Source organism: Falco peregrinus, chromosome 5 (assembly GCF_023634155.1).
Source record: "Falco peregrinus isolate bFalPer1 chromosome 5, bFalPer1.pri, whole genome shotgun sequence".
In the NCBI taxonomy this organism is placed as follows: domain Eukaryota; kingdom Metazoa; phylum Chordata; class Aves; order Falconiformes; family Falconidae; genus Falco; species Falco peregrinus.
Window position 1 is genome coordinate 97,638,605 of NC_073725.1, and position 123,884 is coordinate 97,762,488.

The following is a 123,884-nucleotide window of genomic DNA, read 5'->3' on the forward strand; positions in this document are numbered from 1 at the left end:
ACATATCCTCTTTAACTGTTTGATTGATGGGCTAAAGGCTTGGGTATCTCAAACCACATAGGATTATGTCTGTCTAAGCCTCTCTTAGACATGTGGAGATTCGCCCTCTGCAGACACACCGAAGTGGAAGGCACAGATGTCACAGGTGTTTGGATCCACAGGACAATGGGTTGTACGTTTTTTAAAAGAAAATTATATGATGCTGTTAACTTGTTACAGCAGGGTCTTGACCATGGTGACATAGAAGATCCCATTTACCTATACAGGTTCAGGTTTTTGGTATCAGGGTGTAAACGAGGCTCTCTCCAAACACAAAGACAAGCACAGCGATACCTTCGTGAGCGCCAAAGCAGACGGCAGATCATGTCTCTGTTTCTGAGCTGCACTGCCATTGTGGGAAGCTTTCCTGACAGTTGTGAATGTCACTCATCAAAGCACCCTCACGGGGTTCTGATAAGTCTAAATAGTACTATTTTATAGTCAATGTCACCGTCACCGCAGAGGGCAGAAAAGTCGCCTTATAAATTCATTCCTTAATATAATCTGAATACACCTGTATTGTCTACCAGGTGTTTTCTGAACGCAGCCAAATAAATTTGATGTCAGCTGCCACAGGAACTGTCCTTCTGAATAATCTCTTGCGCTGTCTAAAATGATTGCATATTTCAAACATATAGGTTGGCACTTCATTTTTTTGTTTGATTGCTTGCTTGTTTTTAACACAGGTACTGCCAAGTCACCTCTACTCATCCGTGGTTCCAGACTTCTCTGGTCTCCTCGTGTGTTTTGCACTTTCTGAACATGGTTCATTCCTTTAGGAAAAGGACATGTTTTGCTCTATTGCTGCACATACCGCCAGTGACTATCCTTTCCTTTTGCAGCCCCTCCGTGTGCCAGATGTGGAGGACAGCCCCGAGCAGCAGAAATACCCACCAGGAATGGTTACAAGACTGAAGACGGCAGCCTCCTGTGCTCACGTAAGGCAGCCTGGTTTTATACTCTCTTCCCTAAGTGCTGGGTATGGGTGCTGTCGTGGCTACATGAAAGTTTTCATACAGTTTTTCATTAGCAGTAGAAAATAAAAAGCACTGAAACTGTTCTTTGAGCTTAAATCTACAGCTGACCTCGCAGAGCTGTGTCCCCCAGCCTTGCCCATCAGCCCTGCTCTCGGGCAGTCTGTGTTGCTCCTTTCCCAGGCCAAGACAATGCCGTGTGTGGCAAAGCAGCACCTGGCACAATGTGTGACGCCAAAAGATGTCTCCTCTTAGTAGTGTAGCACTCCATCATGTGGCACACTCACAGCTTTATCATTCTGCTACAAAGGGAGGGAGGCAGGTGTACAAATTTTGCCACTTCAGAGTAAGCGTTGAAATATTTGGATTCCTCTTCCAGTCCTTTCAATCAGAAAAGCTAAACATAGGGAGGGAAAAAGTGGGGGGAACTATAAGAAATGAGCACGTGGAATACATCTAAATCCAATCCATGGTACTTGTCACACCTGCCCATCGAACAGCACTCGTGCCTCACCCACAGACCATGGTTGCAGGCAGGGCTGTGCTGCTGCATGGTCTGGTGGCTTCTTCTGTGGTTGTTAGAAATGATGCTTCAGCACCAAAATCAGGCTCTTGCAGAAGTCCAAGCAACCCTGGAAACAATGGGCAATTGCTTCTAATAAGGTCACAAGCTAATGAAATATAAAAGACTGCTAATACTTCCATTGGAGTGCAATTATTAAATATCATCCTTGCATGTCTGATATCCCAAATATGCCCCATGTGCCTAGTGCATGTGTTTATGGTACAACACTCACATCTCTTGACTTTCCCACACAGGTGCTTTCCAGACTTAACCATGCATGTAAATATGAATATTGTGTTCAGTTTGCCACACAAATCACTAAATTAGATGCAGAGGCAGCTTCTGCTCCTTCACAAGAGCTTTTTCTAATGGATATTTCATATTGCACCAGTCATTTTTAATAACTGAAAATGTTCTTAGGAAAGTTTGAGATTTTTCCAAGCCTGGATTACAGCTTGAGCCTGCAAGATGTTGAATCCACAGGATTTGATTCAGCAAAGCATTTCTAGGGCTACTCACATGCTTAAAACTACACAGTTATCTGGCATTGCTTTGCTGCAATGATGAGTAAGATCTATGCTCAGAGGTTTGAACCTTTGGTGGGGGCAGCAGGCAGGGTAACAGGGAAGAGGCAGGCCACCCACCACTGAAAACCAGCTATAATCACCAAAATTGTATTTGTAAAATGCATTGTATTTGTAAAATAATCTGGCTTCCTATGTGCTAGAAATAGTGCCATAATCTTAAAGACAGTATATGTTTCTATGACAGGAGGTTGAGTAGGTTAAATGATGTAGCTGCTTAATGTTAGAAAACTTCTTGAAGCTGTAAAGAATTTCGTATCCAATGTAGCACTTTTTGTCCTCAGGGACAGTTTAACAAAGGTGTCCCTTTTCCAGAGGATTTTCATAGATAGCTGAACAGAAAGCCTTTTTATTGAAAATGTATTAACAAAGTTTTATGATTTAAAAAGCCTCCTTTGGGTTTCTGCTAGACAAAGAGCCTTAGCATCAGCTCCTGCCATAAGGACAGCTGGGGATCTGGGTCGCTGTTCCTAGAATTAATTGATACGACCTGGTGGGAAGGTATGAAAATCATCTTATTAGATCCTTGCCAGGTCATTCTCCGCTGCTTTCGGACTCGTGGGTCCACACAGCTAGAGATGTGAGTCAGGCTGGCCCAGACAACTAAAAATGTCAATGAAACTGTGTGGCAAGATGCTCCTGGTGGTGTCCTGGAATAAGAGGGCAAGACCAAGAGTTGTATTACCATGTACATGAAGCCAGGGCTAGAAATCCTATGAGGATAAATTCCTTACTGAACAAAAAGGCAGCATTACCCTACAGATCACAATAGAAAAATGTAAACTAATTTCATTTTTTAAAAAGATTATTATTATGTATGTGAGAGTTTCCAGAATGCATATTGGAAAATGTTCAGGACTTTCTATCAATGCCTTTTTTACTGAAATACTATAGATGTATTTAACAGAGTAACAAAAACACAGCAACAAAAGCCTAAGTATATTGTCTAGATATTTTTTTTTCCAGAGAAAAAACCAAGATACTTTGTAAGGATAAAATGTAAGTCCTACTGAAGTCAATGGCCAAAGATCATTACTCTTTAGTGGAACAAAAGATTTCACAGAAAAGGTTTTGTACAAGAAGATACAAATGATCTAAGTTTAAGAGGATAGTGTATTTACGAAAGTATTTTTACAAGCCATTCTTCATAAGTGATAATCTGGTATGGTTCCTCAGTGACAAAGTCATGAAAAAATACCGTCCGATCACATAATGGTACCATTGAAGCAAAGAAAAAGGAGACCTAGCCTTTGGACTGGTGTTAGCTTTGGATTTGGGTATCTGCCTGAAAAGTCCTTGTTTTTATCTAGTCACTTGGAGCCAAATCCACAAAAGGCTCATAATTCAACTGCATGATGCCATGCTCAGCATCCAGGGCTCTTGGGCAACAGCTGCTTATTATAAAATACATCAGGGCTTGCTGTCAGAGTCCAGATCTTCCCAGCAAAAAAATTATCACCAGTGGATGAGAGCCTCTCACATAGCCTCAGCTCCAGCTCTGCATCACTGACTTGCAGAAACTTTATTTCATACAAGATGACATGAGACCACCAGGTACTGTGGTGCCAACAACAGGGAGGTCCCTAACCCAGCCCAAACCAGAGGGAGGCAGCTGGGTATGGATTCCCTCCAGGCTGTATGCAACTTAACCAGATTATAAAAATATGGCACAAGGTCACAGCTCTGAGACAGTGTTTAAAATCATTAATTCTGAGTAATATAAAGCACAAAGTAAGCAGGCAGTGCTGCAGAGAGGGCTGTGGTTAATGCAGGACTATTCATGTCATTTTCTGTCTTCTAGCACAGGGATACCTGTGCTCAGTAGGGCTTTCAGGCACCTAATGTGGGGCAGAGGATCCCATTTCAGCTCTGGCACGGCTAAGCTCTATTCTCTGATGCAATGATGCCTATAGCTCCTCCACGCCTCAGTTCTTCATTTGTACAATTAATTAATTAACAGTAACAACGGTTACTGCCTCACCAGGATGTTGTAAAGAAAAAACACACTAAAAATGGTAAGGTGCTCAGATGTTGGATAATAAGGACTTTGCAGCCCCCTAAGAAAAATTTTAAAGAATTTGCAGTGTTTGAACATAGACCAAATTTTAAGCCCTTTAAGGCCAAATTTCTGCCTCACACAGACAAAAGACATGGAAGAAGGGCTCCTATAGCATGTCAGCCTTGTGCTGGCCCCCCACATAATGCCACCTTTCTCAAGAGATTTTGCTAAATGCAGAATTCTCTGAGAAAGTCCCTGGTCAAGCCATGATGAGCCACCCCAAGTTAGTTCCTTCCTAACATGCTCCAGCCACAAGGACAGGCTGCCTTGCTGCCAAGCAGCACGCTCATCTTGTATTTAAGGTGAGTATAAGGTCTATTTTACATTTCCATGAGACAGAGGTGCAAGTCACAGTGCAGCTGCAAGTGGAAGGCAGCACCAAATCCCTGGGATAATTCCGAGACTGCAGTCAAAGAGTTTTGATAGCACAGTGAGAAAATCTAGCCACCACAGTACTCAATACAAAGCCCATTCAGGCTGCTGGAAGTGCTCTGCATTGACTCTGATGGCCATTGGCCTTTTCACTGAGTAGAGCTGCAGTAGAGGGAATAGAAGTAGGGTATCAGCTACACCCTTACTCAGCCCCTTCTGGGAAATGGGAAATATGGAAAGAAAAATCTTGCAGGACCTTTGGTATACAAATGGATACTGCACTGTGTCCCAGCACTTTATAAGAAGCTAGACTTGTTTCTGTTCTAGTTTTCTCCTGCAACAAAGAAGAGGATGCACATGGCAGAGCACAGAGCAAAATTTAAAAACCTAGTGTGATTTTGCAGCTGGTGTTCACTTAAGCAATCCAGAAGCAATTTCCCGTTCAGTCCACAAGAACAGGTTTAAACTTCATTTATGCCATTCACTTCCTCCTTTAGTCCTTCTTGTTCCTTGCTCAAAGGTTCCAGCTCAGGCCCATCCCGTGTGGTTTCTTTGTTCCAGCTATTTCTGCCTTCATTTTCTGTCCTTACAGGTTTAGTATTCTCTTCCTTTGCCTTTCTTTCCTTCTCCTCCTTGGCAAGCATACGATAATTATAATAATTCATGATGAACAGGAAGGTTCCTGCCAGGACCATCACAGCTCCACATTTAATGAACATATATTTATAGTCCCCAAAGGTATCAATAAGAGTTCCTGTAAAACATATATTAGAGAAAAAAAAAAAAAAAAAAAAAAAAAGAAACTTAGAGATGAAGGCAAGAATATTGTGTTTTCAGATCCTAAATACATAAGGACACCCCTGTGGCTTCAGGATAAAATAAGACATTCTCTTGATCTCTTCCACAAATACTCTGATCCTGCAAATACTTCACATGTGCTCCACCATATAGCCTGTGGGTAGTTAACATTGATACTGGTGATACTACCAATAATTTGTACAGTGAAGTAGAAGGGAACAGAGAACCTACATTGCAAAGTCTGGACTTTTCAGGCACACCTATTTTTTCCCATGCAGAAACTGAGCCCTCTGATTAGAGACTCTGCAGACAGCCTTTGCATTGACTCAGTGATCACCTACAAGGATGTCCATTCTACCTGGTAGTCCTCAGGCTGCCGACAGAAGCGACAACTTTCAGGAAGACCTTCCTGCGATGGCACCTACCCACTGGGTCTCATCTCAAGACTCTTGACAAAGACCCTCCAATCGATTCCACCCCGGTTCACTCACCAGCATTAGAGGGGGCTCACCGCTGCCCCTTCTGCATTTATACTCGTGATCTGAAGATGAAAGGGCACTGCGCGGAACTGGAAAACATTCGTTCCAGGGAAAGCAAAGATGATGCTGTCAATGTCAGACAATTTCAATGCCAAGACAAATGTGACAGGTTCCTCTCAAAGGTTAATGCCTCTGCTACGGAGTTACAGAGTAACTGAACGGAGACGGCTTAATTGAAATGTCAGTGTTCTCCATTATGTCAAAATGTAATGCAAATCTTATTGGGATTATGATCCTGAGCATTAATTCCCATTTACTGGTGCAAAACACACCATTCTTAACATCCCAGATCCTAATTAAAGTAAGACCCAGTCCTAACCTGGCCTTCGCAGTACAGTTAGTCCTCCTTGAAAGTGGCCCATCTTCCATTAGCTCCCTGACTTCTTGGAATATGTTCTCCTCCTTAAAGAGAGGGACCTTTAATTACTTCCTGACTGACCCCTAATGCTGAAAAGCTGATGATTAATTATTCCACTGCATTACACTGACATGGGGGTTTATGGTCACCAAATATATAAATTTCTTGATGACAAAAAAAATGCTTTTTAACAGGTTTTGCTCAGCAGTTCTTCCTGAATCATTCCTGGATGTCTTGGTACACCATTTTCAATGCACTGTGTTTTTCACGTTACTGGTGAAACATCAGCCAAATGCTAATTGCAATATTTTTTCCTCCTCTGCTAATCAGGATGACCTAGAGGTCTCCTAAATAGGTTTCAATGAGAATTTTAATGAGTATTGGAAAATTCAACAGTAGGACAGTCTTTCTTCTTTTCCTTTGAGAGTAAGATAAAGTCATAAAACACACTGGGAACAATTTACTTAGTTCATTAAAGCAGAACCCTGCAGTAGGTTATTAAAATGCCAAAGAACCAATAAATTTGCTGCATATTAAAATGGTGGGGGAAACCCTACAAAACTAATATTACTGATTATTACATAGAACTGTTTTAGCCTCATTAGCAGTCTCTGGTCATTAACTTAATCTTCCACACAGAAAATTATATAATTCAGAAAACGGTCATTTTAAAATTGTATTTTATTTTGTTTGTCATTAATTAAATAATGAATCTCCAAGACAGCAAGAGGATACAGCTGCTTCTGTCACACTGTATGAGCCACACGGTAATACAAAGAATTAAATGGCTCAGCAAGATGTGCCGTGCAGAGTATTCGCCAGATCTCCGGTTTGAATCCAGGAAATGGGTTTAAACTGCTGCCTTTCTGTGCATTCCTTAAATGTTATGATACTGTCATGTCCAAAAGAATTAGCAGAGTTTAACTTTTATACATCTGAATACAGAGAGCACAAACAACCTAATTAAATATTTCAGCATACTTAAAGGTGGCCAGTTTCCAAAGCAGTTATTCAAGCTTGCATACAGGTGAAATGCAAATTGCAGAGCAGGGCACATAGGCAGGATGGTATCTATACACTGAGGGGATGTCATCTATAAAGTCATTTAATCCATTGCCAACTCAGATTTGATAAGGACTATATTTAGGCCAAATTCCAGATTCAAATATGGTGTCTTCCAGACGTGGGGTGTTCCTTGTAGAAAAAGAAGTGAACACATGCTATAGAGGGAAAGCAGCGGAGGCTGTTAAAATCACAGATCACCGCTCCCACTTATCTTCAGATGACTGTAAGCCCTGCCAGAGGTTCAATATTGTCAGCAGGGACCCTGTCAATATTGTCAGGCTCTCTACCTTTTGCTATTTCAAACCATACCATCCAAAATAAACCTTCTTTTGTATTTTTGGAACAGCCTTAAATCTATCAATCATCAGTTGCACTAAGATGACTGAACCCCATAAGTGGAAGTACTCGGAGCCTTAGAGACAGATAGCAAGGCTTAGGTTTGAATCAACAAGAACTGCTGTGGTGTACTGTGCTTAAATTGTGGTGGGCTCCAGCCTTTTGCAACAGGAGGAGTCTCCAGGAGGAGTCGTGTGAAGTGCAAGGTTCTTGGTGCTGCAGGTGGTCCCAGACTGCAAGTTCAGTTCAAGTGCTTGAAGGCATCAGGGACTACAAGACCACTCCCTAAACTGCTGACTTCAACTGGAGGACTACACAGAAGGGAGTAAAGAGGAAACGCAGGACTTGCCCTCCCTGTCCAATTTCTAGTGGAAAAATGGTGCATGGGAAGCAGAGAAAACACATTTAGAACCACTTCTTGCAAACCATGCTTGCAAGAGTCTAAATATAAGTGATAACCCAGTGGAAGCAGAGGAAGAAAAGACTCACCTCCAATAGGTGGTCCCAGCAATATTGTGCAGCACTCCGCAATGGTGACCAGGCCAACAGCGCTGGTGAACCGGGCAGCTCCCACAAGGTCCATAAGTGTTTCAAAGAGCATGGCACAAACCATCCCAAAGGCCAAGCCAAAAAAGATGGCGTAGATGACGAGTCCCATGTAGCCAGAAGCCAGCGGGCAGAGAAGGTGGCAGGTGCCGTTGAAAGCAATGGAGAAGCTGAAAAAGTATTGAATCTGTGGCCTCACCCACTTGCTGTTTGCAATGATGCCAGTGGTAGGTCGGGCAATCATATCCACGATTGCAAGGATCGAAAGGAGGAAAGCAGCTGAATATTCATCAATGCCGATGTGCTTTGCATAGGGTGCCAGGAAAACAATGGGGGCAAAAAACCCCAGGAACATAAGCACATTTCCAATCAGGTAAATCAAGAACCCTCTGTGCTTAAAGAGGGAAAAATCAAGGTACTGATTGATCTTTTCACAACATGCCTTTCCTCCTTCCTCTTCCACTTTGTCCTCCATAGGGACTTTGGTGGGACTACCCATTTCCATGGCATCTTCAGTGACCTCTTCTTTCAGAGCATCCTTCCCTTTCCCAGTCACCTGGGGTTTGACTGGCGTTGTGGCTGCCCCGATGGGTCTGAAGAGAGCTCCTGCCACACAGCAGTGTAATAAAATCGCCCCAAGAATTAAAAAGCTTCCCCTCCAGCCAAAATTGTCAAACAGGAACTGGTTGAGAGGAGCCAGGGTGCAAAGCATCACGGGGCTCCCTGCCATAGCAAGGCCATTTGCGATGGGCCTTCTCTTCAAAAAGTATTTCCCTATGATTATCACTGACGGCTGGAGGTTGAGAGCAAGGCCGAATCCTGGAACAGAGAAAAACAGTTGAGATATACACAAAGATTTTGGACCCATTTATCCTCAGCTCATTGTTTAAGGCAAATTCATAGACAACTGGTCTACTGGTGGCTCTTCAACATGATAGTCTGGATGCAAACTTTGCTCAAGATATCCCTCTAAGCTTCTGGCTGCCACCTTTGGGTAACCAGACCCCAGAAAGACACTTCCAGTCAGAATTTGCACTGCAAATCTCTCAGGTGCCAACCCTAGCACAAAGAGGTTGCTTTAGAATAAATCAAAACTGTACCCGCAGTGAACGCTGGCTGGTTTTATCCAGAAACAGCAGCCATATTGGGGGCGAGGATGGAACTATATAAAAAGAAAAGACAACTCCCAGTTCGAGCAGGGTTGTGCTGGCTTGGACAGTGCTAACCACCAAAGCACATCCTTCTCAGATGCAGCTGGGGCTGGCATCCCCCTCCATGGGTGGCGGGCGCCCACCACCGCCGCGGGGCAAACAGACCTGCGTGGAGCACACAGACCTGCGTGGAGCACAGCATCACCCTTCTCAGCTGCTGCTAATTTGGTGGTGTGAGCAATTCAGGTCTGATGCAAAAGATGAAGAGGTCTGCAAGTACACAGCAAAACAGCTACTGAGGATGCTCATTAAACAGGACCCTAGAGTGTTTCTTTTAATTAAAATTTATTTTTATTGCATTTAGATATATAAATTGGCATTATAAATCTGCATTGCTAATTCAGTTAGCCAGCTTCTCTTGCGCAGGTGAAAACTGAAGGCAGAGATAGCAAACACTGAGATGGTCTCAACTTTCTGTGGTCCTGTTTGAGAGCACTAGAACACAATGATGGCTTCTTTTCAAACATTTCTACGATATGCAGTACTTCCCTTAGAAGCTAAATTTTCAGAACTCCATCAAAATGACTAAAAATCATGCCACATATTTTCCACCCTATCATCAGGAAAGAATGAACCACATTAGACCAAAGCAGAAATGTAATCCTTGAAGTGATTATATCAGAGAACATGAATCCTGAAAATAGGGTCATGCAGATTTTTTCTTGTTCATTAGTCTATATAATTAGTTTGTTTAACTGTGCAGTACATAATTAGGTACAGAAGAGAATTTAGAAAGGTCAAGGTCCTCAAAATTAATTAAGGAACACTATCATTAGTTGCTGATAAAGTAGAATCCAACTGAGGCAGCAGAATTCAACTGACGTTGGATAGCTTCATTTTGATCGGTTTTACAAAATTATGATTTTTGCTAAGTTCACGATTCATTTTTTTAAAAATTACTTGCAAGTTTACCACATTAAAAATAAATAGAAATGGAAACACATTCTCAGCATAAACTTTTCTGGATAGTCCCTATATTTGGTGGGGCACGTCTTTGGGAAGCACAGCCTTCTCATAACGCATAAGAGATCAAATTCATCCCCTTGAGGGGGCTGACCTGAGAACTACAGAGGCAAAACACAGCCTTGGCTAAAGAACTCCTTTGATGGTGCTCAGATATAGGAATTCATCTTTTTTCACCTGAGGAAATGCAACACAGTGGATTAGAGTTTGCTTTAACTCCGTATTTCCCAGGCTGGTAGGTAAGGGCAGAAGCTGAACCATCATTTCCATAGCATCATTTTCATTAGGGACCTACCACATGGCGTGCAGAGAAGGAAAATCAGACTGGATGCCAGCTACCCACTTAAACAATAATCAACTTAATTTTTTTATTATGTGAACATTAATTTGCCAGTCAGACAAATCTAATTTAATATTACCTCATGCTCTTCCCATTAATTAAATTTGGAGAGTTTCAAATTGACAGGCTGGAATTTCAATTTACTTTAAGCTTTTGGCTGACTTTAGTTGGAAATGTTTATATCTATTTTATTCCAGTTTTCAGAAACTGCAGCAGCTTTTCCATGGCTGAAATTGTTACTCAAATAACCACATTTTCTCCCCAGGGATATGACAGAGAGGCATGATGTTCATGGTGTTGCATGAACAGAGGCAAGCCTGTGCCAGAAGGAACATCCTTCCCTAGATTAGATACATCTCCCTCATATTAAAAGGAAAGAAATGGTGCTGCAGGAGTGAGCTGTGGAGCTATTGATCTTGTTCTTACTTTATTAGCAAGGGAGGATCCTACCAGGTATTTCAATACTCAACATTTACAGCTGAGGCAAAGACTCTCATTAGTCAACATGCTTCACCCTAGATCCCATTTTATTTCATGGTGGTCTAATTGGTACAGATGGAACTGAACTCTGACCAGTTGTTATTGCTGTGTATTTAGCTTTGAAATTCGCTGCTTTCACCTCAGGCTTGAAGAAGAGGTTGCATGCTTAAATACCTATTCAATGCATCCAGGCTGGCATCTATCCAGGTCGACAGCTTGCAAACCCTATTTCTTTTTCTAAGCGCTATAGGGAGACAAGTGAGGAAGAGAACACGGGTTTTACAGCATAGGCAAAGTGCCTGGTGCAGCCCACAGCTCCGTGCCATCAAGGGCAGAGCAGCTTCAGAGCTGCGTCGGACGCAGAGCCCGGTCCCTGCTCTGCATGCAAATGGAAAAAGACATAATCAAGAAAGCAATTGAGATTGCCGTGTCTAATCCCTCCACCGTAAACAGATCCTTCCTGCTCTGCTGCTCTGAAGAGATTTCTATTAATATGCCGAAGGCACAGGACTGTAGCAGAGACCTCCTAGTACCAGCTACCTTGTTTTTACCTCCATCCCCTGCAAATTACATGAACATGGTCTTTTACATCGGTCTGTTCCCCTTTCAGGCTGGGAGGAAGGAGGCTAGAAAGAGTGTGATGTTTACAGGTTGCTTTACAGTCATTGTAAATCTCCTTTACAGAAGTCTCTCTCCTCGTACAGTAATGCTGTCTCAGTCGCGTGACGAGCGGGCAGCTTCATAATTGCACTTGAATGCCTCCATGTTAGGCCTGACTAGCGAAAGCACTTCAAGCATAATTAGAGGCATCAAGCATGTTAGCAGGATTACAAGCATCTTCCCTTCTCTGTCAAATTAATATTCCTTCCCCAGCACACACACCGTGCCTGGAAATGATGGGTTATTAGCTAAGACCTCATCCATACAGCTGCCCTCATTCAGTAAGCAGGAGGAAAAAAAGTACACAACACAAAAAATGTGCTTAGCTCTGAGGAAACATCATGGCACTAACAACGAGGAGCTATGGGGGCAGTTTGTCCCTGTACCCTGTTGCTGGCATGAGGTTACACGGGTGCACTGAGCACAGCTTGTACCATCAGCTCGCTGGGGTGGGCAATGGACCAGATTTGCAAAGATATTCCAGGACCAAAAAAGAGTGGGGTCTTCATAAATCCTAGGCCCATCGGGGTCAGGCACAACATTCCCTCCTGCCACCTTTTTAGAGAAGTACCTTTGAAAATAGGAGTTGGTGCCTTCCTACAGCACTGTTCCTTGCCTAAGCCCTTCTGCTCACCAAAATGCATATATTTTTAGCAAAGGATTTATGGTTTCCATGTGCTAATCCAGCATTAGTCAACTAGCTAGAGGATATTTGTTGAGCAGGGAATTATGCAATCTCATGCATCGATAAATATTTAATTTATCCATGGGAGACAGCAGTTACTTCTATTTCTCATCCCTTTGTTTCTAGAATTTCTTTCAAGGAATCTGCAAGATCTATTCAATCAGTAATAACACAGTTTCACCTAACTACAGTGACTCTCCTTAGAAAGAGCAAGGTTTGAGAGAGAGGATCCCTACATGGGGAATTATTCGCTGCTGCGCAGATTTAATAAAGCAATATTGGTGTAGAAGAACAGGATGACAAACTTGCTGTCCCAATTTACTTTGCTAGTGGCTGGTTTTATTGATTTTAAATGTTGAGCTCACACTTTTCATGTTCAGAAAGCAGCAGCACTTAATGCAGCGGCAGAGAGATAGGGAACATTCATTAAAACATACACCTCGCAACCTCAAAAGCCAATTCTGAACTTACTGTGTCATGTTTTCAGGCAGATGTCCTAGCTGTGCTGAAAGAAACATTTGCTGTACCTTAGCCAAAACAATAAACAAAAAATGCTTACAAATAAGCTTCTATGCTCACACAGGTGGAGAACTCAAATCCATTTACCTTTAAAAGCAATAGCACAGCACCTGCAGGCTTTAAAGATGCTGGACCGAGCCTATGCCTTCTCCTGTTTGAGTTTCCAGTATGGAAATTCGTATTTCAATACAGACAATTCAAATTGTAACTTCAATAAGGAAATATAAGGTGGGTTTTTTTTCTCAACAGGGAGAACAGTGCATTGTTTCAATCAACTCCGGTAGTTACTATTTTCAGATAAAGGACCTCCTAACCTCACAAGCAGGTGAAGGGCAAGTAAACCAAAGCAAAGCCCTGAAATCTCATTTCCTATATCTCATAGAGGGAAGATAACACACAGTAATAGAGGAACACAGGTGCTTTCTTCATAGTCACACCAGTATCTGGAAGGGCTTGCCTTGCCCAGGGCAGAGCGCAGTTAATCTGTGTTCACATCAGTGGGATCTGAGGGCACCGATGGCCATCCTCACCATCGCCGCCGGCCGAGGGCACTCATCTGCACAGAGCAGCCCCCCGCTAAGGTCCCACACGCACGCAATGTTCAGCCAGGAGCACAGCGCTTAGCGGGGGATGTGCTATTTGCTAAAGTTCACACGGTGCAGTTGTCCCACCAGCTTTTTAACTCACCAGCTTCCCATTGCACTTGGCTGAGGTGCCCAAGCGTGGATGCCACAAGCCATCAGAAATTAACCTCAAGCGCGGCTGGAAAGGAGATGCTTTCTTCTTACCTGTAATGAAGCCCACGCAGATGTAGAGCTGCAGGATGCTGGTGCAGAAGGCGGCTGAGACCATCCCAATGCCACACAGCAGGCCTCCGAATATAACCACGGGTCGGCTGCCATAGCGGTTTACTAAAATACTGCTAATGGGACCTGGGGAAAGAGTGCAAAATGGTCCTTGAGGCAGGTACCTTCTGACCGAAGGGCACGTTTGACACAAAGCAGGTAAAACTGCAATATCGGTGCCCTTGAGGTGCTGCTGACACCTTCTAGGGTGACTTCAGGAAGAAAATAGAAAAAGAGAGAAAGATGCTCCGCACTGTGCAGAGATGGCAGCGTGTCCCATGCCATGCAGTGGCTGCGCAGTGACAGCTCCTGCCCTCAGGACTTCAAAGTGTCATCAGAGAAGGTAAATGGCAATAACAAATCAGGTGAACACACGATCCCAGCATAGGAGCTTCCTGATTTATTATAATGCTAAACCATACACACAAAGCAGTGGTTCATATTACGAGGCTGATAGCATGAATACTGTTGCATTTTTAATGCTTCTATTTAATGCAATTCCAATACTGCTGACCAGGACTGAAGCTCCAGCAGAACAGCTGTTAATTAAATCTTAATAGCAGTCTATGTAGGTAGAAACAGGTTGGGATGATGGATTAGCCAGAGCTCAAAAGAACCAGTTCAGTCTTGCATTTATGTAAAGATGTGGTTCAGTAAAGTGCAAAATTATGAGAGAGGGAAATGGTTTAAGAAAGACCGTGGATGTTGAAAGGAAGCACTGAAATCTGAGGAAGCAAAACATGCCATTAGCTCTGGGTGGAGGAGGAAAGATGGGAGATCTTGTGTATAGAAGTCTCAACTAGCTGGAGGACCAGTAAGAATCTGAATCAAAAATAACATATGTTGGAGGGACTTTGAAGATCTCAGGACCAACTTCGTGCTCAAAGCAAAGCCAACTCTGAAGTTAGATCAGGCTGAGAAGACAAAACTAGAGAAAGCAAACAGCAGGAAAGTGGTCCAGAAGTCAAGCTATGACATTTAAGGAAAAGAGTCTGTATTACTCAAAAACCTTGAACCAAAATGCTGCAAAAATGACGCTGGGAATGAGACAGGGGGATACAGGCAGCATTTAGTATCTTATCTTACCTGTTCCTGGGGCTACTCAGCACACAGCAGTGGTGTTTCGGAGCCCAGAGTGCCTGCCTGCCTTCATTCCAGCTGTTACAGACAGCCCACACCACCCACACACAGATTACTGGAAACAGGTATTTAAAGCTTACAGGCATCTCTGAAGAGTTTGACTGTGGGATCTACCTCACCGCAGAGCCATTTGGTAGGATATTTACCTTTGCTTAAAATTTTCTTAGCCAGGAATAGTGCCAGAGCTCTTTTCAGACCCTGCAAACCACAGCACACTTGAACACAGGAGTGAGACCCCCCAAAACCCCGTATCCCCTCAGCATGGCTGACAGCTTCCCAACAAGTTCTCAGCTGTTAAAATGTGCAAATATAAAATACAGTAGGTATGACTGGTTTAATCTAAGGAATGAAGCCCATGGTTACATCTGTGACATGTAAAATATTTTCCACTAGATGTCTAAGGTCAAAACACTCATAAATAAAATACACACAAGCAGAGTCTTAACAGCACCCCTGTAACTGTGTGATCTGTGACCTGGTCCCATCGAATGCACCATTCAATTCAAATTTCTGTGAGTCTATAATTATGCGGAGAGTTTTTTCTCCTAATCCTGCAACTGGATTCACATGCATACGTGTTTTTGCTGCACAGAGCACTACAGAATTGAATGAGAAGCTCTGGGGAAAGAGATACCTATGTCAGATCAGCACAGCAGGGAAGGGACCCCTTTCTCACTGTTTCCCCTGGTCAGGGCTTGGACTTGCATCATGCTTGAGCTGGTCTCAGCATGTCCTGTAATTCAATAGATCAAGCCAGCATTCCTCAGAAAGGCACAATATATTCATCTGCAGCCTAAGGGCACGCAACTCTTCCATTTTTCAATTTTCCACATGTCCGCGTTTCTCCAGAATCAATCTAATTACTCAACTAAGAAAATGTGGTTTCAATTACCTTCTCCTGCTGGAAGAAGGCTTTCACATTAGCCCTAAAACTACAGGATGTCGTACCACAGAGCAGAGCATTTAAACCCCACAGGATTGCTGCTAAGGGCCCTCTTCTGCTCTGGCTCAGGGCAGCTCCCAGGAAGAGAAGCCCCTGGTATGAGAAGTGAAACAAAATGCTCACATACGTCCCACTCTTGCAGCATCCACTTTGGGAGAAGGGAACTACGGATCCATGTCCCTCTCACTCCAGTCCATCAGCTGCCGTATTGACTTCACCCATCTGTAAGGATGGGTTTGGACCACAACAGCAGATGATGAACTGGAAGGGGGTGAGGATGGGACAAATTCTGCTCTGCCTCCTGGCTGTGGGAGCAACCCGGGGTAGAGGCTGAAGCAGATGAAAGCAGAAGTTCGTATCCCAGCCACTGGCTTTACAAACGAGAGGACCGTTCCTTTGCCCTGGGGCACCCTCCACGAATGCGCAGTGTCCTCAGCCGCATCCCAGTTTCCCAGCCATCACTTATTAAGCCACAGGCCTGCAATTGTTCCCTGTTCTTGCCTTGTGTAATCTCTCAGCAATGTTTTACATCTGCTCTGCATGACCTTCAGCAAACTGCCTTTATCTGCTGTAACCAGCGTTACCAGTTTCACAGGGGGAAAATCAGCCCCACTTCTTTGCCAGTCCGGGTGGGAGAGCAGTGGTCTCAAAGGAGTTACTTGCCTGGGCAGTGCCAAGCTCACAGGGAACTGTGATGATCTTCAGAAGCAGCACAAGCCTTTCTCCCTCGCAGCCTGAAACCTTAAGTCCAGGCCCTGCGAACGTGCTTTGCTAAAGCAGCATGGCATACAGGATCACAGCATGCACTTGTGAGCAACAGCATTTGATCTCCCTGACCAGCCTCATCCACATAGGACAGAGGGTCAGAGACCTCTGAGATACTAAGTGCAGCCATTTAAAGGAGAAATCAGAAGCAGGGCATCTGGACTAAACCCTTTCAGCCACTAGAGAATCCACAGCAAAGGCCATGATGAGCACTCAACCTGCAGCAAAAGTATCAGCCAGATCTACACTTTACGAGACATCAGAGAATCCAGTCCAAGGCTTCAAACAGTTGGAAAACCAAACTTCTCTGAGCTGCTGCTCGCAGGCAGAAGGTTTTGTAACGGTCCTGAGCAGACCCTTCAAACGCACTGAAGCACATGCAAAATCACATCCCCAAAATTACTTCCACTTAAGTCATTTGGACCTGCAGAAACGTCCATAGGCTTTAATGGAGCAGCCTTTCAAAAGCTGTCCCGTCTCTCCGCAGAAACCAGCGCTCACAACGTGTCACATAGCTGTGCACACTTCAGTACGCAAAGCCGGCTGTTTTGGGCAGGTGCACGAAGCATGGACACATACCCCTTCACCCTGCCCAGATGTCTCCTGTGATCAGCATCACACCCAACAGACCCAACTGCACCTCTCCCACCCTGCCCTGCCACATGCCACCCGCAGCGTGCTTCTCACAGGGGGCTGATCAGCCATCAAACGTTAGATAACGTTAACAGCAGTGTTGTGGGGAGCTTCAGAAAACATCAAATAGCTCAAGTCAGGGCAGAGGAATTAAGCTGAGGGAATAACAAAGCCAGCACCGCAGTTGTGGGAAATAGAAAACACGATTACTGCTTTGCTTGCAGCTATTGCAAAAATTAAAAGCGTGACAGCCCCTGGAAACACGGTGGAATTGAAAAGCAGGACCTGTCATTTCCCAGTTATTCAGCCAGCATTAAAAGAATAAAGATGCTGTATATTACTGCACAGAAGCCATTTACGGTAACAACGTGTGCAGCTTAGATCCCAAGGCACCTTCACTTGCTAATGCCTGCCTGGTCGAACGTGCAGGAATCAGTGGCTCCCTGTCCTGGCATCCAAACTAAATCATTCTTCCCTCCTGTGAGCCAACGGCAGGAGAAGCTAACAGGCATCAGGGTGATTTTTGCCTCTTCATGTACAGAGTCAGGTGAGGACAGGGCAAGAGAAACAGCTGGCAAAGCTGCCATTTACCTGGCTTGACCTTGCAGAAGGAGCCACATGAATTCTAAGTCCCTGAAAAGTCACAGCAAGGAGCAAAAGCCATCTCAGCCGCTGAGCATGTCCCTGATGTATGGCTTCTCAGGGACTGGAGCAGCCAGGGCTAGTGCCACTAGCCAGCTGTCCTCACACCGCCGCCACCATTGCAACTTCTAACAAGGAAATTTGAAGTAAAAGTTAATCACCCCCTTGCCCCCCGATACATTACAAGGACAAGGCTGCCGACACAGGGGCGGTAGCTTCGCTGCGGGAAGGGATGGCGTTTCCACGCAGCCAGCCTTCGGGAACAAGGCTGCCCCTTCCACGACCCAGCAAGTGGCTCCCTCCCTCCTGACGAACTTCCAGCCACAGCCATCATTTATTGTCCATCGCAAGGGGGACACGAGACAGCGGAGGACACAGCGGGGATGCTCAGCCTCATCCTGCTGCTGGCTTCACCCAGAGAGTGCATGTGGCTCTGCACCTCCCCTGGCTCACAGGGCACTGCTGGGGACTCGCTCGCCAGTGGAGCTGCCAGCATCCCCTGAGTAAGAGCAAGGAAAACCCGTGCAGAAACGCCACGCTTTACACCCCAAGCCCTTGCAGAGCATGGTGCACCCAAAGGGGGGTCTGCCTGCAGTTAAAACTCCACAGTCTGGCAAGCAACAGTTTACACCAAATATCCCCCAAAGATGCAGCCAGGATCACAGCACTCCTGGAAGACTGATGTAATGCAAAGCACTATCCTCAGCCTATATAAATCATGCTGGTTTAGTGCCTGTCCTGGATAAAGCCTCTCTTTTCTCACACCTGTGGCAGATTTCCATTCATTGTAACCTGGTACATGAAAGGCCATGTCAGAGAAGCTGATCTTGGTGGCAAGCAAAACACAGCCACTCGCCGGTGGGAAATACAGCAAGCCCCGGCTCATTTTTTAGCTTGTCCAATTACTTTTCACCTTGAGTTTTGTGTTCGCAGAAGTGAAAAGGACCCTGAAGAGGAGATTGTAAAACCATAAAGAAAATGCAAAATACCCTGGACTCTCCTCTCTCCTTCTCCACAAAGCCAGGCCATCTTGTCATTTATTCTTTTTGAGCCGCTGAACTATGATCCAGAGAGGATCATAACGCAGAGATGGCATTTAACAAGAAATATCAATCCAGACTAGCTTAAACTCTTGCAAGCATGGCAGTGCTCAAAAAATAGACACCTGAATTGCCTTTCTGTTTTCCTCAACAAGCCTTATGAATTTTTTATGAGCTGCAAAACTTCCAGTGTTGGTGCAAAACACCAATGTATCTTTAACAAGGACTAAAACATTCTTCTCTCTGATACCTCTGACCATATATATATTTATAGATATAGATATATCCCTTATTTGTAAAGTTTGGTTTGTCATTTTTTTTAACCTAACCTAATACTAACAGAAATAGTTTTCCCCCTTTTTGGTTGAACATGGCTTGGATTAATTTCTGCTGAAACATGTCTGTGCAGGGCTCTCAGAGAAGCAGCCTGGACCCTGAAAGACTGATCCTGTAACCCAGAGGCCTCCGTGAAACGTGGGTTTTTTCCAGGTTTCACAAGACTGACCTTCTGACAGTGTAAAGTGGCACAGAGCCACTGCAAATGGTGCATGTGTGCTGGTAAGACCATTTGATGGCCATGCAGATGATAAAATAGCAACACTTTAAAATAGCCCACTGCAGGGACCCCAGTGCTGACAGATTTGGGACCATCAGTTGCATCACTGCAACATGCAGCTCAGTTTTTCCCACTTTTCTGCAGTGACAAGGGGCTCTAAAGAGCTATTTCTGCACAGGGACATTGGTCAGCACCGAAAGAACTGCCCAGATAGTTCATATTTTCCAAACTGCTGTGAAAACACAGATAATACTAAGAAACTCAGCACATGACTGGCATTGACTATGTGGAGTCACCAGGGACATAAGGAGCGGAGCATACTCAGTTGGGAGGAAAGCGGGGGAAATCATTTATACTAATAAAACAAAGTCTATTATCACACTAGTAGTAAAACAACGGCAGGAGCAGGCCTGCAATTTCCTCGGTAATAATCTCATTCCCTCGGTGGAATAACAACACTGCCTTTGGCCTCGTAATTTATCCACCAGGGTACCAGCCCATTGTAACAGAGCAACCTCCTCATTACCCCGCAAATGAAAGCAAGTGCCTCCGCATTATTAACACGCTGCCAGAACCCACCAGCCTCCCGAGGCGGAGGGGATCAGCGCCAGCCATCAGCACCCCGTAACGATGCTCAGCCCGAAAGGGAGGTAGCCTCAGAAAACATGGGACACAGTTGCAAAGGCAGAGGGAAAGGAATGAGAGGGTTAAAATCTTTCAGTCTTTTGCCTTGTTAGAAGAGAAGTTCAAGGTCCAGGACCTGGATGGCTCATGCTCTTAAATGTTTGTCACCAGGGCTTGGAGAACTGTTGTTCACCTGCTGACCCACGGTAACAGCCCTGCACAGGTCTGCTCCAGGTCACCAGAGAACTGGTCGTACCTGGTACTAATATAACGTATTATTAGTCTCAGCTGCTGGGTTTGCATGGTTTATTTTGCACCTGCGATGGCTGAGGGGCCCCCACACCACTGGTGTGTCCTCAAGCAGTGCTGCGGGACACGGGATGGCCGTGCACGCTGGTGCTGCAGGACAAGCAGCAGTGAGCAAACACCCCAGAAGACAGCCAAGGTATCATACACTCCTCTGCCAGCCCCCAAAGGGCAGCTTCCACAGACCCACCCCCCCCTAAACTGCCCTGATGCCTTCTGTTAGTATTACCTTGCACTGCAAATAATCATTTTTAAATAAGGAAGATGACGTCCAGCGTATGCAATAGCAGCCCCAACAGCTAACCCGTCACCAGAAGCTACCTCTCTTTCTCCCTGGCAGGTGAGGCAAACGGTCTGCACATTAAAGCGGGCAGTGGCTGCAGGTCCAGCACAACTCCTGCGAGGTGCATAAGCCAAGCACGGGAGAGACTGTGTGGACACGCATTACTTGGCCATCAGACTGGTCTGGGCTTTGTGGTGCTGGCTCTGCTGGGGCAGGATTGGCACTACATCCCGCTGAGAAGGCAGTGGGTGTAATGATCTGCTGCAGAAACCAAGCTGCGGCAGCCCTCCCACCCCTGCACCCACCAGGCACCTCCTGGGGAAGCCAGGGACCCTGACCTCCCATCAGAAACACAGGCATCTGCCACAGCAGCATCCTGATGTTAAAAAGAAAAGGAAAACAAAGCAGATGAGGTCCAAGCTTCAGAAAGACAAAGTGTTCTGTTCCTTATCCAGCAATCTTATCTGATCAGTGCTTCAGCATTTCAATTTCCAGATTACACAGCTGACACGCGCTGCTCCTGCAGCACGCAGGGAAGCCACAGGCCAATGGCTCCAAAACCGGGGCTGGAGCCAAGGTCCTTTGTGTCACTTCATATTTAGGCAATTAAATAATGGCTCCTGCGAGGAGATGGCGTCGCAGGTGCTGAGCACTCGGCTGCCTGCACCCGGTGGTTTCCCCAGGCTGCTGGTTTGGATCTCACCCACACAGCAGATCACAGCCGCTGACCTTTGGAAGGTCACAACTTCACATTTTTTTAATTTCTTTCCTATGATTTTTTAATTTTTAGCTAACCTTTTGCTTTGGCAGGACTGCAGACTTTTATCCCTTCCGTCATTTCAAGCCCAGCTGTAGAATATGAGCTCTGCATGGGCTGAAACACCTATTCCCTGAGGTCAGCAACCCTTCCTTAGCGGTCTTAACACACTGCTCTGCAACCAAACTGGCCCCTACCTGGCCATGCTGGCCAAAGGGCTTTCGTTGTCCACCTCCTGGAAGCCCTACATAATTTGACCGAGAGACCAGTTATGCTGGAGAGCCATCCAGGGGCAGAAAAGCTGCAATGCTGTGGGACAGGCTGGCATCAAAGCTCTCATATTCCTTCCTACGGCAGCACGCAGATGGCACGCGGTACTGACCAGGGCAAGAAGCTTGCCTATGTCTGAACTTCACTTGGCGGAGTGGATTATAACTTATTCCTGGGTTTAACACCTGCCTGGGAAGCATTAACAGCCCTCCAACCAAAACTTGTTGCTTTCTTCTTCGTAGTTCTTATTAATCTCAGGTTTTATTAAGTCTATCACATCTCTATTACTGCTGCCTGGTGACCTTGCTAGCTCCAACAAAGGGCGAAATGATAAAGCTTTGTGACCAAGTCCACGAACACAGAAATATTTCACCTGAACCTATAGTGCTATTATCGCTTTTAAGTAGAACAGGGCTATTTAAAAAAATAAAAAATATAAGCACATACATGGTGACCTTGCAGGGCTTGAGTGCTTTTTGAGAGTCGGGAGAAGTATATGAATCCGCAGCACCATTCATTACAGAAATCAAATCATCCCTCATCCACTTTTCTTAGCAAAATCCATGACTGTAATGGGGCCGCTACCCCAGGGATCGCCCTAGCATGGGAAGACATCTTGTTTCAATGACACGGGGAGGCTGATTGACTCTTGGTGGGACTCCAAGAGCTGGTAACTACAAGCAAAAGGATGAAATCCAGCACTGGGCAGCTGAGCCGTGGGTACGTAGGGAGCACCTGCCTGGGCTTCGGCCACAATGGCACAGTGCTGGATATCCACTGTGGATAAACAGAGATATCTCTGTTGTTTCAGCCTACACAAAATATCCAGGTGGCAAGCACATGGCTAGGGAAATCCTAGCGAAAGCCCTGCTTGAGAACTTTTGTTGAACCAAAGCATCTAAGTGGAGAGAGCTGACATGATACCTTATCACAAATATTGCCTGTCCTTCCCTCCCCTCCCTCTCTCATAACCCCTGCTCAGCACCAAGGGCTGATAAGGAGGTGCTCATGTCATTTTGGACACCCTTGGGTAACTGAGGCATCCCCCAGGGTGGTCAGACACAACACCGGACCCAGAGGACCCAGGTGCTGGATTTCCTGGAAAGACCAGAGAGCATCTGGCAGATCCATGCTGCCACTGAATGGGCTGAGCATCTCCAAATGCAAACTGTGCCCAGGTACTGACCCTTTTATTTAGCTGCTAAGCCCACATTATAGAAACTGATGGAAAGCCCACAGTGAACCTACCCAAGCATAAGGCACAAGGATAACCCCTTTGCTTTTTAGAAGCGAAGCCACTCGTGCAGGAATTCACAGTCTTGGGGCTCTGGGCTGCTTGAAGAACAAGAACAAGCCCCAGCACATGCCGTGGCAGCTCATTTCTCAGCAGCAAGGGATGAAAACTGCAGCAAGAGCATGCGAGCACAGCATGTGCAAAAAGACTCATGCCTCGCAGAGATTATTTCTGAAACCCGACGACAGCCTGCTGCTGTCCACACCAGCAACCTGCTCTTGTGCAAGCAGCTCTCTTCCCGCAGCGAGGGAGATGCCCAGCCGTTGGGGACTCCACACACACAAATTCCACTGCAAACTGCCGGGCAATGCACAACATGCAATTCCGCCAGGCACTCCTGCCACCGAGCTTGGAGCAGGTAAAGCCTCCACCCCTCAGGGCACGTCCTGCCCTGGTGCTTCTGGTCCATCAGGCAATGCCTGAGCCAAAACTGAGGCTTGGCCACGACCTTGTTAACCCACTTGCTACCTGTCCTTGATAAAACCCACACCTCCCATCCTGTGCCTCAGTTTCCCCTTTTAGTGCTGTGGTACTTTGCAACTATTTGCAAGAACTTGAGATGGGTGGAGAGCCCTGGCTGAGGTCTTCTGGAGGCAGAGAAGGTTTTGATGAAGTTTGGACCAGACCAGAAGAGAACACTGGCAGTTTTGATTAACTTAAAAACTGCAGAATCGAACTCATTATTAATACAGCTTTACACCACTGCATGTTGTAAGGTGCTTTCTAAACCTGTCACTGCAATTTATCACGCTAGCAGTATAATAAAATACAGCTATAAAATTTTGGATTAAATGTTCAAGGTCAATGGTCGACTTTCAACTTCCCAATCTCTTCCTTGCTGCTTTAGCAGATGCTCTATTAAGCAGTTACAAGCTCTGGGAGAAGGTTTCTTTGGAGAAAAGACTCAGTTGTGGAGCATCTCCAGAATTAAATCTTCAGACTTTTCATCCAATTACAAAACAATAAATAATAAATAACCACGGCAATAAACACCGACTGGCTTCAGGATAAGGCTTTTACTTCAGAAATGCTCTCATTTTTCTTGTGTTTGCAAAAGGTAGCTCTCTGCTCCCGTCTTTGCAAAACAGAAGGTGATTCCCTAATTTTAACAGAAATTTGGGTGTGTAAGAACAGCATCCTGGAGATTTTGCAGGGAGTATTACAGCAGCAAATAGCGAGACCAAGACCAAGACTCCACTGCACTACATACTGAATAAAAACAATGTGTGGTCCTGATGCAGCTCAGCTTTTTACGTATTAAGGGACAACAAAAGCAGCACATATTTACATCTACAAACTGTACACATGCACGAGGCTTAGCTGCACAGCAATTACAAAAGAAAGAGTGAGATTCTTCAAAATTGGGGGTAAAAAAGGTCAGATGTCTCCTGCTCTAGCCCCAGCTATTCAAGCCTGTCAGCTGTAATGACTCTGTGTCGGGATCTGGTCTCTGAGTCTCACTCAGATGACTTCTGTTGTTTCATTACAATGATGAAGGGAGCATTTTGGCCACACAGTCACCATTAAAAAAAAAAAAAAAAAAAAAGACAAAGCACCACCAAACTGAAAATGCAGATACTGTCCCTGGTATTAAATTATTCTCTCTATTCTGGCATACGTGCCAGAAAGCCAGCTCATTGTTCAAGCTCTAACAGTTGGCCGTAATAAAAGACATTACTTGTTCCCACGATCCTTACCACTCTTACAGCCTTAGAGGAGACCATAATAGCTACAAGAACATTGCCGCTATTAAATTAGTGGCATCAGTATTTCTTATTTTTTGAATGTTTGGCTGCTTCCCCTGATGCTGAATAGGGCAACTACATTACTAGCAAATTAATATTGCTTATCTTTTCTTTCCCGGGAGCTCAACTGCCTCCTGCTTTGCCTGAGTAATGGTTATCTCTGGGGACTCATCTGTGGCCTCATTTGAAATGTGTCACCCTTAAAAGCAGAAGGGCAGCTCAGTGTGGTGGTGTGAACACGACATGGGCACATGGCCCAAGTCAGGGGGGTGCCAAGGCCAAAGGCTTTAGTTTTTGCAGTTATATTATTTAAGATTGTCTTCCTGAACAAAAATCATCCCTGTACGTGAGGCAAGACCTTGGGAACCTTAGTTTTCTGTTGGCATAGCAAAGTCCAAGGAGGCAGTTTGCAAAAGGAAACCCTGCCAAGGACACGCAGCAGCACAACAGGTGCCCTACGATGCTCCACACCTTGACAATGTTGGCATGTCCCTGTCACCCCCAGAGCCCGATACCTGAGAGCTGAGGTGCAGCTGAAAGCACCTTCAGGGATGGATGACGACATCTCGCCTGGTCCCTTATGGACAGATCCTGGTTCCTTTTCTTTCCATCTGTAAAGACACCGCTCTGTAATACTTTTCTCATTTGGGGTAAGGAATGAGCTCTTCACCCATGAATAAAAAAAGTAGGAACACTGCAAATCAGAAATCCTTCTTTATTGGATTGATAGGGTTTCACCCTGCAGGATTTAGTCAGAGAAAATCTATGTTCTCTCATGCTCCTCACTCACAAACCTCCCAGATTGCCCTCTGCAACTGGAAACATGGAATTGCTGCACATGAACACTGGCGAGAACTACAAGTACCCTATCATAAAGTCCAGGCTATCCACTTTACTGCACACTAATCTGTTTTACTGCTTGTATTATAGTGACAGAATTGTTTTCTGCAACCTAGTTCAGATTAAGAAACTGGGGGATAAGACACATTAAAACTTCTGCAATATATATTGCCAGAGCCTCGGCTGATATAAAACGGCCTCCTAGGTGAATTAAGCAAAAAGTGACGGGCAGAAACAGTCTCGGCTGCCGATTTTCAGTTTTAGTCTGAAAAACTGGAACTGCTCTGGTGCTACAAGCCAAAGCCTCAGGTGGTCGCTGTAAATCTGCATCCATGCTGTCAAAGTCAATAGAGCTACTCCAGTTGAGATTCGGGTTAGTTCATGTGAGTATTTTCAGAAAATACACTTAATTTGCATTATTTACAAAATGCAAACATCAGCTCTGTCACACAGTAAGCAGCACAGCCTAAAAACAAGTCCCCACACCAAGGACCATGCCAAGGAAATGAAAGACTCTTTCCTGAGGATGTTTGCAAACAAAAGCTGCTGTCAGTAAGAGCATCAGACCCTGCGTGCCCTTGCCAAGGCACCGGGTGGCACGGCTGCCCCCAGCTCCGGGGGATGGAGGGAGCCCACCCGGCCAGCCAGGTCCTTCCTCATGGGGGACACCCCTGTGCTTGGACACCAGCCTCGCTGCCCTGAGTCCTGGCTCCAAAAGCCATGGCACAGCCCAGAGACATGGCCGAACACCAGGGAGGGGACAGCAACACTACAGTCCTTCCCTGAAGCCAACTGAGCAAACAGCGGAGCCTGTTTGAGGAAAGCTTTTGATCTGCATGGCCACCCTCCAAATCACTGCCCTTTACTGCTGCTGGAGCAGGGGGAAGGAGTGGAGGCGAGGTAAGTTTGTGGCTTTCCTTTTGTGGCTGTGATGCCTGCACCTGACACCAGCAATTGCACCATTTGGCCCCCCCAGCCCCCCAGGACACGGACCCAATGCCTCACGTAGGAGATGCTCGGCACCCCTGACACGGTTCCCACCCAGCTGTAGGCTGCACCCTGCTGCACCTCCACCAGCCTGCAACAGATCTGCCTCACCGCGGATTTGGGAAAGGAGGGAAGGAATGGACAAGCCATGGCAATAATTACCTGGTTTAGTAACCCTACCAGTTGCTCAGGACTATATTGAAAGCTTACTTTAGCATTTTTAGAAAATTATTTTTTTTTCAGGAAAGATGAGCAAAAATTCAGAATTAAACTATTTTCTCATTTTTCAGCAAAGTAAATCAAGCCTTGCCACACAGGCATCCTAACAGCACTAACAGGCACCACAGCAGAGCAAGTCTTTGGCAGCTTACAGGAAACCGGCGCCCCGTTCCTTTAATGAGAATTTCCGAATCACTGAAGTTGTTCATAAGTCAAACCCGCTCTGGCATTAAATGCCCAGTCAATCAAATTAGACGTATTAAATACGCTCTTGGGCACGTGCGTTTCATTTGCTCCACGTTCTGCTAACTCCCACTGCGGCCCCCGTCTGCAGCCACTGAGCAACTCGATGTCTCAGCCCAGATCGCTGCAGAAAAGGATGATCAAACGGGCATAAATCTTATTCGGTAGCAGAACAGAGGAGGGGAGGACTATTAAATGGACATAACTCCCAGTAACTGCAAAGCAAGTGGGAAGGTACAAAGGTGCAATCACCTACAATTAAGCCTAACAGTGCCCAGCTGTGTCATCCCCCACATTACTGTATAACAGCATAAGGGAGGGTGAAGTTACAGCTCCTTGCAAAAACGCAGGAGATGCTCAGTTAATTGGGATAAAAGTCTACTACAATATCCCAGGTACAGGGCACATGGCACTGGCTTGAACACTTGGACAGAGAAGAAAGTGGGTTGGAAAGTCTGCGAACAGAAGGCAGAGGTGACCAGAGCAGCATTTCATCTGCTCCAGCACCAGCTCGTTGGCCATGACCTGCACTCAAGCCCCCAACTACACCCCAGTGAGCAACTTCAGATGCTGTCAGGTGCAGGGTTAATCTGCAGAGTGCATTCCTCACTCGGTCATGGTCAGGCATGAAGCATGTCTTTCCATAGCAGAGGGTGGGGGACACGATTCTGTAGAAAGACAGAGCAGAGCTGGCAATGACCCACAGAAGCAACCAGGGAAACCCTAACCTACAGGTGTTGGTGCATTTATTGCAGCGTTACAGGACAGGCGATGGGGTATTGCTTCAGCACATGGCATCTGTGGAAGGGACGTGATTTTGGGGGCCACTCCGTCAAGGTCTCCCACCATCCCACGGCAGAACAGGATTTCCCACTGTTTCACTGTGGATGATGGTGGTTGAAATAAGATCATCACCATGGTGCCTTCGGCCCTGGCTAACATCTACACAAGACTGAGTGCAATGGAAGAACAGCATGTCCCCAGGAACAAGGCTCACACTGTGCGATGTCCTGAGCTACTGAGAAGTTGGAGAGACATGTTAGAGACCCAGTCATCGGGGAGAGCTGCAGTGCCTGCTCTCCATGGGACATATTTAGCACAGTCACCTGTATTAAAACTCCAACCACAGCCTTCCCAACAAGTGATGTCCTAATTTTAGCACCAGACCACGAGATTTACAACAGCCTCCACTCATTCACGTAGCCTTGGTACCAAACATTAGCCATCTCTCTTTGACTTCCAGACCATGCAGCTTCCTAGACACTTATTTGCAAGCAACCAAACACACCAAAGGCATAGGCTGCCAACTTTTCCTTTTTTCCCACCTGACTGCTTCAGAGACCTTCCACATAATTTACCCCAGACCTTTAAAACAGCATTTAAGTAGCGTTTAAATGACAAGCAGTCCTTTCGCCTGCCTCCCTGCTGCAATCTACTTGCTCCTGTTCAGCCTGTACAGTGCCTGACTGTTTCCTTTTCACTGTAGACTGCTTATTTCTATTGCTGGGGCTGAGACAAAAGTGCTTTTCTCTGCATTTAATAGAAGCCCTACTGGAAATCAATCCCAAAGCCACAGCAGTCTCCAGGGCTCAGGCTCAGTACCCTGTCAGGGAGGGCAAGGGGGTGCCCTGGGACAACAGCCCTGGCTTAAGAGAAGGATTTCTTTTTCTGAATTACTGCTTGGGTTTTGCCCTCGAAATGCTCACATTTGTGGGTTCTCAAATAGGTACTCAGCCCTTGCAGAGCTACTCTCTGCGGGACCAAGCCTTTGCAGCAGTTACAATAGAGCGCATTACAATAGACTCTGATTCGAGCATCACTTCCACTTTACAAACCTTTACAAAGCATCTTTACTTTCATTACCAACTGTGCTCTCCAAAAAGCACTACAGTGCATTATTAAGGAAAAAAAAAAAATCCCTTTTTAAAAGCAAAGAATATTTTCAGAATTGCTTTAATTGCCAGGATAAATATTGATGAAGTTTCTTCCAATCACAGGGCGTGGTTCTTGTCTACCTCCCCCTGCAGATTTAATCAAAGTCTGCCCAAGTTTTTCATTTTGTCATGAAAGTGATATCAAAATCATAAAAAAGAGCAAAGTTATATGCACTACTTTGCAGATTATAAGAATGATTGACTCTACCAATTTCCTTGCTGTAATTATAAGCTGCCACAATAAACAAGCAGCTACTTCCTTTATTGCTCCACTACATGCTCACCTTTGGCTGAAACACAGACCTAGCTATTTCACACCAGCTTATTCTCGGGGCTTTTTCACTGATGCCCATGGAAAGCTTTTGTAGGTAACCTGATTTCTGGGTAGGGGAACACCACTGCTGCCCTCAGCAACATGCCAGGTCTGGGCCATGCCAGTACTTCACAGCCTCTTGGGTGCAGTTACCAACTTATGTCAAAGCAAGGCAGGAGGATGCCAGAGTCTCTTCAAAACAGCTTGCCCATTCCCCTCGTTACTCAGATACAAGCAGCAGGGCTGGTGCTGCCTGTCCTTGGGGGGAACCGAGGTGCTGTGTGACAGGGCCAAGGCCACACATTGTTGGCAGTGTCAGAGAAAGCCCCTGACACAGCCTGTGCTGAAGCGTGGCCAGGGAAGGGGATGCAGCCATGGGACACACTGTGCAGCTCTGCCTCTGGTGCACAGAGGGTATTGTAGTCCTTCAAAAAGGCTCCTGCATAACACTGTGCCATTATTATTGAAATAAGCCCCGTTTTGAAAAGCTACAAAGGTGCTACAAGCCCACCTGGAAATAAAGGGATTGGCAGCACAGACCTGGTCATAGACCACAATTTCAAAGGTGCGTGGAGTCCCCCACGGGCCAAAAGGCACCCAGAGGGGTCAAAAGATGCCCTGGATCCAGCGACAAACATGGAAAGCGCCTGGCCTATTTGAAAATCCCAGCGCAGCACCAACTTACCTCCAAAACCTTCCCCTTAGACCCTTTAGGCTCCACATACGACTTGTTTCCCCAAACAACACTGGAAACATGATCAGAAAAGAAACCTCTTGATACCACCGATGAAGATGGGCACTGCTACCTTCCCTCTCCACCGGCCCAGAGCGGAGATTTCTGGCTTATTTCTGCTTTTACAGCACACCGCACCGCAGGGGCTGCTGGCGGGCTTACTCACCTGCGCCGTACGTCGTGGCCAACATGATCGAGGAGACCCCACGCGACCTCGCTATAGGAGGTGCCAAAGAAATCCTGGATTTCTTTGAAGAAGATGGCTAAAGCCTTTGGGGGAAGGCGTAATGCGAAGCCGATAGAAACGAAAGCGCCACAGACCACTGCCCAGCCCCCAGCCGCCGTCGGGCGGGCCGGCGGCTCGCCCCGCGTTAGCCAGGGGGTGGCATGGCCGGGCTGGGCGAGCGGGTTGGCCAGCGCTGCCGAGGAGCCCTGGAACACAAAGTGCGAAGGCGCAGGGTCAGTCCCGGCGGTGCGGCCCCCGCAGCTGCAGCCACAGCATCTCCGCAGCGCTGCCGCCCCACCTCCCGTTAGCCCCGACGGCGCGCCCCGCCGCGGCGCTGCCATTCAGCTGTCCCCGGGCTGGGGCTGGGGGCGTCACAGCGGGATGCTGCCAGGAGTGCCCCGTGGGGGTGGGTGTCATTAAAAACGGCGGCTCCCACCCGCAACACTCATGCGTGCCCGGGCCGCCCTGCAGCCCCCGCCCACGCGTGGGACCCCGCACCCACCTGCTGCAGCGCGGAGCCGGCGGCCACTGCCCGCCCCCCCCCCCCCCCCCCCCCCGCAACACACCCCGCGGCTGCCGGGGCGGGGGGAGCCGTCCGCACCGCCCCACGCAGGACCGGCCCCGCTCCCACCCCCGCAGCCGCGGTGCGGACCGCAGCTCGCCGGGGTCCACCTCCCTCACCACTTTTCCCTTTGCCCCCTTATTTTTCCTTCCCCCCCCCCCCCCCCCCCCCCCCCCCCCCCGAGACACTGCGGGAGGCAGCAGCAGCAGCACCCAGCCACCCCACGGGCGTTAATTAAACCATCCTCGGTTATTTAAATCAGAATTATTTCCCCCCCAACTCTGCTTCTACCAGCATCCCAGCGCTTTTCTCCTCCTTACAAAGCTGCCGGTGCTCCTGGCCCCGTACTGCTACGCGGTCACACGCTTGTGCTGCTGCCCCTTGTGCTGCTGCTCCCCGTTCCCTGTATTTTCTAGTTTTTACATTGAAGTCTGTTTGGGGAAGCATTGGCCGTGTTTGCTTTTGCTGGAAAGTTGCAGTTTCACTACCAGACATGCCCCTTGCTCAACCTTGCCTCCCCCTGGCTTAAGGAACAGCCCCGTGGGTCTTGGAGGAATAAAGCCACCTGCCTTCCCGGCCTCAGTTTTGGGGAATTTCATACAGAGATGGCAGGTGAGTGCCGGCACCCTGTCACCTCCTGCTCTGCCACCAGACTCTGGGAAGACTGTGACCTTCCTCCTGTGTGTACCCATGAAGGCACTTAGGGACATGGTTTGGTGGTGGACTTGGCAGTCCTGGGTTCATGGTTGGACTCTATGATCTTAAAGGTCTTTTCCAACCTAAACAATTCTGTTATTTGGGCAGATTTTACAAATCATTTTGGCAATAAAATAAAATAAAATAAAATGCCTGCAAATCAATTATACTACTTGCGTTGCAAGTATGGCCTTTCATTCCCTGTTCTTCTCAGCAGAGCTTCCATTCCCCCTTGGCTTCCCTGTTAAGGCTCAGACCAACTCTTTCCTAATCTCTTCTGAAGCTGGATTCAGCCTGTTTTCAAAAAGAGACAGCCTAATGCTCAAAAAACCAAGTCACACTAATGAGGTGCCTAAAAATCATCTGGTACTGATATCTGCATTTAAACACATTTTTCTTTCCTTCTCTTTCCAAGCCAAACCCCAGGCATGCAGCGATGGCGGGGGGGGGGGGGGGGGGGGGGGCGGGGGGGGGGGGGGGCTGTGCCTGTGGCAGAAGGTCCCTGCCTGCCCCCACCCTCTGCACGGGGGTGCTGGGAGCCCTTCCCAGGTAGTTCGGGAAGGGAAAAGTCCCTGTGCTTGCCCGGGGCTCTGTAGGGGCTTTGCCGCTGCTGCTGGGCCAGTACACAGCTCTTCCCTCCCCACGGAAAGGGGAGACAAAGCTGGCTGCTGGGGGCTGCTGTTCCTTCTCTAATTTCCAATTAACACCACGACTGTAACAGCGGTATCACTTTTGGTTCAGGTACAAATACATCAACCTGATGAAATGAGCAGGAGCTCCTCTCCCTGCTGTTTCCACCCTCCCTCCAACACTCCCAAACAGACCCTGTGTCTGTGTGTAGAAAAACCCCATTTTTTCTACATAACACAATTAAGCAATAATGGAGAGGGGGGAAAAAAAAAAAAAAAAATCAGTCCTGTGCTCAGTAATTTTCCTGGCACAGTTAATTTAGAACTTTAAAGATCTCCTTACAGCATGTCTGTAAGGTGTTTTATGACTACTACTCCCTTCTTCCTATAAAACTGAGTAAACTTAAAACGACCAGAAGACCTTTACTCTCAGGAGCGGGGTGACCTGGCATGTTGTGCTTTGGTACCGCCCAGACCCGCTTTATGTGCCGTAAGGGCACCTGCTCTTACTCCATCGCTTCTACAACATGCAGCACGGCAAGCACGAAGGTGCAGGGTGCAGCGGCGGGTGGTCTGCCGTGGTGGGAGGTTTGGGTTAGTGGAGATTTTCTAGTAAACGGGAACAAAGTTTGTTTCAGTTGGTAGTTTCTGTGTTCTGCCAAAAATAAAAAATTGGACCAAATCTAAATAAACACACCTGAGATAGAACTTGGGCACATCCTTAGCAGTGGCGTGGAACGCAGGGAGAGCAGATGGAAACCTGCAGGAGCAGAGGGATGAAGAAGCTGGTACATCTCCAGCCATGACCTCGGCTGGAAGAAGGGAGTTTCCTTCTGCAGAAATACTAAATTTGGTGTCACGTTAAAGACCATCCTCTGCAGCAAACCCTGGTGTGACACCTTCTGGGTAAACATTCACACAAACTGGTGGCACACTCAAAACTGGAACAGAAAACCAGCGGCAGCACGAGATACTGGGGGCAAACAAATGATTTCTAAAGATGTCTGAAAACAATTAGTCTTTGCCCTCGTGTTGCTGCTCTGAAGAGATGCTCGCAAGCAAAGCACGACAGCCTGAGGGCAGGGGGTGGGCCTGACAGTAAAATCCTGGGCTCACTAGGTCAAAAAGGACTTCCTAGCAATTTGGGGAGGCTTGGGCTCATCTCGCAGGAGCTGCTGACATGATTGCTCCCCCTCCATTTCGGGAGCACAGGCTCCCCCCAGGGCCGGGCTCCACTTACTCATCCACAGCAGCAGACTCTTCCTGCAGGGCAGGTTTTTTAATTTGCTGGCAAGCGGCAACAAAATTGATTAAAATTGCTAAATACCTTTTCAAACAACTCATTTCCCTATCTCAGTCCTCCATGTAAATAAGTGACTGCTGTTGTATTCCCAGCGCTCCACTCCAGAGCTGTTGAAAGGAGGGGGGCAAAGTAGGGAAAAGGGGCCAAGAGCAAGGCAGAATCTGACATTTTTCCTCTTTCCCCAAAATGGGCCCAGTTTCCAATCTTTGCAAAGCTTTCTGTGACAGTTCCCATAGATATTTCAAGTAATGATTTTTAAATTAAATTAACTAGTGACCTTCACTTACTGAAGCCCGAGGTTTAATGAATAATATCTAGAATCATGGAATCCTTGAATGGTTCGGGTTGGAAGGGACTTAAAAACCATCTAGTTCCAACCCCCTGCCATGGGCAGGGACACCTTCCACCAGACCAGGCTGCTCCCAGCCCCATCCAACCTGGCCTTGGGCACTGCCAGGGATGGGGCACCCACAGCTGCTCTGGGCAGCCTGTGCCAGCGCCTCGCCACCCTCACAGTAAAGAATATAACGTCACAAAGAAAAAGTGACTAGTGTTGACAACTTGAGTATTTTATCTTTTCCTGGGAAAAAAAGCAAGGAAAAAAACCTTAGGCTCCTCTGAGAATGGAAAGCATTTCTATCTATTCTTAGTGGACCACTTTGGTATTTGGAAAGAATTTTGTTCAAAGCCTTTTACGCAAGGCATTTGATTGCAGCCAAAGGTAGGAGCTACAACTCTATAACCCCAACAATGTTTTTCCTTCATTGAGTCTTTGAAAGCGAATTAAAGGCTTTAGAAATTGCTTCCACATTAAAAAAAAAAAATCCATACCTAGCTCTGCTGCGTGAAAACAGCATCTGGTAAGTGAGCATCTGAAGAGGCAACTGCACTTCTTTAAAGCATCTGTGATTCTCACTTCCATGTCATACCCATATTTTTCAAAACCATTCTGTTGTCATTTGCCATTTGCTCATAAAATGCACTAGCAGTGAAATCTAATCCATAGCCACAATTAAAATGGAGTTTCTGAATTAATGAATGAGATTATAACTAGCAATTGTCTGCCAAACCGAAGGGCTGACCCCGTGGCCCAGGATGTGATACCGTTACTTTCCTCCATATAATCTTTCTTCAGAGAGAGAGATATCCCAGCCCTCCAAAAACAGGCCCACACATTTATGTTCCTAATAATATTAACTTCTTCCAAGGGATCAATCCATACTAATATAGGTTATTACTTGGGAAAAGGTTTCAATTCAGCAAAATTCTCAGCTCTGGACCCCAACCAGATGCAATCACAAGATACAAGCCTGGGGACGGATCGATAGTTCCCTCCCCAGCGAGTGCAGAATTACCCTTATACCCCCACGTTGTCCTCGCTGCTGAGCGTGAGCGGGCTGATACGACACATTCCTCAACATCTAGCCACAAGACCTCCAGCATTCAGGGATTTACCACCAGTATAGTCATGCTCGAGGTTTTAATTAAAGGGAACCTGACTCTGCCTGGCAGCTGTCAGAGCCCTGAGCAGTGGGAGGGATGCGGGCAGCCCCACCAACACGGCACCCACACATGCTCCAAATGGGGCTTGTGGGTCACGCATGGTCAATCCGCAGCCCTTGACATCCCTGTGGCTATTACAGGGGCATCTTTAATTTCCACGCAGCCTCTTCACCGCTGCGTGAGATGCTCTGCTGCGGGCAGAGCCACCAGCCCCCCATGTCCCTGTGCTTGGCGATGGGGTGACACTGCGCAGAGCCAAGGGACATCAGTGCTGGCACGGCTTGGAACCACCTAGGATGCTGGCAGAGCCTCATGGCTCTGCTTTCCACCAAATAACGTTTTACAAGGGGGTCAAGGGAAGGTCAAAACAGAAAGTTATGAAATGTCAAAGTTGCTTTTTGCTAAACCCCAGTATTAATAGCACAGAGGCCAGGCAGGCAGAGGGATTCATAGGACATGAAATAACCTTCTCCAGAGCCAGCAAAGCTCTTAGATGGCTCCAGCCCTGCGGCCATGCTGTCAAACCAGCCAGGTGCATGAAGCATCGCTGCTGGATGTGCTGGTTTCCTGGAGATGATAAAAGAAACTGAGCAGTGACATCACTTCTGTTTTTCCCTTGTTGCAGGAATTTAATCAGCAGCCCAAACCAAAACATTTGTGTTGGTAAAAAGATGGCTACAATTAATCTAAATCTAATAACTGGAATGTTTTAACTGGGGAATTAAAACAAATTATTCCTTTGCTATTGTATCTTTGTCTCATTTACATTTTAATCCCAGTCGGATCTTTCTCTGTTATATTTGGAAAATAACTCCATAGAAAGGGAAAAACAACACCGTTGAAGTACTCAAAGATGCATCAAGAATTCAGCTATTAACTTTTATAGCAGAAGTCTGGCTATGCCAAGCCCTGAACAATGGAAAATTAGGATAAATGCTGTGTTTTTTTCCAAACGCTGCTGAATGCAGAGCCTGGTGGCATTTCAGATTGTGCACGCACACAGAGGCAAACAAACAGCTGGGTCAGAAGGTTGTGTTGAAGATGTAATTACACATTAACCAGAGCAGAGCAGGTCACTCTTTCATTTGTACCGAAAGCAAAGGGGACGCTTTACTGGTGGACACTGTGTGCAAAGGGAAACCTCTGCCTTCCCACCCTGTGGCTCTCCACTCCCAGGCTCAAGCCTGGCTTTCCTTGCTGTGAGGTTTTACCACAGGATAACAAGTTCATACATTTTTGCTCAAGGTAAACCTGTCATGAACAAAGGCACTTCAGTGTTGTCAAAGTAAAATCAGCACTATAGCCCATCTTATTCCAGTTTGCCTTACGTGCTTGTCTTATTTTGAAGCAAAAGCAGACACACACACAAAAAAAAAAAAATTACCTATGTCTCTGCCCTATCAAGGATGGGAAGTCCCGGTAGACACGAACTGTGCCACGCAGGTACCACTTCGCAGATCCCCAGTGCTCTCACAGAGCAGCTGATCCTACCAGGGGTACTTGGTTGCACCAGTGACCAAGTCAGCAGCTTCCTCCACCCCAGAGTACCTTCTGCCACATTCAGCCAACTTATTTAGTCACTGCGTAATCTCAGTTTTACCTAAAATGATTATTTTCATGTGCTCCTGTGCAACCCTTCGCTTAAGAAGATGTGATATGATGATAACGTACTAGAAATGCAGAATCCACCTAAACCTTCAGAGTTGTTTGCAAGGGCAGTGTTTGCCCCTCCCTTGAGTTACCCCAACATATACTCCACATGTTGCCTGCTAGATATCTTACACCTGTTTGCTTATGAAACTACTGCACCAGATTTCTCACCCTGGATTAATTTAGCTGATCTACAGAAAGTCACAACTCACAAACACAGAGTTTCTGGGTAGTGGATGCACCCACCTTGCACTGTAACCCAAGCATGTGGGCTTGAGCTCACCTCCACTGAGCCCATGGGTCTCCTGTGGCTGCTGATGAAAACATTTTTGTGAGAGTTTCCTTACTCACTTCAGGGAAAAGGAACCAGGTTAGAAAAGATCTACAGCTTAGACTATCAAAACTAACCCAATGATTCGTGACTGCAGGGTCCAAACACATCGAGGCCCTCCACAAGCACCCTCTCCAAGGCATGGCCATAAGCAGTTGTGACACAGCTGGTCCACAAGACCACTGCTGTCTCCAGCCCATCTCCAAGGCTATCCTGCCACAAATAAACTCTCAAGTAGCTGCCGACAGGCCAGGAAAAGGATGACCTGCCTCAGGGCTGCCTGAATAACTCTGCAACAAGGTGGAGAGCTTTAGATCTCATTAAACCCTCCTGATGTTTGAGAGAGGAGAGATGTTACAAGTCTACAATGAAGAGCAATTCCCACTCCAGAACAGCAAAAAGCTGGAACTGCACGATGTTGGCTGAGCCTGAATTGAGGGTCAGTGGCTTGGGAACAGAAGGACGTCACACGGGTGTGCAGGTACTCTCTGGGACACTGTTGTTTGCAGATCATAGTACCCTGAGCCTTTATATAACGCAGGTATTTTCCAAAAATATTAACCCCACCTCACCCAAGTTTTAAAGTATTAGAGGGACAATCAATTCAAGCTACAGAAAACTGTCATAAGGAGGCAGCTGGGGCTTTGTTGTTTGTTGGGGGTTTTTTCCCCCATCAAATGAACTGTTGTGACAAGCGATCATCACTCCATAGAGGCTTCTGCTCTCGACGTGAGCTCCCCCAAGAAATCTTCCTCTAGGACTGTAGCATTCAGTAGCAACATCAGTATCAACAGATACTGCTGTTTGCTGCACGTATGTAGGGCACCTTTGGTCTGCTGCAAGAACAAGGGTGCACCGAGCAGAAGCTTGTCACCAGTGTGGCTGCTGGACACTGCAAAACAGCGGGTGACGAAGCAGGAGTGCAGGATCCAGTCTGCAGCTGCTCTGAGTGCAACCAGCTCCCCTTCGCGGGGTGGAGGAAACCCAGCAAGCTCCTTCATCACCTTTCAAATTCACTTAAATGCCATGACACGGAAACAAGGAACAGACTCAAACATGGGAAGAGATTAGTTCCTGCATCACACGGTGTGGATAGCTGTGTGTAACATCACTCGAGGCTGCTCAGTCTGTGCCCTTAACACAAAGTGATGCAATACACAGTGTTACTGTAGGCAAACTCGGCCGGGCTCCTGTGCCTGCATTTTCCGTGTTGCTTTGCCATTCTGGCTGACCGTTGTCCAGCAGATCAAGCATGATGCTTTAGTATTAACTTTCAAGGTCTTACACAGATTGTTCTTTAGGAGCTTGTTGAACTTTTGACACTGTACATCCATGTTACCCCACAAGATCAAAAGAGGAGACTTTTGGTCCAAGTGTAGTATTTGCTCAAGCTTGCTGTAATCCCGGGTTTACAGACTGACCTTCCCAAAAGCCCCCTAAGTGCCACAGAAACGACTCCTCATAAGACAGGCTTCAAAGATGCAGGTCTTGTTTATAGGGCACTCCATCACTTAACACTCCCGGAGAACTTTGTGAATCCCAGTGTTTACAGGCACAGAATTAATTTCTAAAGTTTCATTCAGTTCTCAGCCCCTTTTCCTAAATGCCACTCTTGGGGCTGAAATCTGCCACTAGCACTATAGATCAGCCGACCAGACTTTGCAGCTGAAAGATGAAATCCTGGCTCCAACAAAGGTGATGGCAAGGTGCCTGCTGACTTCAGCAAAGCCAAGTTTCACCCAGAAACAAGATTCAATGTTGAAACTTTTTTTTATGTTAATTACTCTAGTGCACAGAAACACATGCTGTCCTGAACGACAACTTTGTATACAATTAGCTGTAGCATTTCTGAACGTTGTAAAACTAAAGTTGAGGTTTAAAGGTGTAATTCTCTTGGAAGAGAGCCCCTGCAGGCCCTCAACCATTCTGGGCAGGTTTTGCTGGTGCTTTCCCCCTCCCTCAAACACAGCGTGCAGCTTCACTGGCTGCTACAGAATTGCCTTAGACTTAAGGCTGGTGTAGCTGAAAGGAAGATCAAACTGAGTATTCAATTACTTATGCACTCAAAGATATTTATTCCCCGAGATGAAACTCCTAAATCTGTTATTATTGCCATTCTCCTTTCTATTACTATTAGCATGCTGCTGCTTTCAGATCTATGGAGATGTCAACACCATTTACTGGAAACAACAACTGAAAGATGAGAACATGACAGGGAAATGTTTAGAATTATGAATCATTCACAAGAACAGAGGACATAATTGATCTTCCTTAATTATAGAAGAGTCTATAGTCATTACATAGGGATTCTTCCTAAGACTCTTTTTGCGATTTATTTCTTTCATAGGGTTTTGTTGTTTGGTTGTTGGGGTTTTTTTAACCCAGATGCTACAGTGATCTAAAAACAGAATGAGGTGAAGAGCAACAGCTACCAGCCCACAGGACAGACCCCCAGGAAGGAAAGTTGCTCTTACAGCAATGAACACAGGTGTCTGAAAGCACCAGGAAAGGTGGGACAGGACCCCCCCTGCCAGCACTGAGTTCTGAGCCCAAAGTCTGCGTAAAGGTAAATGCAATGCTGGAAAGGAAAAGTCATCTTGCTTCACAGCATCTCATATTTTCCTGCTTATGCTGACACCCTCCTGTCATTACATGCGACATCTGGGAAAGTCAGGCGTTTGCACATGTGGCTGTAGTTTATAATGACAGCTCTGCAGCAAGAAGATTTCATAGAAGTCTGTATTTAAAGATGGGAAGATCAATAACGAAACCCCCAAGTTTTATACTGTAATGACTTCTTTCTCCGTCAAGATCACTGACAGCTGTTCCCTTGCTGTAGCCACCTCTGTATCTTTGGGTGTCGAGGGCTCTACCTCAGGGAATGAAAAGCCAGAAATCTCAACCAGTCTGAGACGTCTAACATTTGGCGCTCAGTTCCAGACACCCAGTTTTCAGAGGCCCTGGACAGCCACTACCTGGGAAAATGAGTCTAACAGCACCGCAGCCTGAACCCCTCTTCAGTCTCTCGCTCAGACTCCGTCAGCCCTTCTCAGCTCCTGACATCAAACCACCAGACCCAAACAGCAGCCAGAGGATACACATTCATTGTTTCAAGGGGAAATGGGTGCTCAGCAGATTTAATAACCCTGGAGGTGAACCTTTTGGTCCATCTGCAGCAGAAACCAGAGCGCAGCCAGCCCAGCGAAGCCTCCTTGCTGCCCCAGCCAGGCCTGGCAAGGCTCCTTCTGCAAGCAGGGGAGGAAGCCACCCTTCACACCTCTCTGGTCACGGACATCCCAAACCCCGAGCGTGCCCCTCAGCCCCGGTGGGTGAGCAACACCGGTACCTGCCTGCCAGGATTGGGCTGAGACCGGCTGCTGGTTTGGCGGCAGTAGGAGCCTCCAGTCTCCCTTAACGAGGGCTGGATTTGAATTGGTAAGTAAAGAGGCACTTGCTCCTGTGCCAGCTTTGCAAGGCACACAGTCATCTTGGGCATCACATGCTCAATAGCACGAGGCATGAGCTATCAAAAGAGTAAAGACACAGGTTGCCCACCGAGTTACAGGCATTGCTCAGGGCACATGTATCACTGTCCTGAGTGCCAGGTGAGCCTTACAGAAATTTTCTCCTTTCACCTTAATACATCCATCCCATATTGGATGAAAAATCAGCTCTTTTTTTTTTGTTATCACGTAAAACCAGTTGCTAAAGTACATGAGATGAGTGTGCGTGACCCAGGAAGCCCCCAAACTGCACTGTCTTGAAGGCGATGGGGGTACCGAGAGGATCCCTCCATCCCCAACTTCTTTGTAATTGTCTTTCCCAAAGTGTATATTCGTGACCTTCTTTGAGGAAGAATACAGGTTTGGGCAGGTGTGAGTCAGCGTGGCTATTCTTGTGTTCTTAAGTTTCAATCCTTTTACCTCTCACCCTTGCAAAACAAGCTAAGAACTCAGAGCCCCGCAGTAACCTCCAGCAGCCGCACCTCACAGGAAGCAGCAACCTAAAAGCAAAATGGTCCTCTACTAACCATTAACAGCAAGATACACACCAGCTACTCAGATCAAAGTGGCAGACTGACACCTGGCATCAGTATCTGAGGAAAACATCCCTCTGAGAATATCCACTTGATGATTTTGTTATGAGGACAAGCAACACCTTCCCACAACCTTTGCACAACAGTGACTTTTGCAGCCAAGGTGCAAGTACCCAATGATCGTTTTAACTTGAAGTAACTGGTGGACACATTTGTTCTTTCAGAAAGCGTCTGCAGAGAGAAATCTAAAACATCATCCCTTAATAAATTACGTGCAGCAAAATTTTAGCAACAGGATTAGGGAAGAACAGATTTACACACTATCTCAAGATTTACGTGTATGTATGCAATGGCTGTTCATCAGCCAGACTCAGGTTTTGAGTTTCCAGCATCTTCGCTACAATCATGAGTGCAAATAATATATTTTTTGTTTCCAAAAGAATGCCAAGAATAGAAACAGAACAAAAGACATAATACTAAATATGCTGAAACAACTGTCCAAGACTCAGATGATTACACCATGGCCAAGCCTCCACCCACACACAGCAAGACTTGTGATGAAATGACAAGAATTGATGGCATCATAAGTTATCGAGAAATTACTCAGCAGTATTTGTTTTCTGTTTTGCCAATGTACGTCATCAGAAAACAGAAAGCCTAACTTGCAGTTAGAGCTTTCCAAGAACTTTCTCAAAGAAATATATTTTCCCCTCCCCTTTTTTATGTAGAGATCCAACCTGCTCTTTTCCAAAGAAAACCACTGTCTTGCTTCACTTACCTCCTCCGTAGGTGGTAGCACACATGATGGATGTTATCCAGGCAATCTGGCTGTAGGAGATGCTGTAAACAGCCTGGAGCTCTTTAAAGTAGATTGTGAAAGCTTTCGGAAAGGTATATGCAAAGCCAACTGAGATGGAAGCTCCAAACACCACTGCCCACCCCCATCCGCCGTCAGGGGGCACGTAGCCCAGGTCTGAAGGGACTGGAGGAGACATGGTCAACCTGGATTTCACAGAAAATCCACTTTGCGGTGTCCTGCAGAGCAACGGATACGTGGTTTTTTACAGAATATGTGTATCATGTAATTAGGCATTATTTTAAAGCATAGTAAAGTAACATAGAGGTACAGAGGATCACCCACTCTTCAAGCCTTGATCTTTTGCTGGCCGTTAACAGTCCTGTTGTCCCATCTAAACACAACCAAAATGACCCTGCCCTCTCCAAGAATCCAGTCTGGCCCTTCCCCCTATATTTTAAATACATACCCTCAAAATACTGGCACGGCTTTGTGTTCAGGGACAAACTTCATTCACAGCCGAAGTTACTGCTTCCATTTTCTCTCTTCTCCCACACCCAGCCGGTAGCTCCGGGATCTCACCTCAGGATGGCTTTGGGAGGTTGCTCCTGTCTCAGTCCCCCTGAAGAGAACCATCTGCTGCAGCCAAACCATTTTTAGGGTAAATGTTTCATTGTGTATTTTTCAGACGCAGGTGGAAAACCTTACGATTTCAGATTATCCCTGTTTAAAAGAATAACCACCATTGTGGGGCAAGCGGCCCCACAGCGTGTCCAGCTCCTCTGTTCTGCAGGGGGACGAGGATCTCTTGGTCACTCGCGTCCCTCAAGACAAGAAGCAAACTGCAAGCGACGGCTTGCAAAGTGGCTGAAGTCTTTTTCTACTCAGGGGCAGCAATTCCACTTGTGCCTAGTGCCTGCCAGGTTAGGAGATTATACTCAGAAGCAACACGGATCAAAGAGGGCATTCACTCATTTGCATTCTTCCCATTTTCCCCGGCCATTAAAATAAAATGAGGGTAAAAAGAAAAAACAGTACAACTCATACCGTGCCTCTCCAGAGTTAACCCACAAGCCTCCTGTCAAGGTCAAGGCATTAAACCAGAGGGGAAAGGAGTAGGTCCCACAGGGAAGGGTGCCTGGTAGGTGCATCTTTGCAGATAAAAGGTGGTTTATTGCCTTTATAAAGTGCATACTCAGAAGGAAGTTAAGCTGATAGGAAAGGGCATCGTCAGAGCTAATGGGAAGGAACAGGCACAGATATCAGCTGGACACATTCTGCTGAACCTTAGAGGCAGCTGTCAGCTAGCTGGGGAGAGAGGGACCCTTGAGTATCTCGAGGTGGAGGGGGGGGGGGGGCGGAACCAAAAAAAACCACCTTAGGAAAAGTGCAGTGTAATTTGCATCTCTTGAAGAGTCCATTGCCTCTTGAGAGCTGTAGTTTGGATTCATAGTGTAAGGAGGAGGATGCTACTGGAACCATAAGGGGGGGGAAAAAAAAAAAAGCTCGTGATGTACCTATAGACATACTCCTGAATTCATGCCTTCTTTCATCTACTTTTACAGGTGTTAAGTGGTAACACCAGCGTGGGGGCCCTTACACTACAGGCTTCAAGCTGCCCCTATGTCTGGACAACTGTCGCACACAGAGTAAACAGACATGTTATCTCCTCTCCAACCTCAGCAGCATGCTGGGGCACCCCCAGACTGCAAATTGAACGCACAGCCTTAAGACAAGGAGCTGAAAGACAGTTCAAGAACACCATATAAATGTAATGAGATCCGCTTCGTAAACTCTAACTGCTGCAAGCCTTTATTCCCTGCTCCTCTCGTGAAGATGCTGTCCCAGAGCCTCCCACATCTCCTCGCTAGCAGCATGCCATCTAACTCAAGTTTATCCACTTCTATTTTATAATTGTTCTGTGCTGATGGTGCTATACAGCTCAAAGGCTTTCTTCTCTTCCCTGGTGTTATCCCCTGTTGGTTTTACTGAGAGCAACCATATCCCTTTTAGCCTTTACTTCACCTAGGTAAAGCTGTATTTTTTCCTCTCTCCTTAACAAGGACCACGGGAAAAGAGAGCCTACCTTCCTCATGTTACCCGTGTCCACACTGCCCATCATTTTAGTGGCAGCTGAAGGTTGTGGAAGAGAAAACAGCCCAAACCAAAAGGAATACTGCTTTTGGAAGAAATTTCCTGATACATCAGGAAATGCAGGGATGAGTTAGGAATCCCTTTGCAAAATACTTTTCATCAGACCTTCACTGAAAGTTTTCTACCCCTGCCCCAAATGATAATTGTTGCTTTTTTTCCTCTCATAACCTTTCTTCACTGTCTTTTTTGCAAGCAATCAAGACTGTTCAGCTCCACTTACACTATATTTAAGGAAATTTATGTAAACCCATGCTCAGACATCTCTGCTGGTTCTGGAGGCCCTCAAAGGGCAAGAGGTTACGCTGGAGAAAGGCCACCACACGTCAGCCTCATCCTCAGTCCCATCCCTTGGCATCCACTGCCAGCGCTGTGGGCGAGGGCTTGTGGTCAGGACCAGTCTGACGGCATGTGTGGCTGCAGGCTTCGCTCCACCGAGACCCATGTCAGGACTCATTGCCACTGACAGCCCAGGACCTTCACTGGCAAGTGAGAGGAAGGTATGGTGGAAGAAGGCTTTTCGCCTAATTAGCCTTTAAATTAAAGCCCGTCTATTCCCTCGCTTGTCTGGGATTATCACAGGTACATCTGCGCAGACCAGTCCAAGCAGTCATGACTGCTGCTCGTGCCACGTGCACGTCTGGAATAGGAGGTGTGCAGCCGCAAGAGCCATCTATGCTCCGGCCAGCACGCTGTCTGGTGTGCACGGACACGGCAGGTAGAGCAACCCATGTCTGTCTGCCCCATGCTTGACAGAGCTCTCTGCGTGTGCCAGAGCAGCCGTACTCTTCGCTTAGCTGCTCCAAGGCCCGCCTGGTAAATGCACACGTATTTACTGAACTCTTAACATAAGGGAAGCCCCCCACAGCCCTAGACCTTTGTCTAAAGCACATGAGCAAAACCCGATTGTAACTGGAGGAAACATTAGTCCAAAATACTAATATTTAATCAATCCAGTCTTTAAGAACTGTCTTTTCTACCTGAATTCCATCCAGGGTGGCAAGTTGTAGGGTTTTCTGAGATTTCATTGCTATATCAAAAGAAGAACAACTAAGTCTTTTACAACAACAAAGTCATAATTAATGGTGAAAATGTCCTGTTACACTATGAGGGATGCTACTTCATCATTTCAAGTAAAGTTTCTCTCTCCTGCTCTGATATTAAGTAATAAAATCACCTGATAAAAATTCATGGAATGTTATTTTTCTGTTACAGGCATCCAGAATATATGGAACAGGTTATTCTGATGCTGAATCTATTATCCCCCATCATCTGAGTTTTTGCATCAAAAAAAAGAATTGTCTTTCAGAAATACATTAACTATACTTCATTACTGTAGGGTGGGATTTTAAAAGGAAACTCAAGCTAATAAGTAAGAGTGGTGATGTTGGAAGGATTGTCTGTTGACAAGCTGTTGAAGAGCTTTTATTACTTATCAAATACACATTTGATTGCACTGTTTCTTTCATTTATGGTTATTCTACCCAATTTAGGCCATTCAAATAGATACCAATCTCCCAAACATATTGACATATCCTAGTGGTTCCAAAATTAGGCAAAATAAAATTGATTACGGGATGAACATAGTGAGGACATTTCCTTATTTAACATTATGTTTGGCATTCACAATCTACCAAATTTTAGGATATGTAAAAATTCTCAGGCCCCTCAAATCCTAATCTCTTTTGGCAGTCCGTTAAAAAGGTTGAGCCTGAATTTGAAATATATTTTCAGAGAATAAGAAAAAGGTTATTTTTTATGGCCACCAATTCATCCTGCTTATAAAACTGTGTCTAATTGTACACCACCTTTAAAAGTCTCACATGAAGAATATATTTGTTCATTTAATTTCATTTTCTGTTTAATGGGAGATTTATTGAGAAGACATTAGCATAAAATCAGATTATGGTTATCAGCTTCATTGTCCAGCTTTTCTATATCAAGGCAAATTCTTCCATAATACAGAAAACCAAAGAGAGGAACTGAAGTTATATGAAAATGTAGTGCACACTAAAAAATAAAAATCACATCAGTTGACTCTTACTTCCCTGACTGTAAAACAAGGCTTTCAGAGGCTGACTTGAGGAACAGAACTTTAAGGCTTATTTTAACAAAGTTTAACAGCCTGAGCAATGAACAGACGTGGGAACAGAAACTCACACCCTGCCCTCATTTCTCCTGTGGTGCCCCCATGGTTTGTGCGGACATCAGCACCCAGGAGGGCTCAGGACCACTCTCATGGGGCACTGCCCCTTCCATTACCACCCTCTTAGCCAGGTCTTTGTCACCTGGAAAGTTTCTCTGCACCAGCCCCCCCATCCTCTACAGGTTTGTTCTTAATTTCCACATGGCATCACAGCAGCTCCTTCTCCAATAGCCACTCCAAGGAAATCTTTTACATTTTGATTTTCCTTTTTAATAACCGTTCTCTAAACTGTTTGATGTCCTCTGGGAAGCCCTTGTTTTATGTCAATGCCCATTTACCTCCAGGACCACATTTGCTTTTTCCCCTCAATATTGTTCAGGCCCTGTCACATCACCAAAGTAAAATTACAGACCTATAATTTTCCAGGTCATATTTAAATGAACAAAGACATCATATTTCATTTGCTGATCTCCACTTGCATTGTGCATGAAATTTCATTTGTCAGCTCTTTGAGATCATCCCATCTCACACCATCCTTGACAGGTTTTATCTTTGCTTTACTTAGAGAGCATCAAAACCCCCACCTCTTTATTCTCCTTTTATTGCAGCAGAGGAAAATCATGAGAGCTGCCTTTGTATAGCCATGGTGTGACTCAAGTTCACAGGCTCTATCATTTTACCTCTATTTCTTTTTTGTGAAGTTACACATGTCTGCACTTCCCATTTCTCCATCCACCATTCCCTATAGGCTTCCTGCTTTATTTCTTTTTTAGGGTTAGTTATTTGTTGGTGACATCTGAATGTTCTTTATCCACTATTCTTCCCTTGTCTTTAGGGAAGTGCCTAAGGCTATCAACAGCATCAAAATAAAGAAATTCCAAGTCTCTTGCACAATCAAGACCCTTACATATTAATCCAGTTGATATTACCAACATCTTTTCTTAATATATTGAGCTTTTGTCTTTTGGAACCAATGTACACAATTACAGTCCTCCATTCCGTAAGCCAAATCAGCTAGGGTCCATTCTTGGACTATACAATTATACATTCATTTTGTTGGTTTGGGGTTTTTTGTTGTTGCTGTTAAATGAGAGCACCACGACAAACCAAAACCAAGTCTAACGCAGCTTCACCCATTGATCCAGGGACTCCCCGGTGCCAAGTTTCCCCCAACCCAAGCAAGCCGTCACGCACCAGATACACCAGCTCACTAACCGCCATTCGTTGGGACTGCGCTTCCCTCGGCAGAGGGGGGTACCGCTCGCACCCCCCTCTCTGTGGCACTTCAGTTGCTGGCTCCTCTGGCAGCAACCTGCTCAGCTTTTAAAGCCATCTGCTGAATGCTTCCCCCACCCCAACACAGCCGAGCTCAAAGGTTGAGATCAGAGGCTGTATCCTCAGATGCAAGACTTTTCTGTAACTTGCGACACCCTCTACCACCCAGCCCCTCGAGTTACATCCAAAGGCAACTCCATCCCACGTTAGCTAACTTTTCCTGAACAGGGATGGCCCTTTGCCCACCAGGGACAAACTCCCCATTTGCAGCGCTCAGAGTGCTGGCCTCTCTCAGATCTCCGTGGATGTTAATAAATTATTTGTCAGATATCCCTTTTCTTCCCTGTACATATTAACTTATTATTTCTTCATGACACGTTTCTGCAGGCTCTGCTCCCAGTCTCCTCCATGGGAATCTCCACACAGAGAACCCCTGTCTTTACCCATCCTGCTATAGCAATTTCAACCTTCTAGCTGAAATCCTCTTGCATGACTTCTGGGCCACCTAAAATCCCACGTCCATTTTATTTTAATCACTCCAGAACAAAAGAAGGGATTCACAGGCTGCGGCAACACTTATCAAGGGGTAATTGTCACCCTGGAAGTGAGGGGAGGGGGTACAGAAAGTTCCTGAATTTCTTGCCAGTAACCAAATGGTTGACTTGGACTAGTGAACGAGCAATGTCCGCAATGCAAGTCCACGCTTTGCGGAAGTTTATATAACCCAATTTCAGTAGGAATGTTTCCACAAGACTTATGTTGCAAATCCCCATTTGGGGGATTTAAAACATTCCCCTGCCGTGTTTATAATCCAGATGCCACAACGCACTCCTTAAGCACAAGAGAAAACAGGGGAAAAGCTGACTGTAGGCAGGCCAGGGTAATGTTCTTATCCAATCCGAGTAGAAAACTCAGCAGAAAGGTAAACAGCCAGAGAGAAAAATGATTCATCCAAGCTAACTTTGCAAGTCAGCATCTACTGTAGCCCGTATTTCCTGCCTTGTAGCCACATGCAGTCAGCCACGCTATTTCACACTGCCCCAGTCAAATTATCTTCCTTGCAAGTACACAACGAATGCTTAAAACCACACGCTAGCACCCCGCCTACATTAATGAGAAAGGCTGCTACTCAGGCCAGCTCAGATGTTCTTCTCACAAACACAGGACACACAATACACACCTCCCATTTAAAAGAATTTTCTACTAGGCTACAGTAATGGCATGCTAAAAAAGCCTCCAACAGTCAAAAGACAGCAAGATAAATTCTTGGGAGAGTCCTTCAGGAGCTATTAAATACAAAGACGCCACCGCTGGCATTGCAGGTTGCAAATTGCTGGAGACTGGGGAGCACTGACAGCTAGCTCTCTTCTTGTCTCCCCAAGTATCCACCGTTAATTCACTGACAGGGAAGGAATGCCAACTGGACACACCTTGGTCCGATCAGTCTTACGGTCCAGCTCTTTCTTTCTGTCTCACTGGTCTTGACTTTTACCAGTTATTTTCTCAAATTGTTTTACAACCAGAAATATAACAAGCATATCTGGTGGTTTTCTGTCTCCTAAAAGGAGCAAATCCTTAAATGCAGTTATAGGTGCTATGAGAATTCATTACAGGTTGTTCGAGACGCACCTGGTCCTCTGCGCTCTGTCCCATAGGAGGTCATCAGAACCTGCTTGTTGAAGAGGCTGTAATCACACCAGACATAGAGTTCACGGCAGTCATTTCTTTCAACACTACACCTTTAGGAATAACGTTATTGCAAAAACTTAATGACACTGCAAAAGGTGAAATTCCTTTAGACTTTTAGAATTAAGTAGCTTCTACACCGCCGGTCTTTTTCTAGTAAAAATGTCCTTGCTTCTTTGCCTGCAGACACTTGATAGTTCCCTTGGCTCCAAGCCACTTTAGACTGATGCTTTATCAAATCAAAACATGAATTTGCCTTTGTTATATTGTATTGTCCCTCTTTCCACCTCTGCATTAATACCAATTACCTAAATTATAAAGGTGTTCTGCTGATAGCTGCTGGGCTGTGACCATTTGTATGAGCTTCAGATGCAATAGCAATTCAAACTAATGAGGCTGCTTTTCAAACTCACTTTGAAAAACCTTGGTCACCTCCATCGGTGGCTGAGGTGGACAAAAGCAGCAGAAACTCTCCTTTACTATTCCATTGACCTATGAAAAATTGAAATTTCAATGACTAATCAGATGGCTTTTTCTTCTTAACACTTGCTCTCCATATACTAGTTCTGACGTAAAACGTGGTGCATCTTTTATTCCTTTTGTTTAAGAAAAACAAAATGCCAATTTACAGAGTAAATACAATTTAAGCACTTCATTTATTGGCTGTGGGAGGAGGGTAATTTGATATTCACCAAATATTCCTGCCCCTGAACTTTTCAGAATGTGTAAAGAAATCTGTTACTGAACAAATATGAACAAAATTGAACTGGAAGGGTATAAAGCCAAATGTATCTGCAAATATTTTTCTGCACCTGATGGATCACATACCATCTTGAGTTCAAAATAATTAACTCAAGTAAATTTCGTTAGATTAACAGATAATAAAAAATTATATAGGTATCATTAAAGAAAAAAAGAGAATCAAAAGTTGGCACAAACCAAAGTTCATACTTCTTACATGTGGACTGGACACTGCCAGCTTTCTGTGACAGCAAAAGCTGCAGAGCTGAGGTCACATGCAGGTCTAAGGAGACACAGGAACACAGAGAGCATTCCTTTAAATGGATTTATTTTGGTTGATGTTTTACAGGTATGTTATCATTGCTAGCAATCAGTGACACAAAGATCTAAAGCAGCACATACTGTCTTTTAACAGGTCAGACTCCACACTTCAAAGGTGGTAAGCGAGGCTGTCGGGGCACACAGACTCCTGTCCCAATAACCTGGTGTGACTGTGGGGGCAGGCTGCGTCCTGGTCCACAGCTACAGAAAGTGGCAGGACACAGGAGAAACCTGTGACCCTCTTTTATAGAGCTGCATGCAGCAATGGTCCTTCTATGCTGGGAAGTCTCACTACGACTCAGGTACTATGAGGAGTAGGACATCACGCTTTATTATTTCCCTTTTGTTCCTCTTCAGGCAGATCTATGCCTCCTGTACTCAAAACTTATGACATGCAGGAAGCTGCCTAGTCCTTCACAAACAATCAAACCCAGACAAATGTTCTCCAAGTGGGGTTTTTTACCATTTTTTCCCATGAGGAAACACAATATTTAGGGGTTTGTACATGTGCTCAGTCGCTTTCACTACCTACTACTGCACACACCTCAACCTCTGAGATGGCGTCTGGTATAAATTACATTTTGTGAAGAGTCAAAGCTGTCAAAGATGTAAAGAGCCTGTACAGGTTTCATGTGCAATTAGTTGGCTAAAAAGGAAAGAAATGCCACTGCCACCTCCCGTAAGGGAAAGCAGACAAGCACAACCTTTTTTATGCTTCAGAAAATCCACTATGGAGAGATACACTATCAGTTAGTTTTGCTGCTCCTGAAATGACTTGTTAAACCATAGCTTGATCACATAAGCTTAAGTTAATAAATACCTGCCTCTTACAGTGCATATTTGCATTATTATTTGCATACAGAAATACATAAATCAGCAGTGAGGCACATGAGCCCTTAACTAGATATTAAGGGTGGAGGTTCAAGCTCCACTCCAAGGCTGTAACTCTTCCCCCTTTGAGAGGCAGAAGGGAGTACGTGTTGCAAAGAGATAAGGAGAAATCAACAGCTGGGTGGTTATTTCTCCACCTGCTGACTGCACAGGAGTGCCCAACTGTGAGATATTTCCCCACATGCAGCATGTGCAGGCGTACCTCTTCATAGCTTTGCGGTTATGAAGAAGTAGAGCATGGGTTCATGAAAGCGGACTGCCATGGAAGAAACCTGGTGGATTACTTCATTTAAGTAACCTTACTTTGTTTTGGGGAGGTGTGTGTGCTCCATTCCTCCAGCAAATGCTTCCAAAATAACGTGCCTTGCTTTCCAAAGGACATCTGAAAGGAAAACCAGCATGTCCAGAAAAGGATTCCACCCCCTCAGGACAGAAAGTATCTCTTAAGTGTCCATCTACTTCTCTCTTGAAAAAATACATAGAATTTACTTTGGTATCCAAAGAAGGAAAATCCTCTTGAATGCTCAGAGGGTGTCATCATTTGCAAAACTGCAGCAAACCTAGCTGTTAGCCCTCCTGACACCTGAATAGGTTACCTTGACCATGCAAAGTATCTCATCCGTTGCTGTGTGTTATTTCACATTACAGTGCATGCCAAGCGGTAAGAGAATTTCACAAGAGCTACTAGGAAATCTGGGGCACTGGAGGCCAATTCATTTATCTATTCTTTTGCCATGAGAGCAAAAGAGAAATTAAGAGAATCAAACAACATGGTCAAACTACACCTGTCCCAGTTTTGGCTCTGGTCCCTCTCCCTGGCAGTTATAAACCCAGAGTGCCTTCCAGATATGATTTTGATGACTTAGCTGAAAGTTTGCAGACATCTCCATAAACATCTTTTATAAACCAGATAACAGTTACTACTTAACCCATAGATGCACCAACATCTTTTTGAAGAAGTCACGAGCCATGCAGCAAAGCACAAGAACCATTCAGTTGTGTCTGGAGAGCGCAGCACTCACAGGGGCTTCTGCTACAACTGCTCAGTTCAGTTTCTTTTCCCCTCCGGTTAAAAAAAAAAAACAAAAAACAACGAACTCATAAGGAGATAATGCCAGTTCACTTCTGAAGTTTTAGCTTTGTCCAAACTGCAGGCCCTGAGTTAATTTGATCTGTCCTCAGGAAGCCAATGCAATTTGATTATCTTTTTTCTTGCAGTCTCTTAATATTTTACTTTGATATAACTTTTCCCCTTGGAGATCACAGAGGGAGGTCTCCCTGTTTTATTCTTGTCAGCTTCAGCTCTTTCTTGATTTCAAGTCCCAACAGTTCATTACATACTCGCATGTTGCGAAACCATCACATGGCACTAGAGGATCTTCCCTTGAAAGTTCTTAAGAGCTTTGGACAGAGCAAAGGTGCTCCAAAGGAGACAGCAGACAGGGAGACTCGGGTTAGGATGCTTTTACCATTCAGGTATTCAGTAATTACAACTACAGACTCCATATTAGGGACGGACAATTTGGACTCTCACTTTTATTAGCAAACTCCAGAGACAGCATGAACATACAGCCAAATCTAGTTAGACCTATCTGCCTAACAGCAGCCGTTACTATTACATAGCCCCAGCCACGTCCTTGGATGTAGGAGGAAGCAGAGAATGCATATAGTTCAGTGTGTGTTGTTGATTTACTCAGCACACCAAAGCAAGTTAAACAGCAAGCCTACCTCCTCGATGCTGGCTTCACTTTTTCTGGTAGGTCTTCAAAAGGACACATCCCTGGTTTTCAACAGAGCAGCTGCAGATCTGGTCAGGAACACAGGAAGGCAGGCAGAGCCTTCGCTCCGATGGCTAATTTCTCTGGAGAAGTCTTGCCAGTAATGGAAGGCTGCAAACAGAAAAGGTATCAAGATTGCCCAGTACATGTTACTGTAGTTTGGAGGAACAGAACTATACAAGGAACAATGCTACAATCACACAGAATAAACCAGTGAGCACACGAAGAGGCTGGGACCCGTGAGCACCATAACTGGAGAGCTGCAGGCTGCTATTCAGTCTGGCTGGAGGGCAGGTACCATTCTGAACCAGCAACCGGGAGCATGGATCCGTTTGCACAAACTCACCCCAGGTTAGTATCACCATACAGCACCCTCCAGAAAGGTGGGTACCACACCATCTGGCACCTCAGCCTGCTGCGCGGCCAGCCCTGGCAGCCAGCCCCCTCCGACTTCCTGACCACACATTGCAGAGCACATCTGAAGTTGTACAACCACCACTATACCAGACTCCTGAATTGCTTCTGCTGTAACCAAACTGCCAGGTGAACAGCCTTCAAATCACACCCAGACAAGTCTACAGGCTGGGGGAGAAGGGCTGAGGGGGTGGGAGGGTGGAAATAACGCCTGTGAGAACCTGACAACAGGAACGCCTTTCCAAACAAGAGAACTTCATGTTTTCCTAGGCTGCCATGACTTTGTGTCACCACTGAAGTCATTACAGTCTCTGAAAGGGAACAAGCATTCTCAAAAAGAAGTAATTTACAAGCGGATGTGCGAAGCGCTATCACTACATCAAAAGCCGCATACAACACTGGAGTTCTGCTTAAACAGCTAGGGGTGAGAAGGCCTCTCATTCTCGGCTCTGCAGCAGACTCCTTTACATCACTCTGCCCTCTCTGTCCTTTTTACCACCCGGGCAGTAACTTCCCTACTAAGAAAGCAAGCCTGGAAATTCAGTACAAAGTGTTTCAGGGTTTCCCTATATACAGTATTACCAGACTGGAAAGCCCTGCTTGACATTCCTGCTGGGATGTCAGCTCCAGCCAAAGGCAGGGAGGAAAGAGAAGGGGAAAGACAATGTTGCAAGTAAGAAGTTAAGACCTGAATAGCCACAGGGAACAAGACAAAAAAGCGTAACAAAGCACCTTCCACCTCAAGCAACGGCATAGTGCTGCCTTAAAAAAAAAACACCAACAACCGTGACATTACACACGGCCAAGACAGACAAGTGCAGAACTAGAAGAACTGAACAAATATATAACTGGGTTAATTTTCTTGAATTTACTGATTTACTCTCCTGAATGCACGCAAGAGATTTATCACAAAAGCAGTTGAACTCCATTGTATTTCAACAATAGGTTTATTTTAAGAAACATAACATGACATTAAGTAAAAATGCAAAATTGTGCAATTATGGCAAAATGTTTAAAAATCCACACATTTGCCCTCATAGGACTACAGTACTTCTTACTAACATACCTGAGCACTGAATGTTGGATGCCATTTCTAAACAGCCTTACGAATAGGGAGCTCTTCGATTTCTTGTAGAACATACACACGCTGCATGATTGGTGCACCAAAACTGCTTTTAGTTATTAGAAATTTTACTGATGGAACCAAGCGGAAATCACAAAATGTTTCCCTTCAAAGAAGCTAATAATTTTGGAAAAAAGATTTACACTCACATAAGTCCTTACAATGCTAGAAATTCATTTAATAAAGGGAAATAAATGAATGCAGAAAAAATATCAAGTGGGGAAAGTGTACAGATTACTTTGTAAATCTCAGTACCTTTGGTGCAATTATTTTTAATTATTTTTTTTTGTGCTGTGCAAGTTTACTTAAGCCCGACTCTAAAGCAAAACTTTACCGGGAATCTGACTTTCAGCAAAATGTAAAAGCATGTAAGAATTGGCAAAATGTCACAGCTACATTACTGTCTCAACAAACTCCTCATGCAAAAGATTTAGTATATTCTACTCCCACAGCAAGTTCCAGGATTTAGCTTTTAAACACATTACAGACTTGGATCACGCCCTCAGTTTGAATGGTTAAACAGAATGGAGATCTTCCTACTTTAGTGCAGATAAACAAAATTAACAAACCTACTGCAGAATTAACCACAGCATATTGTACTTCTATACATCACATGACCAGTCAATTGCTAACTCAATCCTATTTCATAGTTTCAAGTAATATATTGAAATTTGTTCTACTAAATAAATATAGAAGATTGTCAAAAAGCAGCAAGAAGTCTTGTAAATATTCAACCAAGCTTAAAAAAAACAAAAAACAAGAAAAGTTACATAACACTTCGCAAAAAAAAATGGTTTTACACACAAATGCAACACTGTTAGGGAGGGTGCTTCAGAAAGCTTGCAGCTAGAGGCCTACAACAGCGCAGAGAGCTAGCCAAGGACTAAGGATAACTTTAAAACTAAAATTAGTGTACTTAAAAAAAAAAAAACAAACAAACAACAAACCCCTATTCTTGGCTATGAATTTATATATAAATCAGTAGCCAGAAGAAAACTACACAAAGAAACAACACACCTCAACACTGTTGGAAAATGCAATCTTAGCAAGAATTGTCAACTTCAACTTCAGACAAAAAATTCAGGTGCTCGCATTTCAAAGCAGCGGTTTGGTGAATCTCTGGAAAATGAGGTATGTAATGCAGAGAGGCATATTTTTTTTCCTATTCATTTCACAGTTTTTTTGTTTTTGCCTTTTAAACATTTTGTGCAAGAATTAAGAAATAGAACCAGGCGAGTATTTTTTGTGTATTAGAAAAATTCCATTTGGGAACAGTAAGACCACACAGTAAACAAACATTATCCAAATCCTCAGCCATGCCAGGGGGATAAACAATGAGCTAAATATTTGGCTTACTGAAGTATCAGCTGTTAAACCAGATAATGGTAAGCACTTACAGCCAGTGATGGCCACTGCCGTTTCAAGTTAACTGGTTTACTTAGGTCAATTTGAGAAAATAGGGAAGAGTAAGATAACATACTCACAGCTCTGCAAAAATTAGAGCTGTAACAAATTAAACCTGGGAAATTACAGCTGACAGTTTTAGGATTCATCTTTTCCCTTTTAAATCCAGTTTTCACTACTGTAGTAGAGGCTGAACTTTGACCTTATTTAAATCTTAAAAATAAGCTAAATGGTAAATACATACAGAGAAGTGTTGCAATATATTGGATTCCTATTGTGTATCTGCATTTAAGATTACTGAAGCCATGGACACATTGTCAATTTTTCTGTAATACACTGGATAATGAAGACAGCTCAGTAGTGCAAATTTTCACATTGTAGATTAGAATGACATAAAAGGTATTTGAGGGCTTGATTGTGGGGAGAAAAGAAAAATAATTTGTAAAGTTAAGCCACACTTTTCCCAATTACTACAGCACATGCCAACTCTGCACATAGCACTGTACTTCAGTGGAGACAGAATGAACAGTCCACACAAAAGAAAAAAAAAAAAAATCAGTATTATTAAGGCCATATCCTGTCACCATTCTGTGCAAGAATACCACTGCAGTAAAAATGTTATGTTAAAAAAGACAATATGATGACAGGACAGGGCCTGAAGACAGACACATACTCCATGAAAAATAACAGGCAGTCTTAAACAGTAGCATAAGGCTAGCCTATTTCAGACAAACAAGTAGTATAAATGTACTAGCACCATCAACTTTTGGATTAAAGCCCTTTATGGGATGAAAAAAAGGTTTTAAGCAGTGTTTAAAAAAAAAAAATGTTTTTACAGCACTACATCTGTGTGGCAGAAAATAGTGTTGGGATTTCCCTCCCCATCATTAAGCTCAATTTCAACAAAAATCTACAGACTGGAAGTGGTACAGCAATCTGAACAGACCTCTGTTCAGTACAAAGGTACTCCATGTTCCAATTCTGACTTGAGTTTTTCCTCTCAAATTGTAGTGCACAAACATCATTATAAACATCTTAGCAGATTTCAAAAACAGTACAAAAAAATCATTATGAATCAGGATCTATCATTCCTGTATGTACTTTCAATCTAAAACATATAAAAAAAACACCTTAGTGATATTGCCTCAAATTTTACCCGTATTAAAAAAAAAAAAAAAAAAAAAAAGAGGAAAAAAAAAGAAAAGTCACTTCAAAACATCTTGGACATCCTTAGCTATTAACGCTAGATTTTCTTTTACTGTAGTGCATAGTTATCCTGGCTCTTCCACTTAATTTGCTCTCAAAAACACCCCTCTAGTATGACATGATTAAGTGTTTACCAGAAAAAAAATGCTGATAATTGCACTTTGTAACCTCCTTCTCATTTCCCAGGAAAATATCAGAAAATATGAAACTGAACCAGTAATCCCTCCCCAGACTGCAACCTTTAAAGAGCACCCATCCCCATACAAAAAACTGTCTGTTTCAGCTTACAATAAATACTGACAGAATTTCTTTGTTTTCTTTTAAGACATGTTTTCTCTAGCATCAGATTACCACTGAAATCACTAAGGCCTGTTACTGAAAAAAAAAAAAAAAATTAAATAACTTTCTGAAGACACTGCGGATACAATTTAGCAACAACACATTCAAAATGCCGGCCTAAATCCCAGAGCCTATCTGGAGTCTCATATACTTTTTGCCATTGGTCAGTAATCTCATCATATTGGTAGAGTGAATTCTTCCTGCTGGTTCTGAAAACATGTTCTTCAACAGTGACTTGAGTAGCTCTGACAAAGAGATGGAGTTTATTTTTGAGGAGTACAAGTTTTATATATGGATTAATGGACTGATCACATGGAAAGTCTTTTTTTCGAGTCCACTTATTTTGTTCAATGTCATAGGCCTCTACGGTAAACATACGTTGATGGTTTCCACAGGTTCCAGCTATGTAGTAGATGGAGTCATTGTATACAGTTGCCAAGCCTTGGATTCTAGGCACAGTCATTGGGGTCAAAAATCCCCAGTAATCCTTCTGAGGATCATAGCAGAGAAAAAATTCCCCTGAAAAGAGAGAGGGAAAAACAAAACATAACTTATGCTTCATTTCCAGAACAGTAATTGTGCAGCCACTAAACTTTCAGGTATGTTCTTCCACAGACAGAAGCAGTCTACTAGTTTTTAAAAGCCTTGATTCCATAACAGAAAACCTAGCACCATCGCCTGCCTTCTTCCAAATGCATTACAAAAATATTAACAGTATGAGTAAAAACTAATTTGCGTTTCTACTCCAGCTGAAGAAATGGACATTTGAAGCATATCAGAAATCGTGTTTTACACATTTCCTAGCTATCCTTTACTACCTTCTAAAACATGCTTAGTAATTTGAGTCAAAACCTTTCAAGATTCCAGTCTTGAAGTGTCTGAAGTGTTTGTTTCATTCTTTAATATCTTCAAAACGTATCATCTACAGACTGTGGAGTCTCATAATTCAGTGCTTGAAAGTTGTTAAATCTAAGCAAATAACTGTGTCTTGTACTACACACAGATTTTGAAGCTACTTTTATCAGGTGGCCAGGTTACACGTTTAGGCTGATTTGCTTAAAAGGATGCCAGGTGAAAACTTGGATGAAGCTACTGATTCATCATTCATTTTGTAATTAGATTATAAAACACCTCTTCTGTTGACTGCACAGATTAGCATCTATAGACTGTATATAATGGAAGTTCAGATGACTGAAAGCTCATGCTCCGCAAACTTGATGAAGAGAACATGGATAAAGACCACCTTGTCTTCTGTAAAGCCCGGGGGAAGAAAGGCCTAACATTTGCCAAATATTAGCATAATTCAAATCATATATAATTTCACACAGCTGTATTAGGAATTTTAACCAAGCTGCTGTGTGATTCAGCACCTCAAACATAACAAAGAATACAGAAATAATACAGAAAAATGGGTGGAACATAGCTTAAGAGATTAAGTCCTACAGATAACACATTTTTTGATTATTCATTTTTGCTCCACGGTGTAATATCCTACGACTGATGCTTACATTCCATTGGCATTTTAACACTCTCATCAATCCTTATTGACTACTCCCAACCTTATGAGGTTTCTCTAGAAAAATTATTGAAAGTTAACTTTTTATACTAATTCAGCACAACTCAATCAAGGTTTTATCTACCTCAAATAGAAGAGTTGCTTATTTCCCATAACACAAATATTTATAATTTGCTGGTTAGCACAGCAAAGTAGCTTGCTTGTTTATGTGAGCATAAGGTTGTCGTTTAAACCACTGAAGCACAGAATCAGCACAGCTAGAAGTTGTAATGAAGATGTGCTCCTATTCTACAGGTTGTAGTAATACCCACTTTTTAGCAGTTCTAGGACATGTTTAGAAAAATGAACAAATAGTCTACCAAGTCAAATATTCTTCAGCATTCCTTTTTAACCACCTAAAGCAGATGTCTGACCCAACAGAAGAGACAGACGGAGAGAACTTGCTCAAGTCACAACCAATGAGTCAAACCTCACACAGAAACAATAGAAGAAAGCTCTCTGCAAATCACGTGGAAGCCCACCACCCCTACTGAGTAGCAGGAATGCAAAGTCAAGAAATCAGGTTGACTTCTTCCAGTAAGTAACAGTGACCTTACAGTATTCTCTATCCCTTTTCCTTCCCGTGGTCCAGCTTTGTATGGAGAGTGATCCAGAGGAGGAGTTAGTATGAATCTAAGACCCCAACTTCTGCAGGTGTTTACAGACATGGCCCTTAGCAAAACATAACCAAGATACCACCTCCTCCTTTCTTTCTACTTCTTGGGACTCTTTACTACAGCCTCATAGACCAGTCAGCACTTCTGTAGACTGCTATCTGGCTCAAGCATACATATAAATACATACTTCATAAATAAAAAAGGGAAGAATAAATTATTTGATCCATTCCCATAATCATTGTTTTTATTCATTTAAGAATCAGTATCTAATACAAGAATAAGTCTCATAATTCACCAGAAGGATGTAAAGGTAGCACTGTAATTACTGGCCAAAGAAACAAAGCTAACTAGAAGGAGATACATCATCTTTCTTAGTTACCAGGATGACCTCAAAAAGCAGGGTAGGGCAGGAAACAAAGGCTTACAGTGGTTAATAGACTTTTACAAGTCACCAAGAACACAGACACCAGGAATTTTCACTGGTTTAGCTAAATAAAATGCAAAGTGCTTTTTCATAGGACAATGTATTTTCTTCAATGTTAGTGCATTTCACCCAGATTTAATAAAGAATTTTCACAGTAAAATTTAATACTATACTGTTGACTTAGAACACCACCAAAATTGCTGTTTGTGCAATAACTCAATACTATAACTTAGTGACACATTCCCAAAGCATGAGAACTCAAGCAGCAACCTCACTCTTCCTCGCCCACTGCTTTCCCTAGCTTTCCTCCCACCCTGTTCTCCCAGGGCACTGTTTTAATGTCCAGGAAACTTGGGGTTTTCTGGGCTGCTTAAGAGAGCACGGACAATCACATTGAACAACCCCCACTTGAGACAAAACACCATATCATCAGTCAAATCACCTTACCCTGTAAAACATAGATGTTATCCTTATATTCCACAGCACTATGAAACTCCATTGCTACCGGCATTGGACAGACAGCCGTCCAACAGTTCTCTCGGCTGTCATAACACTCCACAGACTTGAGTGAGTTTCGCCCATCTCCTTCATAAACGCGACCACCTATTGCATACAGTTTACCACAGCAATGAACCAATTTGCAGCCTATTCTGGCTCGCAACAAAGGAGCTTTCGGAATCCACCTATTGCCAGAGTGATCGTACATCCAAAAATCACTCTCTGCTCTGTGGTCAATGGAGACCTCGCTGCTGCTTGGTCTGTAACCACCCGCAATATAAATATCATTATCAGGAGACACAAGAATTCCAACCTCCCTCAAGTCATTTGGTGGCTTGCATAGTTTAAACACTCTCCCTGTGACCGAATCTAAACAAGGCACTGTTTGCTTCTTTCCTGAGTGTTTGTGGGCAGCATCAAAGCATATGATCATTTCAGAAGCGGTCATTCCAAGCCGTTGTGTATAGCCATTGGCACTATGTTGTCCCTTTTGTACACAGCTTTTGGCCATAGCCTGTGCAAACACGGGAGGGATTTTCTCTAAAAATGTCTCTTCCAACAGAGGCATACGGATGCATTTGGCAAATATTTCTGGAAGGTGCACTTCTCTCTTATTTTGTTCATGCTCAAACCACCTTATAATGCTGTCATAAACATGTTCTTCTTTGTCCACATTTAAATCATCACTGTCGAGTATACTTATCAGTTGGTCTTTTCTTAACTGAAGAAATTCTTGCTCTTTGGTGACACTCAGAAACTTTTTACGAATGTAGTCTTGTGATCTGTCTTTGAGTTCCTGATGACCATAGTGATCAGCAAAGATAAACACCCCAATGGAGTTCTGTGGGTCCAAATGACTGATCATATATTTAGCACACTGGTCTTGTATGGAAGGGATCTGGAAGATACTAGCTGCAGTGAACAAAGCTTGAACGTTGGCCTCTGTCAGCATTACTCTGGAGGTATATGCATAGTTCAATACTAAATGCATTGACTCTGCTTCAACACCAACTATACGAACTTCTTTCTGGGTACTCTCTGTAAGGCCGCTAGTGAACATAGATCTACAAAAGAAAAATATTTAGCAGTTTATTTGTAATTACCTTTTAACTACAGGTATAAGAAATGAAATTATATTGCACAGCTAATCCCAGTTTTTACCCTTATATCAGCACAAATACATTTATCACTGATGTTACACTGTCCTGTTTGGGTACCTAAATTCAAAATCAGTTCTATACTTACTGAAAGAAAAGTGGCAAGCTGGAATTTCTTGCTTAATTATCTCACTAACCCCATATTAAAATTCACAGAGTTTACAAGGAAAGCTCTTGACATATCCAACTTTCAATATGTTATTTCATAAATATAAAAGAAAACAAGTAGTTTAAATACCCTGTTACTGTATTTAAAATACCCTCAAAACTGGAAGCATTTATATTTTGTTTGGGTTTTAAAATCATGTGACAGTCTCTAATGAAACACTCCTTTGATAAAACAGACACTGATAATTCATTGACGTTAAGTGAACAATAATCTTTACTTACTGGGTGCACTATATTCTCGTCAGTTACATGGAATATTAGTATGGGCTTGATTTTTTAAAATTTTCATTTAATGAAAATAAGTTATAGCTCTGCTTTTGATAACCACTAGAACAATGGACTGTTGTACCTGAAATAAGGACTGATTGCAGCAAGAACATTCCTATGACAGGAGAATGTTTTCCCATGATCCACTTCCACTACAATATCTGTCAGTTGTCCTTCATCATACATGGTTTTCAGCTGTTGAAGAATACTACAAGCATGGAAGGGGTCCATTCCACTGCTGACTGTGTTTGAAGAAGGAATTCCGTTCAGTGTTTGTGAAAACTTACTTGGTTCTACAAAGTAAAATTGAAATTGTTTAATAACAAAACCCAGCCAGCCAAAAAAAAAAAAAAAAAAAAAAACCCAAAAAAACCCCAAAACACAAAAACCCCAGCCCCCGGAAACCCACACAAACCAAAAAAAAAAACCTATGCGTGAACAAGAATTAGCACAAATTATTATTCTATACCTTCCTCAATGTCACCATCCATCAAGAGCAAGTCTAACATTTTCAAGGCTAAAGATATAAAGATACCTCAAATATTTATTTTTTTTTTCTTTTCCCAATATACCTGTAGGATTATCATTAACCTATAAAATTATATCCATTAATTTAAAGAAAAAAACCCATATAAATAGTTCACATATTTACGACATATCACTGGGGAGGGGGGAATTAAGTCAAGAATCATGATGCTTAGTGACTTGTAAAAAAGGGAAAAGCAAAGAATGCAGAAGAATAAAATATTCCCCTAACCTACATCACCATTACAAAAGTCTGTATGTATGTACTTTCATCGAGAAAGGCTCCCAGCTTACACAAGTGATGGTTTATAGCACAGACTCATGAAGAAACAGCCCTGCAGTATGTCGGGCAGCAAACTTAAATTCACATAAATCTGTATATGTGTTTACGTGGTTTTCTTTACAAATAAAACACAATCACCGTTTGAGATTTTCAGGTATGAAGGAGCTCACATATCATTGTGAAAACACATGAAGTGGAGCATATGCTTCTAAGTCACATGTGATATGCCTAACAAAGTAAATCCCAAAGTGAAAATTGAGCAATATCTCAAAGCACAAAAATCTGTTTTGTAATAGCAACAAAATTTTTACGCAACAGCAACAAAGGAGAGCTAAAAAAAAAAATCATTGGGGGTAAGAGCTGCAAATCAGGTAAAGCTGCTGACTGCAACAGAGAATGAGTCCAACAAATTTTGGGCAACACAAAGGGGCAAAGAGGATAACAAACAATGTTGATGATGAATAGGAGATTTAAACTCTAACTCGTGGTGACATACAGCAGTTGCAATTTCTCTTACTCAGAATTCAGACACAGGTTTGAACACAGTCACAATTGAATCAGTAGGGATCTGCTGCTGGGCATACATTTCCCATGGCAGGCTTAGGGCCAAATAATGTCAGTGTCTCTTCAAAATACTGGTAGGAAAAAGGTCTTCAAAACACCTTTCCCCCCACCCTCCTCAAATACAACGGTAAATACGTAAAAGGTAGTATTTACAACAGGAGAGTTTACTTTAAACATAGTAACTGAGCTCCAGCATTCAAAACTAACCAATCATTAGGGAAGGGGGGAATTTGTACTTGTACTTACTTAGAAACAACATTAATCACTAGTGAGCAAATTCCAAGTAAATAATACTTTGATAGATCAGTTCCAAGGCTTCCTACCTAGCAAAGCTTTGATGTACATGAAAACTTTAACTACCACTGCAGAAGAGTTTAAGTTACTTTCTAACAGTGAAAAGGATGTAAAATAGTTCTTCTCTGACCCTGCCAGTCACTTGGGCAATAAGCACATGCGATGAAGGCAGTTTCCAGTGCTGGAATACTCACCTCTATATTCCAGATTTTTTATTTAATCCTTGGCACGACCTACATTACCGCTTTCACCCCATAAAACCTGCCCAGTCACTTTCATCACTTTCCTTTTCCCTTTCCTGTCCCAAACATCGTTTTCCTCTATTAATATTCCTTTCACTTGCACTTCAAAATTTTAACTCTGTTCCTCCTAGATAGCACCCCAAAATACTCTCCACATTAATTTCTCAGACACCTTTTCTTTCTCCACTACTCCCCACATACACACCTTCATGGGGGTCCTTCATCAGGGACAATCCTACACTTCTCTCTAGGCTCAGCTCCCCTCACGCAGACCAGAATGTAGGGGGTGTCCCTCACCAAAACCCTTTTCGCCCTAACAAAGCCCAGCACCACCGCACACCTCCCCTCAGGCGGTGCTGCTCTCTCCCCACACACAGGCCCTCACTCAGGCGCCTTCTTGCCTCACAGCCCTGACCCCATCCCCCACAGACACCACCCAGGCGCCCTCCTCTATCACCTTCCCCAGCCGGAAGCGACACCCCACACTACAGGCCCCACACCCAAGCACCCCTGCCCCACCGGGCCTCCTAGGGCCCACCCCTCACAGCCACCTCAGCCCACCTCACCCCAAGCGCCCCCTCCCTCCCACAGTGCTCCCCACGGAGCGCCCACCCCGACACCCCTCAAACCCCAACACCACCCCGCCCGACGCGCCCCCCTCACCGCTCAACACACAGGCCCCAACACCCCTCAGCAGCGCCCCCTCCCCGGGCGACCCACCCCACAGACCGCCCCCCGCCTGCAGCCCATTCCCTCGCCCCGGCGGCCCGGCCGCACCAACCTCCTAACGCTGCCATTCTCGGGGCCCCGCTCCGGCAGCGGGAGAGGGGAGGGGGAGCGACCCGAAAGGAAATGTCACCGGCGCTGCTTCCCCTGCGCCGCTCCCTCTCCGCGGCCCGCTTACTACCGCGGAAGCCAACCCCGCTCCTCGCACCGGCCAACCTGGGACGCGCGGATTGGCCGCCGCCCCCGCTGCCTGCCGGGAAATGTAGTGCGGGGCCCGCCGCCGGCGTGCCGTCCCGAGCTCGAGGGGCATGCTGGGAGCTGTAGTTCCGCGGGGGCGGGAAACCGGGGGGGTTGGCCCTCCCAGGAGGCACCTGGGGGGCGCGCTCTCTGGGCGTCGCCTAGCAACCGAGGGGGGCAGGGCGCGCCTCAGGAAGGAGCGGCCATTTTGGGCGCCTGAGGCAAAGGGTGTGTGGGCAGTTCTCGGCACCTTGGCCTGGAGCACTCTCCTCTGCAGGGGCACCCAACAGAAATGGCCTCTCCGCATAAATAAACTCCCCACCCGCCCCAAATTTCTGCTTCATCAGGGCTTGCACTGCCTCCTTCACATCCGTGCTGACCTGCATCTCCTGGGGCAAACTCTCCTGAAGGGGAGCTGTCCCCCAGAGGCTGTGTGCGCAGCAGGCCGGGCAGAACAGCCACCGTGGTCACTGCTGGAAAACAGGCAAAAGGGGAAAAGAAAATTCCTGTCGCGATCCTGATGCTGAGGGGATGCGGTCAGGGGCAGGGCAGCGTCTGGATGCAAGACCCAGAGCTGTGCAAGGCTGAATTCACTTTTAATGAAGAATTTGTAGTCGGCTAATTAGACTGAAAGCTCGTCGTGCTGAGAGACTTTATTTTCCCAGTGTCTGTACCAGCCAGCAGACTGTGGCCACCCAGGTCAGCCGTAGGAGTCCTTCTTCGAGAGGAGCTGAATGACTCCAGCAGACAAGCAGCCATTTTGTTGCCAGTGGCCTCTGATATCACAAAGCACACTTCTCTCCCTGTCCTGGAGATCAAGTGGCTGATAGTCACCAGCTCTTCCAGTTTGCTACAGCAAGCAGCCACTGGCTTCATTCTTGGTGACTGAGTCATCATCAGAAGTTTGCTGTGGAAGAGGTTTGGGGTTTTTTTCTTCTTTGTGAAACACAATTAATGAAAAAAGAATTGGCAAAGAATGGAAGCACTATGAAGTCCAGTATAGTTTTCTGGTTGTCATCAAAATAGATTTAATAGAACTTTGCAGCTTTTAGCTGGGATGTTTTGTTAAGAAAAAAACTGCAACCAAACCCAATTTAAATAATATTTAAAAAATACATTTCCCTCAGAAATAGTAGTGTGAGTACATTACCAATGCTCTAAAGTAGATGAGTTTAAAGGCAGTAGTACCATTCAGTATCATCTGACTACTGCTTGTGTGGTTTTTCTTTCACTTGCAAGGCATAGCTTTTCCCTAGTTTAGCAATTATCAGTGGTGTCCAGGCTGCTGTCGATAATAATGCTACACAACACAGGAACAATAGAGACTCTGATGAAGGAGGTGTAAAAGAAAATAGAACTTCACGTCTGCAAATTGATTCTGCAGTTTTCCAATTTCCCCGTTCAGCAGTGGCACGGCCTGTGAAATTGTCCCTAGAAATATAAAACAAAGGGAAGGAGAATGCATCCACTTTTACCTTTTAGCAAATGACATTGCTTGATACGGTTCATTTCCTTTGGTATGGATGCTTAGGCCAGGCTGGATTAGTGTTCAAAATGCAGAAGTGAAATGGAGAACGTTTTTTAATATAGATACCGCATTGAACCGGTACTTTGGAGTGCAAGCTTTTCATGAAATAGCTTACCTTTGTAAGGTTTTTGGTGAAGCAAGTAAATTGCCATACAATCAGGTGTAAATATTCTTTAAAAGGCATTGTTATCAGCACTTTCTCTTAGTCTGAAGTCTCTCTCAAGTATAATACACCATTACCCACTCCCCTCTCTGGAAACCTTTATCAGCACTCCCTAGCACTCAGAGTATTTAGCTCAGTGTAGCATTCCCATGGAAGTCCAGGGACCTGGCTTTTTCACCCAGCTCTGCTTATTACTTGCTGGATCTCTCAGGTGCAAAATGAGAAGCATGTTGCCTCTGCAAGTTGCCCTGAAATCCATGGCAGTCACCTAGCATGTTAAAGCTAGGTATTATAAATGACATTTGCATTACACACAAATATTAGAACCAGTTATTTCAGAAATTACAAGATGCTTAATGAGTTCCAGCTCCTTTCTTCTGCATCCTTTTCTTTCTCTCTTCTGTCATTGTTTTGCCTGGAAAGCAATACAGGCCCAGTATTTGAGCATAGAACTGGAAGTCAGAAAATCGGCTTCTTGGCTTGGTGCTGATACTAAATTACTGCATGCTGTTGATCAGATCAATTTATTTCATGGATTTGGGCTTCCCAGGAGACCACGGGGAGCTGTGTATAGATATATTGATGTAAATTCCTTTATCTTTATTGTAATAATTTTTAGTAGGGTGGTTTGGGGGGTTGGGGGTGGGGTTTATTTTATTTATGTTTTTAATTTGTTTTCTTTTTTTTAATTCTTCTGGTCAGCAGTGCCCTGAAACTGATGATACCATTTTAAGATTTTGCAAGAATCCAAAACATCCTGGTAATTGAGGGACTGGGATGCTTTCAGTTATGGTTTAATTTCACACCTAATTTATCATTCCTGCAGATACAGCTTGAAAACATACAGCTGAAAACACTCGGTGGAGAAAGTGGGGGTTTTCGCATTTGATATTCCAAAGGTTCAAAAATAAAAATGAAATAATATGGGCTGAGAAGGAACACAGAGTCCATGTCTGTCTTTTATAAGTGATTAGAAACATTGCCCCCCTTATGAACTCAGAACTGGCACTGCTTATTCTGGGATTCTTGCCTTCAGAATAAAGAATGTCTTTGTCATGAGCCCAAGAAAGAAAAGAGGGGAAGGAAGAAGTTTCAGGAGAAAATGAACAAAATACACACTTTTTCAGATATTTGAGAACTTAGAAGGTACCAGAAAAAAAGTTTGAACAAACAATGAAGTTATTGAAAATGTTTCCCTTCATTACACCTACAGGACAAGTTAATTAGAGAACTGTGGTTCATCTACCTTCAGTACAGGGACCAAGAGAGCATCGTATCTTTGGCAGATTGTTGGTTTGGGTCATATGGTAGGGAACAGTCAGAACCATCCTCAGTGCTCCTGCTACACAAGAGATGATGCACAGGGCACTTCTGGAGGATCCAGCTCTTGCTACACAGTGTTAGATAAGACTGTCAATGTTTTCTCCTGCCAGCAAAATGAGGATAATAAATGCAACTGGACAAAAAAAATTAAGAAAAATATGAATAGGGGTTTGTTCAAGCAGCTTTAGAAGGGAAGACTTTTTAATCTGTGTGAATATTTCCATTTTCATTTCGTTTATCGTGTTTAGCTTAAAATTGTAGGAAGAGGTCGCTGCAGCCTCTTTTCCTTTTTTTTCCTGACCCTGCCGGTGTGGTGTTTTTTCACTGAAAAATGGAGGGCAACATGAAAGGAAGGGCCAGCCTACCCACACACATGCCATACACTCCAAAGAAAGTAAGGTTTGCAGAAGCTTGACAAGACTTTAGTCCTTTACAGCAACATTTTGAATGGTCACTTTTTCCATGAATCTCTTGAGCTTAAAAAAAACCCAAATAAACACAAAAAAACATTAATTTCCAACAACATTGTTTAACTATTAAATTTAAATACAATGCTAGTAAAAATATTAATATTACTTGCTATCTCCCAAATACATCTCAATTACTAATATTTACAATACTTCAGTTATTTGTACATGCTAATTTGTACTGTATTTTAATCTGTGAGAAGTGATGCAGCTGATACAATTGCATTTTGAAAACCCTTCATATTTTAATTAGGAAAATCTTGATATTCACTGTGGAACAATCTAACCTTGAAAAACAATCTTTTACTAGTAGGTCTTTAATGCATAAAACACTGCTCATTTTCTGCAATTCTGTCACCAAGGGGCACATTAATTCAGTTGCACAATAATTTAATACATTGATACATTGATTGAAGCAGAGAGGTTTTTGTTTAGCAGTTCTAAGAAATCACATTTCTTGCAGAATCTTTAAAAAGACAGTTCTTGCTGCAGTTTAAGTAGGAGGAATTGCGGATCATTAGGGAAATATGCCCTTCAAAGTCAATCGATCCTGCCACACTGAGCACAGTGGGCATTACATCAGAAGAGAGGGAAGACTGGCAAGGGGCAATTAATGGGGCAGATACTGGAATGCCTTTCTGATTACCCCATACTGTACAGTGGATTTGGCCTTGCTGAGACAGGCTAGTAGAAACAAGAACCCCGATGAGATATGGCTCTGCTAATGTCAAGAAGTGCCACTTCCTAGCAGCAGGAGCAACTTTATTGAAACCATCTGTTGTTTTGGAAGACACATGTGCACGCACGCACATGTACTTCCTCCTCCCAAAGTGTTTAACCTTTCTCTTAAGGCTGACTGAAATCACGCAGCTAATCCCTCCTTAATCTCAGAATGACAAGCTCTACTGTTTTCCCCGAGTCTCAGCAGCTACTGAAAATCTGGGCAACTGGCATTGCTTAGGTGATATGACAGTGATGTATTCTGGAGCAGACACTTTAGAACAAAATACCCATTCATCCACCATCAACATAAAGTTTTGCAAGAGCAGTCTGCGATTACCAGGAGCCTGACAGAGAAATCCTGGGTACCTGCGTAGAGATGAGAAATCTGTACTCTGTCAGATCTGTTCTACACAGGGGACAGAAAGAGGAGATTCAGTGAGTTTGATCCCAGTGAAACCTCATTTTTCAGCAGGTATAACTCAACAGTGATCTCGAAGGAAGCAGCCCTGTTTGGGTTACAGCAGACTGAGTGTATGAGCCCTCTTCCAATGTGTCAAGTCTTTAATCGTATTTTTATGATGATCCCTCCTTAACACGCCAGGACCCTTAAGCTTCTCGTGGCTGTGTTACTGAGGTGTGCATCAGAGCCCTGGTTGCCAGCAGAAAATGTGGCACTATCAGAGCATTCATTGAGTCTGAATTAACTCTAGCCTCTTGCGGGTAAAGTATTTCTGTTGGTATTTCATGCAAATCTGTGCATGTTTAATTTCGTATTCCTAAAAGCTGTGTTTAAAAGCACTGATTTAAAAACAACTAGCTTCCCAGCTATTTGGAACAAACACTGCATGTCAGACCTGGAGTCTCTGAAATCCCGATTCCCAGCAAACATGGCCCATATCCCCCAGGCTTCTTGACCACTCTGTAAAACAACACACACAAAGGGGAAATATATGCCCCATCCAGAGCAGGAAGGGGTGTGTTTCCGACCTTGTCTCCAGAACTAGATTTCAGCAGTAGTTTAATCTGATCTCCAAACCCTTCTGGCTACCTTGCCTCTACTTCCAGACAGCCCAAATCAAACAGACCCTTGCAGTGGTGGAAGAGGTAACAACAGAGAAGTGCAATAACTTATTGCTGCCCCTTATGTCCTCCAACCATTTCTGCTCCTACCTACATGTGTGTGTGCATTATTAAAAATTCGTAGCTTGCATGGAAAAACCCATACAGACCTCCAAAGAAATAACAGACCTCCAAAGGTCACTGATGGCCTAGCCAGAACCAGCAATTAAGAGCTGGAACTTTAAAGCGGTAATGTAGATGTAAACTGATCCAGCCGCTAGTCAGAATGTGATTCAACCGCAGGAAAGGTACAGAAACATCTCAAAGAGCACAGATGTTTAGAGAAAGGGGAGAGCAAAACATAAAGCTCTTCAGCCTAGAACAAGCTGAGAAGGTTAAGAGCAAACTAGTTTTCCTTCTTAACTGGGGGAGCTGGCATAGCTGCAGCCACATTTGTTTCTTTTTAGGGAGAGTACAGTAAACTTGAATCACTCGACACCATCCTGTATCCCTGGGCCATGCCTAAATCATCACTCAGAGCTGCTGTGTTTTTCAGTTCTTTCTCTCTTCAGTAACTTATTTTGTGTTGTAAAGAAATTGAATATGGAAAAGACAATCCCTGGAGCTGCAACAAGAAGGAAAGTATCTCTCCCTTTCACACTTTCAGCCTGAAGAACACTGGAAGCTTAATACACTGGAGTCATTTTGATAACTCAGGCAGCCTACTGCTTAAAAAAAAAAATAGTAAAAAAGTGTCTCAGACATCTAACTTTTAATGGCTATTTTTGAGTCAATACTATCTGACAACAAGATGGGACAGTGTGGTGTTACAAACCTATTCACTGAACGAAGAAAGGTAACAACCATAAACAATCTTAACATCCTTGAAAGGGTAATGGATGACATGAATATTTTTGTAAGAGGAAAGCCCAATGTGTCAGTTTTCATAAGGAAATAAGTTTAATACATAATAATATCATTAGGGGATCTTTTAAGTAACAGGCTGTGATACTGATGTCTCATTACTTGCCCTTATTTACTTGACCCACCCAAATTCAATTACATAATATATATTCTATGGATTCAGTCTGGAATATTTGACTGTTTATGTAAACGGTTCATATACATTTCTGAGTACTGGCAATTTTTATTTTCCGTTCATGGCTTTAAATTCTTTTCTCATTGTGGTCAATAGGTTTATTATTGAATGGAGGGACACTGAGCTGAGGTCCAGGGAGAATGGCCAGTCTGTTATTGACTATAAAAGTGTATTTAACGGTTATGTATTAGAAAGAATTAAAGGTTATTTCCTCTGAACTCTGTGCAACAGAATAAATCAGATAACTGGAACTCAGAAGGTGGATTCCTAGAAATTGCAAATACTGCATTACAACAGAAAAAGGAAGACTACCTGTTCTGGAGTCTAAAGCAGTAAGATGGACAGTAAGGATTTCCTCCCATTTCACCCCTACTGTCCCCCAAATAAGGTCATACAGGCTTTGCTCACTAATTTTTTTGCCAAGTAAGACTACATCTAACTGCAGTTACTCAGCTTTAATCTGGCCCGAGGAGATACTAGCAACAGTAAAGCTGCAGTGATGCCGGCTGCAATACAGACCAGCCACTCCATTTAGGCTCCAAAAGCTTCAAATGATTGAGCTGCGCTTGGGTCCCTAGGCCAGTCAGATTGCAGCTAGCTGGACTGTCCCTGCACATCCTGCCATTGCACCTCTGAAGCAGAGGAACGCTTCCAAACTGAATTCTTTCTGGTGTCTTGATTTCTCCTCTAAAAGTCTGTCTTGATGATATATGGAAAATAATAGCCAGCTTAAAAGGCCATTTTGAGAACTGCCTTTTTGAAAATCCTGACACATGGTACAGCTTTAAAGCCTGGAACCGTGTTCCTCATACAAGAGGCCTTGAACTCTCTCTGGGCAGAGCACTTTCATATCCTCTTGGATGGAACACTTTCATATCCTCTAAGCTCACATATTTCATGGTAATAAGCTGTGGGATTTAACTGTGCTGAGACAACATGCCTGCTCTTTAACCTAATAGAATAAAGAAGAACTTTCCAAGCAAAAATAGTTAAGATAAAATGGTTCATATGATACTTGGAGCTAGCAAGGCATTCAATTTTATTGCTATTGGGTGGGAAGGGGAAGGGTTTCCAACACTTATCTGACCATGTAAAAAAATCACACTGAATATCACTGTCTTGACTACTGAAATTTCCTAGGCTTGTTTGATAATTAGATGGTAAACTGACATATAAACAAAAGCAGAGGCTCGTATATAGACACCTGTATTATCCTGCCATAACATCCAGTCATATTAATCGTAATCCTTTTGGTCTGTTACACAAATTTAAGAACAACTACCAAAGGCCACATTGGGGTCGAAGACCAGGATCCTTATTTGTCAGGCTCAGGATGGGACCGTGCTGTGCTGAAATGCTGAAACTGCCAGCTCTGGTGCCCCCCCAGCCCCTTGTTCTGTATTTAGCACTCATTTGAGCTTCAAACAACCATTTCTATTTGAACCACACGAGTTCTTGCACTCAGCCCTCCTTAGGAGGACAGTAAGAAACAAATGAGAAGTCAACAATCTGGAATTAGTTATATCTTGATGAGATTGTGACCAGTTTCAATTACTGGGACAACACATGGTAAAAGACACTTGCAAAATCCATCAGTTGCATAAAGAAGGGAACTGCAAGGTCTGCCAAGAGACTGCACCGCAGGAGAGCCAAGATGATGATCTGGCATGTGGAGGAATGGGAAGCTCTACTTTAGAGACTACATCTCAAAGGACCACACATACAGATTATTTTTTTTTAAGTAGCCCTTTGGTGCTAGGTCAGATGCTTAGCTGAAGAAGTCTACCCCTCTTAATGGGGACTCTCTTGCCTTTTGTTTTGTTTTGTGGTATCACATTAAGTACTTGCATAGCATATGCCCACCAGTGCACAGAAGCTCCATACAGCAGGCGTTACTTGCCTCATCCCAGGACAGGGCATTCAGCACATGCACAGCTAGAAGACCCAAGGGCCTGATTCACCACTTTTTTCCCCGCCTTTTGCATGCACTCACCATGAACTAAATGGCTTTGCCCTGAGTCACCTGCAAGGCAAGCACAGGACATACATTTCCCATAGGAAATCTGAGACAGCCACTGGAGAGGAGGAAAGCACTCACCGTGGAGGATCCATCACTGCTACATCTGCACTATATTTAGAAGTCTTAATGTGCCTCCAAAACTGAGCTTGCTGATCAGCCAGAAAGCAAGCCTACAGACGTGAATGCAGGTGTGGCTGGGCCAGCTAGGGTCCTGCATGCACATGGGCTCCTTGTGTAATCTTCAGGCCATGTGTAGCAGCTCCTGAGCAGGTTTATCAATCCCTCCCAAGACCTGCCTTGGGGAAGTGCTCCTCCATCTGCTGGGAGATGGCCCATCGCTCCCGCTAACGAACTGGAAGGCAAAGCATTGTCAGCAGCGCAAGGAACATGGGAATTGAAGGGCAGAGAAAATGAGTTAGGACATTCATTCCGTTTTCAGATTTTTCATGCTTGCTTATCCTAGGCATGAAGAACACTCAGCTCAGTTCTTTTACTAATCATAGCAATAGTATAAATGCTAAAAAGGAAAGTAATTTTAACACCACTTTCTTCTTGCAGAGACTGCTCTCATTTCTAGCATGCGCTATGCAGGCAAGATCTCAGGGTAGTCACTCTTATTCACCATTCTTTTTACATTTCAAATGAGGGGAAATTAAAGTTTTCCTCTAGTTGCCAAAGAAAATAGCAAGTGCACTTTGGGGACCTCTAAGACAATCAAGTACCATTCTTAGCAGCTAGCATATCCGCTCATTTCAGCTAAAAGATTCAAATCTTTATAAATAAAGATTTTATAAATTCAGATCTGAGTAAAGATTCATCTTTTTATCATTAAAAAAAATGTAAACTCTGTTCTATCATAGTCAATATAAATGCCCCTTTGAGGCAAAGGGAACGCTGGGGGGAAATTCACTATGAGCCAGTCACTTCTCCACAGAGTGGTGGAGATGAAACTTGGGGGCAGAACTTAATTCTTTCAGTGACAGAAAGTTGGGAAAGCAAAAGCGTGTATTTGTTGAGGTTGGCTCCTGTCTGCTAATGGTAATATTTTTCTGTAGCTTCCTGAATTTATATGCAGACTATTGATTCTGGCATTATAGCTTTCCTATTCAAAAGTAATGAACCAAAACATACACGTTAAACGTAGTACACAGAATTTAGACCTATGTGTAATTCATTATGTATTGTCCATACTTTGCCTCAAATATATAGGCCTGGCATTCAGCTAAATAGAAGTAGACCTGGAATTAGATACAGCACACAACCGTTGGGCACCTTTTTCTTTTAATAAATTAAAAACCTTACCTTTCAGGCAGAGGCCAGGCTTAGCTCCCCGTCTCATTGTTCTCCTCTATCTGAAGCTGAAATGTGGGGTTAGTTCCACTCTCTGAATTCAATGCATAGCTAAGCTTACCTGATGTGACTTGAGGACAGCTACGCAGCAGGGAGGTTTGAAACCTAATAGTGGAACAGGAACAGAGAAACTCCCCAGTGACTACAGTGCACCAGCGTGTGAAAGCTGGAGCTGTCATTTCAACCACATGTCAGTGTGGGAGCTGTGGACTGGCTCTTGGCAACCGTGCATGACAGAATGAGCTGCAGTTCCAGGAGAAGAGGCTTGAACAGTGTCAATAAGGGAAGGAAGAGAAACTCAGTGCCAGCATTTTGGAAAATTAGCTTCATGGAAAACTTTGTATTACAAAGTCTGGGATTTAACACAGCAGTCTCTTTCAAAATCCATTTGGTTTTCCAACAGCATCCTGGTTTTGTTTCTTAAATGTTATGACGTAGAGAAGGAATGAAAAGAAGTAACAGTTGCAAAAAGGAGACAAGCTAATTCTAAGTGCCAGAGGAGCTGTGACTGTCACACCACAGTGCTCCACACTCAAACAGCTGTGGCCATGTACTGACTTGTCACCCCATCCCCTGCCAGACCTCACCTGGTATGTCAGAGGAAATTCAGTGTGAAAGAAAGAGAATGGAAAATAAAGGGAACACACACAACAGTGGAGACAGGGACTTTGTTTCCTACAGTAGTGATCTCACTCCAACCTCTCCTTCACCAAATATGTCCATAGAGCTCTCCACACATGTCAACACTGCTCTGTTAAATCTGTCAGCACGACAACCCAAACACACTCCCCTTCACACTCTTGCCAACAGGACTTGGCTGCTGTTGCATGCCAGTGGGTTTAGTTTACTCAGACACAAAGGGCTGGTGTGGATCCACAGACAGTCAGAGGAGCTGTGTCACTGATTCAGTGACCTCTTAGACAGAAGGAGCTCCCAGCCAAGGTGTCAGGCTAGTGTCAATGGGCTACCTCCTACTGTCATTCCATCAGCTAGTGGTATTGCAAACCCCTCGTCTTACCTCTGTTGTCCTCTTTTCCTGAGGTATACAGGGTGGATGCTTAATGGGATCACTAATTCAAATTTTCACTTTTAGTTTAAAGAAAAAAAAAACCCAACTGCTACTTTGCACAACCCCAGGGTAGAAGCAAAGAAAATATTCCCGCAGCCCTGCCTTTGCCAAGGCTGGCATTTCCTTCTCATTTTGCTTTGAGCCAGACCTTTGGCTTTTACTTTCATCCTGTTGATTTTGAGGCTAAGTATTTCTGAACTGCAGCTGTGCAACTCAGCATCACTTCAGAACCCTAACAGGGCTTTGCTGTTTTACACCAGTGGAGCATCCTTACTGGAAGACAAAGCTCAGGAGAACTCCAGCATGTAATGAATGCAGTCCAATTTCCAACCAACAATATATTCATCTCAAGGCCAGGATCTTTCAAACTCCCTGTGTTGCCACACATTACCTGCCAAACCTTCCCACACTTGCGGACCGGAACAATACCAGAGCTGATTAGAGTTAGTCAGTAAATAACATGGGATGAAAACAAATTGGGTAGTAAAAGGACCCTTGAGAAATTAGGAAGAAAGCTCTATAGCTTTTCAACTTATTCATGATTTACTAGAAAGTTGTATAATGTAGCAGCCCTAAGAGCTAGCTAAAATGCTTCTAAGGCCAAAATATCCCAATTTGAATAGCTAAGTTGCATACTGAAAAGCCTGGGGAAGTGTTTAAAGTAAGCTAAAAAGAAAACCGACACTCTCCCTTCCCCTCACACCAAACCTTTGATTAAAAAAGCAACAAAAATGCTAATCTACTGTGGTTAAGCAGAAAGGCTTAAAAAGTGGCTGACAAACAACATGAATTATTCAGGGACAAGGTTACTGCTATTCTACACACATCGCTCCAGAATGTGAGTGCAAAGCCACACAAGCACAATAATTTCTATGAGTGTTACAGCGATAAAATAGTTTCAAATAACATCCATTAATTGCATCAACATAACATAGCCTTTCTTGATCTTTAAGGGTTCATAGCAGACTCTGTTAAAATGGAGGGCCTGATCCCAATCTAAATTGAACAGGGTTTATGCATTATGTGACTCCAGCGGGGCAAGTATTACATGATGTTGAATAGGTATGGTCAGAAACAGCCCCATTCTTCAATCTGATATTGGGCAAGCATCCAAGAGGGCTGAAGATCAATAGTCAGATGAACCATTTAGAGTTTCCATGCTCATAATCATCACCATTTTCCCTAAATCCACAAGAAACCTTGTCTCCTTGCATGCTGAAGTCATATATGGATGCACATAGACACATTCCTTTAGCAAGAAAAGGGAAAGATAAACAAGCAGGCCTGTTTTAAAGCTGAGCGACCAGAGCAATTGCCCAAGTCTCAGACCATGCGTGTGTTTGGGAAGAGGCGTTAGCAGCCTCCACAGGCCTACCCTTGACCCAGCTTCCAACCTTAGGTAGCTTGGGGTCTTGCTGAGAAGCACTGGTATGCCTTTTGCTCCAGCGCATCTTACTTTGCCACTCACCTGCAGGCCCCCTGGTACTGTCCTGTAAACCCTTTGGCTTGCTGGGCAGTTTGCTGTCCTGCAGAGCTCACTGCGGAAACAAGCTGCAGCCTCATTAGGGGCATCAGGATAAGGGGAGCATCTCTGACCAAACACATACAGAGCCAGGGGCCACACAGAGCCATGTCAGCCTGGCTCTATGCTGCTGGAAGTCAGCACCCTCAGAAAGAGCTACAGATATTTTGGCAGCTATGCAGGGCACTGGCTTTTACCCCAACACACATAAGACAGTCACAGGACTTAGCTTAACTTTGTGATCCCCAGAGTACTGCAAAACTTGCAGTCCTGCTAAGGAGCTAGGGCCAGAAAGTCCCTTTATTGCTACTGATAGCTATACAGCTGTGATTATAATCTCAAGGGAGGCAACCTGGTGCTGGTCTCACAAGGAGAATCATCAGATGCTGCAGCACATCAGGTTGATGAAGAAGAAGCCAATGTGGTAGCAAACAGCAATGCTCTTAACTGCACAGCTGTATGCAATTATTTGTTCTGTGTCAGTGGGTTTTGGTAGAGGATAGAAAGTAGAAAAACAGTCACAGAGAAGCTCAGTTACAAAAAACCAAAGGTAAAGCTTCCAATTAAACACATAGCAGTCAAGTTAAAATTATAGGTGACAATTACTGTAACTTGATTAGGCACAATAGCACATTCACTTCCCTAAATCACTTTCACAACTCTCCTAGGAGGTCTGAAAGATGTAGTATATGAGGTTCATTTAATTTCTAATGTAGTAATTATCACTACTGAATAAAAAAAAAATAGCAGTGACAGACCCAGGAAATAAATTTAGCACTTGAGGTTTTAATAAAATTTTTATGTGCAACCCCGTTGGTTAGAAATTGTTTAATCAATCTTATCTGGTTCACAGACTTTTTGCTGAGCTTTTGCTTCATGTTATTACAAGGCAATATGCTACAGCACCTTCTTAGCATCCCAAGTTGCAAAACTGAAACACTATTGCTATCCAAAGCTAATGCGAGCTCCCCTTTCAGTTAGGAACGCACACAATTTTGTTCACGTGCTTCCAGTTGCTTTCAGGTTATACAGCCAGTTGTAAGTGCTGGTAACTCAAGAGCAGGGTTCAGCCGGCTCAGCCTGGCTGCCATAATGTGGCCTCTGCTCTAAATGGTAGTTTATTTCTATGGCAAAGGTATCTAGTGAGCTTAATCAGGTGTTCGAGGTATTAGTGTGTAGCAGACACTGCCAGTCCTTTCTGAAGGGGCTTCGTGTTCCAGTATAACACTTTGAGAAGTGTGCATCCCAGCCCCTCCGGGCTCATCCTGGCTGCGATGGGCACACCTAGAAGCCAATCCAGTGGTTTGCTCAGGGGTAGTGGAAGTGGGTAAAGAAACTAAGTCTGTGATCCGCAACTACTGGTATTTCTGAGATTTTCCTGACTGCAGAGGTTTTGCTTAAAATCTGAATTTTCCCAAGCTCTTGGCCACAAGTTGAGAGAAAGCTTATCCCAGATCTCCTGTCCTGCTACTTGCAGGGTCACTGCCCTGCATAAATTAAGCTGAAATGGTTTATTTCTGTTTACAAACCAGGTCAACATGAGTAGCAGAGGCTAAAATGCAGTTACAAGTATCTAAGAGAAGGAAGACAGCGTATTAGCAGGATTCCTGCGCTGTTTCAGTATTTCTCTTATTTAACCTAAAAAGTCCATCTCCACTGTTGAACGGAATTCTTCTCACTGCCAGGCTGCTTAAAATACTCATTATTTTAAAGTGTGCCAGTGTGAATTACTTACTAATTACTTACTACCATTTTAATTGGGCTTTGGTAATTCAGAAATCCAAAGAACGAGCACAGCCAGGCAGCCTGTCCAGTGCAGACAGGGCTGCCGTCAGCACTCGCTTTGCTTTCTCCATTTTTGTCCATCAGAAACAAGTCCTCCCCCTGCCAATGGGATTTAGCTCTGCTCCTTCTCTTTGCTGGCACTCTCTGCCCAAGCACACAGCCTTGGTTTTTTTGAAAAATCAATCAGCCAAGTTGGGTTTGGTTTTTTTTCTTTTTCTGTTTGCAGTTAGTAACCTAATTCCTGGAGTAATCCAGTGGCTAACAGGTAAATTGATAGCCCCCAGGCCAACAAAAAAAATCAATAAATATTTGGGTGTCATCATAAACAAAACTCATTCAGGAGATTAAAGCACTACAACACAGTAGTTTTAAATGAGAGAATAAACTGCTGCCCAGAGAATTGATGTAACTTTCTTCAATTGATTTATTTATTAAAAAAAAAAAGTGGAGTAAGCAATATTTTGCTTTGCTGCATGTTGGTATGGTTCATCGCATGTCCTGAAATTCTCCTGAGATGCAGGCAGCCAAATCAAGCCATCTTTACCTGACCTGTGAGGATCTCTCCTCCCCTTTACAGCTTTGTAGTTGGCCTCTCCCGTAGGACACGCACCCCGCACCCCATCTCCCACCTGGTCTGCAGTGGCTGAGGCGATTTCTGCCTGGGGAGCATTGCACAGGGCCCCATATTTCACAACTGCAAAGGAGGTTTGCTAGGCGAATGCATGGCCAAAAACCCACGTCCTGACACAGCCTGTGGCCTCCTGGGCCAGCCCTTGGTCTCTGTCCTGGTTTTCATGCTACCACACTGAGGACTTTGCTGGCAGGGCGGGCAGTGGCAGGACCCATGCTGTAGCACAGCAAGCAGGAGGCTCTGCGATGATGCAGCCAGCACCATCCAATGTCTTCCAAACCCTCTTGAGAGCGAGGGACAAAGATGGGATGCCACAAGTCCTGAGTGATCAACGAGAAGCCCCTCAGCAAACAGATGATCAAAGTTAGCAGTCATTTTAACCAGGCACTCAAAAATCCCCGTGACCTTCAAAAATCCTGATCTTTGCTTTCACCTGCCAATGCAGCACTAAAGCCATCAAAGCCATGACAAAATGATTAATTAAAGCACAGCTGAAGATACAAATTTTCTTCCTTGCCTTTTTAAGTTGGAGTCTGTGTGTCATTTTGACATAGTAAAAAACTACAGCATATAGATACTCGGTGCAATTATATTTTGACAGCCCATATGGATGCTGCTTGAGCCCCAGCGAAGGAGAGCACAGAGAGATGCTGTCCTCAAAATATCTGGGATGCGGAGAAACACTTGCCTGCATCTTTGCTCAGAACTGGCAGAGCTGCTGGGATCCGAAGGCCACTGCTGCCATCTGGTGTCACTGTCACCCGATGGAGGAGAGCTGGGACTTTGCAGGCTGAAGTTGCGTTCACTCAAGCTGGATAAACGAGAGGTAACTTGGCCCCAGACATTGAGGAAGGACAAAGTCTTCCCTGGCAAGGGACAGCTCTGCACATCCGAGCAGTCTCGTGTCCATCTCTGTCTAAAAGGAACCAGCTTGTGTACTTGAAGCCAACAGAAGGAGTCATAAGAAAGAAGATAAATTGCTTAAAAGGCTTTTTGCTGAGAAGAGACCTAATCTAGCAGTGTGAGTTATGGATCAGCAGCTGTGGTCAGCCTGCTCCAGCAGAGCCACGGGGAAATGCTAATGGAAGGGGAAGGCTTGCAAAGCCTCAGAGCAGAGGGAGAAGGTCGAGTCTCCGGGAGTTCAAACTGGAGCCATGTGGGGAGGAAGATGCAGTGGCTCAGTCATGATTAGGTCTTTCAAGCCTTGGTCTTAAGTAGTCTCCTGTATGAAAGCTACATTCTCTTAAAGCTAAAATGCATCATTGCTGAGGAAGGGGAACCATTTAGAAGAGAGGATGGTTCTTCCACAGCCATTTGGTGTTGTTTTTCAGCATTTTCCTGATCTATCTTTTGTCTGTCCACACAGGTTTGCCAACCCTCAGGTACCCTACAAGCCCTAGGCTGTAACCACAGCGTCTCCCTCACTAAAAGACAGCATTCATACAAATATCCTTTGCACTTTTGCAGTCTTAGGGGCCAGCCCTGCTCCCTCCTTTGTCCCAGCTTGCTGACCATGACAAGTTCAAGTTTCAAACACGCTTTCTTCCCTTTCCCAGTGCAATGCTGACTCCAGGTTGCCAAAGCAGCATTTGTCATACAGGGATGCAGAAGCCTGGGTTCAAGATAGCATTTGGGGCTGAGCCCAGTGCTTGGCTGCTGGGGACAGTGGACACAAAGGGCCATGCAGCTGTGGGAGCCTGGACACAGCACTGGGTGCCACCACTCCGCCGTGGCTCCCTGCAAGCATGCACACAACTGTCTGCAACACCGAGCTATTTCAGAACCAGCTAGGGGGCATTAGCGGTGTTAATTAGATGACCATCTCCAGATGTCTCATGCAATTTCTCCTGACAATGATGCATTGCTGTGCATATTTTCATCAGCTTAAATCTCAGGAAAACAAAATAGATAGTGGTGATCTGGGAAAAGGCTCCTTTGCACTTGCCATCAGCGTGAGAGCTTTCTCCATAGGAATTACCCCTTGTGCACCAAGATGGGCCTGGGGGAAGGGTCAGGCCCCAGGGATCACCAGGGATCCTTTTCCATGGCCCCAGGGCCAGCTGTCTGCTTATTAAGTCTTGGGTACTCCTGAGAGCTAAACCCTGGCAAGAATCAGGCTAGCAGGGGTGATGTGTTTCTGATTTATAAGAAGTATTTCTGGTACATGAAGGAGTGATTTATTTCAAAGGGATCACTGACAAAGGAGATGTTTGTGCCTCTTGTCACACCGTTCCTGGATGCCTCAAGACCCAGGTAATATCCCAAGAGAGGGGGCCTGTGGCCTCCTATTCCCTCAGAAGACAATTATGCTTGGTAGGGAATCAAGCTAACAAGCCCAGGTATCAATTTTTTAGGTGATGGCAGTAGAAGGACTCATTCACCATGGTCCCTTTGGCTGTCTACAGGTTGGAAAGCCACAGCTTCTCGCTGGACTGCATAGCACTAAAAGCAGCTGAATCAATTCACCAGCAATTACAGACCCAGGGCACAGATTTGCAGAGAGATGCTTCAGGATCTCCCCTGGGGGTAGCGATAAAGCTAAGTTTAAGGCTCTATCCTAAACGTTATTCTCCTGGATGCCCACTTGTCCTTGCAGGCTGCTCAGCAGTGATGCACACCTGCATTACAGCCTTTGCATGGCCCAGCAGCTGGTCTGTGCAGCTTCACAGATGGAAGTCCCAAGGCAGTCATTCAGGCTGCTGTCCGTCTCAGCCCCTGCAGCAGAGATCTGCTTTAAGTCCACGTTTCCCAGGGGCACAGTGATAACCAGTTATACCACCCTGCTCATTAGATGTGATTATGGCTCCAGTTCTTATTATAAGTAGCAATTATGGTGCATGTTAGCAAAAACCCCAAAGGGGCTGGGTTTCAGAACTCATCAACAGGCAGGGACCCCCAAAGAGGCCTTAGTTTTGGACAGCTGTACGGTAATTGTAATTGCGGGTTTGGTCCTCAGGTCTCACTTGTCCCCAAGGTTTTGCCATCCCCGTAGCCACACAAACACACCTGTGTACTTGCATAGGCATAAATGAAGGGATACAGTAGCAGTGGTATATTCCTACAAGGACTTAGACATGGGCTTGACTTTATACACTGTCAAGAGCTCCAAAAAAATTGCAAGAGGATGATACATGGGGATTAGGATGTTGGCTAGGGGTGTGGGAAGAGCTGCGTTCAATTCCCTGCTTTGGCAAAAACGTCCTTTGCTGTTTTGAGCAAATCACGTAGGTCCAGCACCTCGAAGCCTCATGAAAGTCATTCTTTTGCATCCCTGGAGACTTAACCCGAGGGCCACAGCTGTAAACTGCAATTTCTCTGCCTCCCAAAGGTCCCCTGTTGTTAAATCTCATCGTGGGACTCAGGTGCAAAGCTAATGGGGCAAGAGGGACCAGAAGTCAATAGGCAGATGGGCTTGGGGGAGGCTGGAAAGGCAAACAGCCCGAACAACCCGGTGTAGACTAGTTAAACCATGAAACTGCTTCTAGAAAGGAAGAAAATACCTCCTGCGAAAGCCAGTGTGGATAGAAATGGGGCTTTGCATTCATTCCCTAGCTACTTTCTGCATCATCCCAAATCTCAGTGTGGCAGTTCCCTGCAGTGTCTCCTACTCAGGGACCCAAGCCCCCGATGCTGAGGCAGGACGGGACCAGTAGCGCTGACCCCTCTGCTGAGCCCAGTGTGCTGGCCAAGGTCCAAGTGGGCTCCAGTGCTGCAGCTACGTGGGTCCCCATGCTCTCTTGGATCCACCAAAGCCAAGGAACCCTAAGAGGTAAATACAAAATTTTCTAAAACCTTCCGTTTGCTGCAATTCCTTTTCTTCAGGCACTGCCCCATAAAAAAAGATCCACAAGTTAAGCATGAAATAAAGGCAGCAGTAAGGGAATAATAATCATTTGATCAGCTCCCAGGGTATCAAATAGCAGTAAATTGAGCTTCAGTTTAAAAAGCAGACAATTTTCAGTGTCATACCGCTACATTTTCAAAGCTAATTTAACTATTCCATTAAAAAATGAAAACATATTCAAATTAAAACACCCATAAGATATGAAAGGGGGGGAAAGTGCCTAGTTGGAGAGATGACATGAAATGCATGAGTAATTTCCCATCAGGCTTCAGTTCCCTTAACTGACCATGACAGTCAAAGATGAAATAGAAATTTCTATATCAAACAGGAACACAAAGGAGAGCTGACCTTTGATCAAATGTCTGTTTGTAGTTTTGACAAGGAAATTTGCATTAAAAGAATTTATGCTGGACACTTACAGGAGAAGTTAACTCCCAGCATGTAAAGGAAGAGAGAGGTCAAACCATCCTTAAACAGCCTGTCAGATGAAAGCCATGCTCTCGCTGCAGAGCTATGTGAAGTTGCGAGCCATTCAGGCTCTCTTTCTAAAATCCCAATGCTGCGGGTTTTGCGATGCAGTTTTTCAAAGTGGTATTTATGCAGGGGTGGGAAAAGCCTGTTTCAGGCAAACAAAGGCTTTCTCACACAAAGAAAACCCACTTTTAGCATAGCAGCAGAAGGCATATAAAAAAAAACAAACAACCAAACAACCAAACAAACAACAAAATGCACCAATTAATTATAAAATTTAAGCTATAGGCTTAGCTGATCCCCCTTGTTTTCCAGCAGGGAAAATTAAAAAAAAAAAAAAAAAAAAAAAAGGAAGCAGGCTAAGAAGGGAAGTTTGGGTCTGTTTGGACCCAGAGCAGTGGTATGCAAGGGAGCTGCAGAGGGGCGAGTGGTACCCTGGGGCTGCTGGAGAGCCACCTAAGAGGCATCACTTCATCAGCAGCCTTTTCCTGAAAGCAAACGTGAGCTGGCAGCAATGGTACTCTGCCTGCAAGGTGGCTGGTGTTGAAATATTCAGCTGAGAAACTCCAGCTGAGTGAGGTATTTTGAGGGGGTTACCTAAGTTAAGAGGAAATTGTGGAAATCCATAAGAACAGAGAAATTTTGGGTTTATCTTGTCAGGAAAATAACTGCTGCTTATTTGAACTCTTACTACAACTGCACAATGCACAAAACAGTAGTTTTCATACAAGTTTTTACAAATGGTCCCACACTGTGCAGCTAAGAGATTACCAGATTCCTTTGGCAGATTACACCCTCCCCGATACATGTGATAACCTCCTGGACAGTCTCCTTTTCCCCTTACACTTAATTCTTCATTATTTCCAAGGTTGCCCAGTTTCCTCACAGGCATGGTTTTGCAGCCCCCAGTTCCACTCCTAATTTTTCCACAGTAAGGAATGTGGGATTGGGATGGATTTTTGGATGTTTCCAGGTCTCCCTTGTCTGGGGTCCTACACTGTGGTTTATTGCTGCAATAATAACCACTTGCATGCTGTGGTCTACTCACAATCACAGACACATTTAGTTTGTTAATTAAAGGTCTGAATTTTCCCAAAGGTCTGCCTCTGCCGCTTTTTTGCCTTTTAGCTGCAAGTCAATCCCATCGCTGCTTGCCCAGTGGGAATGCTTCCCCAGGTGGGTGTTCAGGGGCACCTGTTTCTGCAAGATGCTTGGTGCAGCCCAGCCGAGCATCCTGGGTCTGGCCAGGAGAGGTCAGTGAACACACACACAGCCCACAATCTGCAAATTTGGAAAAAAACCCCTTACGTTTAAGGAAAATAAACATTTGGCAGTTTCAGGCTCCAGAAATGGGAGGCATTGCCCCCCGATACCAAGGCTGATACCAGAGTCAGTGCAAGATGCCCTTTGAGGGATGCACCAAGGAATCAGCATGGCCTGATCAGGTGGGGAGCTGGCAGCTGATAAGAGCCTAGCAAGCTCTCCAGATGTGCTCCCTGGACCAGCAGCTGCTTCAGCCTTTCCCATCCAGTTGACTGATTATCATCCAAGATAAAAATGTCTCCTTGAAACATGCAGGAATCAAGCTATAAAATTTAAGTGTGCAGTCCTGCTAGGGCTGGCAGCAGCGGAGGTGAATCTCATCCATGGTCTCCAGGTGCCAAGTTGCCTTGGAGAGAAAAGCACTAAACACTTTGGGAATTCTTTGGTTGCAGGTGAGATGTCTCAAACTGACATGTTTTCCATTGAACAGTCTTTCCGCTTCCCTCTCTACCTCCCAGTTAACTGACTTACAAGAGCCACAACATCCAATGTTCGGTAATGGTGACAGTGGCCTCTGTGCTGCAGGGGGGACACTGACACCAGGAGATTGCCCTCCAGAGAGGGTTGGGAGTGGAAGAGAAGCTGGGCTACAGTTTTATAGCAGCAGCTAACTAGCCAAGGTTTCCCTGCTGCATCTGTTTCTTGGAGTCACTAGCATCATTCCTGGTTCAATTAATTTTATGGATTTTGAGAACTTTTCATAAGCCCAGAACATCTCTTTCCTGAACCCGCTATGGTGTGGTGCTTATTTCACGTATTCACACTCACTTATTTCAAGTTATTCACGCTCTTGGTGTTTCCTCTCACTGTGGTTTAAACTTTACTTACAGATTTTTTTTCTATTGCTTGGTATGGGTCTAGTCCCAAATTCTTCAGAATTATAGGAGTCTTAAGAAATTTCAGTTTGAATCAAGCATCTAGTTCAGTCATTGGCAACACTGTCAACACAGGCCCTTCCTTCCAGCGTGGGGCCCGTTAGAGGACAGGGTTACAAATATGTTGACCCTTTAACACATTTAGGTAATAGATAGTAGATACATGCTGATAACAGGCACACACACTTGTCCTGGGGACTGCCAGAATATTAAATTATTGTTTAGGAAGTGGAGTGAAATGCTTCTGCTGGGAACAGGTGCTCAGCTCAAATGCTATCGTGGCATTTAGGTTAGGAAAGGAAATCTGGTAAAAAGGTTACAGACAAATAATTGCCAGCACCCAGAAAAAGTGAGGTTAGGACTCATGACTGAATTAAATCTGAATTAAATCTCAAAGGAGAGGATTTGGGCTGTTACCCCCAAGAGCAGTATAAGCAGACTTGCCCTCACGATCCTCTTTCTGCTGCTTTCTTAGTGCTTCAGAAAGAAAAACTTCACCCAAACAGTTCAGCTGCTTTTCCTGCTGCTTGGAAACTAGTAGCATCTCATTTCAAGCAGATATTATCTGAGTCCATTTGATCTCTACCATTTCATGCCAGCAATGAATCTCATTCATCTCAAACTCCAGCTATCAGAGCTCCCATACAAGAAGAATACACATGCCCTAGTCCACCCGCTTCTTTACCCCAGGACAGGGGTTTCCATCCTGTGACCTCTGTACAGGGGCCTCAGGGATGGTGTAAATGGTGCCTGGAAAAAAAGCTCATATTCAGCCAAGAGAGAGCCTTCCAGAAACCCCAGGACTGAATTGGCGATCACCCTGCTCCCTGAAGCCTGAGCATGCACAAGGGTGAAGGAAGCCACATCCTGAGCAACCTAAACTGCTGCAGCTGATTCCCTACTATAAGCAAAGAGAGAAACTGGGGGTGAGAAATTACCGCGGTGCTTGGAAGGCAGAGTCCCATTTTTAATAGCTAAAACTTGTCCATAATAAATGCATTTCCACCCTGGTTTCTGACTGTGAGGTAAAGGAAGCCAAAAACAGCTTATGAATTGCTACATGCTGGCCTCTGTGACCAAAGATCTTGCTGTTGCAGGAAAGCAAACCCATCTGGAGCAGAAGGCTGGGAAGGGTGAGGCTACCCAAGGCTAGGGCAGCTTTCTGAAACAAACCATATAAAGCCACAGGAAAAGAAAAAAGTTGTTCTGCTTAAAAAAAAACCCAACGAGACGAAACCAAACAAAACCGAAAAACCAACATAAAAAGCAGCACTGCATTGAAGAAAAAATCGATCAACCTATGTTTAGGACATGGAGTAAAGTGTTTCATGTTAGTAGGTAGGTGGAGGTGGAAGCAGGCTTTGCCTGCAGTGCTTTGGGAGCACCGAGCAATGTCACAAGCAAGAGTGGGTGGTGGCCAGTAGCTGTGTGTTGGAGGTTCCTGCACAAGGCTCTATTACATCGCTGTTAATTAGAGAGCGGGATGCCAAGTCATAAAAATCCAGATGTTCAAATAAAACACATACACATAGCCTCAGCCACTAACGTTTTACAAAGCAAGGAGTACGACAAAAGCAAAGCATTTCTGTCAAGAGCAGCTGATCTGAAATCAAAGAGCAAATCGCTCAGACAATTTGTACTTGAGTTAAAAAGCGACGTTGCTCAAACACCAGATTACAGCTGAGGGAAAAGGCTGTCATTGCTGCAAATGCAGTGGATGGAGCTGATGGGGAGGCAAAGAGAAAGGTGAATACCATTTCTCCAGAGTGAGAAATATCCAGAGGAGGATTTATAACTTTTGGTTTGTTGAAAGTGTCTTAATCTGACAATAAGTCTCACTTATTTGGGGACTGGAGGAAATTAAATTTGCTGTTCCTGTGCTGGTGAATGAGAAGGAACCATGAGGGAGGGTGTCAGAGCACCTTCACCTCTCGTACCACTTCTGTCAGAGGAGTGAAAAGAGCAAGCAGGAGAACTTGAACACTCAGAGGTTAACATGAAGAAGTCCAGCTGGGATGCCCAGGTCAGAGGATAGTTGTTCCCGTTGCTGGGACCGTCCAGGCAGGCGCCCACCCTGCTGTGTCTGCCTCTCCTGGTGCTGGGCTGGCTCCACAGTTGCCTCCTGTGGGTGCTTCCTAAGCCACCCACTCTAATCGCTCCAAACGAGCCGCAGGAGGTGAACTCTCCCAGGAAAGCAGCAGTGTGTTCAGTGTGCAGGGAGCTGGGGGGGCAGGACAGCCAGAGACCCCCACAACTCACCTTTTGGCATCTCTCTGCAGGTCTGGGTGGAAGGAGGAAGCGCCAGCTCCCTCCAGCTAACGAACCCCGCCGAGCCACCCACCCCCAAAGTCCCTTGGGCACACCATGAGCAGGTACCGTGGGCTGAGCACAGACGGCCCATCTCCGTTAGCAGCAGCTCTGCAGCTGGTGGCAGCAAGCTCAGAGCTGTTTATTTTTGGGGGTGAGCTGACCCAGCTCTCAATATCCAAATATTTCACCCTGGAGAGGTGCTATTCTCTTCTCCTGTGCCCTACGTACTCTTTGTGGTTTGGTTTGCAATCCAAAGCCATAGAAGCTCTGAGTAAGGACAGCGGGATTTGTCCATCTTATGTCAAGCACAGCCTTCTGCCCCTGTAAAGGCACATCACAAATCCCTCCAGTACTGGGAAGAAGAAAATTAAGTTCACAGGAGGTGGAAGGAAGCGGGTGGCCTTCTGGCCTGGCCATCCCTCCCTCCTCCACCACCGTGACAGGGACAGCGAAGCCAAGGCAGTGTTAGAGCTGCTTTCATGTCCTGCCAGTACAGTCCCCACAGACCCAGCTCCCTCTGGGGAAGGGGTAGTGGGTCGAGGGCCCTTCTCACTCCAGCACCATTCCTGGAGGCAGGACTGAGGCTCAGCACCCCTTGGCAGGGCTGTGAATCTACTGGTGTGACTTGTCCCCACTCCATCCTCTTGTGACCACTGAAAGCATTTTATTTTCCTCCCCTGGATGGTCCTTGGCTATATCAGCTCTTTTCCTTGCACGATTAGGAAGGCGGCCAGAGACTATCATCACATAAAAGAGGTTCCAAATAACCTCAAAAGATTTCCTGCACATACACCCATAAGCACTGCTTGGGAAGAGCTTCATTATTCCAGAAAACATTCAAGGGCATGCTTAAGCCTCACTGAAGCCTGCGCTCTCTCCTGCAGAGAGGCCACACTCCCAGAGCAAAAGGTGGAAAGATAACTGGTCTACGGATGGTTTTTCCAACCTTTTTTTTTTTTTTTTATTGCTCCATTTCAACATTATCTCATTGCTGCTGAATCAAGCTGAGCTCAAACAACCCCCAGTCTCTCATCCTGCTGGTGCACACCACAAACATCCTATTCAGAGTGCAGCGGGCAACAGCAGGCATTGTACAGGTCAGCTGCAAAGGAGGGAAAGCATCAGAGAACCGAAACAGATGCCTTTTGTAAGGGTAGCCAGCACTTTCTTTGTGCTTTGCAAGAAGTGGGTTCACCTGGAGGAGCGCAGAAAGCTGAACCCCTGCCAGAGGAATAATCTGGTAAACTTCCTAATTAATATTTCTGCAACACAAAGTCTCTTTGTGGATTTAAATTAATCTAAACCACATTCATTAATTCATAGCTAAGAATTGAATTATATTTTGTTGCTGACCTCCATGTTGTTTGTCTGTAACTAGATTTCCCCTAAAAGGCAGCAGCGCTATTTAATCATAATGCCAACCTTTGGATCTACTTCAGCAGCAATTACCCTGAGCTTTGACTTTGAAATAATTTATATTTCAGAACACATAATAAATAACTCTTTCTTCTCCTTTCAGTATGGCTGTGTGAACATATACAAAACCATGGAAATACGAATCATTGCCTATTTATCCCATTCAGACTGCATGAGTGAATGCTGCTGCCCCAGCCACGTGACCCTGGCCACCAGTTTGCTCCATGGGGACACTTTCATGGTCTTGTGTTGTGAGATGAGCGCTGTGTGTGCTCCTCATCAAGCTCCATCAGTGATATGTCCAGGCAGAGTGGTCCTGGAGGTGCCATAAGATGGACCTCAACCATCCTATAGACAACAGCTACAAACCCCCCAATCCAGGTCACGTTGCTTCATTTTCCTGGCATGTCCAAATATATTTTAAGAAGAAACTTTAAGGAATATTTGCTATCCTAACTACTTGTGTGTGATAACCATCCTTACCCTTTAGACTTACTAGGGCACAACCAGTCATACCATGTTCAGTTAATGGTGGCAAGTCTTGTCCCTTTTCTGTTCTTTTCCATAAAGTACCTTTTTTTTATTTAAGGAGACTGGTTCAACCCCTTAATTGGATGCAGAATAAAGGTGAGTTCAGTGCAGGTTTCAGTTAGGAAGAGTGCAAGGACCAAGTCTGAAAGCCAGCAGTATGAGATTCCCAACTGCCCTAATATATTTAAACCCAAAACATCAAAAATCCCATGAGATTTCTGCTGTTTTGGAGATAAGAGATCCCATTAAGCAATTCTGCTGTTTAGATGCATAGGAAGTAGTACTTTGGGTTCTGGACAGGATTTTCAATGCTCCTATCCTCTTTGAAATTCAGGAAAAAAATAAGTTCTGGATTCCAGTTTTGGCCACCCTATTTTCAACCAGATATAAGCATGTCAGCAAAGACCTGCTCACACAGGAATGAGCTCAGCCTCTTCACAAATAACAGGTATTTCCAGTGCCACTGGGCAAACACAACCCAAATCCTGCAAACAGCTTAAATGCTTCATGTCTTAGCTGCTGGCAGCCGTGCTGAGAAACAGCACTGGTAGCTACAGAGATGTGGTTAGCGGGAGAGGCGACTCGTGTTGGAGCAAACCTGGTGGCAATGGGCACGTTTAGATACTGCATGTTTGTACCAGCAAGGGAGTGTGAATCCAAACCATGCTGAGAAACATACCGTGCGTGCTGGAAGCAGCCTCTGAATGCACAGGAGGGCTTGCAGGTCTGTGTTCGTGAGGAAAAACAATAGTCAAGGTGCAGCACGAGCTCGATCACGCTGTGCTCTTTTCAGCTGCTGAAACTAGGAGCCATTTGCTGTCAGTGAAGTGCAAGGATTTAAAATGTATCTGTCAAGACTGGCAGGAATGGGAGGAAAAGGCTGCAGAAATCTTAAACGTGCAACAAGCAGAGTTGGGTCTTCATAGAAGCAGTGGGTTTTTACTGTTATTTAGTTTGTTATGGATGAGTTTGACCAAAGAGGGTGACAGATTGCAGAAATTATTATGCATTGATTTTTTTATTATTATTTTATTGTAATGTCAAAATGATGCTAAAAAGCACTTCTGCAGGAGTCCGACATAGCCTTTCAATTAAATTCAAGTTGCTTTCATGAAGAATGACAGCCCAGTGGTGGGAAAAAAAAGCTGCAGAAACAATGCTTAACACTGTCAAAGCAATCAAATAACACCCGTTAAGTTCTGTGCAGGAACAAAACTTCAGGCCTCCACTAAAATATCCTTAAATAATCAGCTTTTACAATGCCCTGCAGATGGAGGGTAGCAGGAGGACGGCTGATTTGGGCACAAGCCTGGTTCGGGTTTTGCCCATCAGGTGCTTCGCTGTAGTTTTTGCACGTTCATTTAGGCTCCTGGCAGTGCCTGAAAGGGCGGAATTTGGGTATCTGCACTCAAATGTGGAAACAAACTCAGTTGTCTGGGTCCCTCATCCCTGGATGCTCCTGTGCATGGGACATCCCTGAGATGCTCTGCATTGTGCTGGGGCAGGTGGAGAACCTCCCTGACCTCACACACCAGCATGGCTCAGCGGCACCACCAGCACAGCAGGAGCACCCTCCCTCTCCTCCAACACAGACCCCTCAAACCCCGCTGAGCAACCAGCTCCAGAAGTACCTTTCTATTGCTTTCTATTGCCAACAGCAAATTTGTGCCACAAGCTTTTCCTGTTGATAGCCACATGTAAATGAGTTTATTTTTCTTATTTTCACCACACTGAATTATTCACAGACTCCCCGCTTTAGCGACCAACTCTCAGTGCATTGGACCACAAACCAGCTCCAGGCTCCCCCCCTGGAAGGGTGATGGAGGGAACCCAAACCTGCATAAGTCAGTATTTGTCAACCACAGTTGTATCATCTTTATCCAAATAGGGAGGCTTAACCTCAACAAGCACGCAGTAAACCTTTCTGGTGAAAGCACAGCTTTCACGAATCTAGCACAAAAATGATGGCTTCACCAAACCCCAAAGTGTTGTTTTCATGGAGATGTTTGTCACTTAGCAGTAAAATCCAGTGGCTGGGTACGAGCTCTGCCTTTTGGTTACACTGGGGTCGGTGGGTCCCAGATGAGGCAGCCCCAGCCCAAAGCAGGGCCTGAAACCCTGAACACCTTAAGCCCTAAATTTGGGTCTTTGAAAGGATGGCAAATCCTCATGAGCCCTTCAAGTTGCTCAGCCTGCACAAGGGAGAACCTGAAATAAGGGGTCTCGGTAACATTGAGATGACCCTTGTCTTTACAGTTCAGCAATTTTTCCTAACAGCTGCTGTCCATCGCCTGTTCTGCACGTTGGCGAGGTGGACCACATTTGCACCAAAAATAAGCTCCCTGTTACCAGCTGTTTTGTAACCAGCTTGCACTGCAGAAGGGCTCCTGCAGTCACCCTCTGGCCTCTCCCGCCACTCAGCCTGTGACTTCTGTGTTAAGCTTAACGTTGTGCAGTTGGGCTGGTGGATCAGGAACCGACGCTGAAGGCTACGAGTGGGGTATAAATTACGAATGCTCACCCTTTCAAAGTAAAATTCCTGTTCAAGCCAAGCTCCTGCTTCTCAGTTTGAACGTGGCTCCATCACCCCATCAGGGCATCAGTCCTGCCAGCCATGCCTTTGCTGGCCACCTCAGGCAAATCACCTGATGGCTGATACTGCTGCATCATGCTGAGTGTAGGCTGGCACAGTCCTCAGGAACTTTTCACCCTGCCTCTCAATAAAAAGCCTTTGTGTTAACAACCTGCATTTTTTCCATCTGATTATTCTTCATTGGGACCCTTATAAATGAAGTACCAGCCAGAGACAGTGGCCATGGCCCATAAATTTAATTACTAACCTTTAATTCATAGGTGGCAGAAACAGTTCTTCAAGCATCTGAGTTAATCAGGCTTTGCTGACAGTGGCAATCAATTGTTCAGCGGTCTACTTTTTGCTTAATTACTGTTGGACTACATTGCATTTTCAAAATGTCAAGCATCCTCCTTTAGAAACGCAATAAATCATTTCTACATGCATGCAAGGCTAGGGTAGGAGACTATTATTCTCTTACACCTGACCTTGGCTACAAGGAACAGAAATTGATCATTTACTGTAGCAGTGAAATATCATTTAAGGAAAAATGAGTCTTAAGTAAGAACTTCAGCTCACTAGAAGAAGAGTTACTTTCTAGCCGTGCAAAGAAGGTGTTGGCATGGGTATGGGCTCTTAAAACTCTTGTGTTAATGAGGCACCATCTACCCTGGGGATCAAGTATCAGGGTATCAGTTGCAACAGGAATCCAGAAAACACTTGCGCCCAGATTTTCACTGCATCCCAGGGAGAGATATCCTGATTCTGGTTCTTCTGACATCAGGCCAGGATATTTATGTCAACCAAAGAGTTGTCTAGTCCTCTTGGCGTCAAAAAGGATCTCTCGGTGGAGGCAATTTAGTCAGCTGGAACTTGGAGAAGACAAAAGCCTTGACCACTGAGCTTGCGTTAATTCAGAAGAATGAAGGCACTTCTCAGAACATGACTTTTCAAAGAAGAACATTTCTGGGGCCCACCAGCCCTGCCTGTGACATCTCTGTGTGGGTGTGGGTGGAGGGGCCATTTGCTGGAGCTGTGGCCTTCACAGTGCCCATAGCTGAGACAGGCAGAGAAGAGACAGCTCCTCCATGGCACAGCTCTGCTACTAGTGCCTCCTCCAGCCCTGATTCTGCCCTAAGGGACTGCTGCCGAGGGTAGGTTCATTCCCATTCGTCTCCATCTGTAAGAAGTAGTAGGCAATTTTTTAATTGTATGGATTTACAGTGACTAATGCAAAAGAAACCTGTGTTCTGCTCAGACCCCAGAGACTAAGGGGGTAGAAGTAATAAATGACATCTTCCTTGCTGAGAAATGGGAGGCATTTTCAGCAACAAGATTGTGCTCAAGTATGTTGAGAGCGGTACATGGATTGTGGCTAGTGTCAGCCAAGATGATATGAAGATAAAAGACATCCTCTGAGGATGCTGCCAGAAATAAGAAGGAAGAGGCTGTGCAGTGAATCATATGGATCAAATTTCCTCTCTCATTGTGTTTTAATAGAAAAGCTTTTCGCCTGCTCCCGAGAGTACTGATGAAAATTTCCTTCAAACCAGAGGTAACATGGAGGTTTTTGGCTTTTTTTTTCCTTTTTTCTTTTCTTTATTAAACATACGTGCATGCAGAAAAAAAGCATTTTTCCCTTCTGGAAAGTGAAGCTGATTTGCTGGGAGCCATCAGCAAACAATGTGAAATCAAGAAATGGAAATGAAGCAATAAAGCATTTAGTGCTTGCAAGAAAATAAAAAACATATCTTCGAGGAAAAAAGAAAAGGAAGAAAGATACAAAAGAAGTCCCTATTCTAGATTAATGTTGCTGTTTTCTTAATTCAACAAAATTTTAACTTTTCTTTCCATTTATGCCAATGGCACTTGTTTCATCAGGAGTTCAGCTGCATGTGTCAAGCATCACCTCTTAGTTGAAATGTGCTGGTTTAGTGGCAGCAGAGTGTGACGGGTTGTGTAGGAGCTTCCCAACATGAACATGCCACAAGCTTGCAGGAATCCTGGCCGCCATGGAGAGGATATGAGGACCACCGGGAGAAGACATCCCTGCAGTACCACCACTGATCATCTGCGCATCCCAGTTTTTCCTGTGACTTCAGAGGGAAATCCCGGTGTTAAATAGGCTTTTCTCTGTATCTCCCTTCTCCACAGTAGTCCCAGCGTCTCCTCACCACTGGCCACCACCAATGCAGCTCCCCCAGGGAGAAGAGCTACCATGGCCACCCCATGCCCAGGGTGCTGGCTCAGGGATTTATGGCCGGCTGTCTGTGCTACCAGGCCAGTTCGGACCAGGGCTTTTGCCTTTGCAGTTTTTCTCTTTAATATTTCCAGCGATGTCCAAAGGCAGCAGCACTAGAGGGCACTGCCTGCACGCTGTGAGAGGCAAGGGGACCTCTCACATCTCCGGCGGGTCTGCCGGGACACCCGATTTTGGCCATTCACTGGCACCTTCCCTCCTCACCCGTGCCCCGTCTGTAGGGAAAGAAATGGAGCCAGCCAGACCGTTAATTTGTTGGCTGCAAATGAGGTTGACAGTACAAGATGATGTACGAGATCACTCCCAGCAAACGGTTTGGTAAAATCAGAGTGGGGCGTTATCAGGCATGTTTGTGACCGGCACAAAGCAAGCGGTGAACGAACTGCGTGCGTTTGTGGGCCAAAAAATAAAATCATGCAGCGGGGTGTCCAGGAGTGCAGGGAGGGCAGAGCCCTGCCAGAACCCTCTGCTGGGGTGCCCGGCCGTGCTGTGGGGACCTCACTGTGACATCTCTGCTCCAAACCCCTCCTGCGAACAGAAATTCCCTTCCAGATCCAGCCACGCTGGTGAAAACGGCTCCTCCACCCACACTTATCCTCCTGCGGCAGCAGAAAAGCCCATGGACTCGTACATAGAGAAAGCAGCTGAATTAATTCAGATTAACCCAAATTGAGTGTGTTAAAGCCTTCAAGCAGAGCAGACCTTTGCGGGTCTGGCCTGGGTTACAGGGAGCTTGTATCAGCCTGGGCTACGGGTGGCAGGGAGAGCGATCCCCTTCCTTTGCCAGAAGCATCTCATGCAGCCCGGGAGAAGCCAGCACGTGTCATGAGTTAAAAGTCCTCAGCGGCACAGCTGGTGCTTTATAGTCTCTCTTTCTCCATTCCAAGTCCGGTCGCACCAGCCTCACCTTGCACCACAGATCCTCACAGGCTCCCTGGATATCACCCTCCACACCAAAAAGCCATCAGGCCCGGACAGTCTGTCGTGTTAGATAAAGTCCAGACGGAGCCAAACTCCTCCGAGCTTTCCTCTGGGGCCCTGTGCAGCTGAATTGACACTCCCGTGACTGATTTCTTCCAGCCTGAAGTATTTCCCTTGATGATCTGCCCTAATGGAAAAACAGCTTTTCCACCTTTCAAATGCAAGCAAGATAAAAAATGCCTTCCTGGTTCGAAAAACATGTGGAACCGCTGCCAAAGAATATGCATGTTAATAACATATCCTTTGTATGAGAAGACGGCGCTGAAATTTCAAGTGATCTCCCCAGAATACAAACAATACCCAGAGTACGGTAAGGAGATTAAAAAATAATCCTTGGGATGCCTTTCAATTTTCATGCCTTTTGTAAAATAAATAAATAAGTACAAATTAGCAGTGTATTACAATCTTCCAAAAGCTCGTGTTTTCGCCCCATAGGATTCCTGCTCCGCAGTTAATAAAAAACAGTTGCATAGATAACAGGTCCCTGAGGCTGAGGTGTTATTTCTAAAATAAATTGCTTATTTGAAAAAAATTGCAGGGAAATCATTGCATTTGGGATGTTTGGGGCCTTTTCTAATTAATCTGGGAGCACGAGGGAAGGGCACAAATCCCTCTTCACAACCAGGTTCCTCGAAGCGCTCGCACACCGCAGGGGCTGCTGCCAGGGTGTGAAATGGACCCTGCAACCCATAGGCTGGCTTGTTTCAGAGAAGGACTTGGTGATGGCATTAAGCTGCTTTTTTCACCAACCAGCTAATCAAACAGCTAGTCGTTTTGCTGGAATCGACCAGGGATGCAGCACAGCAGCTGCATAAAAAAAAAAAAAAAAAAAAGCACTTCTGTACAGAGATGGCTGAATCTGCCTTTTCTGGGGATGTACAAGGGCTCTGCTGCAGCAGGACGTGTTTCATCTTCCCTCGAAATGATGCTGCCCTGACACCCCATGTGTTTCCATGGGTGGAGCTGCAGGGCAGGAGTGTCTTCAGAAATCTGCACATGCTTCATGCTGATCTTCTCTTTCTTTTGGTAAAAAAAAAAACCAAAACAACAAAAAAACAAACAAAAAACCCCGCTGGCATTCCCAAGATGGGGAGATGGCATCCTCACTCAGCAAAGTCACCTACTGTGCTTTGTAAGAGTCCTTTTGACATCCCAGTGCTCCCCTATAAAGCTCCCCCCGTGGGGTTTGCAGCTCTGTGCCCAGCTCAGCCCTATATAAGGTCCCCGGGGCTATGGCACTTCTATAGGGCACCACACCACACAGCCAGATGCACGTGGGCCCCCTCCCCTATAGGGAAGGGAGCCCCGCAGCCCCTCCGAGACAGGGCTGTTCCTTAAGGCATTGAGCCACAATACAAAGGCCCAGGACATCCTTTTGGCTTTAATTCATTGAAACGAGGACATTCTGAGTCAATTAAAGTGATAGCCTGTGGTGGAACTGCCATGAGATATTCCCTGTGATGGTCTTGCTGCAGGAGGAAGCAATGGGCAGATCTGGGGATCAGAAAAGGCTACCCAGGAAGATAACACCCTCCTTTGGCCCGGCAATGGCCAGATGCCCATGAGTGACTAAACTGGGCTCTGAAGGAGCAAACACAACCATAAAGCACGAGATACGTAGGCTGCACCTGGGGACCATGTGTTTTCCCACACAGCTCCTGAGGGTACTGGTCCTCCTTGACAGGACCCACCTCTCTGGTCCCTCCACCACCTCCTGCTACCTGTGAACTTGGCCCTCTGGAAAACAAGATAAAAGCTAAGTGGGAAAACTTGAAAACTTCTGTAAAATGAAGAAATTTCAGGATACCAAGATGTGGAAATGTCTGTGAACTCTACTGCATTTATTTTTCAAAAACCAAAATCAGTTTCCCATTTTTAAACTGATCTAATGAAAAAATAAATAAATACGGGCCTTTGCTTTGCAAATGTATATTTATAGAGACCACCCTCTCACCCTTCATCTTTGCCAGACTAAACAAGCTGGCCTAGCTTCTTCTCTGACAGCCTCCTCATTGCTTCCCAGTCATGCAGCCTTCCTATGCACCCTTTTCAGCCACAAGCCTTTGAACACGGGCGACCAAAATCATACAAACTGCTCCAAATGGTACCTCACCCACAGCTTCTACAAGCTCATTAGATACATCCCTGCTCCTCCTGGGAACACTTTACCTGCTTCATTCTCCGAGCATATTTTGTGCATCATAGACTCTCTGCAAGGACTTTTTCTCTAAGGCCCTTCCAAAACACATTTGCAACTGAAAAGGACATTAAGGAGTTTGGATTTCATCTTTCACATAGACCTGGTATCCTTCTGGTACCCAGTGTCCTTTTATACTAGTGACATCTACGGAACACAGCTCGTGACAGGCATGGGGTGCAACAGTGGGTGTGTTCATCTTCCAGCTCCTGAAATTTCTACCCAGCTCATGGAGACAAGCAGAGAGAGCCCATGTTGGTCTGCCATGAATATATATCATGGGAGAGGTGCAGATGGACAGGTGATGTCCTCAGACTTGTCTTTATCAGATGGAAATCACACTGGTTTGCCAATTCATGTCCTATCCCAGACTCCAGGTCTTGTCATCACTTTCCTGGCTGGTTGGGCCCAGCCACAGGCAGAACTGGGTACTTAAACTGCCAGCCGTTACCTGTCCTGATTACACTGGCTGTGCTGGGGTTTCTCAAAATGTTTTAAAATAAGTGTATGTGAGAGACAGAGAGAGAAGACAACGTACGTGCAGCAGTAAGAAAGCCCATGGTTTCCTTAGTTCAATGGCCCTTGCAGTGGGCAGCACAGTATATTTTTACTCATTAAATCAAAGTGGCTGCTCCTTGCCCTTCAAGTCCCTGGAGAGCAACTATTCTTGATAACAGCCAGTCCCCACAGACTCATTAAGCTTTCTTGAAGCTGTTTGCAGAGGCAGGGTGCTAATCTATGAAGATAAGAAGTCAAGCCTTTCACTAGGAGGACATTTTTTACTACTTGCCTCGTGCTCTCCCTTGTAATTTCATCAAAGGACAAAACTAAAAACCTATCTAATCTGTCAGAAGGGCCAATCTAATCTATCATTATTAAACACTTTTTGGAGAAAAATGGATTGCAACATTAGAGAGCTTGTGATTTAGCACATGAAAGAGATGGAAAAATGTCTCCGAAATGACAAACAGCACAAAATCTGCTTTCCCAAAAGAAAAGATTAGCTGGTGGCACAAATAAATAAGTAAATACAGTTAAAATTGCTTAGATTTATAGCAAGAGGTGTAGAAAATGCCTGGGACTTGCCAGTGATAGCCTTTTAAGGCAGAAGTAGATTTTAGTGGACATACATTGAAGTGAACCTTCACCTACTCTGCAAGCTTTCGGAGCTGAGTGCCGTAAGAGCAAACCTTGCAAGGTCTGTCACGGCGCCTTCAAAAGACATTGCAAGGTGGTGGGTGCGGAGGGGGCTGGTGTTTAATGTAGGAGGTGTGACGGTGAGAAAATTTGTACTCATCTAGTTAGTGGAGAATCGCAGGCTTTTCCAGAAGATAATCAAAGGCAGGGACAAAATCTAGCTTAAGTGTCCTTGTGGAGCAACTCTCAACCCTTCTCTCTCCAGGCAAAGACCTGGGAGAGGTGGGTCTTACTGTAGGCACAGAAGGAGAAGAACTTTTGCTCCATCATTCCCACCTGAACAGGGGCAGCGATGGCGTGGCTTCAGGAGTTTTGAATGCTCTGTGGGTGGGGATTTCAAAGTCTGAGCACCTCTTGCACCCATGATTTTGATGCTTAGTGAGATGCAGAGCTGCCCGTGGCCAACAGATGGGCTCTGTGTCTGTGGGTGCCATGCTCAGCGTGCCCAGGGCATTCTACTAGAAAAAGGAGTCTGATTTCAACGTGGGGAAACTTGCCATCATCCCAGACAGATTAATTAGACTTGGCAGCTTTCTCAGTAGTTGGAAACGAGATCAGTTGCCATGAAAAAGGGGGATGGGGGGAAAGACATACTGGATGATTTGTATAGGGGATATATCGGTATTGCATGCCTTGGAGCCTGGGCACAAGTTGGGAGGACTCTCTGGCAGTCAGAGCCCAAAGTTCACTCTTCACATGATCAAGGCTGAAGACAGCACTAGGATGTAGCAGCAGACCCAAACCTTTCTTCCCTTGGCTGGAGCAGAATGCCAGAGCAGGACTGGGGCTGGCAGTGAGTTAGGTGGGCAGCCATCCTTTGCTCTGCTCTGCTCTGTGCTCATCGGGAATCAACTTAAGCTCTATGGCATGTTGGCTATCAGGCCACCAAACTGCAGCAAGAGTCATGGCATCATCTTTCTGCAAAGCAAATGCCTTTGCAACACGGAAGGGATGCAGAGCCTGGCTGTGCCTGGAAAGGACCGAGAGCACGGACACCCCACCTGCAAAGCAGGATACGTGTCCCGACCCCTCCACTGGCATTTAGGCCAGAAAGCTGCTCTTCAGCTGTGCTGAGCACTTCCAGATTTCCAGCATTTCAAGGGAGATTTGGCAGGGCTTGCTTGCGCCTGATTTTATTTCAGATGCCATAACATTTGGGCCTTTTTATGCAGCTTTTGGCTGGTGTTGAAGCAATTTCTGTCTGTTTCTTCTTTCTTTTCCCCCTCCCCTTTGCCATCCATGGTGGGAGGCTGACAAAAGTTGGTGACTCAGCCCTAGAAGAGAATGGAAAACTCCAACAGGGCTTTGAATTGAAATGCAGGCAAGGAAGGACAGACCCAAGGGGAGGCTGGAGAAAGGGAAGGAAAGGGACTGTAATGAGAAAAAATACAAAGGGAACAAGTAAGCACTCTATATTGAATAAAAGAGCAAGAATAAGTTCTTACAGGAAAGCCACTTATACTCCATAGACTGGGGAAAGGTAGATTTACACAAAAGCAAACCCCAAACTATTTGAACAAACAAGGAATTTCAGGTGCTGCAGAACTACGGCTTGATTAGGCACTAATTTGTGTCCCCTGTCCCCTATACCCTCACCAGTGTCAGCACCTTCTTTCTGTGTGGCTCTTACCAAGCAAGAAGGAGACTGTCTTTGGGATGAAAAGGTGAGCAGAGGGACAAGCAGGCAAGAAAAGGTGTACCACAAAAATTTGTGGTGTGCAGAAGACATCATATTAAAATCCAGCAGTGGGCTTTAATGCCAGCCCAAGCTGTAAGCACGGTTCTCCAGCAAAACTGTGCGCCCCAGTGCACCCCAACCTTTTCCCAGTCTGCCTATGCTCTTCAGCAGCAGTGGGGGCAAAGACGATCCCCTTGCCTAGCGAGTCAGGAAGGTGTCTTCCAGCATCTGCAGACACAGGTTTGTCCCGAGGACAGCAAAGGACCTCTATTACCATGCACTGGGTAGTGCATCTGGTCTCCATGCAGCCACATGGATATACAGCCTTCCCTCCGAAGCTGGACCCGGCCTTACAGCAGTAACAGGGAACTGCTCCAAAGCCAAAGGCTTTCCTGTCAGATCTGTGCATATCACACAGGGACTCCCCGGGTTTTGCAGTTTCTCTAAACAGCCAGCACGCTACCCCACAGACTTGTAAGCACACAGTGTGGTGGATGTGAAGATACCCACGTTGCCCTGGCAATCCCAGCACCAAATTCCTTAGCCGTTTGCTGTTCTGGGTCCTTGACACATCTGTGCAACACACCGTGGAAGTATTTCAAAGGCAAAATCTGCCGTTTTGGGGTTGTGATTCTCCCTCAATGCCTCATTGTGCCGAGGAAGGGCAACAACCAACGCATTGTACTGGCAAGCATTTCTCATCGCGCTGTATCCCTGGGTAAGCCGGGCCCACTCTAAAGAGCTGTTGTCTTTTGCCTGCCACCACACCAGTGTAACATATCTCACACATCCATGGCAGCCTACTTGCTTCCCATTCACAAATTCCTCCGCTGAATAACACCAAAGAGTTAAGGCTCTGTCAAAAGGTTGCGTTATGGGAAGGGAAACTGGAGAAAAAATGGCTTTCAATGCAATGCGAGCATAGACAATACTGTTTTGTAACTGCACTGTTTGATGTCCAATGACAGGAATTAATCATTTTACTTAACAGAATTACTCTTTGTTATGTAAACTTTGTAAAGTCAGTCTCATGTGACCTCTTTCAATTAGGAACAAATTGTTTATAACTGTCGTCTTTCTGAAGGCGCAGTATTCGTAAGAGCGACCTCGGGGATGGATTGTCGTTTCACCCCGGAGTACTCACAGCTGTGCAGTTCGACACCAAATGGAGACCAAAATGTGCGGAATTACTCTTTTTTTCTTTTTCTTTTTTTTTTTTTTTTAACAGAGAGAGTGATCCCTCTGCACTTATTCTAATCTGAGGCGAACATTTGTTTCCCATTTCATTTTCCTCAGTTCTGAGAGAGCTGGATTTGTTTTTATAGGTTTCTCATCACCTTGGTCTGTGAGCACCTCAGTGGTAAGAATAGACATGCATCCTGAGAGCCCCTTAGAGAAAATGAAGCATTTTCCATCTACCAAGAGAGAACCCAGGCCAGAAAAGATGAAGAGCCCCATCTTCAGCAAATGAAAATCATTGCTTCAGCAAAAAAAGTGTAGAGCTAATGTCATGCAGCATATCTGTAGCAGGGCCAAGAAGAGCCTCCAGAGGTCCACAATTTCTCCCCAACATCTCAGCCTTCTCTCCTGGTTCCCATAGCCTCGAGAGCTGCTGCAGCTCCCTTTGCTGCCAAGCTGTTTCACACAAACTATTTGACCTGCGAAGGGCTGGAAGCATCCTCTGGTGCATGCGCAGGTGCTCAGGCTCTGCTGTATTGGCTGTATTAAGGCACTAAGCGAGGCTCCGGCCAGGCTGGTGTGAGCACCACATCTTTGCTTTTGAAGCTGCTTGCAGGAACGAGGCAGCAGCAGACTTGGAATGAGCATGTGCTGACAGTGCTGGGGATAACTGAGCCACACCAGCTGGGTTGTGCATCCCGGCTCTCTTTGGAAATCCCATTTCACCTCTGCTGCCCATGGAGGAGGCTGCCCCTGTTCCTGCTCTAGTCCTGCCTCTCCAAGAGGAAAACCCATTACACCTCATAACCTCTCTCAACCCCATCAACAGGCCCAATTTTTGTCCTCTTAGTGCTGCCTAAAGCTAATAGCCAGCCCTGATTGCTCTCACTGATAAAAGCATTTGCTCTTGGGGTTTCCCATGCATAATGCAACTTTTACGCTCAGGTCGCTGCACTTTCAAAGGGTAGCTCTGCGGCTTTTATTTAAGAGCCCAATCAGAAGATACGCTGCTTCACTTTGAAAGGCATCCGGCAAACTTTGATCTTATTTTGCTGGCTGCCCTGCCCAGCAACATTGGCTGCATTAAGAAAAACGAACCTACCTTGCCCAAATGAGGCGGCTAACGATCTCACATCCAGGGGCTTTCAAGTCGAGCTGAGCCATTATGCACATCCCCCCTGAAATCAACCGTGGTCAAAGATTGCAGGACAGTTGCCCAGCGGTGCCTGCCAGCTGAGCATGTCCCTCATATGGTGCTGCTCACCCCTGTGGACTTCCCTGACCTGCATGTCACCGACATGACTCCAGTATGGCCATAGCGCTCACTCATGACTCACCAGAATGTAAAGCCAGGAAGCTATTGGGTCTGCAAAGGCTGGATTAACAGCTGGGGCCACAGCGCTCTTAAACAGCAGCCCAGGGGTGTCTGGGGAATTAAACGACTGCAGGAGGTTTTTCTCAACATCTTCCCATGGGCACAGCTGAACGTAACCCCCAGCCCTTGCAGTATCAGGTGAAAGAGGCAGAAAGGTGAAGCCTAAAGGGATTATGTGGGTGCATGAAGGTGTCTGAGGAGCCTGCAGCATGGCTCATGTCACAGCTGACATCCCCCAGGACGCCTACCCTGGCTTTGCAGGATGGCATTATGGGGTGGAAACCATGTGGGCCCCGTGCTCTGCAATAAACCATGCTGGAAACCAAGCCCCATGAAACCAAACAGGAGTTTATTGAACCAGGCAGGCTGAAAGTATCTGCACAAGCTAATAATAGTGTGTTCCTCTAACAAGCTCATCAGCTTCTGGAGCAGTGAAATCATCTCTGGCATATTTCTCTTGATTGCTGTGGCTGTATCGAGTGTTTCTATCAAGGCATTTCCAATAGCCGATATTCATTGTGGTATTTCAATATGGGATTTACTCCCACTCTGCAACACAGCCCTGGTTCAGCCGAGGAAATGAAAACAACGGCGGCTATCGGCACTGTTAAGTTGTTGAGAATTTTTCTGTTCTGGTTGTGCCAGTCTTTTACATCATTTCATCAGTTCTTTGTAAAAAGGAGTCTTTCCTTCTTCCCTAAAACAGAGGCTGTGTGTGCTGGGAACAGCCTCTCCATCCCAGGGGAGCAGCCATCCACCCCAGGGGGCTCAGTGCAGTGCCCCGGCATCACGTGGTGGGAAAGCACCTTAACTGCACTGTTTGTGGAAACAGGCTTTCAGCTTGACACTACCACGAATCTATATCCCTGCAAGCAACAGCCAGTGCTTTTGACCCCCTTGAGGCAAGGAAATCAGCCTCATGGCAGGGAACCGAGCAGTGATCTCATGAAAGAATGAGGCTTCAACCCACGAGACCGAACTACCTCACAAGTGAAACATCAGACAAGAGGATGCCCACTCTTCAAAACCACTCCTCAGCCTTTGTATCTTTTCTCACTCCTCTTCTGTTCTCTTTATCTGATATTGTATTTCCATACCCAACCATAGTCACGTTAAATACCAGCAAGACCTGACAGTTTCCTGGGAAGTGAAGATGCTGAAGGCGATTCAGCTAACACTTCAGCGCCCCTTCTGAAGTTTCTGCTTTGTATCCCTTGAAAATCACTGTCTGATGACAGTTTTCTTAAATACATAAAATTCAATAGAAGTATTTCTAGAAGCAACTTCTTAGCCTCAATGTCCTACCACCATCAATGGGTGACAACAGCAGCAATCCAGTACAGCTCCGTTAGCAGATAAAAGTATCGGCACACACACATGCACACAAAAGCTTGTATGTTTAAAAGAAGAGTAATTTCTGCAAACTGTATTAATTTATTCCTGAAATTCCACCTGATTCTGTTACATCCTCACTCAATAGCTATAAAGCTTAAAGAAGGGACACTAGTCTCTGTCCTAGTGCTCTGCAGTCACTGCAATCTAGAGAACAGAGCAAGCCAGGAAAGATACTGGAGAAACACATTCCTTGGGTAGAGTGAATTCTCTCTCCGCTGCTTTCTCCATTGAAGCCCAGGAATTCTGACACCCGAAGGCAGTGCCTCGAGGCTGGTTCTGTTGGGAAAAGCGCCATCACAAGTATCTTTAACAGCAACAACACTGCTAAGGGCTGGGCCAGGCTTTAGGAGCAACCTGACCAAAAAGTGACCCGGAGGGTGCCCTGCAAAGGTGTGCCCCACAGCTTGTCTTGGTTGTGAAAGAAACTTGAGCTCCATCTGCAGCCAGAAATGCTTGACTGGGAGGGAATGGAAGGCAAAACTCTAGCTGGCCCCATTCAGGGTACTACTCAGAGCACAGACCATGCATGCTGCTCGGTGGAAGCCACCAGTGTTGCTCACAAGTAACGGCTAGAGCAGGTACATTGCAACATCTGACGGTATTGCAATTTCCTTCACCTGCAACATGTTTCAGTAATGTTAACAGAAACTGTGGATGCTCCCCAGCCCTAAAATGGATCTTGTGCATGGAGCCAATGGTTTTCAGCAGAGCCTGCCACCATCCCGGTCTTCTACCCTGTTTTTGGTAACGAGCTCCATTCCTCCAGGGTTTTATTTTCACTAGGAATTCTTCATAACTTGTATTTATTTGCTCAATGTCAGTTAGATGTCTGCCTTTCTGCTGCACTATCTTTAGCTTCGAAAATATTTTGCATTTCAGGCAAGTATTTCAGCAACTTTTCTGGGAAGAAATAATGCAGAGCATCGGAGTACAGCCGCGTGCAGAGGCACCCTCAGTGGCTCGGGGATCGTACATTCACCTCGGAAACTGTCCTGCTTGCCTTTTTTCTTGTCTATATGAGGGGATCCCATGTTCTGAAATGGCTGTGTGAGGCTTGTACCCGAGGCAAGGGTAGCGGGACTCATAGAAAGAGCAGGATGGCGTTGCAGTGCAGAGCAGCACAGTGCTGCACAAGCACACAGCATGGTGCACAGCCCAGCCCAGCACCTGCCACACGGGGGGACTGGGAACAGTTTTTAATTAAAGAAGGATTTCCATCTAATACCCAGGGAAGGAATGTGAATAAAACTGAAGTCCCAGAAAACCTGTAGGATTAGTTTTCTCTTTTTGCTGTCACTGAGAGCGCTGTTTGCCTGTAATACCTGTCACACGGTTTGGGTCCTGGCTTTCCTTCTCAAGCACTTTCCTGTAAGACCCAGTGCCTGCACCATTTGCATGTTAATCTTTCTTTTGCACATGCAAATCAGAGCTATTTGCCTTCCAGATTTTAATTTTAGCACATAAAAATAAAATGAAAATAAAATAATAGGAAAACACCATGGGATATTTTGGGAGGTGTTCTGTGCACAGAGACACAGGCATGTCATCTAGCATTAATGGTAGAAAGTCCCCTTTGAGATAAGTGAGCTGGAGAGGTGTGACAGTGTCAAAGGACACTGTCTAGGACTGGGACAATCCCAAATCACCCTTCCCATGCAGGCTATCGCATCACCGAGCAGCTTTGGTAGGTGCTAACGGGTCCATTCAGAGGAAAGCTGACCATAAGCATCCCCAGGATGGGGGTTAACCAGTGACTGGTCCTTCAGAAACCTTTACCACTTATGGGGACAGTTGTCTAGGGGACTGGACCAAACCTAGTCCTAAATCAACCATCACACCACACACAAGTAGATCTGGCTCCTCGTGGGATTGCGCTGAAGTCCATCAACTCCTAAGGCTCCATCCAGGGTATGCCTCCCTGCAATGCCAGCGTAGCTGGCAGGATCATTATCTTTGCAGTAAGCTGTTAATCAAAGCCCCTGCTTGCTGTGCGGGGATGTGTAGTGGGCAGCAGAGCGGACCAGTGGAGCTTGTCAGCATTAATGAGATTACGCTCCCCTAATCTCACAGCAAATCGGATTTGCATGCTGTGCGCATTTATCGCAGGCAGAGAGCGAGAAGGGAGGCGAGAGGCAGCGCAGACCCAGCCTCCCCGGTTCAATTCAAGAGCAGCGGCTCTGCAGCACAGGGGATCCATTTCGTGTCTTTTAAGCATTTATTTGCAGATGACTTCTGAAACCAGAGAGGAGGGGGCTAGCAAATTTGCCCAGGACGCCCAGGACGGGGGCAAGTGTCACCGTGCGGGACGGGGGAAGGAGACCCAACTGCCAGCACGCACCTCTTGGCCTGCCAGTCCGGCACGAACAGCTGTCCTGTTTGCCACAGCATTATGCAAGTTTTGGTTCCAAATAATATAACCAGTGTTATGTTTAAATTCACACCAAATCCTGTTTCTCTTGCTTCCACTTCACAGAGAAATCATGTGTGAAATTTTACCAGGGTCTGACAATTGCTGGCCACAGCTGTGGCCATCATGGACTCCTGCATGTCCTTTGAGGTGGGTCGGGGGCTCTTCCAGCCCTCCAGCCCCACGCTGCGGAGCGGGTTTGCTCCTCTTTGGGGTCCCAGTTTGTGCTGTCTCAATAAAGGCTGCGGTCCCACAGCAGCTTCCCCACGACCAAGTCCTGCCGCCTGACCTATGCCAACACAGAGCAAGGAGATAAGACGAGGTCTGAGGGGAAGGACCCCTCCAACAAGACCCGGTTCTCAAGCTACAGAGCATCACTCTGCCTAGACCTTTAGTCTCCTGGTGAGCCTCGAAGCAACAGATATATCGACCACCGGCTGCTTTGTCAAAGCAGCTACATTTCTTTTGATACACTCATCAGAAACATGATCAAATGCCAAGGTCCAGCTTTGGGTGAAGAGGATTCATATAACCTTGCTGCAGCCCAAAGCACGGTCCTGTTAAATACGAGCACAAATCCTGTGTCTGCAGCATCGCTGGGGGATGTGAGCACCATCCCTGCATGTGACAAGTGGTAACTGCATGGACAAGTCACATGTTTTTGCAAAAAGAGCCTGAGCCCAACTGTTCGGCTACATATTTAGGACAAAGTTGCAATAACCAGAGAGGCTTTTGAACTTGGGAACAATAGGAGCTATTTTCAATGGCTGAATAATGTTGAAAATCTGTCCCTTAACGTCAGCTTGCAGAATCATCATTTTTCCCACTAAATAATATAAAAGTTTAATTTTTTCTCAGTGGATTTCAATGCAACATTTACTTTGAGACCGTTTATTCCTCATCCAAGAATAGCAGGGAGACAGGCTGAAAAAGAACAAGATGATCTTTATCATTTCAAATAGAGCAGTTCCAATATTTCTTTTAACCATCTTGCTGTAGTTCTACGTGTTTATGTGCATCCTATAAGAACAACTTTAGGGAATCACTTGTTTTCATGTTTTACATCAAATTCCTTTGATGAAGAGAAATAAAACTGAAATTCATACAGATATTGCTACTGTTGATGTTTTTTTTTAAAAAAAAAAAAGAAATAGTTTTCTATGCAAAAATGAAGCATGTCCAAAGTAATGCACTTCAGGAGGGTATATTGATGTTTAAAGGAAAAGAAACATTATTCACTTGGATTATTTTTCATGGTAATCATTTCTAAATGTTCATGGATGGCTTAAATATTGCAGAGGATACATATTTTGTATTACATAATGTTGTAACACTACTGAAAAAACTTTCTGAATAGACATGTTTTAGAAATCCAACTTGGAATGAAAACTAATTTTGAAATATTGGAATCTCTCAGATTTCAAAGTAGGTCTCCTCATTACTCAGTGGAAGTATCTCTTCTTAATTAAAAGAATACATAGAAGCATTTTTCATAGCCTGGCAGCAGTGTGCTGGGCAAATAATTAATCTTGTATTGTCTTTTTGGCAGCATAGCACTTTCCTGCCACACTGCTTGTGCAGTAGTTTATCCCTATGTGAACTAGGGGCAGGCTACGCTAAAATAACCTTCTGATTCAGATAGATGACAAGGACTAAGATTTTATAGCCGTGAAAGTAGCTGTGCACAACAATTAAAAAATAGCACTCTATCTAATCCTGTGTTTCATGAACATGGGTCTTTTGTTATTACAATTCAGAGATACCCTCCGTTTCATGTCAGTCTTTGTGCTCGCAGTATTTGCTTTTTTGCTTCTTGTTGTACACATTTAAACATCTGTTTTCCATTACTGGCCCTCTGAAACATGACTTACCACTGTAGTACAGGCAAAAGCATTGAGGATGGCCATGAAAACCCTGCTTTTGTTTAGAGCACAGTTGCCAGATAAGATTATTTAAGCTGATAAAAAACCAAAACAATCTCAGGGTCACCGATGCTGGCGTTCTGGCCCACTTCTCTTTATTAGATAGTTTTGGCCAAGGGGCTTTGACTGATCTTGTCGCTGTTGCTTGTAACCTTCTGCCCAGTGATGATTTCATCTTCCTCTCAACACCATTCTTCTGTGATTAGAAATGATCCTCTGACAACATGTCTGAAACAGAGAGGTGGACAGGGTTTACGGATGCAATTAAATGAGTGGTCAGCACACAACGTGCTGCGACATCTATTTCTGTGCTGGCATCCTCTGACACCAACTTGGTAGGTACAACAGGAGCGTCTTCATGCCACGGCGTGCCACTGCGCATCACCTTCACCTTCCTGGTGAAAAGAGGTTATTGCCAATGTAAGAGCTAGAAAGAGGAGGTGGCAGCAAGGAAACCAGCAATGTCCTTTGGCAATCTGCTACGTGTTGAAAAGGCTGGAAATCCTGTTAAGTTAAAGCAAAGGGTGAGGCTGGTGCTGTCGGCTCCACTGCAATGTTCATCCCTTTAGGCAAGAGGCAAAGCGGAGCTGGAGCAAACTGCATTTTCCCCACAGCGCTGATAGCAGCTGCTTCCCCCAGCTCAGCTCCTGGGTGACTGCTGTCCTTGCAAACCACCTGCTCTCCTGGCCTGGGGCTCGCAGCACATCTGACTTCTCCACACACGAAGCAATTTCCTGCCAGATTTCCACTGCCATAGGGGAAGGTTATAAATGATGCCCAAAGAGCTGCTTCTCTGTGCTAATTAACACTATAGCGCTACAGAGTCCTATTTTGGGCCAGCGGTTTCCAGTGCTTCATAGTCGAAATGCTCCCCCTGCTATTCCGGCGCTGGCTTCCCCTCCGACAGGGCACGGGCAGAGCCCCGCGAGCAGTTCCCCCCCTCCGGAGGCACTGCCCCACTGGCTACCAGTGATAAGGTCCCTCAAGTTTCAACTTGAACAAACCCAAGTGAATGTGGCTGACTTCTACCATGAGTTCAAGAACATGGAAATGTTTAATGCATGTTTGGATATGTCCTGGGATAATCTAGGACCTTTTGAGGCCTTTTTTATCCAAAGCAAACTTCAGAACGTAATCCTGGCAGATCTCTTGGAATTGTGACACTGAGTGATTCTACAGATATCCCAAGCGATGCGCTGAGAGCAATGAAAATATCTTCGAATTACCTCCCATTTACCAAGGGATGAAAGTGAACAGTAAAGGTGGAGTGCTTATGACATGGGAAGCTGTCAGAGCAATCTGTTTGTATGTCTATATTGTGTGTTCTAGTCCCGAAAAAATTCCTTGCATATTTCTGAATATTTAAATAATGCCCACTCCTTGGAAAACGAAATGTTTCATGTCTTTCGTAGGCTTTTCACAGCATTTTGGGGGTAAGAAGTTCGGGTCTTTCTCAGAGTGGCACAGTTTGTCTGACTTTTCCCGTTTTGCCAGCATTCGGAATGCACACCCAGGGTGTCCAAGGCTCTGCTGACTCAGCACATCACAGCCAGCTGCCCCTGCACAATTTGGTTGCCATGGCCACAGGGACAAGCACCATCCGCATCGTGTCCTTCACCCAGAGCAGAGCAAGCTGCCTCTCAGATGAGATGGGACGTGTGCTGGAGACAGCCATGCTGAGAAGGTTTTACTCAAGGACACCAAGACAACAAATTCTACTTTAAAAGCTGAGTTGCTCACTGTGTGTGCAGAGCACGATGAACTTCTCATTACTTTATTTTTGTAAAAGTCAAGAATTATTTTACCTCCCAAGCTATGACCTGTCTAATCTCCCTGAGGAATTCTTCCTTCAACATCTTCCATGGAGCAGTGGACTTGGTAATGACCCTTCAAATAAGACATTTTTAATGGGATATCCTTGCTCCCCTGCACCAGGAACAGATTTTTTTTCACCCCTGAATGGGTAAGCATTATGCTGTGGCCACGTGTAACCCCACTAGTGGCCAAGGTAATTCAGGGTTCCCCTAATGCCAAGCACCCGTTTAACATGCTCCATTTTAAACACGCCCTCTCCAGAAGTTCTGCAAACACCAGACACATCAAAGTGTAGGCACAGCTCAGCACCTTTCTCATTGGTTGTGTTTTCTGGAGTGTTTAAAGGATGAAGGTGAACCTATCCAAGACACCTGCTAGCTAGTAGTTTGGGTCAAGTGAACCTTTGTTTAGCTGCTCCCTTCATCATTACTAAGGGAAGTTCATGGGTATTTTGCCACAAAGAAGAGGAGGACAGGACAATGCTTTAAAATAAGACATAATTAAGACATATAAATGCTATATAAATATATATAAATACGACATATAAATTCTGACATCTGTCAGAAGTTGTTGTCTTAGGAAAGGCAATGTTTGTGTGTGTGTTTGCTTCAAAATCACTTTGTTTAGCTGCCAAGAGGACATCACATGGTGTGCCATCAGCCCCCACTCTTTCTTACTCCAGATGAGGTTTTTGCATATGATTTCTAAACAGAATGACTGGTTGAATCTCTCTATCAAACTCATTCTCTTTCCTATAGCAAAAAACACATGGTCTTGATTCTGGAGAGGACAGCAGCATGTGTGAAAGTCCATCCTTGTTCATCAAAGCACTTAAGCTCATGCTTAAAGCTAAGAAAACACTTAAGTGCTTTGATAAAAAGGGAAGATCTGCCAAATTGGTACCAAAGAGACGCTACAGTTAATTGATTTCCTTTGAGAACAGCCTGTATTTTTGCCAGAGGGATAATACTGTAGTTCTTCTATTCGACTCAAAAGCTGTTCCAAAGCTGCAGCAAGTTTGATAGGGTTGGCATTTCTTAGAAGCTATTTATTCACCCATGACCAAAGTATTAAGACTCACTCTATGCAGTAAATATGCACAAGTGGACACACACTGGGAAATTCTTTGTCTTGTCCCCTGCTCTGCTGCTGAAGGAAGACACATGGTCTCAATGATGTCTTTGTTATCTGATCAAGCATCCCGTCCAATTTGCAATTTTAATGAAAATCAGACACCTGCACTGCAACTGATCTCCACTGCCAGGATTAACAACAAGAAAAAGAAGCATTCCCCCTTATCAGAAGAACTGAAGTCACCAGTATCCTGTTACCAAAGCCCAGGCTGTGATTTCAGATGTTACCCAGAAAAAAAGAACCCTTTATCCCTCTTTGGGCAGTGATCTCCTCCGATGGAGAACCAAACCGAAATGCCTAGCTAGTGGTAACATTAGCTCAAACACTGAAGCACAAGCTGGGGACCTCTGGCCACACCAAACCTCTGCAAGCTCCAGAGACAGGCTATACTGGCTGGCTCTGTGGGGGCACGAGTACTGCACTGACCACAGAGCCAGCTCGCTCCTAAACATTTGCCCAGAATTATTACTTTTGGCGTTGATTCATGGTGTTTTGCTCTTTTAAAATCTGTACAGGCTCATTTTTGTCTTAGACCTGAAGATGGCACACCCGGTAGCACTAAGCAAAACCCCAAAAAGAAATTGGGAAAAGGGACACGTGCCCTGGTGGCAATGCCACCCAGGAGAGGTCCCCCAGCACATCATCCTGCCACAGCTGAAGCTGAGTGATGCTCAGGAGGGAGTGTGGCCATGAACCACGCATGGGGCGTTCAGACATGAGGGGCAAAAGACCAGCTCAACACATGCCTGGCACCTGTTTGCAAAGCCACAGCTCCAGTTAAAATGGAAGAAAGATATGGTGTGTGCAAAACATGGGAAATCATTTAACAGAGTGTATCAGAGACACTTCCTCCACTCCAAGATGCAAAGAAACCCACTTCCTCAGCATTTTAGCCAGTATTTACTGAACTCCTTTCCAAAATGTTTCCTGATTTCTCCCCTTGCCTGCAGCCCATTTCCTTCTGTCAGCTGGGTTGGTGTTTGTTGGTGTTCTTCATGCAGGGGGAGAAGGGCAAGAGAAGGAAAGGAGGAAATAAAAACACTGGTGAGCATCTTCAATGAGTCGATAAACTGCAAAGACTACCTCAAATCAAGAACTTCTAATAAAATTGGCAATTTTTCACACAGCCTTTGTTGAAAGAAATTTGTGTCAACGGAAACTCCCCTCAGCTGTGGAGATGCTCAGGTAGCTCTGACCAGACCAGGGAAGTTTCAGGTGCCTGAGCTCTTGGGATCTTCTCTGTCGGGAGAAGTCTTATCTATTGCAGTTTGTCTTCTTGTTGTAGCATGAGCTCCCTCTTTTGCCCTTTGGAAGGTAAGTCAGGCAGCTCCGAAGAAAGGGCTTGTCACAGTTTCGAGCCATGCCTCCCTTCCTGTCCTACAGCAAGGCAAACAATTTGGACACCCCAGGTCAGCGAAGCATCGCATGCATTGCTGAATTGAGCTCTTTATGTGCATGGGCTTGTGTTCCAGAGAGAGGCAACGATGCCTTTTATACCAAGACTATTTTCTATTCAACTCTGAGTTGGGCTCTGCTTTCCTAATAAGGATTTTTTACCCTGTTTTGCAAAGGAAATTGTATTATTTTGAAGCTACATTTAGCCACCCCAGCCTCACAAAATGTTCTTGAAAACACTGTGCGCTTGAACCTACCACCCATGAAATAACAGAGCGAGCTTTCTCCCCAGGCTGTTTCTCTTTCTGTGTGGTTTAGGGACAGCCTCTTCACCCTACAGTGGGTCATGTCCTGTTGTAACACACCCGCGCCCAGCAGGCTGGGGTTGGCGCTGAGGATGTGCACGCTTGTTTCTAGCATGATTCAGGGCTTATGTAAGTTGATGGGGGGAATCTGTTGATTCCAGGAGAGCTGGACAACCTCGTAACATTCGTGGATGGCTTTTGGATGTACCCCTGCCAGTGCTGCAGCAGCTGGAGCACAAAGCGGGTCCTCAGGGGCCTGTTTGATACACCTGCCTGTTCACCCAAGTCACATCCGCAGTGCTTATCTCTGCCATCAGTGGTCTTCCTGCCTCCTATAACCACCAAGTCTGAAAAAGTTGTAAAACAACTACAGCACATGTTTAAATGCCACATTCAGGTCCATGTTAAGTCTCAGATCTCCAAGTCCCACTGTCCCTGTGCATTTTGGGCAACGAGCATTTGGGGAAGGATAGTCACAACCATGGGACATTACCAGGCAGCTAAGAAACAGTGTTTGCAAAAGCACCTGCAGGTGAGGCTGCGTGACTCGATGCTGAAAACTAGATGTTTTGAGCTGGGCCCTGAAGCTCAGTGCTACGGTTACCCCAGCGGGCATGTCTACACGGCACAACAGCCCCCAGAGGGGTCCTGGAGGCGGTGCAGCCCTGTTAGCTGTTTACCCAGCGAGGAGCCGTTCTGGTGCAGTTACACTTCCTAACCCTGAAGCGTTTTTGAGAGCTTCCAGGAGGATTTGTGCCCATCATGGGGGTGCAGAGGTACCTGTTTCAGTGCCTAACTGACTTCAATACCCAAAGTTCACATGGTAATAAAGAAGTTTTCAGGAAAATTGTATTTTCAGCATTTATCAGCCAGTGTGGAGGGGATGTCGAAGGGCTGAACACAGCTCCTGTGAATGCCCCTCTGCACTGGGAAGGGCCAAAGCAGAAGAGAGCCCATCCAAGTGCTGTGCACGTGTCCTGGGCACCATCCCTGCTCCCTGCTCACTTGTCACTGGAAGTGCTCGGTATGTCCCTCTGGGCACAGCAGGGCCATCTGGGCATCTTCTCTCCACCAGAGCCCCTAGGGACCAGCAGAGTCCAAAATCCAACCAACACCAACAGCTCTGCCTCCATCCAAGGTTTTCAGCAGCTGTGGTGTAACAGTCAGGGATGGGGAAATTTAAAGCTTTGGTTTATCTTCCTCTCTCTTCACTTCTGTTTTCTTTCCTTTTGTTTTTTTAAGCAGGCAAACATCTGCAGAGCACTTTAAGATAACCATAGCAATGACACGAGGACAATTGGCAGGCACGCTCTGTGCTCCTCAGCTGTGCTGTGATTCACTGGCCCAGCGCTCAGGGCTGCGTCCAAGCGGCCCGACAAGGAGGGACCCCTTCGCACCGAGACCTTGCCCCGGGGTCAGAGATAGAGCGCCCAAGAACTTTTATTGGAGCAGAACGGGGGAATGTAGATATCAGGGGATTTTCAATGGAAATCACAGGTGTTTCTTCCCTGCCTCCTCCCTGTGAGAGGCCCCTCTATGTTCTGTTACGATTTGTTTTTCTGGCAACCAGTGTGCTCTATTTTTCTTGCCTGTGTTTTTATGAGTTATGTTTGGTTTCTGCTAAAACAACAGAAAACAGCACAGGGCTGGGTTTTTTTTTTTAGTAGGTTGTTGGGGTTTTTTTGGTGGTTTGTTTTTCGGTGGGGTTTTTTTGTTCATTTTAGGAACTCTGCAAAGGGTCATTTAGAAGCCCTGATTCCAGTAAAACTTTTCAGAAGGATTGATGGAGGTTTCAGATCAGCTGAAGGTCACAGGTCAAATGGTTTAGCCCCCCAGGTGGGCGAGAAGATGAGATTAGCAGCCGAGCAGCCACAGCTAAACCGTGAAAGGGGACGCAGGGCTCCACAGGACACACGCAGGGCGGCGGGAGGAAAACGGGCTTTTAGCAGTGGGTTTGCAAACCACTATTTAAAGAGGTCTCACTGAAGAGCCACTCTTACATCCCATTTCAGCAGAGCAAGTGAACTACAGCTGGCCAGAAGTGAGGACATGGAAAGAAGTGGACACGTGTTCGTACAAGAGCAGGAGAATAAATAATCTCATTTCTTAAGAGGAAGGAGGGTTTTTTCATTTTGGTGGAGGACTAAGTTTTTTTAAAATGTCTGATGTTGTGTTTAAAAGCAGATTCAATTGCTATTCAATGCAGGCCTGAGCCAAAGATCAAGCAGGGAGTAAGAGCAGGTGTTTAATAAATCTTTAAAGGAGTTGCTTTAAAAGGTATCTATGTTTTGCTCCAGACATGAAGTATTGGTATTGGTAAAATGCATTATCCACACACCTTCATCTGACCAGTGAAAGATTTTGGCCGTGTTTCAGAGAAAAAAAATAATCAGTGGCGTATGGTCTGCATAAAGTGTAAGCATGGCTTGTTCTTTCAGCTGTCTTGGCACAGGGCAGGTCATGAAATCATATTTCAGAAACCTCAGCTGGACCAAGGCAGAGCCTTCTGTTTTCATAGCTCTCCCTACCAAGAACCTTATTCGTAGCCACTACTGTCATCATCAAGCCATGCATCTTCCCAAGACCAAAAATTTGCTGTTCTGAATACAGAAACATCTTGCTTTTTCCCATTGAAGACAAGAATGGAGATTAAAAAAGAAAAAAACAGTAGGAATTGTTCCCTGAGAAATGCATGTAAGACATCTGCCTCTTCTAACGTTTCAGACCGTTCCCCCCATCCATTGCCATCAGGAGGGGAGGACTGCAGGCTCTCCAGGAGGGCTCAGGACCCAGCTCATGTTGCAGGTGTTTGATATTCACAGGAGCAATTGCTACCAACTGTGCATCGTGCATCGCCAGCCCTGCGGAGATGGGAGGTAACGAGCACCCACACCTTTCATGAGTAACCCTACCTGCGAGACAACTTTCAGGGGGAGGACAGTGGAAAGTCTGGAAACAGAATATGGAAAGGAAAAATTCAAGGCCTCCATGTTACATGAGATCATGAAGGTGTACTGCATACCTATGTAAGCAAAACCAACAGCTTATTTGCATGAACAAGCATCCTTTCTCTGCCTTTACAAAGACTTCGCAAAGGATTAGCAGGCTGGCTGCTTCAAATCATGCAGCGTGGACAAACCTGATTCCTGCGGTCCCCAAGACAGAAGAAAAGATGTTAGCCACCTGCCCAGCTGAGAAATGTGTTTGCATGAAGACCAGAGCATTTACATAGCTGGGAGGTATCATGTAGGGTTGGTTCCTCAAAGGAAGAAAAAGAGTCTAGGCTGCTTTTTTTGTCTACGCACAAAGTGATTTATTTAAAGCCAAAAGGTGTGAAGGATTAGCTTTTGAACCTGCCAAACCGGCTGCAGACATTCTGAAGAGCAGATTTTATTATTATTATTTTGCGTTATATTATTTCTAAAAGGGTGACAGAAGCTTTGGAAGCAGAGAGGTGAAAACTAGCTTTCCCTTGACATGTTTATTGCTCAGATTAAGTGTGTGTAATTGTACGCTATATACATGCCACTGTAGATAACAGAGGCGTTAGCTGTAGGACATTGCAACATCCGGGATGTAATTTATATCTCTCCCCACGTCTTCACTCTCAAACATATGTGGTTCATCATATTCTTTGCCATTGCTGGACTTTGGCAGGCCTCCAGCATTTCAGAGGTCACTGGGTTCTTGAGCGGCTGATTTGTCAATAGCTGCTTTTGCCGTGTTTACCCAGGTATTATTCAGCTTTGTACCGCTAAGACAAGCTGGTACACGCTGGTTCTGTTCAATGTATTGTTTATTCTCTGGTGTTTTAACCTTAGAGTTCATCTATGAAATGTGTCCAGCCAGCACTTCTAGAAGCTGCTGTGAGGCTGTAGAGGTGAGGACTGGGATAGGATAGGGTAGGACAGGACAGGGCAGGACAGGATGGGACAGGATAGGATGGGATAGGAGCTGACGTTGGGGAACACCAGTTGGAGTAAGATGAATTTGACATTCCTATTAAACTTGAGGTTTGCAAATTTAATAGACAGCACATCACTCCTCTGTCTCTAAAACATACAGCTTGAAGGTCAATCGCAGATTTGGCATACCTGGTTTGAATCCTACTGAACATAATACTGGGATACCTCAGGAAGGTACTTCTTTTTCCCTTTTTTACATTTAAAGACCACAAATTTCACCCCAAGGGGAAAATCTGCCCTTTTCTCATGCTAGCCAAGTACAAGCCAGGAGAACTAAAGCAGCACAACACAGCAGGTAAGAGTTGAATCCCAACGGCTCTGCCTTCGTGGCAGCGTGACTCTGAAGGACCGTCACAAGATGCCAGTGATGCTCCTCCAGGCCCAACCTGCAATTGTGAAAATGTCTGCTCCACAAAGACCTCCAAGAGCTGAGTCCAGTCACTCGCCAACAGATGTTTTACAAGCCACATTTTCAGAGGACAGCGATTCAAAGCTTTCTGAAAACCAAGACCTTTAGGAGTGTCTTTAGCTGGACACCCAATAGCTAAGGCATCCCAAATCCCTAGCTATTTCTGAACATCTTGGCACACAGTGCAGAGCATAGGAAATGGGTGAGATTAACGACTTCAGCTCACACATTGAGCAGGATATGAAGGGCTACATGTGTTATGTGCATAATATGTCCCTTTTGCCAGTGTCAATCAAATTTTAAAGCACAAAAAAGACATTGTATCCACTTGGAGAGCAAACATTTCACTTCTCCAGATCAATACTTAAGGAAAATATCCTCTTTCTTCCTGTCCTGCCATCATATGAGCTGGAAAATGCAATTATCTAATATAGGAAATAAAATTAAACCAGCAAGTTTACAAGCTAAAAATCCAAAGCGAACTGCTTCCTTTCATTGAACTTCTTATGTTTTTGTTGCCTGAGAGAAGATCAAGGTTTTCCAAAGGTGTATTCAAGGATCTCGCACAAACATGCTCTGCTGCAATAGACATTGCTTATCAGCCTCGGACTGCAAAAGCTGTGATAGGAAATGTGCCATTCATTCACAGGGCTGCTGGTGGGGATCTGAGGCGTATCTTGAGCATGTTATCACACGCTTTGTATTGTCTACTCCATCCTGAGAAAGAAACACTCTAATCAGCCCGACATTTTCTCCTTCTGGAAACCACCAGCTCGTTTCTCTGCCTTTTGCCTTGTGTTGATTAAACACTTTCCTGTTGAAACAGTAACTAGACAACCACAATAGCAGCAAAAAAAAAGACTTTGAAACGCGGTATCAGCTTCCCAGATTCCTGTTCCTTTTCACATGAGAACAGGGTAATGCATGGGCAGGGAATACATGGGGAAAGATTGGAAGAAGAAATTTTTACTGCTTGGTTTAATAACTATCACCTCCTAGTGCTACCCTGTACCCATGTACAAGCAGTTTGGGTTTGATTCCTTTGGGCTTGGCTGGGGCTCCCATGTGTGACTACCGGGGAGGGATCCCCTCTGCAGAAGATCTGTTGCTGCTGAACTCAGGGAGGCTTCTTCTGTGAGCAAAGTCAGACATACTTGAAATACCGAGGCCGAAAAATTGAAATCTGATACCACCTAGAAATTCTAGGAAATTTACAGTTTGCTAATTGAAGACAATACATGTGTCTGAAATTCTTTCCAGCAGAACCTTTTCCTGTATTTCCATGGGGAAGGGTTTTCCCTTGCACCAGCCATGCTACCTGTATAGATCTGCTCATTCTGACAAAATCCAACTCTCCAAATACTTTCAACTGTTTTTCCCAAGCATAGGCTACTTTTGGTGTGTCCTTTTACATTAGCTAATGTAAAAAAGGATATTTTCTAATAGAAAGGAGGACTCAATCATTAAAAACGTACGCACACAAGCCACTAAGGCGGTATACATGTAAAAGTAGCATTTATCTAATCACACCGATATCAGCTTAGTGTGACACTGCCTCCCAGTAAGGGGAAAAAATACACTAATGTTAACATTGCAATAAGATAAAAGTTTTTTTAAAATGCAATTGTATCCATTCAATTAGCTTCTAGCGCTTATGCTTCTAGGCTACCCTCTTCTATAATTGCCCTTTCCTTAAATTTTTCACCTCACTAAAATCTAGTGAAGGAAAACCAAAACTGCTCATCTTTTTATCCAAACTGGTAATCATCTACATCTCAGGCTGCCTCTGTGAATATCCAAGAAGAAAGAATGCTGTTCTTAACATCCTGTCTATATGGAAAATTAAACGTTCTGTGGGTACCAAAATATTCCCTGTATTACAATGCTCATCAGCAGAAAGAAAAGAAATAATACAGTCCAGAGCTATTTTAATTTCAGAAAACCCAGAGAAAAATTCTAGCTGCAGGGAGAGAATCCTTAAACTTCTCTTGCCCATGTCTGTATTAATAACAGTCGAGCATTTTCTCTCCTTCCCAGGCAAATACTGCATTCAGCTTAAGGATGCTGCATCAGTCTTGTCTCAGCTGTAACTCTCTGACAAAGGGCCTTCAGTTTAGTGGGTTGCATGGACCTTATCAGCTTGCAAGGCAGTGACATGAGGAAAAAAGTTTGGGTATGGAAAACTTCCCAGGAAAATTAAAAGGCGATCCCACCAGCCTTCCCCAGACTGTTCAACTCAATGAGGGCATTCAAGTGTCCTGGTAAGAAGTGGTCCCACACTTCATCTCAGCTGTGGTTTGGATCTCTTCTTTGTTCAGTACTCATGTTTCTTAAACCCTTATTCTTGCTAGTTTAAGGTTTTCACCGTGGCTATAATAACACTCACATCGGTATTCTTTAAATGACAATTTGGGGTGAGCATCTTTAGCTTGGGCATTGCCACAAATGAACTACACTAAAATGAAGAGTCAAAATGGCCCATTACTCCGCTCAGTGCTTCACACACTGTTGAAAAATAGCAAATAACAAAGTGAAATTTATTGGTTACAAACTTATCAGCAGGCACTTTAAATCCTTATAAAATTCACCTTATACAATACCCCAGCTGAAACTACTCATCAAATTCCACTCAAATTTGCTGAAAATAGTTCACTAAGCTTTGCCTAGAAGGATGCTCAGCTGGGTGCTGAGCAGGAAGACATTGCTGACTGATACACACATACGTACATGCAGACATCCAGAGAAGATTTAAGAGCCATCTTCTGCTGCAGCTGTTTTCATAATTTAGACCCAATGTTCTTACTCGTTGCGCACAGCCCTATCAGTCAGACTTAAAGGCATGAGGAGGACCTAAAGACTGGTTCAAACCTAAGCCCTCCTCATCCATCTTAGTCATTTTACCGGCTTATAGCAAGGGTTTGTCCTCAGAAGCGTACGTACAAGCCTTTCGTCGGTCAAACCAGAGCTTTAATTTATTGCAATTCAGCCACTTTGGACAAGATGACAATGTGATGACAGCAAGCCTGTACCATCAGTCTTTCTGAAAGCACCATGAAGATAACTTCTTTGATGTTGCATGAAATTCAAAGCTTCTAAAGAGCACATTGGAGTAGCATTAAAAAAGGGGGATGAAAGTTTAGCCCAGTAAAGAATGACACAGCCCATGGAACTCACGGGACTTGTTATCTGCATAGCTCCTACCATAATCTGCCTGTCCTCAGGTATCCCAAAGGAACATGTTGCAGAGCGCATTTTGCCTATAGTGCCAGCAAACCTGCTCCCGAGAAACCAAACGTGTAATAGCATGCTCTTATCTTTACTGTTACTAACACGTTTTTTCTAAAATTCCCATCAAAGCCTGTGGGATATTCAAGACAGTTCTCTTCATAGCAGAAATAAAGGGTAAAAATTCAGCGTGCCCTGGACCATTCCTAAGCAGATTTTGCATCAGCTCTTGCGTTCTTAACCAAAATAGACTTTCACTTTATAGTGAATCACTTACCAAATAGTATTTCTGAATTTTTTTTACCCCACATGGGTGATGAATTCCCTCTTGGAACAGAGGCTGTAGGGGGGGGAGTCGCTGCTATGCAGAAGTCTAAGCTCACTAGCAAGAAATCTCAGAGTCAAATGATCCCTTTGATCTAATGCTGAAGATCAATCCCTAATATCACTGATAAGCTTAGATATAAGTTTTGAGAGGGACAAAACAAACTGTACCACAACAAGAGATGGAGAACCACATAGAAGAAGAGAGCCTTAGGCATAAGAGTGCAACTATCTTTGATCTGATCCATTTCCATTTAAAATTGCTGGGTTTTTCTGGGAAATCCTGACCCTTGAAACATCAATATAAAAATGAATTATTCTATTCATTTCTGTACACAGCTCTCTTCTAAGAAATCTTTCTTATGAAGGAACCATGATGTCTTGTTCTTTTAAAGGAACTTCCAAATGCAGTTTTTAGTGGGGTTTTTTTTGTTGGGGTTTGGTGGTTGTTTTGGGGGTTTTTTTTCTATTCACATTAGAAACAGTTTCAATACATCCACAGACCTTTGCAAATATATTGAGTATAATTCAGGTTTAACTACCAGTGATCAGGGATGAGTCATTGCTAGAGAGTTTGCTCTGGTGTAGCTACCCAGTTCTCCCTGTCGAAGAATATACAAGGTGGCTGTAGCTGAGTTTTTGTGAATTTAGCCCTGACCCAGACAGGAGAAACCGGTGTGCAAGGATGGGTCCCATTTCTTTTTTAGATCCCATACAACAAAAGGTTGCATTATTGCCGCATATTCCAATTACTTCTGCAGTTGTTCTTGGTACTATTGGCCCATAAGTCAATATGTCCAAGATAGGGGCAGAATATCGATTCACTGCAGTGTCTCCTTTTCCTGCTGTAAAAGGAGGTATTGTTCAAATGCCAAAGTTTCGTGGCTGGATTTCCAAAAGCACTTATTATTTTGATAACTTTGTTCCTACTGATACCCCAATGAACTGTTGAAACACCAGCCTGCAGGTCTAGCAAACTGAACGTGAGGTGATTTCTCAGGAAAGATCTTGCTTGTAATGTAGCAAAATTCACAGATGCTGCAAAATACAGGAGAGGTCCAGTGCTCGGACACTGAAGGCAGCTCCTCCATCCCCATCCTCATTCCACAGCCAGATTTCCTCCCTTTTTCATTGACTGCAGAGGGAGTGGGGGGGACTGAATCCCTAATTTAGCACACCAGCATTAGCTGACTGTGTCTTTGCAGGGAGTGGGGCATGTCATGGTTTTGCAAGTTGTGTATGCCATGCCGCCAAGAAAATTCCTCATCAAGGACAGTATCACATCCTGCTGTTTTTACAGCTGTCAATTTTTTTCTTCCTAAAATGGAAGGAAACCTTTGCAGACAAACTCACCCCTGGTGTAAGTACACTGAAGCCAAGTTCACTATCAATAAATCAGTGCCTTCATCGGGAAAGCAATTGCATGGTTGTTTTTATCTGCTATTATCTGTAAGTTTAATTGGAGTACAAAAAGTAAGTAAATTTTTAATGACAGCTGCATTCCCCATCCCAGCCTGTTGTATGACCTTCAGATATTGAAAACAAATGAATAATTGAAAACAAAGCTTCGATCATGCAACGTTTAGGTGTTTTTGAAGCTGGCCTAAGAGTCCTCAAAAGACTCCTTGCTCCTACCAGAAAGCAAATACTTCAATCTGTTCTCATTTTAAC

General features: G+C 44.9%; 2 protein-coding genes across 5 annotated transcripts; both read right to left on the minus strand.

The window, feature by feature from the left end:
- Positions 1-3,100: 3,100 nt before the first annotated feature.
- Positions 3,101-42,151, minus strand: LOC101920748 (monocarboxylate transporter 2-like). Of its 3 annotated transcripts, none has more exons than XM_055805501.1 (5): positions 30,372-30,486; positions 25,452-25,547; positions 13,882-14,025; positions 8,179-9,054; positions 3,101-5,347 (listed from the first exon to the last, which is right to left on the minus strand). In XM_055805501.1, exons 1-5 carry the CDS (start codon positions 30,394-30,396, stop codon positions 5,055-5,057), a joined length of 1,434 nt encoding a protein of 477 aa, XP_055661476.1. In that variant the 5' UTR covers positions 30,397-30,486; the 3' UTR covers positions 3,101-5,054. The 3 variants fall into 3 exon arrangements, with proteins under 3 accessions (XP_055661476.1, XP_055661477.1, XP_055661475.1); XM_055805502.1 differs by lacking the exon at positions 25,452-25,547 and adding an exon at positions 30,158-30,218 and having other exon boundaries at positions 30,372-30,431; XM_055805500.1 differs by lacking the exons at positions 25,452-25,547; positions 30,372-30,486 and adding an exon at positions 41,920-42,151.
- A 12,117-nt stretch (positions 42,152-54,268) lies between these two features.
- KBTBD8 (kelch repeat and BTB domain containing 8) lies at positions 54,269-64,944 on the minus strand. 2 transcript variants are annotated; one of them, XM_027793207.2, is made up of 4 exons: positions 64,788-64,944; positions 62,181-62,391; positions 60,456-61,570; positions 54,269-57,931 (listed from the first exon to the last, which is right to left on the minus strand). In XM_027793207.2, the coding sequence occupies exons 1-4, from the start codon at positions 64,801-64,803 to the stop codon at positions 57,468-57,470; spliced, it is 1,806 nt and encodes a 601-aa protein (XP_027649008.1). In that variant the 5' UTR covers positions 64,804-64,944; the 3' UTR covers positions 54,269-57,467. The 2 variants fall into 2 exon arrangements, with proteins under 2 accessions (XP_027649008.1, XP_027649005.1); XM_027793204.2 differs by lacking the exon at positions 64,788-64,944 and adding an exon at positions 63,959-64,407.
- Between the last annotated feature and the right edge of the window lie 58,940 nt (positions 64,945-123,884).

What these genes read in the sequence shown, in the direction of transcription:
- LOC101920748 (XM_055805500.1), bottom strand. Translation starts at nt 42,136, where the DNA reads ATGTCTCCTCCAGTCCCTTCAGACCTGGGCTACGTGCCCCCTGACGGC. An exon ending in TGCTACCACCTACGGAGGAG is followed by an intron (nt 14,026 to 41,919) that starts GTAAGTGAAGCA and finishes CTCTTTCCCCAG; the next exon opens with GTCCCATTAGCAGTATTTTA. An exon ending in GCTGGGACCACCTATTGGAG is followed by an intron (nt 5,348 to 8,178) that starts GTGAGTCTTTTC and finishes TATGTTTTACAG; the next exon opens with GAACTCTTATTGATACCTTT.
- KBTBD8 (XM_027793207.2), bottom strand. An exon ending in GCAATCAGTCCTTATTTCAG is followed by an intron (nt 61,571 to 62,180) that starts GTACAACAGTCC and finishes TTTCTTTTGTAG; the next exon opens with ATCTATGTTCACTAGCGGCC. An exon ending in TAACATCTATGTTTTACAGG is followed by an intron (nt 57,932 to 60,455) that starts GTAAGGTGATTT and finishes CTCTCTTTTCAG; the next exon opens with GGGAATTTTTTCTCTGCTAT.